The 144,179-nt window shown below is 39.9% G+C and overlaps 2 protein-coding genes, 1 long non-coding RNA gene and 1 pseudogene across 13 annotated transcripts; 2 read left to right on the top strand and 2 right to left on the bottom strand.

Moving 5' to 3' along the window:
- Positions 1-2,803: 2,803 nt before the first annotated feature.
- On the bottom strand, positions 2,804-3,435 carry LOC135441129 (cytochrome P450 307a1-like; annotated as a pseudogene).
- A 756-nt stretch (positions 3,436-4,191) lies between these two features.
- LOC135441058 (cytochrome P450 307a1-like) lies at positions 4,192-47,391 on the bottom strand. Of its 3 annotated transcripts, XM_064700524.1 has the most exons (3): positions 46,802-47,370; positions 19,761-20,738; positions 19,388-19,609 (listed from the first exon to the last, which is right to left on the bottom strand). In XM_064700524.1, exons 1-3 carry the CDS (start codon positions 47,205-47,207, stop codon positions 19,548-19,550), a joined length of 1,446 nt encoding a protein of 481 aa, XP_064556594.1. In that variant the 5' UTR covers positions 47,208-47,370; the 3' UTR covers positions 19,388-19,547. The 3 variants fall into 3 exon arrangements, with proteins under 3 accessions (XP_064556596.1, XP_064556585.1, XP_064556594.1); XM_064700526.1 differs by lacking the exons at positions 19,388-19,609; positions 19,761-20,738 and adding an exon at positions 4,192-4,909 and having other exon boundaries at positions 46,802-47,391; XM_064700515.1 differs by having other exon boundaries at positions 19,159-20,738.
- Positions 47,392-77,447: 30,056 nt separating this feature from the next.
- On the top strand, positions 77,448-79,918 carry LOC135441137 (uncharacterized). Its single transcript, XM_064700621.1, has 2 exons — positions 77,448-77,512; positions 77,593-79,918. Exons 1-2 carry the CDS (start codon positions 77,448-77,450, stop codon positions 79,916-79,918), a joined length of 2,391 nt encoding a protein of 796 aa, XP_064556691.1.
- A 47,993-nt stretch (positions 79,919-127,911) lies between these two features.
- On the top strand, positions 127,912-129,606 carry LOC135441033 (uncharacterized). 9 transcript variants are annotated; one of them, XR_010438399.1, is made up of 8 exons: positions 127,917-128,147; positions 128,205-128,370; positions 128,444-128,487; positions 128,575-128,613; positions 128,690-128,875; positions 128,931-128,980; positions 129,038-129,109; positions 129,184-129,606. It is a non-coding gene; the product is annotated as an uncharacterized LOC135441033 (long non-coding RNA). The 9 variants fall into 9 exon arrangements; XR_010438404.1 differs by having other exon boundaries at positions 127,921-128,147; positions 128,690-128,846; positions 129,038-129,097; XR_010438394.1 differs by having other exon boundaries at positions 127,927-128,147; positions 128,690-128,846.
- Positions 129,607-144,179: the final 14,573 nt, after the last annotated feature.

Below are 144,179 nucleotides of genomic sequence, written 5' to 3' on the forward strand. Positions count from 1 at the left end.
CAGAACAACATGAAAAGATATTGGTTACACACAACAGAGCCCACCGCAACGCACTAGTAAACAAAATGCAATTGTCCGAAAGATTCTATTTCCCAAAAATGAAGCAACGAATAACAGAATTAGTCAAACAGTGTCAGGTTTGTAAAGAAGAAAAATACTATAGGCATCCCACTAACCCAAAACTCAAAAAAACACCAATCCCCGAATACCCAGGACACACAATCCACATCGACATATACACGACAGAAAAAAACTTAGTACTAACGGCAGTAGACAAATTTTCGAAATTAGCTCAGGGACGAATAATCAAATCTAGGGCAATAGAAGACATTAAAAAACCACTTATTTGGGCGTACCTAAAGCCGTTGTAATAGATAACAAAAAATCCCTTAATTCAGCCTCAATCACTTTTATGATGCAGGACCAATTAAATATAGAAGTTTATAAAACACCACCCTACAAAAGCGCAGTGAATGGTCAGGTAGAGAGATTTCATTCAACACTATCAGATATTATGAGATGCAACAAAAGAAAACAGGAACACAAAACATTCGAAGAAATACTTAACGAATCAATATACGACTACAACTACACTATACACTCGACAACTAACAAGCGACCATTAGACATATTCTTCGGCAGAAACGTGACTACAGACCCAGACCAATATGAAAAAGCTAGGAAGGAGAACATTGACAGACTCAAACAGAAACAATCGACCGACATGCAGAATCATAACAAAAAACGTAACGACATACGATCTTATATACCAGGTCAAGAAATATTCGTCAAAGTCAATACCAGATTAGGTACCAAACTGTCACCCAGATACAAAAAGGAAATAGTTAAAGAAAATAGAAACACAACCGTACTAACAACAACTGACAAAATAATACATAAAAGCAATATAAAAAATACATAAAAATTACAGATTCCTATTAATGATGACAATAAAAGCAACAGAAGGACACTTGGAAATCTTGAACTACACAGACACACAAACAATTACAATTCTAAAAGGAATAGGGAAACTACAGACATCGACAACACGAATCGTACAAGTCATAGAGCTAGAACAGATCAAAAACGCATTAGATAATCTCCTTTTTTACACCGAAAAAGACTTAAGAACCAATACTTTATACCACACTTTACGGCACGAAATAACGCAAACTATTGTCACTTTTGACACAATATCACTTTTCCATAAACGAAAGACTAGAGCGATCAACATTATAGGCACAGCTTGGAAGTATGTAGCCGGCAGCCCGGACAATGACGACTTAATAATGCTTACCGACAACATAAACAAACTTATAGAAAACGACAATAAACAGCTTATCATAAACAGGCAATTAGAAGATCGTATTAATAAACTCACGAAAATCTCAAATGATTTAACCAATATCATAAGAAAGGAATCTGTCATAAGTGATGAGATAGCTATTAGCTTACAAAATCAAATTAGGCTTATAATAGAAGAAATAATTAATATTAAGTACGCCATACAATGGGCGAAATCGAATTTAATAAATACATTCCTACTTGGCGAAAAAGAAATAGAGATAGTAAACGATAATTTTAATAAAAGTAACATGCCACCTTTAAATATTGAAGAAATGCTAGAATTCGCAGATGTATCCATTTTGCATAATGGAACCACTCTGTTTTATATTGTAAAAATTCCAAATTTAGAAGAAATAGAATGCAAAAATACTATAATAAAGCCAGTAGTGAAAAACAACAATATAATAAATTTAGAATTTAACGAACTGTTTCATTGTAATAAAACAATCTATGGCATAAACAACAATTGTAAAAGATACAATAATATTAAAATTTTTAACAGATCAAAAATTGTAAACTTGAACACTAATAATTGTATACCTAAGTTAGTTAGTGGAGAGCAAGCGCTCTGTGGCTTTAGCAATGCAGATCATATCCCGGAGATCGAGGAAATCGACTATGGACTTATACTAGTGAACGACTTCAACGGCACTATTAGATGGCAAGAAGAGAAGAAACGCGTGAGAGGCACCTACATGATTAACTTCTGGAACGAAACCTTATTCATCAACAAACAAGAGTTCAGCAACCTAGAGGTCACCGTCATGACCCCAGGAAATCCCACAATACAAATAACCCCAATAGAAAACGAAAGAATTAAGATTCTTTCTCTGGAAGCATTAAAAGAATTGCACATCAACAACATAAAAAACATGCAAAAACTTCAGACGCACTCTATAGCAAATAGAGTCGGTTTCATAACTCTGTTCATAGTTGCCATCCTTCTTACCTGTGTATTACACGTAATGAAGAAAAATAAGAAAAATATAATACTGCAACTGAACAAAGAACAAGAGAGACCCAAAAAAGAACCAGCACATATCCAAATACAAAATACCGATGCCAATAACCTCAGGTTCAACAACATACCTTTCTTCTGATGATCGCTTGAGGACAAGCTTAAATCAAAGGGGGAAGAGTTAACAACAAATAAATTCATACAGTCCCAATAAGAAGCATTGCAACACCTCATAAGAAGTGCAGCAAAATGCTGACTTGGTGTCTGTGCCATTTCCTCCACGCGCCGACTGGCAACCGCCGAAAATTCCAAGAAGAATTGCCCAACGGGCCAACAACATCAGCAGCGACGCCAACGCCGCTGCCGCTAAGCCACAGGTTACTAGGGCTAGAATTGATTTAAGTTTATTTAGTTGCAAATTAACATCAAATAAAGGAAGTCTTGCTTCCCTAAAAATTATATTTTTTTCATCGTTTAATAAACTTAGGAATTAACTTATTATACTCTTGGTGTTAATACTAACGGAAAGCAAATTGTAGGTAACGCTACGCTAGCAGGTTTTATTTTAATTGTTGAATGATCAACACTATTTATATTGTAGGTTTGTATTATATTGGCTAACAAAACAAATCCAAATCCACGCACCAAATTTTGTCCGATGCATGTGCGCTTTCCAATACTAAAAGGCAAAAAATGGGGAATATTTTTTTAAGTTGCAATTTTTTTGGCTTATAGTTTTCTCTCATATTTTGTTTATTTAGCTTGCTTGGTATATATCGATGTTGAACAGATGAATTGTGTATTCTTGCATCTTTTTCAAACTCAATACCTGAATCAGACTCTTCGGAGCATCTCCTTTTCTCTTGGCATTTTGGTGGCATTGACACACTGCTAGTCACTTCTTCTAAAAACCTTTCTGGTTGAAATCTATCAGGATCCTTCCAGTACTTATGGCTCATGTTTAGCACATAATTATTTATAAAAACAATACTGCCGCTAGTAACGCCATAACCTGATATCGATGTATCCTCTGTGGCTACATGCAGAACAATAGGTTACGATGAGTATCGTAAGACTTCCAGTATGGTATAAGGTATAAGCACTAACCAAAAAACATATAGACCGGACATGCAGAATAAAATAGGTGGTCTCCAAAAATTGGTTTGCATCTGGTCCAACGAGCGAGTAAGATATACATATGACATCTTTTGATCGCTCACACTACAGGAAACTCCTTTGGCTTACTCTCTTCCATATAATTTGTGCGATAGAACGGCATCGCTGTTTTTTATCTCGCTTCCACTACAGGAAACACATACGCAAGTATGCGTGAATAGCAAGTCCAAAAACTTTAAAATGCACACATGCCAACGCTTAGGTACCCTTTCCAGCAATACCGAGCTAAAATGAAAGAATTTCGCATCGACTTGGCAAACCCTTTCATGATTTCATATTACTCGTCCCCTCAAAAGGGAAGAAATGCCACCGACTTTTGACAAAAATTGAATTTGTGGGCATTTTTGCTTCTGCGGCCACATGCACACACAAACATTTAAACGGTACCTAGACATGAAGAGAGCATTGAGAGCACTGAGAGTAAGTGCGAGCGAGATAAAAATAAACAGCGATGCCGTTCTATCGCACAAATCATATGGAAGAGAGTAAGCCAAAGCAGTTTCCTGTAGTGGGAGCGAGATAAAAAACAGCGATGCCGTTCTATCGCACAAATTATATGGAAGAGAGTAAGCCAAAGGAGTTTCCTGTAGTGTGAGCGATCAAAAGATGTCATATGTATATCTTACTCGCTCGTTGGACCAGATGCAAACCAATTTTTGGAGACCACCTATTTTACTCTGCATGTCCGGTCTATATGGTTTTTGGTTAGTGGTATAAGGCATTTTATCCATATCATGTAAGGTAATAGTTCGTTGACTGCTTTCGGATACACAATCGATTTCGCATTGAATTTTTTTTTCCTATAACAGGATCCTTGGCTACGTAAGCAAGAGCTAGCATAACTAAGTTTCCAACAGCTGAGTGACCACCGATAAAATCTTCTAGCATAAAACTTATTGTATTACGTGACACGTTTTTATTTTCTACTTATAAGACTCTTCAAGAGCGCATCTGTAAAATCAATGTCAGGTTCATCTATATCGATATGCAACTCTCTTTCATTAATTACCCGCTCCAAAATAAATTTGCGAATAGTGGAAGACCAATGACATATTTTTTGCGTGTGATATATGTAAAAAGGCAAAAGCCAAGGTAAAAAATCTAATGGATGTCCTTGATTGATTTCCCAAAAAATTTCATCGAAATACAAAATATTTTGTTGAAATTCTTTGTCTTCATAATCGAACCGCATTGAGTACATATATTGACTAAACATATTTGCGCATGCTTTAAGAATAAGAGGTTTCAAATCAAGGGGTTTGCCAGGCTTAATGGCGTTTTTTAAATTTTGCATTAAATTATCGATTTCATTGCAGCCGATACGAGACATTTTTGCGAAATATGATGATGTTTCTCGAGGAGAGCAGTGTCGTCGGGCCAAGTTCCGACGTTTCTGTTGTAACAATGACCAGTCGCAAAGGGCAAGAGCTGTAAAATAACAAATAAGAATAAAAATAGTTATTTGTGTATATTGCGATATCTTAATTTTAATTTGAAGGATTGTTAAATCGGAATTATAATTTTCATAACGTTTGCAAGGCATTTTCAGATTTTTTATGTCAATTTATTGACTGTATCTAAATTTTCCTTAATAAATGAATATACGTCACAAGCACAAAAAAAAATATATTTGAAGTTTGTTTTAGCTTCACTATAATGGTGTTCTTGTAACAGCTGTGCAACTTAGCAAGAACTGCGAAGAACAACAACAATACCCTTCACTTCGAAAAGTGTTGCAAATGTGCAACAAGAGATGAAGAAAATCCACCCTTCCTTTCCATCCAATGAATTATTGTCTGAAATTTCGGGGCAAATTTTGTATCCAGATAGGATATATAAAAATGATAATTTATTTAAGATGTCTTTTACACTTTTCGCAAAGTGTTCGAATTCGAAATAGGAATTCGAAACTTTATGACGTCATCTTGGCCTTGTATATAGTGTAGCATGTATCTTCCCGACAAGAGCAGTCTTACTTGTGATACCCTGAAGTCGAAATGTAAGCACCTATCGATTTCCGAGATTATAAGAGGGTTTTCTTTGTTAACTAAGGCCCTCCTATTATATATATATTTGCAATTTTCTAACTCTTGCAATCATAATGCTCATACAGTAAATTGTTCTGTCAGCACTCTGAAGGCAATGGTTCGCGGCGGTAAACTGATATCTTGTACGAGGCGCCAGATCAGCGATATTGCTTGAAAACGGTTTGACCGCGGGTAGCTTAGATAGTATTTGGAAGTCAAACATAGCAAAAGGTTGGATATATATTATCCATTTAATAATTATCCATTTTTTTTTAATTGGCGCCCAACAGAAGTTCATTAAAATCCACACAACTCGTCAGGTATCTGCACTAAAATACATATATTTTTAAACCACACCGCAGTGTACTTTTGTTCTGGTTCTGATTAATTTCGTCGAATATGAATGATTAGCATTATAGTGTTGTGAAAAGTGTGAGTTCACTAATTGTCTGATCTAAGTTCAAGAGTTGGGAGATTCATTTAGAGAAATAAAGCAAGAATACGACAGTAACGACAGCCTGAAAAATACGAAAGTAGTCCTCTAGAACAAACCCCAAACCAAACTATAATGGACACCAACCTTTTAACAGCCTCAATAGTAGGCGCAGTTAGCAACGCATGGCTCGATTGGCGTTTCAGATCAAAGGTAGAAGTACACCAAACAATTAATGTGAATGCGAACATTAAACGTAAAGAAAAGCTCGATGATGCTCAAGATGAATACGTGTCTTGGAGACATTCAGCTGTAGACGCAAATGCAATTTTGTAAACATATCACAGTAGTAAGGCCCATTTGCAATCAGTCACGATCATAACAAATAAAATGAGCGGATCGGCAAAAGCATTACTGGTGTCGCATAACACGATATTGAATTCTGATGCGATAATTGCTAGGTTAGACTGCACTTACGCCTATAAGATTTCGTTACACGTCCTCCGACAAGGAAAGTGAACTTAGCCTGATGCAGTACTATGATTAGGTCGAAAGAAGACTGACATATGTCATTGTGTGGAAAAAGCAACGCTGATATCACTCTTCTATCTTCTGGAAATGTCAAATGTAGTAATAACCACCTAGCTCTGTATGACGGTAAGGCGTCAGCAAAGTTAAGGCAATGTAAATTAAATTTTAAAAACTGATTTTGCAGCCTTTCAATCCTATTGTGTGCACAATTGCGGATGGGGTCCAGATATAAGAGGCATACTCTAATATAGACCGCACAAAGGCCGAATATAAAGATAATCTTGTGAACGGGTCTTTAAACTGGCTAGAATTGCACTTAACAAACTCAAACATCGCTTACGCCTTAGGCATAATATAGTTTATATGCTGAATGAATAAGAACTTAGAGTCGAAAATTACTCCTAAGTCCAAGGCTTCTGATTAACGAGTAAGTTATTGCCCGTAACTGATTATTTCTACACCATTCAGACAAGTTGTGTAAGTCCTTCTGCAAAATCAGTAAATCATGCTGAGACGAAATGCATTTGAATATTTTAAGGTCATCGGCAAATAATAGATAATCGGACGAACGGAAGCAACTCCCTATATCAACAATAAATCAGTTAAATAGAAGCGGACATAAGTCGCGGACAAATTATTGTAGATGCGTACGCGGTAATAACGATCAGACAGATAGGATTTTAACCAGCTTAATAAAGATGAGTGAAAACCCAGCCTAGACAGTTTCTTAACGAGAACGACGTGACTGACTTTATCGAAGGATATAGAAAAGTAAGTATACACTGCATCAACCTGACAACGACGCTCAAAGCTCGGGATGCAAAATTTGTAAAAATTGCTTAATTGGTCACTGTTGATCTGCTCGGCGAGAAGCCATGCTGTCTAGGATCAAAATACGTTTTAATTACAAAGGAGATATGTTTGACGACCATACGCTTAAATAATTTAGAGATAATACATAGTTTTATAATGCCCCTATAATTATGAATGTGGTATTACCTACCATCTTTAAAAATTGAAAAGCTCTCGTCGCAATTAAAATATTTTGGAAAGTTCGAGCTAAAATATCTGGCAAAACGATCTGCTATACCTTAATCCGAATTAGCTGACGGCTCCCAAGTGTCACAGTTGACGGCATCGACGAGGTTGCTCTTTTCGAATTGACAAACGACCAGAAGTTTTTTGGGCAAATCTTAATCCCATCCTCGATATTTAGTATAAATTGGCTGTAGAAAATTTTTTTAAAAATTCAAACTCTCGCTTATGTAGAGAATATGTTTCCCAATCGGAGGGCCTCGAAATTAACAGAATTTCTTAAAAAATTTGTTGCGTAGGTTTTTCAGTTTTCTTAGACCCTTTGTGTACCAAGTCAAACCATGCAATCCCTGCCTTTTCTGTGGGACATGATCATGCAGAAAATAATGAAGAGCTGAAATAAAGTTATGAAAGCAGTAGTCCAAATTGCTATGCGATAAGAATCTCTGCCAATCGAGAGTGCAAAAACATTGATAATATTAAAGTTGCAGTGAGTAAGATTATAGTCATATATGTTATATGACTGTGTAAGAGGGAAGAATGTATAAAATTCGACTAACAATAGGATAGGAACATGATGCATGTCACTTCTAGTGAGAGGGTTTAAACATATATTTGAATTAAAATTAACGTCAAAATTTAGAAAAAGTAGATCTAATATTTTATGCAATTGATTGAAAATCGTATTAATTTGGGATAAGCCCATACTACATAATTCATCAATGACAACAATTTCGTGTGGATGATGAACATTGGATTACAGTTAGGATGTGGAATTAGGAAACGACGACCATGCCAGATTGCCAAGGTTGAAATCTCACATAACACATAGCGAAATGTAGTCCACGTGCGCTTTGTATAGATCGAAAGGGCTATTAGGCGGCATATATGAGACACATATACAAATAGTGTCAGTGCCGCCGACCACAAGCACGGCCAACTGGTCCTGTGTGAATCATCGTAATTTAGCCGTAGCATTTCACATCGCAATGTGTGTCGCACAGCTATTATAACACCACCCCCTCTCGAGCGCTGTACTTTCACAGCGTCTCTGTCTTTACGAAAGACACGAAAGGTTCTGGTGTCAAGTATTCAGCGCCATAGAAATCCGAGTTGAGCCATGTCTCAACTAGTACTATGACATCAAAATCATATTGGGATGTTCCCATGTGAAGCACTTGACCAGATATGTTCTGATAATAAATCTTGGGACTAGCAGTAGCTTTATCTGAATCCAGCATTAACGCAGGCGCAATTGAATGGTGTGATGGTATTAAGGAATTATTTCCCAAGACGTGAAGAGTATCAGAAGAGCGACTAGCTAGTTGCCGCACTGGCGCCGATAAAGAACAACATCGTAGCCCGAGCAAAGCGCTCCAGAACTCCAAATAATCCATGCGAGGAAGTGGCCAACGCAAGGGAAGGGATGGCCTTGTAAGTTAATCGTAAAGCCTCTTACCGATTGTCAAAACGCAGTCCGGTGAAGATAAGGGCAGCGTTCTGATAAAGAGAGTGTATGAAGAGTAGCTGCAGCACGCATCAGGTTACCAATCCGTCCAGCGCAGCAAATATCGAAGGAAGCCGAGTGCAGCGAAATTAGACGAAAAAGTTGTTGTACTAACGAAGCAGGGTAAAGCGTGCGTGTTAGTCCGGTCTCATGAAAAAGCATTTCGAGAGCAATAGAATAGCTGCTTCCAGATTTATCGCAGTATCATCGTTCGCAGATTTAGGCCTGTGCACGAATCTAGACACTTTTACTGATATAGGCCAAAACGAAGAGTTATAGACTTTTGCAAATAACGGTTCATGAACCCCCAGCTTAAAGTTGACAAGTCGCAGTGATGATAAATCCGCATTTAGTTTAACCAGCTTGAAGCACGTAAGCGCATCAATATTAACCTTAAGATTGTTAGTAACATATCTCAACCCCGCCTCTGGTTGCGTTTTGGTTGACAATTTTCCAACATGTAAATATTGTAAGCTGTGCTTTACTTCAAGTCTTAGCAATTAGGCGCTTCACCAACCACAAGTTGATTGTTCTTGTTTTCCCGTTTCCTCTTTTGCCTTTTTCGAATTGTTACAGAACATTCACTCACAAACTCTGCATGCGTTTCGGCTGCAAAGCTGTTGAAACAGATTATTAATCGCTTTCTATGACGCGATGTTGAGTCTTTGTATTTATTATGTTATTAGGAGCAAGATTGGGAACAGTTTTGACAATGTAATTCTGCTCTTTTGTTCCTTTCAGACCGTCATAAAGTTTCTCAAGGTTTAACACTTTATTAACTTAACACTTTATCATTTATGGCCCTAACATTACCTTTTGCGAAGGCCTCCATGCTGTGCGTCGATTCTAGTTAAGTTCGTTCGCATCGTGCATTTGGTACGCATCGGCCACTTGCACGTACCAATTCGGGTTCGCTTGCCAACAAAACCTATTGTTCTTAAATAATAAGCACAGACCAATTCGGTTCTGCCTGCTTATCGTAAACTATAATAAATATATACATAAATTGGAGCACAAGAAATAAAATAAAGTTAATTATTTCTTTTTGTGAAAGTTATTGAAAAAGCTCAATAGCGCAAAAAAGTGAATTATATTGATTTTAAAATACAAGAAAAAAAAATAATAAGGTAAAGACAAAGACAAAAGTGAAGGATGGTCAAAATTTTAAGAACACAAGTGCGTTTTTTTTATTATTTTTTTGGTTTTTAAGTTTTGTTGAATAGACGGAAAAACACACAGACAAAGGAATCAAATAAATAAATAAATGAAAAGAAGAATATATAAGTATATACGTATATATATTGTTGTGAATAAATAAACCTTCAGAAAAGGCAAAGACAAAAGTGAGATAAATAAACCTACGGAACGAGAATTGCCCACCCACCAAACAAAAAACCGAGCTAGAGTCCACAAAAGAGAGAAGTCGACGCGTGCACCTAGAGTGAGTGATAAAAGCTCAATATGGAGACAGGTGAGTGCCAAAATCCGGGGGTAGGCGTGCGCTGGATCCATCAGCGGCGCAAGGAGGAATTGGTAGCGATCACCGACGAGTTCGGGCTGGAAAAGGAAGGGCACGTGGAGGAGTTGCGTAAGGGGCTATCCATTTTCGAGCAGGATGGTGGCCATACATCCTGGGCCATACATTTGGGCTCGGCATGCCGAGTTAGAGTCTCAATACGCCAAAACGTTAGAGCCGCCATCCGGGGGCGTCCTATTCTACGTGGGTGCACGGCCGCATCAGAAATCGGAGCCCGACCTAAGGAGCTCACAATTGTACGAGCGTCCACAGATGCCCACCCCTAGCTTAGCCGTCACGGTTGTAGGGGAGGCACATAACATCAGAAGAGATGGAGCCCGTCGAGCAACAGCGACCGTCGCAGAGATAGGGCGGAATCCTGCTGAATCGGGTAGTGTTCCCTACAATCCCCGGCCATTTTCTTAGTCGGAGGTCAGGCCTCTTGCAAACGTTCCGGAACAAGTCCGGAAGTGGGATATGATGGCCGCTCCAACCCCCTTGGGTTCCTAGAAGACCTAGAGGAGCGCGCCATTACGTATGGTATTGCACTTGATCGATTGCCTCGGGCAATGAGTGAGGTTTTCTGCGACAGGGCCGCTCGTTGGTTCTGGAGTAGCGGACTAAGCGATGTGCCGTGGTCAGTGTTTAGGAGGGGTTTCTTGGAGTTCTTCCTGCTACCGCTTTATTTCGAAAGGCTCGAGGACGAAATCCGGCTTCGCAGGCAAAGCGTGGGGGAGGAGTTTAAGGAGTACTTAATAGACTTGAGGGCTTTGATGCATCATGCCAGATATGAGCCGGCACAGGAGTTGCACCGGATATACAAGAATACCGCCCCGAATACAGGCTTTACGTGCGACGGCAAGATTTCTCCACCTTGTCCCAGCTGACACAGCTGGTTGTGGAGTATGAGACGGCTATGAGGCAGAGGGCGGAATACTCGGGAAGCAGGTCAGGGAGTCAGGTGATCATGAGTTAGAGTAGCGCAGAGTGGGCGAGGACGGTACAGCCCACCTCAACCCATTCCGGTCTACCTGGCACTTTGCCAGGGAATGTCCCAACGCACCATTCTTGTTATGTTGGGTATGTGGGAACCGGGGAAGTAGCCAGGATTGTTGTCGCCGCACGGAGGCGGGAAAAAGGGAACGGCGTCGCCCAGGCCAGGATCGGATCGGCGCCGACACATACGTGACCAGGTAACAGGACACCCACTAAAGGTGGACGGTGGCCGAATCGTCTTTACGGTGGAGATTGGCGGGCGAACGATGCCTGTTACCGTCGATACCGGTGCCACTCGCAGCTTCATGAGTGACGATTGCGTACGCAGGTAGGCGATTCGGGGAACAGCGTAGGACGGGCAGACGCGTATTCGTCTGGCAGATGGGTCCAAGCTCAAAGTAAGGAAGGCATTGTGGTTAAACGTTGGCCTAGCGGGGAAGGTGATCAGCATGTCGATGCTCATCATGCCCTCGATGTTGTACAATGTCATCCTGGGAATGGAAATCTTGGGTGCAATGGGCACCACCATGCGCTGCGGCAAGGCAAGGCTGGTCCCAGAGACGGCACTGGCACCAGCCGCAGGGCCTGGGGTGAGAGAAGACCCGAAGGAAGGCCTCCCACGTCAGGCAAAGGGAACACATGCTCAGCAAAAGAGGAGAAAAGAACCGAAAGAAGGCCTCACGCGGCAAGAAGCGGGAGTTCCTGCTCGGCAATCAACGGAAAAGGATACGAGCGAAGAGCCAAAGGAAGGCCTTCCAGGCCATGAAAGGGGAGCACCTGCTCGGCAACAGAAAAAAGAGGATACCAAGAGGGAGCCGAATGAAGGCCTCCCAGGTCAGGAAAAGGGAACACCTACTCGGCAGCAAAGTAAATAAATGCCGAAAGAATGCCTCACGCGTCAGGAAACGGGAGTGCCAGCTCAGAACAACGGAAAAGGACAAGAAGAAGGAAGCGAGGGACGGGCCTCACTGGACCGAGAGCTTGACGAGCCAAAAGGTGGCGCGTAGAGGTGCAGAAGCACGTCCAAGCTGGTCATGGAGGCGGGACGGCGGAAATGTGCGAAAGAACGGAGGGATTAAGATCAATGGCTAGGATCCACATGGACGCAGGGGATCAGGAGCAGTCGCCAGAGCGGAGCAATCACGGAGCTCCATTTGAAATCGGAGAGATGCACGGAAGAGGCGAAACACAGGGTGAGCGCAGCCCAGAGGGAGCAGAGTGGCCAGCGTATCGGGATCCGGAACTAAGGAAGTTCCTGGAGTCGGAACTGGCTCTCTTCGAGGGTCTGCAAGGGTCTCGCACATCGCAGAGCACAGGATCCGGCTGAAGGACGACAAGTTGCTGAAGCAAAGGTATTATCCGAAGAATCCGGCCATGCAGAGGGTGATTAACGAACACGAGGATGAGCTGATCCAAGCAGGTGCCATCGAGCCGTTGTCCGCACGTCAAGAAGAAGACTGGCGAGTGGCGCATGTGCATTGACTACCGGCAACTCAATGCGCATTCCGGATGCTTATCCTGGCACCCGGATTAATCCCATCCTTGAGCGCCTGCGTCATGCTCCTGGTAGAGCACTCCTGCACTGGCAGATACCGATGGCATCCGATAGTAGGGAGTGCACGGCATTCACAGTCCCAGGAAGAGGTATTTTCCAATGTCGGGTGATGCCATATCGTGTTAATAGACGCAAAGAAAGCGAGACATGTAGAGAATTTGAGGGAGGCATTCCGCCGGTTAAGTTCGGCCAATCTCAGGCTGAAGCTGTAAGAAATGCAGCTTCTTCAGTGAGAGGTTGGTCTACCTGAGGCATGTTATTTGTGGGAAAGGGATACGTACCGATCCGGAGAAGGTGGAGGCGATACGTAACCTTAGGGCCCCGACTAACTGTAAGGAATTGCGGCAGTGTCTGGGGATGGCTTCATGGTACAGACGTTTCGTTCCTAACTTCGCGACTCGGGTACTGCCGCTAACGGCGTTCTTAAATAAGGGGCGGAAATGAGCTTGGGATGAAGAACAGGAGGAGGCATTGCGTCAATTGAAGGATAGCTTGACGACTGCCCCTATGTTGGCTTGAGTGGACTTTTCCGCCAGATTCGTCTTGCAGACTGACGTGAGGGAGTATGGTATAGGGACAGTAGCGGCTGATAGCGTACGCGAGCTGGAAGTTGCTGAAAGCTGAGGTGAGCTATTCCGCCACAGAGAAAGAGTGCCTGGCACTCGTATGGTCGATCCGGAAGTTGCGTTGCTACCCAGAGGGGTACAGGTTCGTCGTAATAACGGATCATCTGGCACTCAAATGGCTCGATTGAGAGCCCTTCAGGGCGGATCGTGCGATGGGCACTGGAACTGCAACAGTTCCAGTCTGACGATCAGGGAAGCTCAACGTCGTGGCCGATGCACTATCAAGGCATCCTCTTGAGCAGGCAGTGGTGGCCGAGGCCCCCGGAAATGGGTCGCGAGTATGCGTGCTAGAAACGCCGAAGAGCCAGCCAAGTTCCCGGACTACACAGAAGAAAATGGGCAGTTACATAGGCATTTGGGCCACCGGATGGACGACGAGGACTACATCCCCTGGAAGCTATGCGTGGCCAGTGGTCAACGGCAGAGGGTATTGCGGGAATGTCATGATGCTCCCACGGCCGGGCATCAAGGCGTGAGGAAAACCATTGGCCCAGAGGTACTACTGGCAGCTATGTTCCGACGCCGCCAAGTAAGTGAAGTACTGCGAAAATTGTCAGAAGTTTAAGAGCGAGCAACTCAAACCGGCTGTAGCGGAGCCGATGGCGGTTCTCTTCGCGGATTTTGTCGGGCCCCTTCCACGATCGAGACATGGAAACACAATGCTATTGGTGTTCCACGATGCTTTCTCAAAGTGGGTGGAACTGGTCCCCCTCAGGAGGGCCACGACGGCGCCTTTGCAGACAGCGTTTCGAAAGAGGATTTTGAGCATGTTCCGGTTCCCTAAGAAGGTCATGTGCGACAACGGGGTGCAGTTTACAAGCCGTAGCTTCAAGGCTTTTCTGGAGTCGCTGGGTATAGAGGTCCAGTATACCGCCCCGTACTGCCCTCAAGAGAATCCCACCGAGAGGACCAATAGGACCGTGAAGACCATAATAGCGCAGTTTATCGAGGGCCATCAGAGTTCGTGGGACGAGCTCTTGCCGTAGATATCGCTGGTGGTCAACACAAGCGTGGCGCACTCAACAGGGTTCAGTCCCGCCTTCCTGATGCAGGGTAGGGAGACACGCTTGCCTGCTGCTCTGTACGATCAGGTGACTCCGGGGTCTGGACAAAGGCGATTAGGTTCTCCAGAGCGCATCCAAGGACCAGGGCAGGCACTACAGCTTGCGGAGACGAGAGTGGCGACCTTGACTGGATTCGATGGTCTTGCTACGGCAGCACCAGCTGTCCAACGCGGCTGAGGACCTCGCCCCGAAATTGGCTCCCAAATTTGACGGCCCCTGTCGGGTCGTCAAGTTCATATCCCACAATATCGTGCGCCAGGTGAAACCGGTCGAACGAAAGAATAGGGTGGCCAATATCTCGCAGCTGAAGCCATTCCACCAGGAGATGACGGATGACGAAGGGGAAAAACCAGCACCCATGGATGCCCACGAGCAGGCGAATAGTGAGAGCGACACCCGTCGCCTAAGGAAACCTTAGTAGTACATTTAGATTAAACTAACACTAGTAGCGTAGTCAGCATAGGCTTAGTAGAATGTGAGCCACACTGTGAGGATAGGGTATTAACAACTAAGTAATGGATAAGTTAACGAATAAGTTGAAATTACAGATGGACCCGGAAATCATTTCAATTTCCTTTCTTTCACCGCACCTGGCATCTGGGAGAAGACGACAGGAGGAGTCGCCTCGCCTGTTCCGTCACACGCTGTTTTCCCGGCAGAAAAAAATAATGGATCGATTTGACGGGATGGTCATGCTAATGGCTGTCGAGGTGACGACCATGTTCGTCGAGGCTCCGTTCTCGCGGAATTCGCCACAAAAAGCGGAAGAGCCCCCGTCCCCCCACTGGTATCTCCCTCGCCAATGTCGCCTGGAACGACAACCCCGACAGCAACCGACGAGGTGGACAATCCAGCGGACGAGGAGGAACTCCCACCGCTCGAGACAGGCGAGCACATTCCATCAATGCGGGAATCCGGAGCGATAGAGTCGCGAGGAACAGGAATTTCCCCGTCGACCCAGGAGATTGAATTGTCCCCGGCGGAAGTAGCCCTCGACGCCCCAGTGACCAGCGCGAAAGCCAGCCAGCTCCGCCGTAGCTGGGACCCTGTCGAAGAAAGGGACCAGCCGGCGCCGAAGCCCACGGCGACTTACGAGCTAGTGACGGAGGACGAAGCAGAAGAACCATTATTCCGCCGCCGCCTCGCCACACACAGTCTGAAGGTAGACCCGGATAGCCAATTTCCCCGGATAACTCTACGCTATTTGCCAAAGGTCCCGGAGGAGGGTAGTGGACTCCGATCTGGCCTTGCGAAACGTGGGGCGAGCACAGGAGAAGGCACTGGCCGAAAACGATAGCGGAACCGCCACCGTCGACAAACGGCCACTCGGGGTAAGCGCCGCCAAAGTGGGAGCGAACGGCAACCCAGCGGTGAGGGAATGCCGATACCGGTCCCCAAGAAGCCTCGCCCGGAGCCCGAGACGCGAACGCCAAGAGGGTCCTTTCGAGCCCGGGAAGGATAACCGTAGTTGCGGAGCCGTGGCCACTCTACCAGGTCGATACTCCGAGCGTTGAGTAGCGCCAATTGTTGCCTGTCAGATGGTCGTAGAAGAGCAGCAGATCGGAGATGATTGAGGTGGCTACTTGGATTAGCCACCCCACAATTTTGATCCACGGCAAGGAGCCGATATGTTGATGGCCAAAGTCACGGCAAGGAGCCGTTTTTGCTCGCCTGCGAGCGTGCCGGCACTTTGTGATCGAGCGTCAGGGCTAGAGCTCCGAACAGTGCGGCAGGGCCTTAGCTTAGGGAAATAGAGTAGGGTAGTGCCTAGTAAGTAAGAAACAAGGAGTGTGAATAAAATGAACTTAGTAAAGAAAGTCGGTTAGTTCCTTTTTTATTTATTATTACTCCTAAACTCGAACACCGGAGCTAGCCGGTGTTTAACATAACCTCTTTCCATAAACTAGTGTGCCTTGTGCGTGAATCGAGGCTTAGCCCGCCGACCGCATGAGCAATCCCGGCCGTGTATTTGTGTTTCGGCGCCTAGCCCACCGTCCGCGTGAACAAATATCTTGTAACTTGCTGGGCTTGGTAAGACTGAGTGTTGTAGCCCGGCTACGTTTAATTTTCGCGTTAAGATTCCGGTCAGATAATGCAAATGTCTGCGCTTGCTGGTCGGTGTGAAGGTTTCAACTTTTTTCGCCAGAGAGGCAGTTTCAGAGATTTTTGAGAACCCACATTCGTTTGTGGCTAAATGTAAAATCGGGATGTCATACTTTTTGGTCGTCCGTCCTGGGACAACACTGCCCCTAGGCCGTGCCGAAATGCCTGTTGTCAATTGGAGTGGTTTTTTTAAAGTCCGGGTACATTAGCATCACATCTTCTGATGCCAGTATATTCTTTAGTCTGTCAAGTGCCTATCTTTCCGTTTTCTCCTTTCAAAACATCCGTTAAAGCATCTGTAATAGCTAGATAGGCCCAAAAACGATTTGAGGCCGAACAATGTATTTGGTGGTTGGAAATTCGAAATTGCTTGGATCATGTCGGGCGATGTTGTTATACAATCCCTAGACACTAAAAATCCTAGGTAATCCACGGTTTTTTTTTTTTAAACCTGGACTTTTCCCGGAAACTCTCATGTCTGCATTTTATGTGCTCGTCATGTTCTTGCTTGTTTTCCGAGAATATTATTACTGAGCCTTGCAGTATTATTGTATTGAATGCCGTCAACTGATTGTCAATTGATTCAACTTTCTGAAATCAAATACCAGACTTTTTCTGTGGCCTGATTCATTGAAGCCTTCTTTTTTCCACGACCCGATTGGGTTATTTTATGGGTCTGCCTTATTTGCCTTATTTGATATAAGTTGCTAAATTTCGACGTTGACGAAAGTGGTATGCATATTGGATACGTGTATAATTTGGAATATACCGGTTCTCCGTCTGCTCGGATTGTGGCAATAGTATTAATGTTGTAGGGCAGGGACTCATTTGACATTGAATAGGTGGGTAGGGCATATCTGATCTATCTTTGTGTGGCCATAGACTGATTTGACCCGGAATGGGGCGTTCACTGGCATGAAATGTACCAGGTCCGGCAATGGCTTATTATAATTTTTAGAAGCTCCCGTTTCCATGAGGAATCTAATTGTTTGCCCTCCTAATGTATATGAGCTGTACGGAAGCAGGGATCTTCCCCTTAAAAACAGCTTTGAAGCCAAAAGCGTCGTTTTCAACTCCTGAAGTCTAAGTATGAGTTTTTTAATCTTCTTTTTCTTCCTCTTGACCCTGAGAAGTGAAGTTAATTCTTTGCATAAAAAAGTCTGAGTTTAGTAGTTTCCTATTGAACTGCGTTGGTTATCGGGAACGTGTTGAAGGATCTACTTCCATGGCTTGGTGCCCTGGTTTTCGCCGTCAGCCCCTCTGATAGCTTTCGAAGAGCTGCTGCCATATTATTATTTTCTTAGTTCAGATGAAACAGTTAATTCTGAGACAGTTGCAGTCAATCTATTGATGGATCTTGGACATGTAGTTCGGGTACTAAACACTAGACATCGACGCTTGGCTAGTGAATTTGCTCTTCTTTTTAATTGTCTCACTGTCAACTTTTTAATTATTTCTTTCGACTGGATCGAAATTGATCTTTTCCAACAGGCTTGAAGTGTAACCCACGCAAGTACCGAAAGACATTAACAAAAACCCCACGACCTTTGTGTTTGCTATGCATTAGGTATTTCATTTAGTTTTGTCGATATCATTGAAAGTACATAGCTTAGTTGGAATCATAGCACATTGCAAAATGTTCTTTGGGCCCAAGATAGCACCCATGTTGCCAAGGCAATACTACTTCCAAGTCCTGTTAGTATCAAGATTTTTAAGGAGAAACTATCCTTCCACTTTGGTGCGAACAATCCCCAATTGAAAATCTTATTGTAAACTAACTATGTCGCACCGCTCTTTCACTCCTTAATTAGGCAGTTTTAAAACCTATAATTGGAGTGCCCATCGACGTCAAGGAGGTTTGCATTTCAGATCTTATGTCATACACAATGCATTGCTGAAATTCTCGTTTCCTTGGACATTGGAATCATGTCAATGTCCGCAAAATTGATATATATTTACGATCTGCTTACTTTTTTCATTTTTATGTCCATTCTTACCCGCCAAATATAATAATAAAAATAAAAGATTACAATATATTTTATTTGGTAAATAAATAATTAGAAGCATATAAAACTACACGTTTTCAGTCTTTCGAAAAACTCTTTATGTAACTACTTATGTACATAAAGAGAACTTAAAAATTCAAAATATAGACTTAAAATACGTATAGGATAAGATATATTCTTCAATTGTCGTCCCTTAAAAATACAAGAGCAGATATTTCACATTCGCTTATACAAATTATTTATTTTAATTAATATATATATGTTAGACATACATATATCGAAAAATATTTAGAATATATATGTATAGAATATGCTTTTAAGCTTTACGTGAATCATGGTAATCGGCTAATAAGCTATTTATAATCTTTAATAATTTAATATGCTTCATTACTTCTTAATGCAATACTTTAAATGGGTGAGCAAAAACAGAAAGCCATTAAAACAAATACAATTGCACTACCTCACTAAAATAATTCAATTTAAATTAAATGTATGTATGTATGTTGAATATTATATACGTGTTTCAACCATTGTTATAAAATTGAATATTATACTCTTGGTGTTAATACTAACGGAAAGCAAATTGTAGGTAACGCTACGCTAGCAGGTTTTATTTTAATTGTTGAAAGATCAACACTATTTATATTGTAGGTTTGTATTATATTGGCTAACAAAACAAATCCAAATCCACGCACCAAATTTTGTCCAATGCATGTGCGCTTACCAATACTAAAAGGCAAAAAATGGGGAATATTTTTTTTAAGTTGCATTTTTTTTGGCTTATAGTTTTCTCTCATATTTTGTTTATTTAGCTTGCTTGGTATATATCGATGTTGAACAGATGAATTGTGTATTCTTGCATCTTTTTCAAACTCAATACCTGAATCAGACTCTTCGGAGCATCTCCTTTTCTCATGGCATTTTGGTGGCATTGACACACTGCTAGTCACTTCTTCTAAAAACCTTTCTGGTTGAAATCTATCAGGATCCTTCCAGTACTTATGGCTCATGTTTAGCACATAATTATTTATAAAAACAATACTGCCGCTAGTAACGCCATAACCTGATATCGATGTATCCTCTGTGGCTACATGCGGAACAATAGGTGATGATGAGTATCGTAAGACTTCCAGTATGGTAGCCATGGTATAAGGCATTTTATCCATATCATGTAAGGTAATAGTTCGTTGACTGCTTTCGGATACACAATCGATTTCGCATTGAATTTTTTTTCCTATAACAGGATCCTTGGCTACGTAAGCAAGAGCTAGCATAACTAAGTTTCCAACAGCTGAGTGACCACCGATAAAATCTTCTAGCATAAAAATTATTGTATTACGTGACACGTTTTTATTTTCTATAAGACTCTTCAAGAGCGCATCTGTAAAATCAATGTCAGGTTCATCTATATCGATATGCAACTCTCTTTCATTAATTACCCGCTCCAAAATAAATTTGCGAATAGTGGAAGACCAATGACATATTTTTTGCGTGTGATATATGTAAAAAGGCAAGAGCCAAGGTAAAAAATCTAATGGATGTCCTTGATTGATTTCCCAAAAAATTTCATCGAAATACAAAATAACTTGTTGAAATTCTTTGTCTTCATAATCGAACCGCATTGAGCACATATATTGACTAAACATATTTGCGCATGCTTTAAGAATAAGAGGTTTCAAATCAAGGGGTTTGCCAGGCTTAATGGCGTTTTTTAAATTTTGCATTAAATTATCGATTTCATTGCAGCCGATACGAGACATTTTTGCGAAATATGATGATGTTTCTCTAGGAGAGCAGTGTCGTCGGGCCAAGTTCCGACGTTTCTGTTGCAACAATGACCAGTCGCAAAGGGCAAGAGCTGTAAAATAACAAATAAGAATAAAAATAGTTATTTGTGTATATTGCGATATCTTAATTTTAATTTGAAGGATTGTTAAATCGGAATTATAATTTTCATAACGTTTGCAAGGCATTTTCAGATTTTTTATGTCAATTTATTGACTGTATCTAAATTTTCCTTAATAAATGAATATACGTCACAAGCACAAAAATAATATATTTGAAGTTTGTTTTAGCTTCACTATAATGGTGTTCTTGTAACAGCTGTGCAACTTAGCAAGAACTATGAAGAACAACAACAATACCCTTCACTTCGAAAAGTGTTGCAAAAGTGCAACAAGAGATGAAGAAAATCCACCCTTCCTTTCCATCCAATGAATTATTGTCTGAAATTTCGGGGCAAATTTTGTATCCAGATAGGATATATAAAAATGATAATTTATTTAAGATGTCTTTTACACTTTTCGCAAAATCCATTCGAAATAGGAATTCGAAACTTTATGACGTCATCTTGGCCTTGTATATAGTGTAGCATGTATCTTCCCGACAAAAGCAGTCTTACTTGTGATACCCTGAAGTCGAAATGTAAGCACCTATCGATTTCCGAGGTTATAAGAAGGTTTTTTTTGTTAACTAAGGCCCTCCTAGTATATATATATTTGCAATTTTCTAACTCTTGCAATCATAATGCTCATACAGTAAATTGTTCTGTCAGCACTCTGAAGGCAATGGTTCGCGGCGGTAAACTGATATCTTGTACGAGGCGCCAGATCAGCGATATTGCTTGAAAACGGTTTGACCGCGGGTAGCTTAGATAGTATTTGGAAGTCAAACATAGCAAAAGGTTGGATATATATTATCCATTTAATAATTATCCATTTTTTTTTAATTGGCGCCCAACAGAAGTTCATTAAAATCCACACAACTCGTCAGGTATCTGCACTAAAATACATATATTTTTAAACCACACCGCAGTGTACTTTTGTTCTGGTTCTGATTAATTTCGTCGAATATGAATGATTAGCATTATAGTGTTGTGAAAAGTGTGAGTTCACTAATTGTCTGATCTAAGTTCAAGAGTTGGGAGATTCATTTAGAGAAATAAAGCAAGAATACGACAGTAACGACAGCCTGAAAAATACGAAAGTAGTCCTCTAGAACAAACCCCAAACCAAACTATAATGGACACCAACCTTTTAACAGCCTCAATAGTAGGCGCAGTTAGCAACGCATGGCTCGATTGGCGTTTCAGATCAAAGGTAGAAGTACACCAAACAATTAATGTGAATGCGAACATTAAACGTAAAGAAAAGCTCGATGATGCTCAAGATGAATACGTGTCTTGGAGACATTCAGCTGTAGACGCAAATGCAATTTTGTAAACATATCACAGTAGTAAGGCCCATTTGCAATCAGTCACGATCATAACAAATAAAATGAGCGGATCGGCAAAAGCATTACTGGTGTCGCATAACACGATATTGAATTCTGATGCGATAATTGCTAGGTTAGACTGCACTTACGCCTATAAGATTTCGTTACACGTCCTCCGACAAGGAAAGTGAACTTAGCCTGATGCAGTACTATGATTAGGTCGAAAGAAGACTGACATATGTCATTGTGTGGAAAAAGCAACGCTGATATCACTCTTCTATCTTCTGGAAATGTCAAATGTAGTAATAACCACCTAGCTCTGTATGACGGTAAGGCGTCAGCAAAGTTAAGGCAATGTAAATTAAATTTTAAAAACTGATTTTGCAGCCTTTCAATCCTATTGTGTGCACAATTGCGGATGGGGTCCAGATATAAGAGGCATACTCTAATATAGACCGCACAAAGGCCGAATATAAAGATAATCTTGTGAACGGGTCTTTAAACTGGCTAGAATTGCACTTAACAAACTCAAACATCGCTTACGCCTTAGGCATAATATAGTTTATATGCTGAATGAATAAGAACTTAGAGTCGAAAATTACTCCTAAGTCCAAGGCTTCTGATTAACGAGTAAGTTATTGCCCGTAACTGATTATTTCTACACCATTCAGACAAGTTGTGTAAGTCCTTCTGCAAAATCAGTAAATCATGCTGAGACGAAATGCATTTGAATATTTTAAGGTCATCGGCAAATAATAGATAATCGGACGAACGGAAGCAACTCCCTATATCAACAATAAATCAGTTAAATAGAAGCGGACATAAGTCGCGGACAAATTATTGTAGATGCGTACGCGGTAATAACGATCAGACAGATAGGATTTTAACCAGCTTAATAAAGATGAGTGAAAACCCAGCCTAGACAGTTTCTTAACGAGAACGACGTGACTGACTTTATCGAAGGATATAGAAAAGTAAGTATACACTGCATCAACCTGACAACGACGCTCAAAGCTCGGGATGCAAAAATTGTAAAAATTGCTTAATTGGTCACTGTTGATCTGCTCGGCGAGAAGCCATGCTGTCTAGGATCAAAATACGTTTTAATTACAAAGGAGATATGTTTGACGACCATACGCTTAAATAATTTAGAGATAATACATAGTTTTATAATGCCCCTATAATTATGAATGTGGTATTACCTACCATCTTTAAAAATTGAAGAGCTCTCGACGCAATTAAAATATTTTGGAAAGTTCGAGCTAAAATATCTGGCAAAACGATCTGCTATACCTTAATCCGAATTAGCTGACGGCTCCCAAGTGTCACAGTTGACGGCATCGACGAGGTTGCTCTTTTCGAATTGACAAACGACCAGAAGTTTTTTGGGCAAATCTTAATCCCATCCTCGATATTTAGTATAAATTGGCTGTAGAAAATTTTTTTAAAAATTCAAACTCTCGCTTATGTAGAGAATATGTTTCCCAATCGGAGGGCCTCGATATTAACAGAATTTCCTAAAAAATTTGTTGCGTAGGTTTTTCAGTTTTCTTAGACCCTTTGTGTACCAAGTCAAACCATGCAATCCCTGCCTTTTCTGTGGGACATGATCATGCAGAAAATAATGAAGAGCTGAAATAAAGTTATGAAAGCAGTAGTCCAAATTGCTATGCGATAAGAATCTCTGCCCATCCAGAGTGTAAAAACATTGATAATATTAAAGTTGCAGTGAGTAAGATTATAGTCATATATGTTATATGACTGTGTAAGAGAGAAGAATGTATAAAATTCGACTAACAATAGGATAGGAACATGATGCATGTCACTTCTAGTGAGAGGGTTTAAACATATATTTGAATTAAAATTAACGTCAAAATTTAGAAAAAGTAGATCTAATATTTTATGCAATTGATTGAAAATCGTATTAATTTGGGATAAGCCCATACTACATAATTCATCAATGACAACAATTTCGTGTGGATGATGAACATTGGATTACAGTTAGGATGTGGAATTACGAAACGACGACCATGCCAGATTGCCAAGGTTGAAATCTCACATAACACATAGCGAAATGTTGTCCACGTGCGCTTTGTATAGATCGAAAGGGCTATTAGGCGGCATATATGAGACACATATACACATAGTGTCAGTGCCGCCGACCACAAGCACGGCCAACTGGTCCTGTGTGAATCATCGTAATTTAGCCGTAGCATTTCACATCGCAATGTGTGTCGCACAGCTATTATAACACCACCCCCTCTCGAGCGCTGTACTTTCACAGCGTCTCTGTCTTTACGAAAGACACGAAAGGTTCTGGTGTCAAGTATTCAGCGCCATAGAAATCCGAGTTGAGCCATGTCTCAACTAGTACTATGACATCAAAATCATATTGGGATGTTCCCATGTGAAGCACTTGACCAGATATGTTCTGATAATAAATCTTGGGACTAGCAGTAGCTTTATCTGAATCCAGCATTAACGCAGGCGCAATTGAATGGTGTGATGGTATTAAGGAATTATTTCCCAAGACGTGAAGAGTATCAGAAGAGCGACTAGCTAGTTGCCGCACTGGCGCCGATAAAGAACAACATCGTAGCCCGAGCAAAGCGCTCTAGAACTCCAAATAATCCATGCGAGGAAGTGGCCAACGCAAGGGAAGGGATGGCCTTGTAAGTTAATCGTAAAGCCTCTTACCGATTGTCAAAACGCAGTCCGGTGAAGATAAGGGCAGCGTTCTGATAAAGAGAGTGTATGAAGAGTAGCTGCAGCACGCATCAGGTTACCAATCCGTCCAGCGCAGCAAATATCGAAGGAAGCCGAGTGCAGCGAAATTAGACGAAAAAGTTGTTGTACTAACGAAGCAGGGTAAAGCGTGCGTGTTAGTCCGGTCTCATGAAAAAGCATTTCGAGAGCAATAGAATAGCTGCTTCCAGATTTATCGCAGTATCATCGTTCGCAGATTTAGGCCTGTGCACGAATCTAGACACTTTTACTGATATAGGCCAAAACGAAGAGTTATAGACTTTTGCAAATAACGGTTCATGAACCCCCAGCTTAAAGTTGACAAGTCGCAGTGATGATAAATCCGCATTTAGTTTAACCAGCTTGAAGCACGTAAGCGCATCAATATTAACCTTAAGATTGTTAGTAACATATCTCAACCCCGCCTCTGGTTGCGTTTTGGTTGACAATTTTCCAACATGTAAATATTGTAAGCTGTGCTTTTCTTCAAGTCATAGCAATTAGGAGCTTCACCAACCACAAGTTGATTGTTCTTGTTTTCCAGTTTCCTCTTTTGCCTTTTTCGAATTGTTACAGAACATTCGCTCACAAACTCTGCATACGTTTCGGCTGCATAGACGGGGAAGTAACCTAGGTCAATGCCCCCTGCAGCTGTTGAAACAGATTATTAATCGCTTTCTATGACGCGCTGTTGAGTCTTTGTATTTATTATGTTATTAGGAGCAAGATTGGGAACAGTTTTGACAATGTAATTCTGCTCTATTGTTGCTTTCAGACCGTCATAAAGTTTCTCAAGGTTTAACACTTTAGCACTAAGCTCATCAATTTTCGTGTGAGAATCAACAGACACGACACAGTAGTCACACTGCCATAGTAGAATTGGCAAGTTTCTTAAAACCTTTAAGGCCTTCCGGCACAGCCCAAAGGTTTGCCATATGCATTGTCTCCTGTTTGCGCCTGTTTGCAGCTACATACACTTAGGCTATCGAAGAACGAAGTCACCTAGAGGGTAATAGGCTGCAGAATCACCCATACGATAAGCAGAGAATAGGCGAGAGAGGTTGAGTAAAGAACCCATATTTTATTAATATAGGTTACAACAGGTGAATCTAACAAAAAGTCAAGCGACACATAGCTATAAATCAATTTAATATACCAATTGGAACTACCCACTTATTTAAGCCACAATTTCAGAACAATTGACTTTTTGAGAATATACTTATATAGCACAATAGACCTATTGATGAGAATTTGATCATGAGTTATTAAAGAAAACGTATATACAGTATAACTTGCTTAGCTGCCGCGATACTTAGCTGCGTCGGTAAGATAGCTGCCTGAAATTTACTTTTCGCTGCAATAAGAGCTAATTTTGTATGAAATTAATTAAGTTAACTGCATCTAACTTAACAGCCTTTTGCATTTAAGCGCCTCCTATCGGCAGTAATTTTTTGCCAATTTCTATGAATATCATGTAAGTTACTTGCGCCATCTATGATCAGATGTGTTGATTTTTTATTTGTTTTTCTTATCTTTAAAATAAACTGTATTGAAATTGAATTAAATGTAATTTAAATACCTAAAGTTAATAAAAACTATCAAATTAATTAATTTAACTTTGTACTGTTAAATAGAATTAAGTGCAACTTAATAAAAATATAGATTACTATGAAGTTGATTCACTTTTAGGAAAATAATAAATTAAGTTAACTGCCTTTTTAAAGTGCAAAGTACTAAGCAAATTATACTGTATATATATATATATATATATATATATATACATATATATTAGTGGGTATTGTCCGGCCTTTCCCGTGGAACGTTTTGTGCTAAAAAGGTTAGATATTTCCTTTCCACTAAGTACACGCCCGTGGAAAATTGAAATCTCCCCTTTACATCTTGAACTCCAAATCTATTTAAAAATATGTTTAAAGTGCATCGAATAAACAACTAAATGCTAGAATCACGGGTTTCCGCCCGTGTTAGTCTTGTAGTAAGAGTCTTGAGGCCGAATAAAAAACTTGAGTTTACAGACCCGCATTTTCGATCCAATAGCGATTAACTTTGCGCAGGCTGGCATTAAACGCTGTGGCAGCTACCCCAGATGCTGCAGTTTTCGCAGTTGAAGCCAGATCAGAAACTTTAAAGCAGAACTAATTCCATGGTGACCAGGATGATTATGTAATCGATGCATTGAGCCGTATACGCATATGAAATCTTAAAACCATATTACTGTAGGAAAGGACATGACCAAGCTGTTAACATTTTGGATCGGGCAGGCTCGATGAAAATACACTTGCTCAAAAAAGACGGAACACGTCAGGACTGGTCAAGGACACTAGCGACTTAAGATGATCAAGATTACCAAAATGCAGTCGCAGCTGTATTAGATGACATAGATAATGATGTTTTTAGGGGAAATTCTAGCAGTCGTTCATCGAACGACACTTGATTGGGAGGACTCTAAGATTCTTGATAGACACAGAGCTGGCTTAAAACTACGTAAGGGCCGTAAAGCATCTTAAAGGCGATACTTCAGTCAACTTCCCCTGTTCCGTTAGTTCCATTCATGGCACTATCATGATTAAAGAAAAGTGTTTAATTCCCATCTTCTGAAAAGCTCCGCCCTTTTTCATACTGAGTTAGTTAATGCTGTTTGATAGCAGAATAGGCCTCAAATTGCTAAAGTGGACATTGAACTTTTCAACTATGGCGCAATGACAGAAAAATTAAAATTTCATAGATGTGCCGATGTTAATTTCGCGCACGTCGAGGACATTAATCATTCAAACGAATGATTTGGCAAAACATTGCAGCACTTTCGACCTCTAACGAGGCGTTTCCTCTAAACACTTCAGTGGTGGTCACGATTCGCTCTCAAGATAACAATCCGATTTATTCGAAATAATACTCTCAACCAATGGGGGCGACTGATTTTGTTAATATAAAGATCTTTTAAGAAACGGATTAGTTCGACCATCAAGGCCTCCATATAATAATCCAACGTGGGTTTTTGACAAAAATGGGAACAATATAGACGGTAACAAAAACAAGAGTCTGGTAATCGACTTTACGAAGCCGAGTGAGCGAACTATAGCAGACAGATATCCGATGCCAAGCATTCATATGATTCTAGCGAAACTGAGAAATGCCAAATTTTTTACCACATAAGTCTGAAATCAGGCTACTATCATATTCTTGCTCGCGGAATGGGATCGAGTTCTGTCGTCTACCGTTTTGACTGTAAAATGCGGGAAGCATCAGATCATATTAAGTACATTGACGCTGTACTTAAGGCTTTGTCTGATGAGATCATGAGAGTAGCGACAAAGAAACCCCAATACTTTTAGGGGACCGTTGAGCTCTTGGCATTCATAGGAGCTAAGGGAGGGGCAGAAACTGACCCAGCAAAGGTAAGGGCAATACAAAAATACGAAGAGCCAAATAATTTGTTTTCCCTCAGCTTATATCTTGGCCTTGCGAGATATTATAGGTGCTTCGTCAAAGACTTTTCCTTAATAGCGCGGCCACTCACCAACATATTGAAAGGCGAAAATGGTAAATTTAGCGAATTAGATGCATTTTGTCTCAAAAGGCACACAATTGAAGAAAATATCTCTGGCTGGATTTTTTGAGAAGCTATGCAGGAAGAAAGAGCTGAGAGCGAGGCAAACTCTGCACATGTATACACACATATGCTTTTGGACTGTAAGGATTTAAAACTAACCTACATATATTAAGAAAAAGCATCAGTCGCAGCGACGTTGTGCGCTGAGCGAGATGCGGCTTCATACTAAACGTTCGGCTCCCGAAGCCGGCGTTCGGTTGCCACTCTCAGCAGTCTTACTCTCTCTGGGCATAACAAAATGGTCGCAGGCACCCATAGGGCTACCTCGTTGCGATTTATCGTGGTTCGATTATTCTGCTGTTGGACGTTTCTATGCATTGTATGTTTAGTGATGTAACGGAGTTACAGATGCATACTTATCGATAACTTAATTTAACAGCGGATTTGTTCTAATTTAAATTCAAATTATTCCAAACCTTACATTCGGCCAACCTGACTACAGATCGACCACGATTTTACAATAACACATTAGGATTTGCTTATACCTATTAACGTACTTCCATTGCTTACGCATATGTTAACAAAATAAAGCTATCATATTATCTTTGCACTGCAACCACGGCTTAAGTTTTGCTGGTTTTAATACATTTCGAAACGCAACTGATTTAACTGGCTTACTCAACGAGTACCACTTCATAACGACCGATTAATCAGGTATGGACCTCGGTATTTATGTACAGAAAATGTTCAGTTGCTTTTTCTCTTATAGACTTTAATTTTATTTGATCTGAAGCTAACTTATCCTCCAAGTATTCAGTCAATTCATCAACAACAGGCTTTCTAATGTATTCCGAATAACAACAAAATAAGTGTCTTCTGAGTGCTACTATTAACAGCGATTTTAATAGCGTGCTCAACCTTGTTCGAGAGTTTATAACAATCATCTTGCAGTAGGGGCTCAGACAATTTATCAAGCATCGGTGTCAGGACGGGCTTAACACGCTCGACTTGACCATAAGCCTGCGGTGAACCCGTACTTTCCTTAATGTGCTTAAACCCTCGTTCTTGTAGGAAATTAGTGAATTCTTAGGACGTAAAGCATGTTCTGCGATCCAATATTACCCGTGTAGGGCGACTTTAGAACTCGAAGTATTTACTCAACGCATCCCTAGCTTCCTGAGTGCTTGTGCTGTTAACTGAGAATAACTTAACAAATTTGGTAAATGAATAAAAAGTTTCTTATAAATTGTGTCACTTTGCTTCGCATTGCTGGGAACCAATATATCCTGATTAGGTCGTTAACACATTTCTCTACGGCTAAGTGTCCTAATTTTGTATGACACAACCTTATCAGTTTCTGGAATAATTTGTTCTCAGTATTTCTTCTTGCAATTCGAAGTCTGCTTTAATTCCTTCTTCTAGCAGTCTTCTAATCCTTAAGACTTCTGGATCACCCATTTGCTCAGTTTGTAATATAAAGTCAATATCATCTTGGGTTGCGGCCACCACCCCAACCATAGTCAGTGATTTCAATAACTGTTCCTCCTTAAATGCAAACGGTTTAAATGTTTCAGATGCATCTACCGGTTCATCTCTCTCTTCAAGGTTTCCGTTATTAGCATCTACCACTCCCCTCACCACTTTTTTAATATTTCCTCAATGATTTTTACTCAGATCTCTACTTTTGCTCTCGGGTTGCACTACCTTTTTTTCTATGATCACTCTCAGGGTTCTCCACGGTATCTATAAGCCTACTGCCTCTACCTTCAATATCACATTCTCCTAGGTTGTCCATCATTTGGGTTTGTCTACTTAGTGCGTCCACAAGAGCCATATTAGTCCCAGGTCTTTGCATAAAAGAGTAGTCGTAACTTTTTAGTTAGAGTTTGTACTAGTGAATTTCAATAAGTAACTATTTTGAATGACCTATGCTCTAAATATGATCTCAAGCGCCGCAATGCTTATTTAATAGCTAGAGTCTCCAATTCGAAACTATAATAGCGAATTCTGTCCCCGTTGTTTTGCCTGAATCATAAGGTACAGGGTGCATCTTTCCATCGTCTTGTCTTTGCATTAGCACTGCTCCATACCCATACGAACTTGCGTCTGTATGTAGTTCTGCTTCTCTATTTGGGCTGAAAATAGCTAACACGGGAGGAAGCTAGTGCTTTCTTTAGTGTTTCAAATGTTTCCGGCTGTTCTTTTTGAGGGGAAACGGACCACTTTCTTTTAAAAGTTGTACCGGTGGTTTTGCTATTTTGGCAAATGAAATCATGAAATGTCTAAAATATGAAAAGAATCCAATGTATGAATGCAATGCTTTTACATTTTGAGTAACTGGGTAATTTTTTATAAATTCAGTGTGAGAATGAAAAGGCACTATTCCGCGTCGATTGACCTTGTACCCTAAAAAGCCAAAATCTCGGTTTAAAAACAGACAATTCTTCCTATTAACTTCTAAATTGTGCTCTTTCATGCCAATAAATCATCTTTTCAATATCTTTATGTAGTGCTCTACGGTTTTATTCGCTACTAGAATGTCTTCCATATAAACTACAAATCTATTTAAGTTGGAAATAAATCTTTGAAATATAGCTGAACCATTTTTCAATCCAAGAGACATTGGCCTTGAGGTGTCACAAAAGAAGTGTATGGAACCGACTTCTCTTTTACACCAATCTGATGATATCCGCTTTTGAGGTCTGTAATTGAGAAACAAATCTCGTTTTATAAAAAATTTGAGACAATCGTCAAAAAGGCGTAACGGGAAGTTGTCTTTTATAATATTCTTATTGAGACCGCTATTGTCAACTCACATACGAAGTTCTCCCGACTTTTTCTTTTTCTTAAGACCAATGGGTAAGCTTAAGGGGACTCACTATGTCTAACTACTTTCTTTTCTAAGAAATTTTCCACAATTTTTTCTACATTCTCCCTCTCATGGTAGGAAAGACGTCGCGGAACGCAATAAAATGGCGTAGTATTTGTCAGTTGAATTGTCATTTGATACTTTGTAGTTGCTTTAAAATCAAATTCTTTGCATAATGGGTTCTTATTAACTCTATGCAATTTTCTGAAATCGAACTGCCAAATTCCAATCCCATATTAATTAGATCATTTTCTTCGACTTCTATAAGTGTACGAAAATTATTTAACTCCTCTCCTTGATTCCAATTTTCGTTACTTGTAACAAATAAACTGAAAACACTAATGCATCTTTGCTCGCCAAACAGACTTCATAAGTTGATTAATTGTACCGCTGCCAAATCCTCGCTGTTCTGCTCACTCGGACGCTCGTTATCTTGTACTGCAGCTACCACGGTCATCTTGCGTTTGGGGCACTGCGCATATTGATGACTCAGACTCCAGCAATTGAAACATGCCCCATCTGGGCTCTTCGGCTGAGTAAAATCGTTCATGAAGTGTCCAAATTGACAACAGTTGTAACAGCGCGTTGCGCTGACTCCTTGATGGTGATTGGCTACTGCACTCACTTTTCCTTTAGCTACGTCCTCCCTCCGACTTGGCACAGATATAAACGATTTTATTATCTTATCTAAGGTTATTATCTTTTCTCGCAAGTCGTTCAATGAGCTGCAAAATGACATGGATGCCGTTGTGTCTGTTCTATCCTGTAATACATCTACTATGAATTTGACCAAATCACTTGTGGCCATATCTGCTTGCGCTGCTATGCTACACATCACAACAATGTTTTGAATTGCAATTTCGTTCATAGCGATTATGCGAGCCCCAACCCTCTTTCCAACATGCCAGGAAATCAACTTCTGCTTAAAAACTTAAAGCAGCTAGAATCTATCGCTTGTCATCGGAAACGCCGTAAATATTCAGGAAGTCTTCAAAATCATGAACTCAGTGAGTCACCTTATATTTATCCTCTCCCGAAAACGAGCTTATCAATGCATCGATAAGCGTTAAGTCGACGCGGTCTATGTTGTTGCTGATAGGGCAGTTGCTTCGCTCTCAGTTTTCAAAACACTTAATTTTAGATCCGCTACACGCTTACGAGACAAATATAGTGCTTCCATTTGTTGTAGGTAATGCAACTCTTCTTTATATTCAGGTATTGCTCACATCTCACCGATATCCTCTTGTGTGTGCATGCGCACAAGTAGCAAGACGCAAAAATTGAACATTAACAATTTTTGTCTTTTCTTTGAATTCTTTGACAAGCCGACGATGAATTACCCTTGCAGAAATACGTGATATTGGTCACCACAGCAAAAAAAAAAATTATAATATAAATGTAAATAGTTATTTGTTTTGCTGGCTCAGGGTCGGGGCACTTATGACCCACTGTATGAAATGAAACAACACACCAAATTTCGATGCAAAAACAATTTTATAACAAGAACAACACTATAACAAGAGACATACATAAGAAATGTTACACATAACAAACACACCAAACAACAGAAGACTAAACTACAAAACTATTGAACTGCCAAATAGTTTCCCTCCACTTCAAAAAGCGCAGACGTGTAAAGTAATTGCCCCGAAATCGAATGTCAAAGTGCACCCGAAATATACTGGTAATATTTCAATCAAAATTGCGATTTTCACATGCCTACGAGGCACACTCCGTACATGCATACACACATATGTTTTTTGGGCTTTAAGGACTTAAAACTTGTATATATTAAGAAAAACATCAGCCGCAGCGACGTTGTGCGCAGAGCGAGATGCGGTTTCATACTGATCGTTCGGCTTTTGAGGCCAGTGTTCGGCTGCCACTCTTGGCAGTTTCTCTGGGCATAACAAAATGGTGACAAGCAAAGGGAGACCAACTATCCCACCGATGAGAGGGAACTGCTAACTATTGTATAGGCGCTTGTCTGGGGCTAAGAACATTAATTTTTTACTGATCATCAGCCACTCACCTTTTCCGTATCCGATAAGAATACAAACCCCATAATTTAAAGGTGGAAACCCTTCATTGATGTGCATAATGCGAAACTCCATTATAAACCAGCCAAAGAAAACTTCTCGCGGATTCAATATCCCGACAACATGTTAACGAAAATAAACAAAATTCCGAAACGATCACCTCACTATTAAAAAATTAATTCCGTATTGATTTTATAAACGCGTTAAGCCCTCATATCGTCTCCAGCGGGAAGGTAAAACGTTTTCATAATACGCTAGGAGAGATTGCGAGGTGTTTTGACAAAGGAATAAACGATACAGTTGAATTGATATTACGGGACAATGTAGAATACAATAGGTGAATACACTCGCTCACGGATAAAAAGCCGATTGAGGTAATACGTGCGCCTACAGATAAAATCAGGGAGGAGATTAAAGAAAAATTGCGAAGGCACAACTAGAGAGGTTTAACCAGAAAAGACAAAATAGAGTGTTCGACGTTGGAGAAAGAGAATTCGTAAAGAAAAACAGATGTTTTGGAAACAAGTTAACCCCAAATTGCTCAGAAGAAAAAGTAGATGCTCCCTTGGGAACGTCTGTTATCATTAATGGGAGGGTGGCCTATAAGGACAAACCTGAAGGGAGCGATTAAGCAATTTTTTATTCCTTTAGATATATTACGTTAAAGGTAGGTAAATAGATCTAGTCTTTTTTATAAACATTTTTCACTCGTTTTGCAGGTACGTTGCTATAGCCCTTGCCCTAATAGTCGTAGCGGATGAACGGATCACCGACTATTCCCATTCTACCTATGTATATACCTGTAGCGGAGGGCAAGGTGCTGGTGTGGGATCAGCGCTTCGTAAGGGAATCAAGCAGTCTCTCCGAGCTCTTGATCATAATAGATGAAACGTCTAAAATATCTGAATCGTACCCCTGATTGTGAGGAATATTAGACGTTAACACTAAGCATGCTAAAAGCATATTGTCCGCTCAAAGTATATAGTACAACATAGAATAGCTAGAAATTCTGGACTTTTTAGGCACAACACTAATGTTTATGGCTGGTACAACAAATGCTACAGATTTAGAGAAAATAAAAATGGCCGAGCATCAACTTATCGACTTAAACAGTAGACAGATAGTGATTAACACAGTAATGCAGAAAGGAAGTTAACAAAATACTGAAAGAAAAAGATGACAGCTCGGGTGACTCCTCCCATCTATTTAAAACACTGCTGGCCAGAAATAGAATGTTATTAACTGAAATACAAAATCTGATACTCACAGTCACTCTTGCTAAGTCGAATATCACAAATCCCACTATTTTTTGGAGTCCGCGCACGGCTATGGTGAATGGGACTATTTTCTTGAACCGAATCAAGGCCCTCGACAAATTCCCAGGTGTAGCAGTTTCATCCTTACTGAACGTTATCTGCCACGAGCCGGTTCTAAATTTGCCCATGCTGTACAGAATGAATGAGAAAAGCCTGCGAGAGTCAACAGTTTTATTCTCTTCTAGTTGTGCATGAGGAGACGACGAGGTTCGCGATTCAGGCGGCTGTAGTGAATTTTGCCACGTCCGAGGACGAAAGATCCAAAGCGGTGGGGTCAATGCTCTAGTTGCTACGATCCGAACCTGATACCTTGAACAGGGCGCAAGGTCATCGTTATCGCTTCCGCTTGGGATGCCGCGCCGGCTGTAGCTTTCAAACGCCTTTAGCTCAGATTCAGACTAAGTTTGGCCAAAAATATATTTGTTTGATCGAGCATAAGGCCGACACTACAATTCCACTCTAGCCCAGATAACTCTGGTAGCTAGTCAACATACACTACAGCAACAAAAAAAAGGAAGCCCAGGAAATTGCTGTTCATCGCTGGACACCCAACTTCATAAATTATAAATATAAATACCGACGGACTGACAGATAGGTAAACGGGCATAGCTAGATCGATATTTATACTTTGCTTCGTCGGCGATGCTTCCTTCTGCATACTATATTTTCAATCGGTTCGCTGAAAAAAAAGTGATGACTTGAAAAACCGGAAGGCTGTCCACTCGCGGAGGGTGTAGGTATTGAAAACCCGCAAAGCCACCGGTCGATCTGAGTTTTTGGGGCAAGACAACCCGTTACGTACCGAAGGGGCAAAGATCTGCGGGAGGCAGTGCTGCCAACCAAGCGCTCAGTATCGCAAAACCTTAGCTGTTATTTCGCTGAGGTGGCGACGCTTCCTAATCGACGTCCTGGATAAGGACAATAGTGAGAGAGCCAATTCCTTAAAAAAGGGAGAAGAACGATCTACAAGACAGATATTATGATATGCACTATAGGTAAAAACTGAACATTTTTAATAAAAAAAAAAAAATAGAGTAAATGGAGACTTTTAAGCGGACATAGCTCGTTACGCGATAAGCATGAGATACATATGTGAAGCAATGGACTATTCACAGTAATGGTAACTCCAACATACTAAAGCACAATCCCCTCATTGGAATCATACGGGTCGATATATCTAAGACGTGGGAACGCAGTGTTAGGAGATATTTCAAACTCCCGGATCCCTGAAGTGGCTTTCAAGAGGAGGTGACTGCAATATAAGAAGCCTGACTCTTATTACTCACCTAAGCAAAGGTTCAGAAAGCATCTGTATTTACTTCGAGAGTCATGCAGCGATTAAGTTTCTTCAAACGATATCTCAGGAGATGGCTAAACCACTTGCAGCTTATCGAACTGGACACTAGGTGGCAGACATTCATACTGTCATATTTTGTCTGCACCTTTCCAGCTCTAAGTAAGGCTAGGTTTCATTTCCATAGAACCTTTTTTCTTCACCATATGATCTCTCCAAGCAAAAACTCATACGCATTTTAGACTTCATCCCTGCCGGTGGAGTCAACAATGTTTTATTCTTCAAGGCGACTGGTCGCAACTGTACAATTATGCAGGCATCAATATGACCATTAAATTCTTTTGTACTACTGTGAACTAACTTTTGATAACTTTAAACGAAAGAATACTTCTCCGTGCATTGACGGTCTACCCGTAGATATTTTTCAAACTATGTAGAAGCTCTCTCTTCTGAGTATGGAAATAAGCCATACCAATACCAACCAGCTTGAAATAGAAATATAATCAAATTTCAGTGTGTCCCATCAGTGTACGCTCTTGTGTTCTAATGTGCTCTGCTGCAGCACTTTGCAAACTTATTTTGAAACATGTTGTGTTGTCTATTATTACTTTGTCTTTCCCTGCCATATGAAAGGAATCGATTTTCAGTTTTCTCCATAAAAAAAAGTGAATCGTATGCTGAAAACCAAAGATGTATTTCTAAATTAACTTCTTCTCCTTACCCCTCACTCTTTGCTTCTTGGTTTCATCAAAAGATTAAAGAGTTTGACAATCTGTGATCAATAAATACCCTTCTATATCTCTTGTCCATCCTATCACTCACCAAACAACATATAGATAAGACATGCAGGTCAACCAAAGTGGACACAGCAAAAAGCTGACATCTCGTCCAAAATCCCGAGAAGAGAGTAAGAAATACATATGATTTGTGCGGTAGAACCTGGGTGTGAAGGTCGAAAATCAGAAATCCCAAAAATTCAAATCTTGTCAAATTTGCATTGGACAGTCAGGCAGCCAACAGGCACACAAACGCATAAATGCTTTTATTCATATACAAAATAAGTGTGTGTGCGTGAATAGCAAGTCCAAAAACCTTTTAATGCACACATGCCAACGCTTAGGTTCCCTTACCAACGATAACAAGCTAAACTGCAAGAATTTCGCATCGATGTGGCAAATCCTTTCATTATTTCATATTGTTGTCTTAAGAGCTGGAGTCACCAAATATGACGTTTAGCTTCTACAATGGTATATTAAAATTAAGCATCTTTTATTTATAAGCAATGCCAAAGCAAACGAGTTCGTAGCGTGAACAGAAGTTGGTACAAGTACAATTGGTGATACCTAATATAATTCTTTTGGTTGCAGATTATCATCTAGAATTTTTCATACTTCTATCTTATGTGCATATGAGAAGTTTTAGGCGGTACGGGTTTTCGTTTTCAATAACAAGCTTTTTATTTTGGGTTCAGCGGGTAGATACTACTTTTCAAATACCTTTTCTAAGATTTTCAAGTAAAAGTAACTTTTTATTATCGATTTGTCATTGATAGTTAGTTAAGTTCCGCCACAGGAAATGTAGCCCTTGTCTAGGATAATGGTTATAAAATAACGACATTTTCCTAATTCCATCAAATCCAAACGGATGCAAGCTCATTACCTTAGACCACACTCTCTACTAAGGATGGCCATTAAAAATTGTACCAACAACTTCGTGTGAATAATGTAACTTCCTGAGAAACGAAAAAAAAAATTTCTCGCTCACAATTATAATTACCTTCATCCTAATTAAATAAATAGCATAAATACATTACTTATATCAAGAAAACCAAAAGATACAAAATCTTTTAGAAAATAAGTTTTCTAGAGAAAATTTGTTAATTGTTCTTTTTAGTTCCTCCATATAAGAAATCTCCAAAAAGGTCGGGGATGATGTCTATTTCACTTACCTTTTTATCAGGATACCATTTTCAGAGGCGGAATATCCGAATGTCCGAGATTTCCAAAAAACACAATTTGTGGGCATTGTTGATTGTGTATACGCCAATTTTAGACATTAATGAGAAAGAATAAGCAAAAGCAAATTCCGGTGTGAGCGAAACAAAAATCAGCGATGCCATTTTATCACACAGAGAACATGTCTCTCTTACTCTCTTGCTCAGAGGGAGCTGACAACGGAAAATGAGTGGCTACCATTTTTTCCTTCTCTCTGTTCTATCTATATGTTGTATGGTTAGTGATAATAGCTTCAGTTAAATCGAAAATTAGATATTTATAATGACTCGTCATCGACAGTTGCACTCAGCATGCGTGATATCAGCATGCGTGATATTAGGATTAAGAAGTTAGTTGTCGAATTATAGCAAAGCGATAAGCACAAAACGCATAACCTGCCTTTAAAACCAACACAAAGTTCGTTTTTTAGTTATATAAAATAATATAATTTTTCATGACACCCCGGGTGGACAGTTTTAAAAGACAATTTAATAAATAAATAAATTCAGGTGGAAAAGTGCAACTAGCTGTAGCTCGAGAGTGAATTTAAATTAAAAGTTGAATTTATTTATTTAATTATCTGTCCTGCTGCCATCAGGAGATGCCAAGGAAAGTAGCTTCCAGAGTGGAGCGTCCGGAACAGCAGGCACTGTGCTAAAAAATGAAAATCAATTCTTGGCACATATGTAAAGCAGTTGAGCATAATTAAAATTTGCATGCACTTACTAACCGCTTTGGAGATTCATACATATAATTTATTATTTGTGCAACTTAGTGCAACTGAGCGAATGCTAATAAGTGTTAAAAATTAATTGTCATTACAATTTAATTTCGCTTAGTCTCTGTCGTTTCCCCCTTCTTGCCATTACTCTCAACTACTGTAAATTATACAGTTGTCCGTGGCCAAGCGCTTGTATATAAGTTCAGTACACGCATATATACACACGTACATAGCAAGCCAGATGCAGATGCAAATAATAATTATTAAATCGAATTTAGAGTCAAATATGTCTACTAAGGAGAGTTTTGACGATTCAAAAAAGAATCGCAATATGTCCATTACAAGCATAATGCGTTTAAATGACCAAATAATAAAGGGTAAATTAAACCTAGAATCTACAGAGTTAGAATGTAGTTTAGAAATGCTGGCCTCACATATAGATACAGCGTTAAGATATCAGACTCGAGTAGAAACTTTTGACCCAGATGATGAGTACCTAGCTCGAAGAACTCTGTATAACGACAAAAGCTCGTCTTAGGTCCTGCAAAGCCTGCAGGCATGCCCGTTGTGGCTCCAAGCACACGTATTCCGCATACATCACTTCCCAAGTTCAGTGGAAAATACTCAGAGTATAAGAATTATATTACCCTGTTCGAAACTCTTGTTCATAACGATCGTGCGATCGATCATCTGATCTCATGTCTCTCCGGTGAAGCTCTAGGCACTGTTAGAGCATTTCAAGTCACCGAGGACAATTATTTAAAAGCATTAGGCAGCCTTAAGAAAGTATACGACGATGAATGTCTTATATTTAATGAACATTTTTCGGCTCTCTTTAGCGCGATTCTCATTCACCTCGTTATGAACAAATTTGACCCAATGGCCAGACGAAAATGGGAGGATCAACTCGATTATGCAATCATTCCATTATAGAGTGATTGTGAAACAGCATTGAATTATAGGTATCAACACCTTTCTGCTGAAGAATCAGCCAAAGCTTCGTCCGATGGCCCTAAGCCAGAGTCAAAGACTGTTTCCAAAAACAATAATCGAGGTTCGTTTTCGTCTTCTGTGGCTAGAAACGATCCCAAAATGTTTATAGTGCGGTTCCGAAGGCCATTCGATATTGAATTGCTTAGCATATGCCGTACAGCAGGGGTTTGATTTCGCTAAGGCGTCTTCTTTATGTTCTAATAACACACTGTTGCATAAACACTCTGTCGTTTCTAACACTCGAGCGTTACCGCTACCCTTTGACTCCGCACATGATCAACCATCGACATCACATGCTATGCATGCAAATGAGTCTGATAGTGTAATCCTAGCTACCGCAGCCGTTAGCGTTAAAATGAGAAGTGGCTACAGTTTTAGTCGGTTCTGGTTCACAAATTAATTTTGTAACAGACGAGCTAGCACAACGATTGCAGCTGCGTAGAGAAGAGGCTAGTATCAGCTTACTTGCTCAATGCAATACTCAAGTAAGAAAGAAGATTCATAGAGGGGTGAAGTCGCGAGTCAAATGCAGTTAGATTCGTGGACTTTGAAGACCATTTCGGGTTACCAGCCTGACCATACGGTCAATGTCAGTGGTTGGAAAATACCTGAGACCCTGCAATTGGCTGATAAATATTTTCATAAGCCACAGAAGATCGACATGCTCATCGAAGCTGAGACGTTCTTTGAGCTTCTGGTTGTCGGTCAGATTATATAAGGTCCGAATTATCCGATTCTGCAAAACTCATGCTGTTAATCTGAGTTGCCAAGAAGAGTCTTATACCTCGATAGACAAAACACTGCAGACATTTTTGTCATTGGAAGAGTTGCCTTAAGCCAAAAAGGTCCGAACAGTTGAACAGCAGTTATGTGAGAGCCACTGTCTAGATAATTTGGAAATATTGTCGTCAGGTCGATTTAAAGTAAGACTGCCATTAAAATCAGATCCCAATCAGCTTGGTAACTCCTGCGAAGTTGCTGAGAGTTTTATTTGTCGCTTGAAAGACGCTTGTCTCGAAATCCCGAGCTTAAGCGTATATACTTGGAATTCATGGAGGAATATTAAACGTAAGGTCACATGTCTAAAATTTATGATCAGCTTCTAAGTAATCTACACTACTTCATTCCGCAGCAGTGTGTTGTTTTCGATGACCTTCAAATGGTTGGACTGACCATTGAAGAAAAGTTATATTCGAATCTGCTTCGATTTAGCATGAAGCAGATCGAGATTTCCAGCTCGTAGTGTGGAGAAAGAACCCATCTGAATCTTTGAGGTCCTTCAGGTTAAACACTGTAACTTACGGCACTGCGGCTGCCCCGTTTTTGGCAATACGGTGTTTAAAAAAGCTAAGCGAGATGAGCAAGTCATCACACCCTAAAGCTGCTGACCTTATCAGGCACGACTTTTATGTCGATGATTTACGGACTGGTGCTGCATGCGTAGAGAACCTTCAGACAATTAAGCTGGTTTCGAACTAACCAAATGGTTTTCGAATTCTCATTAGTTCTCCGCAACAAACTCAGCCAAGTCGATATCGATCTCAGAGTCTGACATAACCAAAACACGTGTTTTGGTTGCCAAAAAAATGCCTTTCAATTCAAGCTATACGATTCATTCATGGGACTTAGAGCGACGAAACGGAACATTCTCTCGGTGACATCGCGGCGATTGGCCTGTTAGGCCCTCTGATAATCAAGCAAAAATCCTACTCCAAGAGCTCTGGCTTCAGAAGTTAGACTGGGATGAATCTGTCCCTTAGAGTTCGGATAACTCATGGCAGCAACTGAAATCTACTTTGGTTCATATGCAACGAATAATGATACCACGATACGTGTTTTCAGAGCCAACTTCACCGATCGAAATACATGGTTTCGCCGATAATAAGAACGTTTGGCGCATGCGTATATACACGCAGCCATACTGCAGAAGGTTATCGTATTTCGTTGTTGACATTCAAATCAAAAGTAGCCCCCCTTAAGACGAAGACTCATCCCCTACTTGAGTTGTGTGCGGCTCGCCTTCTCGCAGATCTCTGTCATTGAGTCAGAATCTCAATTCATTTGTACATGAGTATAATGGATCTTGGTGATCTTTTTCCAGTAGAGGGACGACTTGCATATGCTTCTTTTTCGTATGGTGCCAAGTTTCCACTACTGCTGAATAAATGCTTGCGATTCGCTAGAAGCTTTATTAGATTCCTAATTAACGCTCAGGAGGTCTGCGGAGCAAGTGGCATTATCGCCTGCCAAACGTCGCCGGGGACAATCTGCCGCCCCATCAGTGGCTGATCGGGAGAGTCTAGGCGGTGCACGCAGAAGAAGACGGCGTCGTTAGAGTGGCAGAAATAAGGACGGCCAGTAGCGGAAAATTTTAAAGGCCGATCCACAAGTTGGCTCGGGTCCTGTTGAATGCAGCCCCCAAGCGCTTCATGGTGGCCGGTGTTGGCGCAGACCCGCGCATTGCTTCAGAAAATGAATTTAAAACTTTAAGTCAAATGCAAGTTAGGTTTAGGGTGGAGCGAGAGCGCAATAAAGCTTTATCACACTGGGAGCGAATTAGCCTCACTTAGCCGCCTTACCTTAATGTAGGCTTAAGAAGTTAGTGGTAGAATTATAACAAAGCAATGAGCACGAAACGCATAATCTGCCTTTAAAGCCACCACAAAGTTCGTTTTTAAATTATATAAAATAAAATAATTTTTCATGTGTAAAGAAAAAAAAATTTCGGGTGACAACTACCTTAACCGAATTCGAATACGACAGAATAAGAGGTCAGTGAAGCATACAATATATCGGCAATACAACAATTTCTAAATGCCAAGCGCCTGTTATCTGGATCAGCACATTTCACACATACTTAAATACGGTTCTGCAGAAAGTAACGTCGTGAGATGCGGGCCAACAGCTTAAGTTTCGCAAAATTGCCAAAGACGAGAGTGATATCAAATGAACACAACTAACCAATCATCCTTTTTACCAATACTTCTAAAAATAGTATATTTTATATACCTAATCAACCCTCACCAAATATTAATCCACTGACGCAAGGCCTTGGCGATATTACCAAATATTGCGATCAAAGTATTTTTAATTTTTAATTTTTGTGTAGGGTTAATGGAAATGGATGTTGATAAAACTCTTAAAATTTGAGTATACTTTGGGCGAGAAGCGGCTGGAGAAATTTCAGGAGAAATCCGCCTGTGCGTTGATTATCGTCTCTCAATAAGTTTACGGTTATAGACAATTTTCCACTTTTCTTTATCAAAGATATTTCGGAATATTAAGAAAATAAGAAATGTTCAAACTAAGAAAATAGTAGCGTATATGACATAGTAACAGCGACAGCAACTGTATACATTTTAGGAAAATTACTAGACCGGATTTCGGAATACAAGTTAGAAATAATCCTTTGGAAATTCATATTTTTGGAGAGGGAATGTGAGTTGTTGAGATATAGAGAAGTTCTGAGAGAATATCCAGTGTCTCAAAATCAAAAGTCTTCATTAATGTTTGGGATTTTGATCGGACGCCCGAAGATTCATACTTTCATTAGCTAGCATACCCCGACCATTGACAGAGTTATTATAATGGGGTCCGTTCCCTCTTTACAAATAACAATTAAATGCGTTTAATGGCAAATCTGCCGGTATTGGCAAAATTCAGCCCAAACATGGAAACGGAACTTTTTGCAAAATAGATACTGTAGCTTTTTTTGCGGGCAAGCCCACAGCAGCTTAATCCTGATATCACAGCTTCGAGTCGGAAACCCATGCCATCAAGTATGCATTGTGCCGTTTTAAACTAAATATATTACATAGAGTTTCTAAAATAAAAACAGACTATAATTTTTTGGTACAGACGCTTAGACGAAAAGCTTTTAACCCATGAATTACTCGTTGGTATTGCACACTGACCTGCTAGCAATATATCGCATTTAAACATCTTACAGAATTAGTCGACAAATCGAATAGGGATAACCGTATTAAGAATTCTTGTGATAACTGTAGTGAGAATCACAGCGTTAAATGTAGTGAGAATCATAGTAATAACTGTAGTGAGAATCATAGTGGAAACCGTAGTGAAAGTCATAGTTAGCGGAAAGGCAATTAAATAATCCGATGGACGGCCGTAAAGTGTCCTGGCGGGAGTATCAGCTGAAAAATATATTGCAATCTTTCCATAATAGACGTTTTAGGTGCGACGCCAAAAGATTTTGACTTTTTCTGCTAACAGAATAGATAAGAGATTCTACAATTTCGGAAGTCAGGGATTTGTTTTATCAGAGCGAGAGATGAACTAGATTTTAATTAAGAGATGGTGTTGTGTATAAAATTTTAGATCAATATCAAAAAATATAATTAAAATAGAATATATTATATTAACAAGTAAGATGTTCTAGTCGGGAGCTCCCGACTAGGGGATACCCTGAACCCTCTTATTCCAAAACCAAATGCAGATCGCGCTACGCGCTCGTTTGCTTTAGTAGTAATAAAGATAAATTAAACAAAAAAAACAAAAGTTCCCTGGGCAGGGTTCAAGCTCGCAACTAACCGCAATACTTGCCGCCGCCTCTACCCAACAGCCACGCAGACCGGAATACTTTCCGCCGCTTCTACTCAACAGCCACACCAATTATTGAGTCTAGATGAGAAAAAAACGAATTAAAATAGCAGCAAAGAAAACAATAAAATCGCATTTGCAAGGGTGTTGATAGAATTCAGAATGCGTGTACATGTTTGCAGAAATTCTTGCAATTTGCGCTAGCTGCCGTGTTTGCGGCAGCCGAAACACATAACTTTGTGTTTCTTAACCGATCTTAATGAAATTATCAGCAGATCTTATTGTACTATAAAATATTCGTGTATTCTCAAAATGACAATTGCATTTAAATTTTGGCTTCGATTGGTGGGCAGCGTGCATTGGTTTTCTCACTTGATTTATAGCTTTGTGGTGGTAGCGGGGAGGTGGCGATAGGTATAAAATGAAAGATACTTGATAAATATATACTTTTCTAGAAGCATCATATCAAGTTTGGTAACTCTAACTCTAGCTCCTTATTAGTTACCAAAATTACTCAAAATTTTTATCGATTACTTTGAAACGGGGCAAGTTATCGAATATCGGAAACAAACTCGATCTGCGCGGGCACTAGGAGGACCTACAGCTAAAATTTCAAGTCTCTAGCTTTTATAGGTTCTGATATCCTTGCGTTCATACATACGGACGGACGGACAGACAGACAGACGGACATGGCTAGATCGACTCGGCTATTGATGCTGATCAAGAATATATATACTTTATGGGGTCGGAGATGCTTCTTTCTGCCTGCTACATACATTTGCACAAATACATTATAACCTTCTTACCCATTTTTAATGGGTTCAGGGTATAAAAATTATGTGATTTCGACAAGAAAAAAAAAACAACCACAAAAATCATGTGTCTGTCTTTGTGTGGGCACGCAGCTTAAACAACTGCTACTGAGTAAAAGCACTTCATAATATTTCAAACTCCCTTTAATCGAAGTTTGTTGCTTACGTAACAGCTGTGTTAGAGAGTTCATTCTTTGATAATTTGATTGAAGTCCATTGAATGCCCGTCTTTCTTTATTGTGTTGGATTTTGTAAGTATGTTTGAAGTCGATCAGACGAAACTTTAAATATCGCCAAATAGTGTTGACGAGTGTTGAATTTTTCCCAAATGTGAAACAAGCCTAAAGTAAGTTTTCATAAAGATGCTTTGGAATGGATTTAACCCAACATTTCAGTGACCAAATCCTTGATATCCATTTTGCATAGAAGAGGAATAGGTAATCCGAAAAGTGTAATACAAAGCACCTCCACTACATAAAATAACTACAATAAACATTTCAGCTTCTTAGCTCGTGTGGTTGGGCAGTGCGTTGATCAGTCAGGACAAACAGTTTTATATATAGAGATATATTATATACTTGCGGATGTTACCCGGCCTTGCCCCTTGCAAGTTTTGTGCCAAAAAGGTAAGATATTAATTTTCCCCGCAGTTGTAACAATTTATCCGCAAGGAGGCAGATTTTACGAAAAGTGTGAAACACATCCCAAATGAATTTTCATAAATATCTTTAAATATTATTTTGAAGCCGAACAGATGGTAGACTTAAAACTGTCATACTACAGTTTCTCGCCAATTTACCGCTGTTACGGAAGAAATTTCCAAAATCGCTACATCATGTATATATTAAATTCTTATGTTTGGCTTTGAAAGTAAAATTAAGACCGATCTTAGGAAACTTAGAGCTTCCCCCACAAAATCTTGAACCCATAATTTCCATCGAAGATGCCTACATTTTGCAAAAAGTGTAATACATGTCTCAAATGAGTTTTCTTAAAGATCCTTGTGAATAAGCTTTCACCCGAAACTCCGCCTATTTAACCTTTGACCCGCATTCATTTTCCAAGAAGAGCAGATTTTGCGAAAAATCTGATACACGTATCAGATACATTTTCAAGCCGATCGGAAGCTAAACAAAAAACTTTCATACAACAGTCAATTTACCACAGTTTCGGATGGTATATCCAATATCGCTGGTTTATTTATTCATTAATTTCTTATGAATATAAGTTTGAAGTAAGTCGGACAAAATTTAAAACATCACCAAAAAAAACTTTGATCCGAAATTACAAACGAAGAAGTTTGGATTTACATATAGATTCTTAGAAACTAGCCCGAAACATCACAAACCAAATCTTTGACCCCCATTTCCACCATGGAGGGGTGGATTTTCGAAAGTGTGAGCCACCCGTCAAATAAATTTGAACATAGATCGAAAGTGGGTTTGAGGCCGATCGAATGGTAAACAAAAATGTTTCATACAACCTTCTTTATAGGTAAAATTTCGGCTTCCCAGCTCTGACGGTTTTGCGTTGATCACCAATCAGTCAGCCAGGACAGACAGTCTTATATATAATGATAAATAAATATATGTATATTGAATATGGACAGTAGAAAATTGGATGGAAGCTAGGCGAACATTCTACAAAACTTAGGAACCTTAGGAAACTTTCTATTAATCGTTGAATATTCAAGACTATTTATTTTAATAGTAAGAAATTACACACACGCAGATCAACTATAGTTGAATATATTTTATATCTGTACATTATGGTATTAGAATTTATGGCAAGACTTACAGTTATTTCGATCACCTCCGAATAGCTTATGATAACGTAAATAATCTGGTCGACCTCCAAAAAACTTTCCATTCTTATTTAGGACTTCTTTTATTAACTCCAAGTTATTGACGACAAAACAGCGTGTTTGACCAAGGGTTAAAGAGTAAATATCCCCATAGTGCTTTGTCAATGTTCCAAACCCCTTGAAGGGATTAATAAATTTGCTGACAATATCTAAGTTTCCGATTATTGGCCAAGGATGCGGACCAGGGGCTTGAACAATTTTGCGTTTAAAATTGTTTAAAGTTAACTGTCTGATTCTGTTAATTGCTCTCTTCCGGCGGTCAAATAATATAAAAATATAGGATGCGATTATTCCTACGAATAATATTCCAGTATTATTATAGAGCACTGAGAAAAACATTTTTGTACTAAACGGAGGCTTTGGTAAGGCTCTTTAAGTTAAAAATGTTTTTATAACTTTTAAACTCAATTTTTTATATTTTATATTAATAAATATCCGACAGTAATCTGTTTTTATATTAGCACCAGACACAATGCAATGCTCTTGCTTCTTGATTGAAGAATATTTGCTTTGCAAAGCACTTTCTTTCACTCGTTTTATTTAAGAGCTAGTCAGAATGCTCGCAAGTACATTCACATATGTATGTGAATTTATAAATACATATGTATGTATATACACAAATACTTTTGTATGTATGGGTGTATATATTATCATCACCCAAAGATATGCGCATGTTTGCTTATGCAAAGCTCTTCTATGTACACAGTCTAATAATTTTAAAGTGAACATATTTTTTTGATTCTTAATCAAAAAATTGCAAGGATGTCACTTATTATATAAAAAATCTGAAACATATGTATGAATATGTTAATGTCTACATATACACCTTTACGCAAACTTGTACATACTTATGCGTGCATATATATGTATAAAAATATGTATTTTGATGTTCTATCTATGTGTACAAATACACATACATAGGTATGTATGTGTCAACTTCCTACACATGGTTTTGTGTTCAATCTAACACAGTTAAGGGCTCAGGCTGGTCCAAAATGTTATACGAAGGTGAATTTTATTAAACAAAAATTTTACACGACAGATACAATCCCAATGACTTCTTGACTTCAGGTATAACCCGGGAAATCCCACTCATAGAGAAAATACGCATTTAATCGACATAACATAATGTGTAAAAATGGTATAATGTTTTTGTGCACATGTATGTAACAGATAGAAAGAAGCCTATCCGACACCAAAAAGTATATATAAGTTTGTCCTCTGAGCAGGCTGCTGTTCAGTTCGTCTTCTGAGCAGGCTGCTGGTCCAGTCGAGTTGTAATTGAATGTGGATGTCTTCTTAGGACGATTATGGTGGAAAGCTTGACTTCGCTTTCTTATTATTGGCCTTGAGCTCATTAATAATTTGTCAAATAATAAGTATGCGATTTTACGGCCAACTGCCGGAGAAAGTATTACGGCCAGTTACAAAACTGAATCTTAATAACTAGAAGCCACAGCGGCTGGTGAATACAAATTATTATATGGAGCTTTTGCAACAACAGTCGACTAAGCATAAGCGATAACGCTGATCTTCCGACACAAGCAAGGGCTCAGGTTACCGACGCTGCCCATTTTATGAGAGCACTGGCCACCAAGAATCCGCTGTGTCAGCATTATGCGCGCAACTGTTGGCCAAAGTTTTGCTTGAAAACTCGTTAACTACTCCCCCCTTTTGAAACATGGGCGTCCTCGTTCATCTTAAAGCTCCCGACGACCTTCTGAGTCTCTTTCGAAGCTCGCTTCCTCCTATGTTATTGAAGGAGGAAGATGAGGGCACTGAACACCACGTCTTGGGAGATCCCACGGCGTCCATCCTTTCTTGCAAACCTCGTATGGTATTAAGATTTTAAAAATTCATCCTGTGCACGAGTGGCAAACTAAGTATCGGCCCGTAGCTTATGATGTTGAGTAAAGGGCAAGCCGCAATACCCGGCATCTTAATTAAGGAGTCGCGCTGGTTGATGTATTTGAAGCTGTTGACCATGGCCGAACGCTCGAATGTAATCAGATAAGAGCCGTTTATTGATACTTCCGGCCCTTCGTTTGTACTGACCCTTGCAGGGCTCTTACTTACCACTATGATACCATCATCTAAAACAGTGATTGGTTTCAAGTGGCTCGGCTAGCAAGTGTGATAGTAAGCATCAGGTTCTGAATCATGGTACAATGCATGTTAATAACTGATTTTTGTCTGTCGAAAAAACGTCAATATGGAGCATTTCACCCACGTATGATGGTATCAGTGCTATACCTAGTTCCTGTTTTTGGGATGTCTGTCATATTTAGCTCGAGTGCAGACTTTACAGTTGCAATTACCTCCGTAACTAGTTTAGACATTTTTGTGAAATAGTTATCGCCAAGAATTTGTTTTACATTCTTTTGTTTTACATCACTCTATGGGTGCGGCTATATTCAGCTATAACTATTTCTCTTTGTGCGGTTCTGTTAGTGACATCGGTCATCAAATTTTTGAAGTGCCAAAATTTGGTTGCCGGGAAGGCTATAACGAATTCGTTTTGTAGGAGTGCTAAAGTGTGCAGCCCGCAATGAATCACGTTTACGAGCTTCTAGAATAGTATATATATATCAAATATCTTTCGCCACCTCCCCGCTACCACCACAAAGCTATAAATCAAGTGATCACACCAATTTACGCTGCCCATCAATATAAGCCAAAATTTAAATGCAATTGTCATTTTGAGAATAGACGAATATTTTATAGTACAATAAGATCTGCTGAAAATTTCATTAAGATCGATTAAGAAACACAAAAGTTATGTGTTTCGGCTGCCCACGTGTTTGCGGCACTAGTGCAAATTGCAAGAATTTCTGTATACATGTACACGCACACATTCAAGCGCGTTTTCTTTGAATTCTATTAACAGCATTGCAAATGCGATTGTATTGTTTTCTGTGCTGCTATTTTAATTCGTTTTTTTCTCATCTAGACTCAATAATGGGTGTGGCTGTTGAGTAAAAGCGGCTGAAAGTAGTCCGGTCTGTTGCAAGCTCGAAACCTACCGGGGAAATTGGTTTTTTTTTTGGCTGGCGTGGCTGTTGGGTAGAGACGGCGGTAAGTAGTGCGGTTAGTAGCGAGTTCGAGCCCTACCTATGGAACTTTTTTTTTATACTCTGAAACCATTGAAAATGGTTAAAAAGGGTGTAATGTTGTTATGCAAATATATGTAACAGGCAGAAGGAAGCGTCTCCACCACCATAAGATATATATATTCTTGATCAGCATCAACAGCCGAGTCGATCTAGCCATGTCCGTCTGTCTGTCCATCCGTCCGTTCGTCTATCCGTCTGTCCGTATGTATGAACGCAAGAAGCTAGAGATTTGAAATTTGAGCTGTAGGTCCTCCTAGTGGCCGCGCAGATCGAGTTTATTTCCGATATTCGATAACTTGCCCCGTTTCCAAGTAAGCGATAAAAGTCGATATCGAAATCCTGTTTTGTGAGCAATTTCGGCAAATAATAAGACCTGGAGTCACCAATCTTGACATGTATGTAGCTTCTAGAATAGTATATATATATATAAAGTATCTTTCATTTTGTACCTATCGCCACCTCCCCGCTACCACCACAAAGCTATAAGTCACGTTAATTATCCAACTTGTATTGCCCATCATTTTAAGCCACAATATGTATGCAATTGACTTTTTGAGAAGACACAAGCATTCTATATTCTATTCTACAATAAGTTTCTACAATAAGACTGTAAAATTTCATTAAGATCGGTTAAGAAACACAAACGTTATGTGCGCACGTGTTAGCAGCAGCTAGCGCAAATTCCCAGAATTTCTGTATACATGTACACACACACATTCGTCTGCTTTTAATTTTATCAACAGCATTGCAATTGCGATTGTATTGTTTTCTGAGCTGCTATTTTAGTTGGTTTTTTTTTCTCATTGGGACTCAATTATTTGTGTGGCTAGTGAGTAGAGGGATCGGCAAGTGGTGAGGTTAGTTGCGAGTTCGAACCCTGCCAAGGCAACAATTAGTTTTTTTATTTTAATGTTTCTTTGTTACTACTTAAGCGAACGAGCGCGTAGTGCGAGCTGCATTGGGTGTTGGAAGAAGAGGGTTCAGGGTATCCCCTAGTCGGGAGCTCCCGACTAGAACCTCTTACTTGTTATATTTGTGTTTGGGTTTCTATCCGACACAGCGAAGGATAGTGGCAGGTGATCAGTATACATTGTGATGTCGTGCGTTCCGTTCAGGTATTGCTGCAACTTACCCAACGCCCATAATATAGCCAAGAGTTCCCTTTTGTTTGTTGCGAAATGCGTTTCGATATATTTTAGAGTTCTTGATATCATTGTAGTGGGCCTGTCTTCTTGTGACATTACCGCGCCGATACCATATGCAGAAGCATCCGCCGTTAGATCGAATGCGCCCCTTTGCACATCATCAAACTCGATGATAGTCTTTTTAGACATGTGCTTGCTTACGGAGCCGTTTTCGCCTTTTAGCACATTTGATATTGGCTTTGCAACTGCAGCGAAATCTTTGACGAAACATCTGTAGTAACTGGCTTATCCTAAAAATGACCTCAGCTTGAACAGTGTTTTTGGCTCCGGGTACTCTTGGATGGCTTTTACTTATTCTCCTTGAAAAATTGTGTCTTCTCTTTGGCGACTTTCATGTTAGCCTCACAATGACCTACGTGATCTTTCTCGTTTTCAGAGAAGATTATGACGCCATCGAGGTAAACATATCATGTCTTGCCAATTTGTTCACGCAGGACGTTGTCGATCGCTCATTGAAAAATGCTTCTCGCGTTTATCAATCCGAACGGTAATCGACGGAATTCATACTTTCCACCATTTACGGAGAAAGATGTTTTTTCCCTATCCTGCTCGGCCAAATAAATTTGATGATATTCAGATCTTAGATCAAGCGAAATATTGTGAAATATTTAGCCTTACCCAGATTGGCTAATATCATGGGAATGTTTGGCAACGGGTATTTATCGGCAACCGTTCGCTCGTTTAACTTCCTAAAATCAATGTCGAAGCGTTTATTTCTGTTACCGTTTTCGTGGGGTCCTTTTTTGTCAACAGCCCAGGCCGGATTGTCAAAAGGTATCTTTGAGGGCCAGATGATGCCATTTCGTAGTAGCTCACTGATTTCTTTTTGACGAAATCGGCTGCTCCCATGTAGTGCGGGGATAATTTGGAATGTACCGGGTTGTCATCAATCAGTCGCATTTTGGCAAAAACCTAAGTATTAAGCGGCAATGCCTTGTTAGAGGTCGAAAAAGCTTTTGCCCTGTTGAGGGTCATATTCCTAAACTCCGCTCTTACTGATACTGGTACTACGATGTTGTTCACGTTAGGGAAGTTCACACTGTTGCAATAGTGGACTTAACGAGTCTAGTAAATAAAAACATGAAACATTTCTGGTGGATTTTGTCAGAACCATGTTTGAAACTAACTGAGAAAGGGGAATCGACCGGCCTTACATTCTTCAACTCCTTTATGTGTCTTATGTAGTTCTTAGCCACCCCAGTGTCGATTAAAATTTTTAGTTTTCTCCCAGCCATCTGTCGTTCAATGAACGGTAGCCAGGAGCGTTCCCTAAAAAATTTAATAGGTCATTGTATTGTCACATTGTAATTTCAAGTCGTCCCGGATCTCGGTTACCGCTTGTGCAGCGGCGCTATTATACTGTTCGTATTGATCATTAACGGCCTGTTGCACTGTTTGGTGCACCCGTTGGCGTCTCCGGCCTGACATACGTTCGGTCGAACTTTTCCTTTTCTGGCCCGTGGCCATTTACGGTCTGTGCACCAGCTGGTTGGATATTTCTGAACCTTGTCTGCTGCCTGTACCTTGACGAGGAAGGGTCGACGTCCATAGGCTCTGTCGACTGGTGCTGCGTTGTCTGGTTGTTCTGGCTCTGGCCAGGATTGTGCTGTTGTTGATTGGTCTATCTCATAACATAGTGGAGGTTTTTATCTGACCGCTCAGTTTCCTTTTGTTGATATTGTTGTTGTGATTTTAAGCTATTTCCTTTAATGCTTTCGCTTACGAGAGCGCAAATGAGCTCTTTTCCATGCTCACCTCTGCCTCTCTGGCAGTGCAGATGGTAAGTCTTTTGGCTGCGATGGTAACACAACTGATCTCAACGGCTTCTTAAGGCTGGACACAAACGCATGCAGTGCATCTACTCTGACTTCGTCATTGAGCATCGTCGCCTTGTATGTCTCATGTATCATGATTAATCATGATTATTTTATTTGTGACGAGGGTCAACTTTCGTTCGACCTCGTCATAGTATTGAGAAAGTGTGGCTTCACCTTGCCGGACCATTTCTGGTTCCTGTCGCAGAAGCCGAAGCGATGTTTTGTCCGCATAGGTGCAGTCCAACCTGGCTATTATAGCGTCATAGTTTTACATCGGGTTGTACGATGTTAACAGCCCTTGACTTTATTTCTGATTATTGTTACAGCCTGATAATGGGCGCTGCTGAATGCGTAAGGCTTGGACAACTCATAGGCGTCTGTAGCAGACTTCCTCCACGACCCATAGTCGTCTTGGGTTCCACTTAATTCTGGGACAGATTTTACAATATCTAACGGTATTTCACACCTGATTCCAGGGTCTACAGTGATTATTTGGTACACCTCGACTTGGGGTGCTTCTAACTGTAAAGAGTTCATCTGAGTTTTTAATGCATTTAACTACGCATTGAATTCTTCTTGTTGTTGGGCTAGGACCTGGCTAACTGGCATTCATGTCTGTCAAATCTTCTCTATATCGTTGATGACTTTGCATCTGGGTATCCCACTCCTCGTCACTGTCTAATCCTCTTTTGATTTCCCTATATGATGAAAAGTTCATCAGCTTGTTGGCAAAGAAGGCAAAAAAATCAATCTGGTAGACGCTTCACGTACTCTTGTTTTTGCAATGGCCGACTAAAAGCACATAATCTGCAATGAAAAGAAATAAAAAAAAACTAAGCCCAGAAACAGATGCCACAAAACACACTTGCTGTCACAATGAAAGAAATAAATTTGTATGACTTAGAAGACGATTATATGCACAACCCACCTACATGTCTTCTTTCTTATCTTATGTCTAAGATGTTGGTGAGTTTCTCTTAAACTTTGAATGTTGGTGAGTTTCTTTTAAACGTTGGGTGCCAGTTTGTCCTCTGAGCAGGCTGCTGGTCAGTTTGTCTTCTGAGCAAGCTTCTGGTCCGGTCGAGTTGTAATTGAATGTGAATGTCTTCTTAGGACGATTAGGGTGGAAAGCTTGACTTCGCTTTCTTATTACTGGCATTGGGCTTAGTAATAATTTGTCAAATAATAACAATGCGATTTTATGCCCAACTGCCGGAGCAAGTATTACTTTATTGTATTACAATCGAGTGTTCATACAAAACTGAATCTTAAGAACCAGAAGTCACAGCGGCTGGTGCATAAAAATAATTATATGGAGCTTTTGCAATAACAGTTGGCATGCCGACTAAGCATAAGCGATAACGCTGCTCTTGTTTTTGGAAAAATCTCTTGGGTGTTAAGGGCATGAGTCACCAAATTTGACATGTAGATAGAACATTTGAAACTACCCCCAAATTTAAGCAACAATTTTAATGATTTAGTCTTGAGACTATACAAAATTCCATTCTTCTGCTAAAAAATTCATTAATATCGGTTATGAAACACAGAAATTATTACCCAAAACGTATACACCTAATTCTGTTTTTACACGGTCTTTTTTAACACGGTTTTGATTTAACACGGTTTGAAAATAAAACGAGAAAGAAGAGCTATCTTCGGCACGCCGAAGATTTAATACCCTTGCAGACCTAACCTTTTTAAAATGCTCATAGTGCTTTACCCATATCTAAGAAGCACAGGAAAAGTAGTTAATGCCGCGTGTGGTAAAGATATCTTGAAAATCTTCCATACAACAACTTAATTTTCGACCGATCGTTCCAATGGCAGCTATATGACATAGTAGTCCGATGTAAATAAGATTTTCAATAAATGGAGGGAGCATTGTAAAACTAATAAATGCCGAGTAAGGTCAAGATATCTTGAAAAACAAAAAAAATTTCCATACAACAACTTAATCTTCGACCGATCGTTCCTATGGCAGCTATATGATTAAGTGGTCCGATGTTAATAGGATTTTGCATATATATGAGAAGCATAGTAAAACTAATAAATGCCGAGTTTGGTCAAGATATCTTGATAAACAAAAATGTTTTTCATACAATAATCTTTTTTTCGACCGATCGTTCCAATGGAAGCTATATAGTGGTCCGATCCAACTGGTTCCGACGTATGTACTGCGTGCAAGCCACATTTTTTTGATGTTGCCCAATAAAACAGATGAGCGCTTGCGTGGAGTCCTAGTTTAGAATGAACGGTCCTGACTGGTACGTCAGAAATCTACCTTGCACAGAGACCTCAAAATGGAGACCATAGACAGCCAAATTGGAGCATTCGCCAACCGGTACAACGAACGCTTGCAGCGACACTACAACCGGGTAGCAAGAGACCTCGCTGGGAGATGTGTAGCCAGGAGGCTCAAGAGAAGATCGTTCAACGACCTCCTCCAACCACGACATAGCAGACGCCCCAGAGTCCCCCGACTACGTGACGATGCAGCCTTATTCAAAAAAGCCTAATAACAAGCTTATTTAAGTATTCTTAGAGATATTTTATCTAAACAAAGAATAAATTTTTTTTTGATAAATAAAACCAAAGGTTATTTAATGGTCAGTCATACGGGCGTGTATTTCGTTTGCAGTCCAGTAATGTTAATAAGTAAAGTGCCATTTCATTTGGAGCGGTTGTATCCAGTAGATTTCTGGCCGAATTCTGAGGCTGGTAGATTGAGTGAAACATGACGGAATTTCCCTGGAAACCATCCTACCTTGAACCCCTCAATGTTGAAAAACCAACACTTCATGTGACAACGTCACCCACTCTGCTGCGATCCTCGACAAGCGGTCCACGTGGAACGACGTCAACAAAGATAGGATAAAAAAGTCGCCAATTACGCGATTAGTCAAGGATACAGTGATTCGGTGCCTCAGTCATGTTGGTCTGTTGAGTAGCCTAGCCAGGTGTTTAGAACGAGCAACAATGCGGGCCCTATACCGGTCGAAGGAGGTAGCAATAATTTCACATTGAAAATGCCCAATTTAGACCCAGTAAACAACTAAATCCATTGTAAAGGCACTTACGTCTATCAAATTGGCAAAATAATGCCTCTGTCCCTTAACAATAAATATTGCTAAAGTAAAATTTTATATGCTATTTTAAACAGGCATAACGAAAATGACTGAATTTAAACAATAACTAAAGAACCACAGACTTATAACGAAAAATGGCATGCTTAAAATCGACTAGCCCAGATATTTTCCTACCGCTCAAGCAATAAGAAATATTGTTAAGAATTGCAGTCTTAATATAAATGACGATTCCCTCTTAGGTCGCAGTACAATAGGTATGACCTCGCAATTGACACGGATAACAATAGCAAGAGGGCAAGTACTCCTACGGATTTATCTGAAAATTTCATCCATAAAGTTTTTGGAGTGCTACATGCATCAAAATCTATTTGCAATAACATGCCTGTTGAGCCATTGACTAATCCATCCCCAGTAGGTCAATGTAGATATTGACCGTTAATATATACTTGGCAGTGGTTTTTAGGGGAAGAGACATACACAATCCCTGTGTTTCGGACGACCTAAATCTTTTATCGGCTTCTAAAGTTTTCTGCCTACAAGCCGCACTTAAATGTGTTGATTTAATAAAATCATCAGTAGTAGTAGAGAAAGCGTACTCTAGAAAGCTTCATCGTGTTATAGCTATTTATTCTTTTAGACCTTTTTAATCTGTTTGCAATTTTATTTTGTCATCTGCGCAGATGTTTTCCTGATGATCTTGTTTATACCATTCTTATGTTTCTCTTCACATCTACTAACGATTCTATATTTATTCTTGATAGTGCATCTGCAACATGATTGTCTTTCCCTTTGATATATTCTACTGTGAATTGGTATTCTTCTAAGTCTAGTCTCATTCTTGTTAGTTTTGAAGTTGGGTTTTTTATTGAGAATAGGAATGTTAGTGGCATATGGTCTGTTTTTACTAAGAAATGCTGCCGTAAAAATATGGTCAGAAGTGTTTTATTGCCCTGTAGTTGATTTATTGCTTTCTCCCTGTGTGACAGCTCGTGACGCATATGCAATTGGTAATTGCATACTGTTGTACTCTTGAGATAGTACCGCACCACATGCATGTTATCTTGGAACTGTGGTTATGCATAATTTTTTGCTAAAACCAGGGTATTGCAGTAATGTCGGTTTCATAAGTGCCTTTTTTAGATTAAAGCGTCATCGCATTCTTTTGTCCATTCGAATTGGACATTCTTTTTGCACATTCTAGTCAAATGACGTGAATATTATGCGAAATTGTGAATAAATCATCTGTAATAATTACAGAACGCGACGAATCGCCGTGCATTATCTGCATCAGTAGGAATTGGATAGTTTTTTATGACATCATACTTTTTATCATCCGGAAGGATGCCATGGTCTGTGCATTTATGGCCGAGGAATTGGTTTCTTACATCCTTGGTGGCTTACCGCTCGAGCGTGTTAACAGTATTTCTAATCAAGTTAATGATCTAGGTGTCATCCTTGACCATAAACTTAAATTCGACTCTCATGCTATTGGTAATCTCAATAAGGCCGTAATTGTTATGAGTTCCATCAAGCGATGGTCGAAGGAGTTTGACGATCCGTACACGACAAAAACCCTTTATATATCTTTGGTACGACCTATAATCGAGAAAGCCTCATATATCTGGTCACCACAGTACTCTATCCATCAAGACAGAATTGAATCCGTTCAGAAGCAATTCTTGTTGTTTGCCTTTCGTGGTTTTGATTTGGATCCTCGTGTGCGGTTACCGTCACACTCCAGCAGATTTCTGATGATTAACCATGCTGGGTGTAATATTTATCCATAAATTAATTACTGGTGAATTTGACTCTTCTGTGTTGACTAGCCAATTAAATTTCTCTATCCCTACTAGACTAACACGTAATTTTACACCCTTATCGCTTCAATTTTGCTCAACTAATTATGCCTTGCAAGAACCGTTCAGGGTTCTCTGTGATGACTATAACAAGCATTCCAGAGTATTCTGCTCGGAGTCTTCTCTTCCTCGTATAAAGTCTTCTATTCTAAACTATTTAGCTAGTAGATAGTCTAATTTTTTTTTTTAATTGTATTAATGCATATACTTGTAGTTAGAGTTTGTTTTTAACTTTGCAACTCGTATCGTAGGAGTGCGCCCCCCGGACGGTTGGGCGGGAGGTGGGATGCAGTACACATCGGGATTCGCGATATAATACAAAAATAAACAAAACAAAAAAAGAATGTAACCTCATGCATAAAGAATGAACATTTCGCTGAATTTAATTTTAAATTGTTTTTTCTACACAGTTCAAAAATATTTTACAAATTTTTAAAAATGTGCTGTTCAGAACAGCCAATGACTACTAGGTCGAGTGTCATTATTCGCATGAACGAATTTGGGGCTACTTTTAAGCCGTAGGGTAATCGCGTGAAGCGATAAGAGCCGGAGCTCATGGAAAATGATGTTATATTTCTAGATTTCTCATTTAGTTCTATTTGGTGGAATCCAGACATAAGATCAAGATTCTTGGCAGTGGGTATTTGTCTGCTAAAAGTTTTTTATTTATTTGGCGATAAGCAACTTCAAAACGCCATTTTTTCTCCTTTGAGTTTGGGAGAGATTACTTGATAGATGATAGATGGTTCAACAATACAATTTTTTATTAATTTTTCGACCTGTCTGTTTAGTTCTGCTTTTCTGTCTTTGCGTATCTATAATTTTTGATGTAAACTGGGGTTTTGTCTGATAGTCTTACTTTTTGTTTATTTAAGTTAAGAATTATAACTTGAACTTGCTTCTGTCCCTAAACCAAATATGTCACTGTATTTAGTACATTGATCAGTAAGCTGATTTTTAAATTGTTCAGGGAATTTTAATTTTTTCGGGACTTCATTATTTCTATTGTAGTTGTTTGCAATTTGTGTTTTAATTTCATAATCTTTTATTGATTCAAATTTAACTTGTGGACTTTGCATTTTTATATTCTTATTTGTTGTATTTAACAAACGAACTATTGCGATATGACTTGCTACTATTCTGTTAGCTAATAATACCCCAGGGTTTGGTATCAATACAGTATTTTCATTGGTCAGAAGTGTAATTTTCCTCATTACTTCTGATCTAGCTGTTAATAATATTGATTTATCAATATCTTTATGTAATAGTGGTACATGTATTTGATAATTTAGAGATTGTGGTTGCATGATGAATTCATCATGTTAGTAATCTATTATACAATTACATTTTCTGATGAAGTCAATCCAAGAATTCCATCGCATGGAATGGGGAATTCATTTTTGACTATTTGGACTACGAAGTAATAGAAAAGTAAATCAATTGTAGCTTGTCCAATTGACTGTATTGTTCCCTGTCCAATTCCTGTTATATTTGTTTTATACTCTTGATTGATATTTGAATCTATTTTATTATTCTTTAAAATTGAGACATTTGCTCCTGTATCTACTAGCAGAGTTAATGGTATATTATGTTTTCCACTTTGTATTTTAATGCGACTACTGAGACTTAGATTTATATGCAATATGTTTATTGTTGGTAGCTCAAGGGGGTTTGTTGGTTTTGTGTAACTAGGATCTGGTTTTGTTATCTGTGTCCTCTGTTTGAGCCGCCTCTATATGAGCCGCCTCGAGGATTGAATCTGTAATTACCTCTGCAGCGGTTTCCACCACGAGGAGAGTAATTTTGGTAATAAAGGACAGTATTAGTTTGTACGGTCGCTTCTGTGCAACTATTGATAAATTTGGATATGGTATCATTCAAGTTATTGAATGTGCCTGCATGCATGCTAAGATTTACAACTAACCAAATAACATATAGACTGGTCAAACCGTATATTTGGTGGTGACAATCGTTTTTTTTTCGGCTGGTCCAAAATCGCCTTCGTTTTTGTTCGGGTTCGACACATGCCCGCATGCTCTCACAGCAAGAGAGTAAGAATACATGTGTCGTGGAACGGCAACGCTGTCTTTTTACTCGCTCACTCTACAGGAAACTGCTTTGGCTTACTCTCATCCATATGATTTGTGCTATAGAACGGCATCGCTGTTTTTTATCTTGCTCCCACTACAGGAACCTGCTTTGGCTTACTCTCAGTGCTCTTTCAATTTGTCTATGTACCGTTTAAATGTTTGTGTGTGTATGTGTCTGCACAAGCGAAAATGCCCACAAATTCAATTTTTGTCAAAAGTCGGTGGCATATCTTCCCTTTTGAGGGGACGAGTAATATGAAATAATGAAAGGGTTTGCCCCGTCGATGCGAAATTCTTTCATTTTAGCTCGTTCTTCTTCGAAAGGGTACCTAAGCGTTGGCATGTGTGCATTTACAAGTTTTTGGACTTGCTATTCACGCATACTTGCGTATTTTGTAGATGAATAGAAGCATTTATGCACATGTGTGCCTGTTGGTCCCTGCCTGCCTGTCCGATGCAAATTTGGCAATATTTTTGGATTTCTGAATTTCGGGCTTGCGCACACACACACACAGACAAATGTGTGTGAATGGGCGATCATGGGCGCAAAAGAAAATATCATTTTTGGCCCGCGGTTGTCGCGCACCCTTCTTTTTATGATTTTGGGTTTGTATCGATGAATGAACGTTGACCCCTGCAGCAGCCCGTTGGGTGGAAAGGGTAAAATTTTGCCAAGCACCTGTACCTGCATATGTAGGTCAAGTGACTAATCACTTAACTAGTTTTAGGAAAATTATGTAAAAAATAAAATCTTTAAAATATTCAAATATACCACATACAAAATAGGAGCAATTATATATTTATAGTATTCATAATTTTATTGTCTTTAAATATTTAGCTTTTTCATATATGAATTGGATCTGCAGGTAATGAGGGGTCAACGTTCATTCATCGATTCAAACCCAAAATCATAAAAAGAAGGGTGCGCGTCAACCGCGGGCCAAAAATAATATTTTCTTTTGCGCCCATGATCTGCCCATTCACACACATTTGTGTCTGTGTGTGTGTGTATGTACATATGCAAGTGCAGGTGCTTGCCAAAACTTACCTTTTCGGCCCAACGGGCTGCTTCAGGCTAAATCATAAAAAAGAAGGGCGTGCGTCAAACGCCTGCCAATAATAATATTTTTAAATTTTGCGCCCATGATCTGCCCATTTACACACATTTGTGTCTCTGTGTTTGTGTGTAGAGCTCGAAATTCAGAAATCACAAAATATTGTAAAATTTGCATCGGACAGGCAGGCAGGGACCAACAGGCACACATGTGCATAAATGCTTCTATTCATCTACAAAATACGCAAGTATGCGTGAATAGCAAGTCCAAAAACTTGTAAATGCACACATGCCAACGCTTAGGTACCCTTTCGAAGAAGAACGAGCTAAAATGAAAGAATTTCGCATCGACGGGGCAAACCCTTTCATTATTTCATATTACTCGTCCCCTCAAAAGGGAAGATATGCCACCGACTTTTGACAAAAATTGAATTTGTGGGCATTTTCGCTTGTGCAGACACATACACACACAAACATTTAAACGGTACATAGACAAATTGAAAGAGCACTGAGAGTAAGCCAAAGCAGGTTCCTGTAGTGGGAGCAAGATAAAAAACAGCGATGCCGTTCTATAGCACAAATCATATGGATGAGAGTAAGCCAAAGCAGTTTCCTGTAGAGTGAGCGAGTAAAAAGACAGCGTTGCCGTTCCACGACACATGTATTCTTACTCTCTTGCTGTGAGAGCATGCGGGCATGTGTCGAACCCGAACAAAAACGAAGGCGATTTTGGACCAGCCGCAAAAAAAACGATTGTCACCACCAAATATACGGTTTGACCAGTCTATATGTTATTTGGTTAGTGGTTTTACCTTATCTATAGCCCAGTTGTTAGACATGGCCCTTACTGCTTGTGTTGTGCTATATTTGGTGGCTAAATCTAAATTTTATCCATCATTAATATAAGCACCAGCTAGAACTTTTGTCAGTTGCTCAACCTCTTGAGTATAAGTGTTGGCAGTTTTGTTCTTTTGCTGTAGGTTTAGGAGTTTAGCTGAGAGTACTTTAACTGATTTTCCTTTTACCGTTCTTAATAATTTTGCGATGATTTCGACGATTGTTTTTTCATCGCTTATCAAGTTTCGTGCATGGTCTTTTAGTTTTGTCTTTATTAGATTAATTGCTGTCACTTCATGATCGCCGTTAAGTGAATCTAATAGATTTATGGCGTCTATGAAGCTCTGCAAATTTTCCGCTTTGGCGTCGTACTCCGAAAATATGGACGAGGCTGTTTTAATAAATTAAATTGTATTCTGAGCCATTGTAGTTGCTTTGTGTTCAAGTACACTTGGATTGGTATCTGAATCGGAATTTTCTGACAATTCGGCTAGTGTAATAAATGCTGGATTATCAGGTTCTTTATTTCACTTTCTTGTAATTCAGTCTCTTCTGTTTCTGAATTACTTTCAAGTGTTTCTTCCTTTTCTAATTCCAATTCATTGAGCTCTAATGTTGCTTCTGTATTTAGAACGTTTTTAGTTATATCCAAATTATGTTTAAGCTTGATTTAAGACAAGTTCTCTCTGGTTTTGTTTAACAGAATACACACTTGAGACCAATAGTTACTTTTTAATTTGTCTCTATGGTCGTATATTAGTAGACGTGCTTCATTTAAGCTTTCTACCAATATATTGGCGCTATTTATTTAGTGTTGTTGCTTTTATTTCCCTATTCGGGCTTAAACACTTATAAGATTTGCAAAAATTTGTTTGAATTTCATTTAATTTGGAGGGGATCTGTTGTCATTCCATACTAACGTTTAGTACTTAATATATTCATATCTACTGTTTTTCTTTTTTTTTTTTACTATTCTTTATTCTTCTTGAAATTTTGGTTCTTTCTTTAATATCTTTTGAAACAATTTTATTGTGTGAATATCTGCTTTCATTATACACAACATGTAAATATATATACAAACAAATTTATTAAAGTGCATCGCTATTAATCATTATTGCCTAAAAAAACTTTTTTGATTTTGTCCAGGTCATTTGCTTTGCTCAAATATTTCTTTTTAAGACATCTATTATGTTGCTTGTATATTTTGAAAAATAAACTAGCTGACAATAATATTACAATGATGATTAATAGCGTGCTTATTATACCGTGAGCCCATTGAAAAAAATGGGTATAAAGGGTATAATGTTTTTGTGCAAATGTATGTAACAGGCAGAAGGAAGCATCTCTGGCCCCATAAAGTATATTCACGATCAGCATCAATAGCCGAGTCGTTCTAGCCATGCTGTCCGTTCGTCCGTCGGTCCTTCCGTCCATCCATCCGTCTGTACGTCTGTAGGTTTACAGACTATACTGCTAATCGGGCAGAAATGGTTCCGCTCAATTTTACAATTTTGGTTTTACTTATATAAATTTACAAATTTTGTCTTAAATTTTCAAATTGTAATTAGTTAGGTGTAATTTTATGCAGTAGGTGTCTTCATTGACCCTCGATGATGCATCTGCTGGGCGTCGCCGGATGTGGCACGCTGATGCTTCTTCGTTGGCGCAAGCTGCGGTATACCTCGCGCACTTGTTGTTTCTCAGTTTCCGGTGCTCTCCGGTGGTGCGCAATGTTGGCACGAATATTCACAAAACGGTGAATATGCTGGTCCCTCGCTGTCCTTCGGGCATCTTTTGCTCAGAGTTGGTAGCTTCTTTGGGGATAGGGGTAAGGTTTTTATTTGTTCTTCTATGATTTTAATGTGACTTGAGTGAGATGCGGTGTTGGGAACTGTGGTTTTAATTGGTGTTTTTTAAAAGTCAAGTTCGGCTTGAAGTTTTTGAGCCGTTGACCACGCTGGTGTGGCGGTGTACTTGAGAATAATAGCCACTTCAAATGTGCTATTCTCTTATTTACTTTTGACTTAACATCTCCAAGCTTTCCCATATCACACGCACTCTACTCACTCAGTAATTATTTCCATTAAATGTTGATTTCGGTGGTTCTTGGTTGACTCGGTCACGGTCGCCATGCATTATGTTGAAGATTCCATCGTTGCTCAGCTAGCCAAGTAGGTCTAAAAAAAAACAACACGTCTGGTTCAATTGTTGGCATTTATTCAATTAATTATTCACATAGTTCTTGAATGTCAACTTAGCCCAAAGCTGCGTCGTTGCTTCGGCAGAGTATATATGCTTATATATAACATGAAAAGTTAATGTGTTTTAGAGGGAGAGAGAGAGAGAGAGAGTTATGCACATATATATTATGAGCGGTCAATGCGCGCGAATACTGACGCGGCTTTAATTGTGGCCGCTACCTACAAATGGTATCATATTACATTGCACTTGAAATGTGCTGGGTATTTGCGTGGTGTTTACGTAGCGATAAAGTGTCGTTGTTTGTGTTATGTATATTCAGCTACGAAGTGTTGCTGTTCAATATATTTGGTATACACTGGGTACAGTGCACTCTCGATTTGCACACTCGCGCATACAACAGTAGCCTCAAATTCGGTTGCTGACAAATGAGAGATCGATCGAGGCTAATATCATTGGCTGTCATGTTCCCTGATGCCATATTATTTAAAGCAGAAGCAAACACCTACTATTTCCGTTAGTTTGAAAAGGTCCCACAGCACATTTGGCTTCATTAGAGTTGGAAACGGTCGAAGTTCCCCGAAGACTTTTTTTTTTTTTTTTTTTTTGTTTGTTTATTGTATTGAATCAAAAATAGCATACATTTTTATTACAACACAGTTGGCTTAGGTGATATTACGCCAAGCCTGGTTGGGTCCTCAGGCTTTATCGTGGACAAACGTCAAAGGCGGCTTTTTGAGTAAGGCTGCATCGTTACGTAGGTAGTCGGGGGACTCTGGGGCGTCTCCTATGTCGTGGTTGGAGGAGGTCCTTGAACGATCTTCTCTTGAGACTCCTGATTACACACCTCCCAGCGAGGTCTCTTGCGAATGCTCCGACTTGGCTGTCTATGGTCTCCATTTTGAGGTCTCTGTGCAAGGTAGTATTTCTGACGTACCAGTCAGCACCCGTAATTCGGCGCAAGGCCAAGTTTTGGAGTGTCTGAATCCGTCTTCGATTTGTCCGAGATGCAATGCCCCAAACCTGAATACAGTATCTACAAGTTGGTGCCACCACGACGTTGTAAACTGCCCGTTTGCAGCGAAGTGGCAATGGGCTGTTGGGGTTTAGTAGCCAGTTGGCCTTGGCCATCTTAAAGCGGCACTGCTTAAGAAGGCCGTCGATGTGCTCCCGAAAACTAAGCCTCTTATCCAGTACAATTCCAAGATACTTGGCGCTTCTGCCAGGGTGGAGGGGGCTACCGTCTATCCAGACTGCTGGAGCCTTGCCACGCCTCAGTGTGTAGTTGACCGCCTGGCACTTCGAGGCATTGAGCTTGATGTTCCATCTGCGTGTCCAGCTCTCAAGCAAGTGGATGTATTCCTGGGCACCGTCAGTGGCTTCGTACTCGCAGTGGGCTGAGTAAATTATTGCCACGTCATCGGTAAAAGTGGCCATCAAGTATTTGCCAGGGGTGGCAAACTCGTGTAGTTCATCCGGAGTGGGGATGTCTGGCGTGTACAAGTAGTAGAGAAAGGGGCCCTGTACGCTGCCTTGGGGGACACCCGCCTTCATTTTGCGGGCAGGAGACTTCGAACTTTCGCTCCATCAGATAAGAGCGCAGAAGTAGAAAGAAGGGGGCGGGAAGACTCATCTTGATTTTCTGGAGCAATCCATCAATCCATACTCGGTCGAAGGCCTGCTTAATGTCTACAAAGACTCCATAGCAGTAGTCTTTGTCGTCGTAAGCCTTAAGAACATGGTTAATAACTCTGTGAAGCAAAATTCGTGATCAGGAAGGATGGCCATGTGATCCATAAGCCTTGAAAGTCGGGCGACAATCAGTCTTTCCCAGACCTTTGACAAGGAAGGCAGGAGACTGATCGGTCGATATGACTCAGGGTCATACTCCGGCTTGCCCGACTTATGGATCATATGGATCCTCGCTAACTTCCACTGGGCAGGGAAGTGTTGCGTCCTTAATATGGCGTTGAAGATCAACGTTATAAAAAGGAGCGCGCATTGGTAGGGCCTTCAGAGTGGTGTGGCATATTCCATCATGGCCCGGTGCTTTAGCCCTGAGAAGGACTTTGACGACGTTGATCACCTCCTCCACCCGGATGGGGCCGATAGGTGGTGACATCTGTAGCGGTGTCTCCAACGCTCGGATTGTTTCGTCGAGCTCTTCTGAGGAGGCCAGATTGAAGGGAGTAAACCGTTCCTCCAGGTGGCTCTCGAAGGTATCAGCTTGCTCTTCGTCTGTAAGGCAGTATTTACCATTGTGGCGAAGAAGGGGAACGGTTCTCCAGGGTTGGCGCTTCAGGTTTTTAGTTGCCCGCCAGAGCGAGTATCCTGAGTCATGGGTATAGTCCATGCTCTCCAACCTTCTAGAGAAGGATGCGTCTTTGTGTCTGCGAAGGGCCTCCTTGAGTTGCCGCTCCGCTCTTCGCCACTCCGCCTTGTCCCACGGATGCTGTGTCGTCTGGAATCTGTGTCTGCTCCGCCTTTTGATCCTGAGCAGGTTGTCTATGTCTGCGGGCAGCCTGTTGCCAGCATTGTCCAGCCGCCTGGCAACTGGTGGGGAGGTGGCCTCGGCTGCTGCTGCGCGAATCAACATCCCGTCCAGTGCAGATTTCGGTGTTGAGGTGTATACTTTCACTCATCTATCTCTGGAAGACACCGAGATCAGTGCTTGCGTTGATCAGCCTCGGTATTGCGCTGACCACCCTGGCCCTGCTCTCCAGGTTAACTATCAGGGCCAGGTGTATCCCCGAAGACTATGACAGAAATGCCACCGAATGGAAAAATATTTTTAAAAGTTTGTTTTAAGCGACAGTCCAACTGTGAAAAAATATCGGAGCCTACCATAGGTATTTAAGCAATAATTATATTATAAGTTTATGGTCTATTATCCTTGAATGCAAAGTATTTACTAAATCATTACATTGAGCCCTCATATCGGAACTATATTAACTGGTAGGGAAAACATGGAATGCTGTATTAAGCCACTGCAGAAGTTGGATCACTACCTGGCCTACTATTGTACATTACGAATGAAAATTGAAAAAAAAACCTCCAATCGACTAATTCGCCTTGCACTTGTATTCCATTATTCTACGAAATGGATTTTCTCTAACCTGTGACCTTTGATTTCTATCACTAGCACTTTCTAAAAGTCGTCGCTCTTTGTTTTGGCGAGCTCGTCGAATATTGTCTCGTCGTTTTTCGTCTGTCCTATAAACTGGGTTCCTTTTGCGTCTCTAGTGGTCATCAGTATTTTGGCTCTGTTGGTTTGCCCTATAAAGTCGGTCTTGTCTACGTCTCGATCGACGGGAAGTATCAGCCACTTGCTCCTGTTGCCTAACTGGAGAATTAACTTGTCGATTCGAATGGTCTTTGGTCAAACATTAAACATCTACCAAAGAAGTGTGAAGCACGTCACGAAACGTCACCCACCAAATCTTTGACCCCCATGTTCACCAAGAAGGGATGGATTTTCCATTTTCCGATCGGATGGTAAACAAAAAAGTTTCATACAACTATTTTTCGCTAATTACCCCCTGTTCTGAGCGAAATTTTCGAAAGTTTGAAGCAAATCGGTCAAAACTTAAAACTTCACCAAAAAAATCTAATGATTTTTACTTTTTACCAACACTGTTTTTTGATTCTGCGAAAAAATGTGAAACACGTATCAAATAATTTTTTATATACATCTTTGGCCCCCATATCCACCAAGGATACATTTTTCGAAAATTGTGAAACACCCCTCAAATGAATTTGACGAAACTGCACCTTCATCACATAAGGTAACCACAGTGAACATTTCAGCTTCCTATCTCTTACGATTTGGGCTGTGCGTTGATCACCAATTAGTCAGCCTGTCAGGACAAAAAGAATAAATTTTTTTGACCGGCATCAATAGCCGAGTCGATCTAGCCATGTCCGTCTGTACGACTATCCGTATGTATGAATGCAAGGATCTCAGGACCTATAAGAGCTAGAGACTTGTAATTTGGAATGTAGGTCCTCCTAATGCCCGCGCAGTACGAGTATGTTTATGATAATCGATAACTTTCCTCATTTCCAAACAATCGATACAAATAGGTATCAAAATCAATTTTATACCCTTGCAGAGGGTATTATAATTTTGTCGTGAAATGTGTAACGCATAGAAGGAGACATCTCCGACCCCATAAAGTATATATATTCTTGATCAGTATCAACAGCCGAGTTGATATAGCCATGTCCGTCTGTCTGTTTCTATGCGAACTAGTCTCTCAGTTTTAAAGCTATCTTTATGAAACTTTGCAGAAGTCCCTCTTTCTGTTGCACGCAGTTCATATGTCAAAACCAGCTGGATCGGACCACTATATCATATAGCTGCCATAGGAACGATCGGTCGAAAAGTAGGTTCTTGTATGAAAAACATTTTTGTTTATAAAGTTATCTTTACTAAACTTGGTAATTATTAGTTTTACTACGTTCCCCGTATATATGCAAAATCCTATTAAGATCGGACAACTATATCATATAGCTGCCATAGGAACGATCGGTCGAAAATTAAGTTTTTGTATGGAAAATTTTTATGTTTTTCAAGATATCTTGACCAAACTCGGTATTTATTAGTTTTACTACGCTCCCCATATATATGCGATATCCTATTAAGATCGGACAACTATATCATATAGCTGCCATAGGAACGATCGGTCGAAAATTATGCTGTTGTATGGAATTTTTTTTGTTTTTCAAGATATCTTGACTCAGCTCGGCATTTATTAGTTTTACTATGCTCCCTCCACTTATGCAAAATCTTATTCACATCGGGCTACTATATCATATAGCTGCCATAGGAACGATCGGTCGAAAATTAAGTTTTTATATGGAAAATTTTTATGTTTTTCAAGATATCTTGACCAAACTCGGTACTTATTAGTTTTACTAAGCTCCCCATATATATGCAAAAGTCTATTAAGATCGGGCAACTATATCATATAGCTGCCATAGGAACGATCGGTCGAAAATTAAGTTTTTGTATGGAAAATTTTTATGTTTTTCAAGATATCTTGACCAAACTCAGTACTTATTAGTTTTACTAAGCTCCCCATATATATGCAAAATTCTATTAAGATCGGGCAACTATATCATATAGCTGCCATAGGAACGATCGGTCGAAAATTAAGTTTTTGTATGGAAAATTTTTATGTGTTTCAAGATATCTTGACCAAACTCGGTGTTTATTAGTTTTACTACGCTCCCCATATTTATGCAAAATCCTATTAAGATCGGACAACTATATCATATAGCTGCCATAGGAACGATCGGTCGAAAATTATGCTGTTGTATGGAATTTTTTTTGTTTTTCAAGATGACTAAGCTCGGCATACTCAGCATTAACTATTTTCCCTGTGCTTCTTAGATACGGGCAAAGCACTATGAGCATTTTGAAAAGGTTGGGTCTGCAAGGGTATTAAATCTTCGGTGTGCCGAAGATAGCACTTCTTTCTCGTTTTGAATAATATATGGGGAGTTAAGGGCTACAGTTATTTGGCATGTCACTTCTAGAATAGTATATATATATAACGTACCTTCATTTTATAGCTATCGCCAACTCCCTGCTACCCACAGATTGCTATAATTCAAGTAAATAAACCAATTTGTGCCACAATTTTAATGCAATTTACATTTGAGAATATACAAATCCTCTATATCACAATCTGCTGTTGAAAATTTCATCAAGATCGGTTAGGAAACACAAAAAATATTTAAGAAAATGTGTTTTGGCTGGCCACGAGTTTTTCTGTATACATGTACACACAAATTTAATCGCGTATTAATTGAATTCTATTAACAGCATTGCAATTGCGATTGTATTGCTTATTGTGCATTTTTTTTATTAAAACTCAATTGTTGGTGTGGCTGTTGAGTAAATTAAATTAAATTTATTATAATTACTGCTAAAGCAAACGAGCGCGTAGCGCTAGCTGCATTTGGTTTTGGTAGAAGAGGGTTCGGAGTATCCCCTAATCGGGAGCGTCCGACTAGAATTTCTTATTTTTGTATACCCTTGCATAATATATAATATATAATTTTGTCGTGAAATGTGTAACGCATAAAAAAGGATACATCTCCGACCCATAAAGTATATATATTCACGATCAGTATCAAGAGCCGAGTCGATATAGCCATGTCCGTCTGTCCGTCTGTCTGTTTCTAGTCTCTCAGTTTTAAAGCTATCTTTATGAAACTTTGCAGAAGTCCCTCTTTCTGTTGCACGCAGTACATACGTCGAGACCAGGTGGATCGGACCACTATATCATATAGCTGCCATACGATCGATCGAAAATTAAGTTGTTGTATGTAAATTTCTTTTGTTTTGTGAGATATCTTGATCAAACTCGGCATTTATTAGTTTTACTATGCTCCCTCTATTTATGCAAAATCTTATTTGCATCGGACTACTATATCATATAGCTGCCATAGGAACGATCGGTCAAAAAGTAAGTTGCTGTATGGAAAAATTATTTGTTTTTCAAGATATCTTAGCCATACTCGGCATTAACTATTTTCCCTGTGCTTCTTAAATATGGGCAAAGCACTATGAGCTGTATGAAAAGGTTGGGTCTGCAAGGGTATTAAATCTTCGGCGTGCCGAAGATAGCCCTTCTTTCTCGTTTGAATTCAAATTGGTGGAGGGGATTCTATTTCACAACCCCAGCTGTGCGAATGGCATTCGCCCAAATACGGTAAATTAGTAACATTATCAAAATTATTTTGATCGATAATGTCTGCCGGCTATTTATTATCAACAGCTCCGAACCGGCTAAATTAGTTTATTTTTCCAAAAATCATTAATAAATCGGTAAAAGTCGCAAAAATCGCAAATCGACAATAGAAAATCGGCAACACGCCAAAGTCTGTAGTACGATGACAATCGCAAACTGTAGACTAATAGCCTTTCTCCACTGGGCTTAAAAATGTCACATTTTCAAGTTTTACATATTGGTGTTCCACCGGTTTTCGGTAACATGTGAGTGGCAAAAGTACTGTTTCTTTAAATAAACAGCTGATCGAGTTGCTTTAATTTACATAAGCGACGCACAGATTTCCTTCCAAAAGTCAAATAATACGGCCCCGAAGTAGGGGCTCTGTTTAATTGACTCTTTGCGAGATTTGGCCAACTTTAAATGTTAAAAACGGTGGGATTATTAAAATTTAAAATTATAATTTAAAGTTACCGCTTGCCTTCGTTGCAATATCAGCTGGTTTATGTTTACATTTTTCACAACATCGATAGAAATCTCGATTAATCATCGCAAAATACACGAAAAGTTCGGGGCGAATTTACACATTTTTAAAAAATGTGACATTTTTAAAAATGTGTGAAATGTGTTTTCTTATAGGGAAACGTACAGGCCGCATTTTACACATCTTGCAAAAATGTGACATTTTCAGAAATGTGTTCAGTGGGCAGAGGCTATAACTCGATTACTGTTTCTTCTGAGCATTTTTGAGGTAAGAGTGTTGGAAAATACTCACTTTCCAACTCTCCTACCTAATTTATTACTAGGTCCACATATATACAACACCATTCTTATGATAAATGATAATATTTGGACGATCTACTAATTACCGTAAGCAGCCTTATAAATTAATAAAAACATGTAAGTATAATAAATATTTACAGTAACAGTTGGTTGCACTTCATGGTTTCTACACACTTCCGGAAAGAAAATAATATGTAAAGACACACGTATGTATGTAAATATGTATGTAAATTAAGTATATTTGAATCCAATTAACTCTTCTGGGCAGGTTGCTGGCCACAACGAGTTTAATCCAAATAAGTCTTCTGGGCAGGTTGCTGGCCAGATTGGGTTATGATTGAATGTAAATGTCTTCTTAGGACGATTAGGGTGGGAAGCATGACTTCGCTTTCTTATTACTGGCCTTAGGCTCAGTAATAATTTGTCAAATAATAACAAAATGATTTTACGGCCAACTGCCGGTGCAAGTATTACTTTATTGTTTTACAATTGAGTGTTCATACAAAACTGAATATTGTTGGATCTGAAAGCTTAAGCCAAAACCAGAAGTGTAAGCTGCCAAAGTCATAGGCAATGCCGACTCAGCACAACTGATAAACAATTCAACTTGCGGCATAGGCAAGTATCATGTTGCCAGCGACTACTTTGTAGCTGGGCATTGCACTGATTTGTCAGCAGAATGCCCAAGCGAGGTTAGCTATAAATATAAGGGGCCTAGTAAGCGAGGGTTATTTCTTAACAATCCCCCCACTAAGTGCGTGAACGTCCCCGGTTACGTTATATTTGCTGATGGCTTCTTGTGATTTCTTCGAAGCTTGTCGCCGCTTAAGGAGATGGTAGATGAGGATAAAACAACTGCAGGCGGTGCTTAAAACGATACCCACGGCCAGTTTGCGTGTGACCCGCTCAACTCCAGCTCTTCTTTGAAGTCCTAGATGATTTCTAAATTTTGGCTATACATCCTGTGGAGCTGTCGTATGCTGAGCATTGGGTCATGACTCATGATATTGAGCAATGGGGATCCCGCTACAACTGGCCTTTCCCTAACATTTCACGTTGGTTGATGAAATTGGTGCCGTTGACCACGGCGAAATGCTCAAATGTGACGAGATAGATGCCATTGATTTCGATATCTGGACCGTCGTCAGCGCTGCTTTTCGCTGGGCTTTCGTTTATAATTATCATGCCGTCGCCCACTTGAGTGATGGGTCTCAGATCGCTGGGTTGAGAACGGCAGTAAGCTGTCGTACCAGCGTGTAGTGCTCGAGCGCAGGTTTCACCCTCTGCTGTTTTGCAGATCGCGCATGGTGCACTCCTTGACCGCCAAGATGTCGCCGTTGCACTCAGCAATGATTTTGTCTTGCAGCTGTTTTCAAACTGAAGGACTTTTTTAGTGAAGGCTTCCATAAGCCTAATAATTGGGACTTCTGAGGGATGTTCATTAAGTATTGATTTCAAGTCATTACGGTCACCCACCATTTTAGTGGGGTTTACTCTGCCTAATTTAGCGACCGTGATCGTGAGTATTAGATTTTGCACTTCTGTTATGATCATCCTATTTCTTGCCAATAATGCCTAATATAAATGTGGCGTGTCCACTAATTCGGACTTTTTCGCTTTTATGATTTCATTTACTGTTTTGGTCAATTGGTTGATTTGATTCTGCATTTCGGAGTTTATTGTTACCTGTCTATTGTTTTATTCAATTAGTCTTTACTCGGACATTCTAATCTTTTCGAAATTGGACCCGTCTGGTGTGCCTACAACCCTTTAGTGCAGTGCCCTAGAAGTTTAAACTTCCTGCCATCCTATGATGCACTAACAACGGACAATAGGCTTCTAACGTGATCGACATCAATGTCTAGTTTTCGCATATGCGACTGGAGAAACATAGCGGACAACTTCTCTGTTTCATCTACCAAATTGGTTAGGTCTGTTAAATTGCTTGAGGGACTAATAAAATCCCTTTGTTCCCATACTAATACATTTCCATCCAAAACAGGAATGTAATTTGAGAGTGAGTAATCGGTGATCCGAGCGTGTGCTACCGCTAGTGAGGCTAAAAACATAAACTCAAACCTGCAAGAACGAATGGTAAACTATAAAAATTAATGCGTGTTAATTTTTATATCCTGAACCCATTGAAAATGGGAAAATGGGTATAATGTATTTGTGGAAATGTATGTAACAGGCAGAAGGAAGCATCTCCGACCCAATAAACTATATATATTCTTGATCAGCATCAACAGCCGAGCCGACTTAGCCATGTCCGTCTGTCTGTCCGTCCGTCCGACCTTCCGTCTGTCCGTATGTATGAACGCCAGGATCTCAGAACCTATAAGAGCTAGAGAAATTTTAGCTGTAGGTCCTCCTAGTCCATACGCAGATCGAGTTTGTTGCCGATATTCGATAACTTTCCCCGTTTCCAAGTAATCGTTAAAAATCGATATCGATTTTAAGAGCTGGAGTCACCAAATTTAATATGTAGCTTCTAGAGTAGTATATATGTATCAAGTATCTTTCATTTTTTAGCTGTCGCCATCTCCCCGCTGCCACCTAAAAGATATAAATCATGTTAGTAAACCAACTTGTCTTACCTATTTAATTAAGCCACAATTTAAATGCAATTGTCATTGTGAAAAACGAATATTTTATACTACAATAAGATCTACTACTGAAAATTTCATCAATATCGGTTAAGAAACACGAAAGAAAATATGTTTTGGTCTGCAAACACGTGCATCAGCAGGCGCAAATTCCAAAAATTGCTGTATACATGTACACATACACATTCATGCACGTCTTCTTTGAATTCTATCATCATCATTGCTATTGCGATTGTATAGTTTTCTGTGCTGCTATTTTGATTAGTCTTTTTTCACCAAGACTTAATTATTGGTGTGGATATTGAGTAGAGGCTGTAGTAGCGCTTGAAGCAAGGAAAATGTGTATAAATTTAAATAAAAAGCCCAAAAGTAGGCAATAAAAATCTATTAAAGTTTTTGAACTCTGCTTACTTTGATTAGAAATATTCGTACTATTGTTTAAATCAAATAATGTCAATTTTTATATATTTTTTTTCTTCATGTATATTTTGGTTCCTTATAAGCCCGGAGATTTTTGGAAGAGCAAGTTTTTTTTTTGAATATCGTAAAGTAGATCTAGCCATCTATGGCTCAACCTAGGCGTTATATCGTTTGCAACGAGTGAAAGAGGAAAAATTATAGATAAATGTTAATCTGAGATTTAGAAATGGCGTCTGACCTGTTGTCGCTGTAAATAGCTTTCCCTAAGGCGACCGGAGCTCAGATCTTTCTTTTACATTCTGTCCACCGTGGAAAAAGGTTGACTAATAGAAATTGAGAAGTGCGCCTATTTATAATCGCGATTAACCTCTAAGAAAAAAAGTATTTTTTCTGAAAGTATATTTCTAAAACCAGTGATTGCAAAAGAAAAAAAAAACTCTAAGTGCGCGTATCGCCAAACCATTTCCCAGCCGCCAGTTGGCCGCAACAATTAATTAGAAAAAAACTAAATTCAAATAAATGCCAGACCCAATCAGGGGTAAGTTAGATTTTTGCTAGACCCATTTTTAGTCACCCAAAGACTAAATGGCACTTTTGTCTCAACCTGTCTATTGCAGGTATGGCGTTTAGTAATATTCTCAAAAAAAAAACATATTAGATTGAGATATTACAGTCATTCGGCTTTCTGCAATTAGCAGCGAAAAAACAAAAAAAAATATCTATTTATTTTTTCGACTGCCGAATTACGAAAAATGCAGAGCACCTGTTATTGCCCTCATTAATTCACCTTGACACAAATAGTTAAATCAGCTGAGCCCAGCTTTATCATCTCGTTCCATCTCTCTCGCCTACTCGAAAATGGGAGTTCGAAAAAGGAATTAGGAAGAGACGATCGCCGTCGCCGAAATTCCATAAATCAGTTGGAAATCGTTCCCTGGTGGCTGACGTCGACGAAAGCAGCTACATTTAACTCTGTCGCGCAATAATTCCCGCCACAGATAAGCGAACCAGCATTTTTTTTTCTTTTTTATTACGTGTAGTGTTAGTTTTGTTAGAAATAAATAATTATATGAATAATTATCTCAGCTACCAAAAAAGTGAGAAATTGCATAAGTCCCTCTGTGAACACCATGGGCGTAGTTAAATCGCCTTAAGCGCATTATTGCCATAGTTATGTGTAAGTTTTTATTCTTTTTCGGCAAAGAGATGTAACCACATGGTTAAAATTTTAATTCCTCATTTCTTTTTTTTTCTTTAACTCCGTTATTTTCCTTGCCTTGCCCATCATATTCTTTCCATTGGCCTATATTCTTAACTCTCCTTCTCTCCTTCCATGCGCCGAAATTCGGATCGCCATAGTGCTGGTGAGAGCCAAATTTTTAAGTAATTCGAAAAGCGACGTACGAAGAGAAAGACAGAGAATACAAGTCACATGAAGTTTGGAAAAAAAAGTTTTTATCTAGTGCCTTCTTTTTTTTTCTAAATTTTTTTTTGTGCGCAATTCGAAGTGAATTTTTTTTCAGCAAATCATCGCACATTACATCGATGGAAGCGCTTTCGGAGATGGAGTGAATGCATGTAAGTGAAGTAAAACTCTTAATTTTATTTTTTTTGCACCTCAAGTTATGAGATAAAGAGAGATAAAATCAAATTGAATAATCTAAAGCCCCGTTAAAGAGCTAAAGAATCGTGTTAAAGAGAAAATATTAAGAGAATAACTTAGTTCAATTGAATGATAATGCTTTTGCTTCAGTAGCCTTGCATTTCTAATAGATTAAATGAATTTCTGTCGAACAAAATTAAATTTTCTTGATCATGTTGTTACCTTAATTCAGAATCTAAAATATTAAGAATTTCTTTGTCTATGTATATTATAATTTTTTCTTTTCCTATTATTAAGAATCCATAATGCCTAAATTAAATTTCTATTTAAGCCCTCAATCCTCCACCAAAATAAATATGTGTAATGAAATTATAATTATGAGCTAAATTTGCCTTGATATGTTGGAGCCATGCATCGTCGGAATGTTAGGATAATTTAATTTGTGTTGTTTTAGGGATCACCGACCAATTGTCTGGTCAAGCGGCCCCGGTGATCATGGTAGGGTGGGCAACAGCTGTCGCATTGACACCAGCGCAGCGTAACAGCAACAACAACAGCCACAATTACTGTATCCATCTAGTACAATTTCTTTAACTCTGTCGATTTCTCCTAACCCCTAAATTTGGTTTTTGCAATCGAACTTAACTTCTAAATAGCACGCGAATTTTTATATAATTATAAATGCCTGCAAGTAGGTCGCTTAGCCCTATCCTAGTTAACCCACCCCAGCCGACGTCACTGTGCCGGAACCAGCGCGTGCTCCGCTAGACGCTACACGGACATCAGCTCGCTAACATACGTTGTATGTTACAATATAATATATGTTATAATTATATTTGGCGCCCAACTTAGGGGCATGAGGCAGCCATTCTGGCTGGCCCCGTCTGATAACTCTTCTCATTTGTCAACAAAACCTGACAATACACAGCTAGTTCGATTGTGTTCGTCGCTACCCATTGTCTTGTTATTTGCAATAAGTTCTTTTTGGATTAGCTACAGCTTTAAATTGGCGTAACTGCCAAGACTTATTATAGCAAGTAACACATGTGATTTGTTTAGATTTACTGGATGCGTTTTAACTTTAATCTGTTATAACTCCGAGATCTATACTTTCTAAACCATGTTAATCACTGTGTAATTGTTTTTTGGTTATTGGTTTTACGCGGAGAAATGTGCTGCGGCCATCCCATTTACTCCTACACTGATTCAATGATACCCTTCCGTTGCTCTATGGAGTAAGCGCTACTTTCTCATTAAGTCGTTACCTAGGCAACGGCTATCCCTTTCATCCTAACTTTTTATTTTTCCTTCTGAGAGATTTCTGGAGCCTCACTGAGCTTGTGGCTATCAAGTGGATCAAACTGTTGTCTTTTGCCTTTTTGATCTCTTACTTAGTCACATCATATAAGAGTAAGCCGGATCTCAATATCCTGCCGTATAACAACGTAAAGGCTCAGCTTATTATCGGCTTGGACAACATCAAAATAACTGCACCCCTGGAGATACGAGAAGGTGAAAACGACGACGTCATAGCAGCGCGAAGCAGACTAGGATGGTCTGTATATGGCCGCCCTATGGTGGGTGAAAGCACCACGCCTCGTCTGCTACATATTTGCCAGTGCAGTGCGACACGTGGGATGGATGAGGCTCTGAAGAGCTATTTTGCCCTGGAGTCACTAGGTGTGAGCGTCTCCTCAAATCCGCTGAGATCCAGAGAGGACGAACGCTCGATGCAGATAATGGAGGCAACAACAACTTATCTGGAAGACGAAAAGCGCTGGCAGACTGGCTTGCTATGGCGGTTTGATCGCATTCATATGCCAGACTCTTACCAGATGGCGGTTAAGCGCCTTAAATGTCTAGAGGCAAAGATGTTCAAAGACCCACCACTAAAGGAGTTCATGATGAACACGATGCACGACTATAAACAGAAAGGATATATCCGCCGGCTGAAGGATAGTGAGTTAGTAGCTAACACGATGTCGTGGTTTCTTCCTATCTTTACAGTCACCAATCCGAACAAGCTAAAGACACGCTTGGTATGGGATGCAGCCGCCAAAGTTAGTGGCACGTCGCTGAACGATTGTTTGCTTAAAGGTCCAGATACACTAGCATCTTTGATGGGCGTGCTAATACGCTTCAGAGAGCGCCCTATCGCCGTATCCGGCGACATACGGGAAATGTTTCATCAGGTCAAGGTGCGCCGAGAAGACCAAGCGGCTCAGAAGTTTCTCTGGCGTGATGGAGATTCGTCGCGCTCTCCCGAAACGTACGTTATGCAAGTCATGACGTTCGGAGCATCCTGTTCGCCAGCCCTAGCAAATTACGTCAAGAATCGCAATGCCGAGCGGTTCGTAGCGGAGCATCCGGATGCCGTAAAGGCGATTTGCGAAAACACATTTGTAGACGACTGGCTGCAGTCGGTAGATTCAGAATCCCAAATGATGCAGTTAGCTGAGACTGTAAAAAGGATTCATGCTAGTGGCGGTTTCGAGATGCGCCACTGGACATCAAATTCAAAGCAAGTTATGCAGGCGCTGGAAGACGACTGTGAGGGCTTGGACAAGCGTATCAGCGCTCAGGATGAAGCGCAAGAAAAGGTCCTGGGCCTGTGGTGGCTACCTGGACAAGATCTGTTGACCTTTGTGGTAAAGCCGAACTTGCTTGCAAAAGCATCTAAGGAGCGCCCAACTAAAAGACGCGTTCTAAGCGTGGTCATGTCTATTTTCGACCCGCTTGGGCTGCTAGGATTCTTTAATATACGCGCCAAGATCATCCTTCAGAACATATGGCGATCCAACATCGGATGGGATGACGACCTTACCAAAGAAGACGAAGTGGATTGGCGACACTGGCTAGATCTAGTTTCAAAGTTGAATACCGTCCGTATTCCACGGTGTATGAAGTGGGTGAGCCGAACCCAGACTGTACAGATGCACACATTCGTGGACGCCAGTATTAATGCTTATGCAGCAGTTGTATATTTGCGGGCTGAACATGATGGCCAAGTACATTGCAGTTTAGCCGCCTCAAAAACGAGAGTAGCACCCTTGAAGCCCGTGTCTATACCTCGTATGGAACTAATGGCCGCAGTCTTAGGTCTGAGACTGGCCAAATGTATCCAAAATGAAACGTCGGTACGCATACATAGACGAACATTTTGGACGGATTCAAAGGACGTGCTCTACTGGATCCAGTCCGATGCTCGAAAGTTCCAACAATTCGTAGCGCTTCGCATCGGAGAGATTTTAGAAGAATCAGATGTGGACAGCTGGCGCTGGGTCCCATCAGCTCAAAACGTGGCAGACGATGGCACAAAATGGACCAAAACGCCCGAAATTCACGGCTCGACCAGGTGGTTCAATGGACCACCATTTTTGTATCTAGAAGAATCGCAGTGGCCACGCACAGAAAAGGGCTCGGCAATAAACATGTTATACCATGCTGAAGAACAAGCCAATCACACGTCCTCTTGGAGATGTATCCTGCCGGATCTGCAGCACTTCAGCAAGCTGGAGAAATTGAGAGCCGCACAGCTATGCGTACTGGATTTCCTACGGATTGTTACTAAGAAGACCAAATTGGACGGGCGATTAGAGCCTAACTATAAACTATTGTTGAGAAAGCAAAGAAGATATTAGTTACTGCTAGAGTCAAGTATGCTTGGTGTTCAACTGGCACTAGCCGCTTAATTATTAAATTTTTGCCTCATCCCTATATGCTTTCTTTTCACTAGTTGATCAGTTATGAAGCTAATACAAATGATTACCTTTTATGAAAACGACTGCATGGCATCCACACATATTTTATGAAATTTTGTTCTAAATTTTCGTTCTGCTTATCGTTTTTGTATTTTTATTGTAAAAAATGTTTCTTTTCGCTTGAGTAATTTTATTTATTGTTAGTTTTTATCTCCAACCATAGGTCAGAAATTTCAATACATCGTAGTTGCGAAAACTTAGCAGCTGCTTTGATTAATAAGGAACAGTGCTATATTTGCCTTAAAACGATTGAGTTTTCTACACAATGAGTAGCTACCAGTTGCAAGCACACATTCCATCGTGCGTGCTATAATACTAAAGTAGGGAAGAAAAATATTTGTCCTGTTTGCAAAACAACAATTTCACCGTCTAACCCAAGTTTGGTAGTCGACGCCCTCGCAAGGCAACTGACGACAGTTACTATGCCGATTGGAACCCGAAGTCAAGGACCTCCAGAAGAGATTTTGTCCCAAAGCACAATGTCGAAGAATCCTCGTCCGCAAAGTCTGCCCCCTATGGCAGCAGAGCCAGATGCAGGCTCTCGTGTATCCCCCACTGTAAGCGAAATACAGCAGTCAATTTCTGATTCAATGGCGGCAGCCACAGAAAGACAAACAGCCTCCCTGACTCAAGCTTTACAGTCAGGATTCCAAAATCTTTTGTCTGCTTTAACAGCTCAATTAGGCAGCTCCACAGCTCAGCAACCAACTCCGAACATGAGTACTGTCAATTATTCTCAGCCCAGACCGGCTAACTCTTTACGAAACGAGTCTAGAACTAGGAGTTCTCCAATGTTAGAAGATTTGCGTCCAGACCGACTTAGCCAAATAATTAGTAACTGGAAACTTCGATTTTCTGGTCGATCGGGCATGGGTATAGATGAGTTCATCTATCGTGTTGAGGCGTTAACAGCCGAGACACTAGATGGAAACACTGAGTTATTGGCTCGTCATATAAGCTATCTATTTGAAGGCAGCGCGAACGATTGGTTTTGGCGCTACCATAAGAGTGTCCCTATTATTGTTTGGTCTGATTTATGTGTCGCTTTACGTATTCAGTTCAAAGATGAACGAACAGAAGTTGACAAACGTGCGGCCATCGATCGTCGTAAACAAAAGGAGGGTGAGTCCTTCGATGACTTTTATGATTCCATTATTATATTGACCGACAAACTGTCTCTACCCCTATCGCATCCTTCCTTGCTGGAATCGTTGCGCTCAAATTTGCTGCCAGAAATACAGCACGAGCTTCTCTATGAGTCCATAAATTCTATTGCGCAACTTAGGCATTTAGTGCGAAAGCGAGAAGGTTTTATTCAGTCAATCTCTAAAGCTCGAGTGTTTGCACCCCGCCCTGCGCCTCGTCGCTCATTGAACGCTATAGAAGAGAGCACGATACGGTAGACGCTATCGACAATGATGTATCAGCCATAAATCTTGTCTGCTGGAACTGCAGGAAATCTGGCCATCGGTATCAAGATTGCGTCGCAGAACGCAAAGTGTTTTGCTATGGCTGTGGTCAGACAAATACGTATAAGCCAACTTGTGCCAATTGTAACAATGTGCGAAAAAACTACCTGTCTCGTGTACCATTGACCGGTACACGCAAACCAGTTGCATCCAAGGCAACAAATACCGACTAGAGGGAGAAGTAGAATCCTCTAATCAATCTTTACCTGACTTGTCATTTAACCCAGAATCTACCTGCCAATAATAAAACTACTATAAGTCGCAAGATATTAAGAGCACGATTACGTCGAATAAATTTCCTTAAGCGATGTAAGATGGAGAAACAAGCTCTCGTGTCAGCGATCTTGTGCACCGATTCAAGGCCTTACGCCGACGTAACCGAGTTGGGAAAAACTGTTATAGGATTAATGGATGTTTTGGTGGGAGTTTCGCTGAGGAATTGTTAAATACGAATGTACCGTATAAACCGATTACTTCAAGTTTGAAAACCGCCTATGGAAAAACACAACAAATATTGGGCAAGTTACGCACAGAAGTTTGTTATGGTGGAAAAGTTAAACGAATTACTTTTTATATAGGCCCTTCACTCGTTCAACCGCTTTACTTGGGCATAGACTTTTGGTCAACGTTTGATTTGTTGCCTCCATGCTTGTTAAGGCCAGCCTTGCAGCCAAGTGTTGCATGCGTTGAGGATACGTTGCGAGATTTAACTGTGCACCAACAGCAACGTCTTAAAGAAATTATCAAACTATTTCCTTCATTCGCGGAAAAGGCTTAGGAAAAACTACATTACTGTCTCATGTCATAGATGTAGGGAACGCAATTCCTATTAAACAACGCCACTATTCCGTATCGCCTGCAAGAGAGAAACTTATGTTCGAAGAAATTGATCGTATGCTTTCCCTTGGCGTTATTGAACAATCTGAAAGTTCTTGGTCTTCCCCAGTGGTGCTCGTTTGTAAACCAGGAAAGATTCGTCTCTGTATTGATTGCAGAAAGGTTAACGAGGTTACCCGAAAGGATGCTTATCCGAAGCCTCTAATTGATGGAATTATTAGTCGTCTTCCCAAGGCCGAATATATTACAAGTCTTGACTTGAAAATATGCTTATTGGCAAATTCCCTTAGATCCCAGTTCTCAGGACAAAACAGCGTTTGTAGTACTAGGTAGACCCCTTTACCAATATACGGTAATGCCATTTGGGTTGTCTAACGCCCCTGCTACGATGTCCAAATTGATGGACAGAATAATTCCCGCTTACTTGAGGAACGAAGTGTTTATATATTTAGATGATCTGCTTATTGTGTCTGATACGTTCGACCGTCATCTTGCCGTGTTAAAAGAACTGGCTGGAAAAATAAAGGATGCCGGGTTAACAATAAACGTCGAAAAAAGCAAGTTTTGCCTAAAGGAAGTAAATTATCTTGGTCATGTTGTTGGTCAGGCTATTATTCGGATGAATGCTGATAAAATAACTGCCATAACCGAGAATCCAGCGCCTCGCTCGCTTAAACAATTGCGTCGCTTTCTCGGCATGACTGGGTGGTACCCATAAGTTCATTCGAAATTACGCTTCCATAGTTTCTCCATTGACTGACGCCCACAACTTGAAAAAAGTTTGAATGGTCAGAAGCGGCAGAGCAAGCTTCCCAGAGCGCTTTAAACTGAAATGTGTAAGGCCCCTGTGTTGCACACACCTAATTTTGAGGCTCCCTTCTACATACATTGTGATGCTAGTCACACTGGCGTGGGTGGTGTTTTCGTGCAAATTGATGATACAGGTGACGAGGTCCCCATAGCATTTATGTCCCGTAACTTGAATAAATGCCAACGTAATTATTCAGTTACGGAGAAGGAATGCCTAGCTGCAATTTTAAGCATTCGCAAATTTCGAGCTTACGTCGAAAGCCATCCATTTACTGTCATTACTGACCACGCATCCCTCAAATGGCTGATGAGTCAAACGGATCTCAGTAGTCGGTTAGCTCGATGGGCTCTCAAGCTCCAAGGATATACATTCTCCATACAACATAGAAAAGGCAGTAAAAATATTGTACCAGATGCTTTATCCCGTACTCACACGGAGGATTTATCGGCTCTAGATGTGAATAACTTTATTGATATACAGTCTCCATATTTTAAATCCCAGGACTATGAGTTGTTAAAGTCTAAAGTTTTGCAGAATCAGACTCAAATTCCGGATGTCAAAGTTATCGGTTTCTTTATTTATCGAAGGTCCGAGCATGCCTCAGGAGACAGAGTTGCCGATGACATGGTTTGGAAATTATGGCTACCCAAAGAATTAGTTCCCCATGCCTTGAAATTGGCTCACGATGATCCCTTAGCTTCGCATTGTGGGATAAATAAAACACTAGAGAGATTAAGACGATATTACTATTGGCCAAAGTTAATTTCGGACGTCAAAGAATACATCAATAAATGTGAAGTCTGTAAAGCGACTAAACATCCGAATCGTGTTCTTAGACCTCCTATGGGAAAAGTGGAGAGACTCAGCGATTCTTTCAAAAATTATATGTGATTATCTTGGACCGTATCCCCGTTCCAAGGCTGGTCATATTGGCATATTTATTGTGCTCGACCATTTCACAAAGTTTCCTTTATTAAAACCTGTTCGCAAACTGACCGCAGATGCCATTCTACCGTTTTTTGAACAAGAGTTGTTTCACTGCTTCGGGGTACCAGAAGTGACTGTATCGGACAATGGTGTTCAATTCAAATCACAAATATTTAATGAATTACTTCGAAAATATTCGATACACCACTCGTACACTGCGGTTCACGCACCACAAGCTAACGCCTCCGAGCGTGTCAATAGATCCGTTATAGCAGCCAGTTTTTCGAAGGAACTTCCAACAAAGGAAGAGTTTTAGTGCTAAGCTAGCTCCTACTTTTATCAAGGCTAGAATAAGACGCAAGCTTGGTAATAGTTATTCTGAGTTGGAGAACCTGCAAGGGCAGTTCGTGGGAAAGTACCATGCGAAAGACATCAAACAATAAACGAAATATTCGCTCCAAGCGCGAATCGCCCTTTGGTGGTTTAGAGAAAAAAAAACCCCCAAAGTCCGATTTTGGCGGGGGGATTTGTAGTAGCGCTTGAAGCAAGGAAAATGTGTATAAATTTAAATAAAAAGCCCAAAAGTAGGCAATAAAAATCTATTAAAGTTTTTGAACTCTGCTTACTTTGATTAGAAATATTCGTACTATTGTTTAAATCAAATAATGTCAATTTTTATATATTTTTTTTCTTCATGTATATTTTGGTTCCTTATAAGCCCGGAGATTTTTGGAAGAGCAAGTTTTTTTTTTGAATATCGTAAAGTAGATCTAGCCATCTATGGCTCAACCTAGGCGTTATATCGTTTGCAACGAGTGAAAGAGGAAAAATTATAGATAAATGTTAATCTGAGATTTAGAAATGGCGTCTGACCTGTTGTCGCTGTAAATAGCTTTCCCTAAGGCGACCGGAGCTCAGATCTTTCTTTTACATTCTGTCCACCGTGGAAAAAGGTTGACTAATAGAAAGTGAGAAGTGCGCCTATTTATAATCGCGCTTAACCTCTAAGAAAAAAAGTATTTTTTCTGAAAGTATATTTCTAAAACCAGTGATTACAAAAGAAAAAAAAACTCTAAGTGCGCGTATCGCCAAACCATTTCCCAGCCGCCAGTTGGCCGCAACAATTAATTGGAAAAAAACTAAATTCAAATAAATGCCAGACCCAATCAGGGGTAAGTTAGATTTTTGCTAGACCCATTTTTAGTCACCCAAAGACTAAATGGCACTTTTGTCTCAACCTGTCTATTGCAGGTATGGCGCTTAGTAATATTCTCAAAAAAAAAAACATATTAGATTGAGATATTACAGTCATTCGGCTTTCTGCAATTAGCAGCGAAAAAACAAAAAAAAATATCTATTTATTTTTTCGACTGCCGAATTACGAAAAATGCAGAGCACCTGTTATTGCCCTCATTAATTCACCTTGACACAAATAGTTAAATCAGCTGAGCCCAGCTTTATCATCTCGTTCCATCTCTCTCGCCTACTCGAAAATGGGAGTTCGAAAAAGGAATTAGGAAGAGACGATCGCCGTCGCCGAAATTCCATAAATCAGTTGGAAATTGTTCCCTGGTGGCTGACGTAGACGAAAGCAGCTACATTTAACTCTGTCGCGCAATAATTCCCGCCACAGATAAGCGAACCAGCATTTTTTTTTTCTTTTTTATTACGTGTAGTGTTAGTTTTGTTAGAAATAAATAATTATATGAATAATTATCTCAGCTACCAAAAAAGTGAGAAATTGCATAAGTCCCTCTGTGAACACCATGGGCGTAGTTAAATCGCCTTAAGCGCATTATTGCCATAGTTATGTGTAAGTTTTTATTCTTTTTCGGCAAAGAGATGTAACCACATGGTTAAAATTTTAATTCCTCATTTCTTTTTTTTTCTTTAACTCCGTTATTTTCCTTGCCTTGCCCATCATATTCTTTCCATTGGCCTATATTCTTAACTCTCCTTCTCTCCTTCCATGCGCCGAAATTCGGATCGCCATAGTGCTGGTGAGAGCCAAATTTTTAAGTAATTCGAAAAGCGACGTACGAAGAGAAAGACAGAGAATATAAGTCACATGAAGTTTGGAAAAAAAAGTTTTTATCTAGTGCCTTCTTTTTTTTTCTAAATTTTTTTTTGTGCGCAATTCGAAGTGAATTTTTTTTCAGCAAATCATCGCACATTACATCGATGGAAGCGCTTTCGGAGATGGAGTGAATGCATGTAAGTGAAGTAAAACTCTTAATTTTATTTTTTTTGCACCTCAAGTTATGAGATAAAGAGAGATAAAATCAAATTGAATAATCTAAAGCCCCGTTAAAGAGCTAAAGAATCGTGTTAAAGAGAAAATATTAAGAGAATAACTTAGTTCAATTGAATGATAATGCTTTTGCTTCAGTAGCCTTGCATTTCTAATAGATTAAATGAATTTCTGCCGAACAAAATTAAATTTTCTTGATCATGTTGTTACCTTAATTCAGAATCTAAAATATTAAGAATTTCTTTGTCTATGTATATTATAATTTTTTCTTTTCCTATTATTAAGAATCCATAATGCCTAAATTAAATTTCTATTTAAGCCCTCAATCCTCCACCAAAATAAATATGTGTAATGAAATTATAATTATGAGCTAAATTTGCCTTGATATGTTGGAGCCATGCATCGTCGGAATGTTAGGATAATTTAATTTGTGTTGTTTTAGGGATCACCGACCAATTGTCTCGTCAAGCGGCCCCGGTGATCATGGTAGGGTGGGCAACAGCTGTCGCATTGACACCAGCGCAGCGTAACAGCAACAACAACAGCCACAATTACTGTATCCATCTAGTACAATTTCTTTAACTCTGTCGATTTCTCCTAACCCCTAATTTTGGTTTTTGCAATCGAACTTAACTTCTAAATAGCACGCGAATTTTTATATAATTATAAATGCCTGCAAGTAGGTCGCTTAGCCCTATCCTAGTTAACCCACCCCAGCCGACGTCACTGTGCCGGAACCAGCGCGTGCTCCGCTAGACGCTACACGGACATCAGCTCGCTAACATACGTTGTATGTTACAATATAATATATGTTATAAGGCGTCGGAAAGTAGCGCGGTCAGTTACGAGTTTGAACCCTGCAGAGGAAACTATTTTTTTTTTTTGGCTGTTGCGTAGAGGCGGCAGCAAGTAATGCGATCAGTTGCGAGCTCAAACCCTGCCAAGGGAACTTTTTTTTTTAAATTTATCTTTATAGCTACTTAAGCTGCATTTGGTGCATATAAGAATAAGAGGGTTCAGGGTATCCCCTAGTCGGGAGAACCTCTTACTTGTTACTCTTAATTTCTATTTGAGATTGTCCTTGTGGACCAACCTCCCATTAATTGGAACCGAGGTTCCCAATTTGTTTGTACTTTCTGTTCTGAACACAACGGGGTCAGTTTGTTTTGCTGTTTTTTTTTTTTTCAAAAACCTTTTCCCCTACTTCGAACACTCTATTTTGTCTGGTTGCGTTGCATCTTTCAAGCATGGCCTGATGGGCTTTTTTAATTTTTCTTTTTTATGGAGTGTCTAAATTTGGTTGACAAGGCGTATATGACTTCAATGGGTTTTTGGTCCGTGAGAGAGTGGATTGAACTATTGTATTCTACTATCGGCCTCATAATCAACTCTGTTGTATCGGTAGCTTTCCCATCAAATTTCAAACTCCTGGCAATTTCCGTCAAGGTACTGTGAAACCTTTTTACCTGTCCATTTGAACTACTGTGGAGTGGTGGCGCGTGTACGATATCTATATTGTTATAGTTTTTTAACAGTGATACGATTGTTTTTGAGCTGAACGACGCTTCGTTATCGCAATGTATTGTCCTTGTTTCCGGGAACAAGTTGATCAACTTTATAATAGGCATTTTAATGTCTTTTATTGTTTGCGACAGAAGCGTTTGTACAATAGAAAATTTGCAGAACTTTTCAAAAAAAAATATCAATGTGAAGTATTTCGCCAGCATAAGTTTGGTTTGGTGTAGTGACAATTTCCTGTTTTTTAGGGTGTCTATCATATCTTGACCTAGTGCATACCTTGCAATTCATGACGATTTCTTTGGCCAGGTTAATCATTTTAGGGAAGTAGTAGTCGCGAAGGACTTGCTTAACATTTTCCTGAGCTGTTCTGTATGCGCAGCTATTTTTATTTGTTCATTTTTGTCAGTGATATCTGACACATAGTTTTTGCAGTGCCAAAATTTGGTTCCAGGAAAATTTGGCACCGAATCGCGTTGATAGCTAGCATTGGCAAGTCGCAATGGTTTTAATGTCTCAATGAGGGAACTTTTGTCTGTAAAGTGGTTTAGGTGGCGAATTTTCTGACTGAAAATTATAAATTTTTGCTGTAATAAGAAATGTGCTTCTTCTAAAATTATTTGTTTTTTAAGCAGTTTACTGGTTTTACAGTCGTCTCTACCGTGTAGGTGAGTGAGTGTTTACTATGGACTGTCGCAGCGTCAGTCTGGGCATTCTAAGGCGTAAACGTTTTTCCTAGAAAGGGCATTACCCACGAATTTTGCTTTACCCGGTTCATAGAACACTTTTGCATTGCGTTCGACAATAAGGGATTTCCACTTTTTGATTTTACTTTGCTTAAGCGTTCTGGAGATCATTGTGATCGGTCCGTCCCTTTGAGGTACGACAGTTCCGATGCCGTTCATGGAAGCATCAGTGGTCAAGTCAAAAGGCTGACATTGCTAAATAAGCCATTATCTCCCTTAAGTATGTTAGTCAAGGGCCCTGCGATTGACGCGAAGTCTTTTATAAATCCTCTATAATAGCTAGCTAAACCAAGGAATGATCTAAGGCTGTAGAGGTTTTTCGGCTCTTCATATTCTTGAATGGTTCTTACTTTTTCAGGGTCTGTTTTGGCCCCGTTGCTTGTTACTACGAAACCTAAGTATTCGACGCTTTCTTTGAAAAATTTCGTCTTTTCTTGTGACACTTTCATGTGCGCATCACACAGGCTCTTAAGAACCATGTTTTCTGAGAAAATTAGTACGTCATCAACATATACGTAACATATTTTCCCTATTTGTTCTCTTAAAACGTCGACTATGGCCCTTTGGAAAATTCTTCCTGAATTATTTTGACCAAATAGTAAAGGACAGAATTCATATTTCCAGCCGTTTATTGAATATGGTGTTTTGTCGCGGTCTTGTACAGCAAGATATATTTGATGGTAATCCGACTTTAAGTTTAGGGCTATGAAAAATTTGGCATTTCCCAAGTTCGCTAGAATCATAGGAATGCTAGGCATTGGATAGTGTTCGGCGATAGTTCGCTCATCTGCTCGATCACTAGGCGTTTGTTCTGGTTACCGTTGGAATCGGCCCCTTTTTTATCAACGACCCAAGTTGGGCTGTTGTATGGCGACCTTGATGGCCTTATTATGCTATCGTTTAGCAATAGTTTAATTTCATTGCTTACGAAGTCCGACACTCTCATGGGGTGTGGGTACAATTTCGAGTAGACTGGTTCATTATCTATTGTTCGAATTGTAGCGACAACTGAAGTATTAAAGGGAAACGCCTCGTTAGAGGTGCCTTTCTCCTTTTTAGAATCATGTCTTTAAACTCTTTTTTGACCGAGGTGGGCACCACAATTTTATTGACATAGTGAAGTTTACACTCTCACAGTCGTGGTACTCCAATTTTTCTCTCCTATCCGATATCCGATATGTCAAGGTGCTGTCTTGAGGATTTAACGTAACTCCAGCCTGCGTTAGCAGGTCAAAGCCTACGATAGCGTCAAATGAGGTCAGTGTGTCTTGAATGAAAAAGGGAAAATCCTGGCCAAATATCTTTAAAAGGAACTTTTTTTTTAATTTGACCATGAACTGAGCTCAAAGTGAAGGGTTTAGCACTACTTTTTTTTAGCTCCTATGTGGGCTTAACGTAGTTTTTAGCCTACCCTGTGTCTATAAAAATTTTTAAAATTCTCCCAGCCAATTGTCGTTAAATAAACGCTAGCCGGGAGCGTTCTCTAAAAAATGCAATGAGTCATTTTCGCCTATGGACTCATTACCATCGTTTATAATGGCTACAGCGTTTGACGGTGTCTCCTCATAGCTCTGTTTTTGGTTACCTTGTTACCTGTTACCTTTGCCCTGCTTGGTATACGAGCGATTCTTATTAGTTTCGTTCGCTTGCGGCTTTTCGTCTATAACCTTGGCATAGGAAGCTGAGAAACACTTCGCTCAATGCTGGCCTCCGCTTCTCTGGCCAGAGCCAAAGCGAATAGCAAGTCTGTCGGCTGTACCAGAAAACCAATTGCTTTTAGAGATTTTTTCAAACCCGGAAAGAACACATACAATGCGTTTGCCCTAACTTCTTCGTTAAGTAAGGAGGCTTAAAAAGTTACGTGGGACATGCAAATTTTATTGGTTACTAAAGTCAACCTTCGTTCGACTTTATCATAAGGCAGAAGGAAGCATCTCCGACCCCATAAAGTATATATATTCTTGAGCAGCATCACCGTTTGTCCGTATGTATGAACGCAAGGATCTCAGAACCTATAATAGCTAGAGACTTGAAATTTTAGCTGAAGGTCCTCCTAGTGCCTCCGCAGATCGAGTTTGTTGCCGATATTATAAAAAAATATATATAAAAATTGATATCGAAATCCTGCTTTTTGAGCAATTTCGGTAAGTAATATGAGCTAGAGTCACCAAACCAGACATGTAGCTTCTAGAATAATATATATACATCAAGTATCTTTCTATAATAAATAAAGTTAATAATCCAACCTGACTTGCCCATCAATTTAAGCCACAATTTACATACATATATGCAATTGTCTTTTTGAGAATACACAAATATTCTTTGGCACAATAAGATGTACTGCCGAAAATTTCATTAAGATCGGTTAAGAAACACAAAAGTTATGTGCGCACGTGTTAGCAGCAGCTAGCGCAAATACCAAGAATTTCTGTATACATGTACACACACACATTCCTACGCGTCTCCTTTGAATTCTTTTAACAGCATTGCAATTGCGATTGTAATGTTTTTTGTGCTGCTATTTTAATTGGTTTTTTTCTTACTGAAATTCGATTATTAGTGTGGCAGTTGAGTAGGGCGGCGACAAGTAGTGTAGTTTGTAACGAGTTCGAACCCTACCGAGGAAACTATTTATTTTGGCTGGTGTGGCTGTTGAGTTGAGGCGGCATCAAGTAATGCGGTCAGTTGCGAGCAAACGAGCGCGTAGCGCGAGCTGCATTTGGTGTTGGAATAAGAGGGTTCAGGGTATCCCCTAGTCGTTAGCTCCCGACTAGAACCTCTTACTTGTTAATTTTTATCACATAGAAAATTTTACTTTACGAAATTTATCTCACAAATTTGCAACTTGAAATCAAACTTTGAACTTACATGTTCTGAGATACAATTACTCTAAGGGTATGAGTAGAAGCGTTGGGCGCCAATTTAGTCTTCTGGGTAGGCTGCTGGTCAGATTGAGGTATAGTTGAATCCAATCAAGTCTTCTGGGCCGGTTGCTGGCCACAACGAGTTATAGTTGAATCCAAATAAGTCTTCTGGGCAGGTTGCTGGCCAGATTGGGTTATGATTGAATGTAAATGTCTTCTTAGGACGATTAGGGTGGGAAGCTTGACTTCGCTTTCTTATTACTGGCCTTAGGCTCAGTAACTGATAAACAGCACAACTGATAAACAATTCAACTTGCGGCATAGGCAAGTATCATGTTGCCAGCGAATACTTTGTAGCTGGGCATTGCACTGATTTGTCAGCAGAATGCCCAAGCGAGGGTAGCTATAAATATAAGGGGCCTAGCAAGCGAGGGCTATTTGTTAACTATCCTGTATGTACATTATAATAATGTACATATATAAATATACTAGCGGGTATAACCCGGCCTTGCCCGTGGCACGTATGTTATAAAATCAATGTTTTGAAAAAGCTTTGAAAAAGATTTTGAAACTGATCGGACGGGAATCAAACAACTTTTATGCAAATCGGACAAATCTTAAAATTCACCAAAAAAATCTTTGAAATGCATTTTCCACCGAAGGAGTTTAGATTTTGCGAAAAACGTGAAACACGACTCAAATGATTTTTCTTATAGATCTTTGAAAATAAATTTTAACGCAAAACGTTGTCCACCAAATCTTCGACCCCCATTTGCACCAAGGAGGGAGTGATTTTTCAAAAAGTATGAAACACCCCTTAAATGAATTTGAACATAGATCTTTGAAAATTAGTTTGGGGCCGATCGGATGGTAAACAAAAAACTTTCATACAACCGTTTTCCGCCAATTTACAACTGTTATGGGTGGAATTTCCCAAATCGCTGAAATACGTATCTTAAATACGTTCTTATGTAGAGCTTTGAAAATAAGTTTGAAGAAAATCGGACACAACTTAAAACTTCGTCCAAAAAATCTTTAATTCGCATTCCCCCCAAGAAGTTTGAATTCTGCGAAAAATGTGAAACACGTTTCAAATTTATTTTCCTTTAGATGTCTGGAAATGAATTTGAGCACAAAACGTCACCCACCAAATCTTTGACCTCCATTTCCACCAAGGAGGAATGGATTTTCCTAAAAGTGTGAAACACCCCTCAAATGAATTTGAACAAAGATCTTTGAAAATAAGTTTGAGGCCGATCGGATGGCAAACAAAAAAGTAACATATAAACGTTTTTCGCGACTTTTCCACACTTGCGGGTGGAATTTCCCGAAACCCCGTCTTAACGTGCAAATACATCACATAAGGTAACCACAGTGAAAATTACAGCTTCCTAGCTCTAACGGTTTGGGCTGTGCGTTGATCACCAATCAGTCAGTCAGTCAGGACAAACAGTTTTATATATAGAGATATACTTATGTGTTTAAGCATCGGTCAGGCTTAAGCCAAAAATGTATGTAGGTATGTGAGTAGAGAAACATTTATCTGATTACATTATTTCTTAAAGTTGCATAAAGATATTGATATATTATTATGGAAATTATGTTAATTATAGGCATACAAGTTAATATTGTTGTACTTTTCTTGTGCGAAGTCACTGAGAAAAAATACTTATTAAAGTTTACCATTGAAGTTTATTGATCAAAACAGACTAAAATACAAAATGTTCTTATATTGAAGCCAGCCCTGAATTATAATCGCTGAGGCAGCGATCCGAGTCAGGACAAAATTACTCAACAGTCGAAAACGAAATGCTAGCAATAATTTGGGCGACTTAATACTATAGACCCTACCGTTATGGCAATAAATTCTAAATCATAACGGACCATCGAAAATTATCTTGGCTTATGAGTTTTAAAGAATCCAATTCAAAGTTGCGTTAAGCAGAATTCAAATAGAAGCTCAAAAGAATGATCACGAATCGATAATTGCCAACATAGGTTTTACAGTACAATCCAACTGAGAGAAAATAGATAATTACTACCCTCTTATTCCAACACCAAATGCAGCACGCGCTACGCGCTCGTTTGCCTTAATAGACTTGATGCCGCCTATACTCAACAGCCTCACCAGCGAAAAAAATAAAAATAGTTTCCTCGGTAGGGCTCGAACTCGCTTCAAACTGCACTACTTACTACTTACCGCCGCCTCCACTCAACAGCCACACCAATAATTAAGTCTCACTGAGAAGAAAACCAAATAAAATAGCAGCACAGAAAATAATACAATCGCAATCGCAATGCTGTTGACAGAATTCAAAGCAGACGCGCATGAATGTATGTGTGCATGTATACAGAAATTCTTGGAATTTGCGCTAGCTGCTGCTAACACGTTCGCACATCTTTTTCGTGTATCTTAACCGTTCTAAATGAAATTTTCGACAGTACATCTTATTGTAGAAGAGAATATAGAATGTTTGTGTATTTTCAAAAAGTCAATTGCATATAAATTGTGGCTTAAATTGATGGGCAATAGAAGTTGGATATTTAACTTGATTTGTAGCTTAGCGGTGGTAGCGGGGAGGTGGCGATAGGTACAAAATGAAAGATACTCGATATATATATACTATTCTAGAAGCTACATGTCAAGTTTGGTGACTATAGCGCATATTATTTGCCGAAATCGCTCAAAAACAGGATTTCGATATCGATTTTTATCGAATTCTTGCAAACGGGGCAAGATATGAAAAATCGGAAACAAACTCAATCTGCGCGGGCACTAGGAGCTACGTAAAGCTACAATTCGACTCGGCTTTTGATGCTGATTAAGAATATATATAATTTATGGGTCGCATATGCTTCCTTCTGCCTGTTACATACATTTACTCAAAAAAATTATACCCGTTTTACCCATTTTCAATGGGCTGAAGGTCCTCCTAGTGCCTACGCAGATCGAGTTTGTTGCCGATATTCCACAACTTGCCCCGTTTCCAAGTAATCGATAAAAATTGATATCGAAATCCTGCTTTTTGAGCAATTTCGGTAAGTAATATGAGCTAGAGTCACCAAACCAGACATGTAGCTTCTAGAATAATATATATATACATCAAGTATCTTTCTATAATAAATAAAGTTAATAATCCAACCTGAGTCAATTTAAGCCACAATTTACATACATATATGCAATTGTCTTTTTGAGAATACACAAATATTATATGGCACAATAAGATGTACTGTCGAAAATTTTATTAAGATCGGTTAAGAAACACAAAAGTTATGTGCGCACGTGTTAGCAGCAGCTAGCGCAAATACCAAGAATTTCTGTACATACGGACGTTCATACATACGGACGGACGGACAGACGGACATGGCTAGATCGACTCGGCTATTGATGATTATCAAGAATATATATACTTTATGGGGTCGGAGATGCTTCCTTCTGCCTGTTACATACATTTGCACAAAAACATTATACCCTTTTTACCCATTTTCAATGGGTTCAGGGGATAAACATACAACAGTCCAAGCTAAGGGGAGTAAAAAGAAAAGAAAACACAAAAGAATAAAATATCACCGAACTTAGCAGATTGACCACGGTCACTGGAGGACATATCGAATCTCATTAAATTACCGGAAAACAGCCGATTGAAAAGATCAACCTAGGACCGACAACGACAGTAAATTCCTTTAAAACTATGTCACTTGTTACGAAATTACGAAGATTACGAAAATAGCATAGATAAATTTAGAACAGCCATAGAAATTATTCGTGATGAAAAAGAAACAAATGAATTAAAAGGCGTTATCAAAGAAAAATTAAATCAATTAGAAAATAGAGTTAGAAGCCTTTTACCATCAAAAGACATCGAAGAGGTATAATTAACGGATTAGGTATCGTCATTAAAATCTTAACGGGGAACACGGATGCCGAAGACAACCTTAGAAAAGACAGAGATATTAAGCAACTACAAAAGGAAAATAATAATTATACAAACAATATAAAACAAGTAAGAGTCGGGAGCTCCTGAATAGGGGATACCCTAAACCCTCTTTTTCCGACGTCAAATGCAGCTCGCTCTACGCGCTCGTTTGCTTAAGTAGTATTAAAAATAAATATAAAAAAAGAAGTTCCCTTGGCAGGGTTCGAACTCGCAACTGACCGCATTACTTGATGATTACTTGATTACTTGTATACATGTACACACACACATTCATGCGCGTCTGCTTTGAATTCTATCAACAGCATTGCAATTGCGATTGTATTGTTTTCTGTGCTGCTATTTTAATTCGTTTTTTTCTCATTAAAACAAAATTATTGGGGTGGCTGTTCGGTAGAGGCAGCGGCAAGCAGTGCGGTCTGTTGTAAGTTCGAACCCTACCGAGGAAACTATTTTTTTTGGCCGGTGTGGCTGTTGAGTAGAGGCGGCAGCAAGTAATGCGGTCAGTTGCCAGTTCAAACCCTGCAAAGGGAACTTTTCATACCCTGAACCCATTGAATATGGGTAAAAAGGGTATAATTTTTTTGAGTAAATGTATGTTACAGGCAGAAGGAAGCATATGCGACCCCATAAATTATATATATTCTTAATCAGCATCAATAGCCGAGTCGATTTAGCCATGTCCGTCTGTCTGTCCGTCCGTCCGTATGTATAAACGCAAGGATCTCAGAACTTATAAGAGCTAGTGACTTGAAATTGTAGCTTTAGGTCTTCCTAGTGCCCGCGCAGATTGAGTTTGTTTCCGATTTTTCATATCTTGCCCCGTTTGCAAGAATTCGATAAAAATCGATATCGAAATCCTGTTTTTGAGCGATTTCGGCAAATAATATGCGCTATAGTCACCAAACTTAACATGTAGCTTCTAGAATAGTATATATATATCGAGTATCTTTCATTTTGTACCTATCGCCACCTCCCCGCTACCACCGCTAAGCTACAAATCAAGTTAATTATCCAACTTCTATTGCCCATCAATTTAAGCTACAATTTATATGCAATTGACTTTTCGAGAATACACAAACATTCTATATTCTCTTCTACAATAAGATGTACTGTCGAAAATTTCATTAAGATCGGTTAAGAAACACAAATGTTATGTGCGCACGTGTTAGCAGCGGCTAGCGCGAATTCCAAGAATTTCTGAATACATGTACACAAACACATTCATGCGCGTCTGCTTTGAATTCTATCAACAGCGTTGCAATTGCGATTTTGTTTATTTCATTTATCTTTATTACTACTAAAGCAAACGAGCGCGTAGTGCGAGCTGCATTTGGTACTGGAAGAAGAGGGTTCAGGGTATCCTCTAGTCGGGAGCTCCCGACTAGAACCTCTTACTTGTTTTATACCTATCGCCACCTCCCTGTTAACACCACAAAGCTATAAATCAAGTTAATTATCCAACTTGTATTGCCCATCAATTTAAGCAACAATTTATATGCAATTGGATTTTTGAAAATACTCAAATATTCTATATTCTATTCTACAGTAAGATGTACTGTCGAAAATTTCATTAAGATCGGTTAAGAAACACAAAAGTTATGTACGCACGTGTTAGCAGCAGCTAGCGAAATTCCAAGAATTTCTGTATACATGCTTTGAATTCTATCAACAGCGTTGCAATTGCGATTATATTGTTTTGTTCTGCTATTTTAGTTGGTTTTTTTCACATTAAAACTCAATTATTAATGTGTCTCTTTATTTTAACTTTTCTTTATTACTACTAAAGCAAACGAGCGCGTAGAGCGAGCTTCATTTGGTGTTGGAAGAGGGCTTAGGGTATCCCCTAGTCGGGAGCTCCCGACTCGAACCTCTTACTTGTTTTTTATATATTTTTTTCTAAAAACTCTGTTAGATGATATGTCTCAAGCAGCGAACTAACGCATCGGCTTGAAATTATATCCAATATGTTTTTTCTCACATCAGAAGTCACTTACATGATTCTGTTGAGACTATGGTTGATCTACGCTACGATGAACTCCCTCGCTGCAGTCACAAAAGTATTTTTCGCTGAACGTATTCTTCGTGTATCGTTGTATTTAGCCGTTGTGGCTTTAGCCTTGCGCGCAGTTCTTCGTGTAGAATTATTCTTTTTTTTCTTTCTTATTTCACTGGTTGTTTTGTTGCTGCGAATTTTTATTGCCTTTCGCGTTTCTTAATTATCAAAAAATTATCCCACTTGTGGGTTTTATACGATGAGCGTCAATTAGTGCATTTTCCAATGCAGTTTTATTTGTTTTTGCTATTTGCATTTACAAATGCAGTTGAGTACGTTTCGCTTTATTCATATTCAAACTTAGACTAATGAAATATAATTTTGGTTACAATAAGCAAAGCTAGCCTGACTCACCGTCGCTGCCGTGGAGCCGCCGTCGCTGTCCTCAACAGTGCAACGTTTGCGCATCGTGTGTGGTGTCGGATGACCGTTGCGGCTGGCAACATTGTTACGACATATCCGCCGAGAACATGACCCTGGTCATTGGCTTCCCTAGAACGCTGGGTCAGCAAATACCAATAGTCAATGGTTATATATATATATATATATTTATATATATATATATCAGAGGTCGCAAATAACAGTCAACACTTATTTTCAATTCGGTCAGCTCTCGAATAAACAGAAAAAAGAAGCGAATTCGGCTTGCTCTTCATCGAACACTTTATTTCCTAGCAAATGTGTACTCTGTTTGTACATTTGCTTGAGCATTGCGGCTGTTATGTCTGACAGTAAGATCTTAACAGGACACATTCGGTCAGTAGTTCAGAAATGTGTGTTATTTTGAGAGCAAAACGAGCAAAGTGGAAGCGAAAAGTGTCTTTTCTTGTTGTTGTCGTGTGACGATATCAATGAAAGCTAGAGCGAGAGAGTGAAAGAGGGTAAGACATAATACAGTTATGCATGTAGGCAAGCTATTTTATAAACATAGGTGTACATGCATATATTCAAAGCTATAAGAAAACACCTATTAAATAATTTCTAGTTTGTTTATATATGTATGTTTATGTGTATTTTTATTAATTATTTAGCTTTAGCTTTAGCTAACAAGGAATTAATATTTTCTGCGATAGAGCACCATAAATTGGGTTTACAATTCCCTTCGCTGTCCAAAAGCAAGAAGGGCCTACCATCTGTCGTTACAATTTTAACAATTGACAAAACTAATGACTCTTCGCTTGCATCGTATAGAATTTTTTTTTTTGATTTTGTTGCACTTCGGTGTCAACAGGGCCAAAATCTTCATAAATATTTTAATGCTTTCCAAGCAAATGGCGTCTTAAATTTGTTATGTGCTGGCCAGTTATATAATACCACATACGTTGCACAACGATCTGTTTGTATCGTTATCAAACTTTTAAAAAAAACGTATTTTTTTGTTTAAATCTCGACCCATTTTTGCGCACGGTTTGATGAAATCAATTTAAAAAACACATGTAACTTACTCCAGAAGTTAAACACGAATGAAAGATTTCTGCTTCACATAAAATTTTATTAGACACACACAAGCACAAAAGACACTATGGCAGCAATTTTTTCTGTTCAGTGTTCGTGGAATAACATGCCCGAAAAAAATACGAACAAAAGTGTCTATGCTCGTGCCAGAGTCTACTACATAGAAACAGAACTTTGTATATTTTCTGACTCCCTTATTCATTCTGTCTGACAATAACTGTTATTTTACAGACAACCCGAAAGTGTTGACTGGCATTTGCGACCTCTGATATATATATATCAGTCAGCTGTTTATTCAAATCCTGACAATTACCTAGAATAAGGAAATATAGATATCCGGAATACTAGGGCTCAGTAGTAAAGTGTGGGTACTTAGAATTTCTTTCTCCTTGTGGATCTCAAAGAGAAAAGTTGTCCGCGTTTATAGATCGCCAAAAAACCAAGCTTAATAAAAACAAGTAAGAGGTTCTAGTCGGGAGATCCCGACTAGGGGATACCCTGAACCCTCTTATTCCAGCACCAAATGCAGCTCGCCCTACTCGCTCGTTTGCTTTAGAAGTAATAAATATAAATTAATAAAAAAAAGTTCCCTTGGCAGGGTTCGAGCTCGCAACTGACCGCATTACTTGATGCCGTCTCTACTCAACAGAGACACCAGCCAAAAACAAAAAAATAGTTTCTACGGTAGGGTTCGAACTCGCTACAAACTACACTTCTTGCCGCCGCCTCTACTCAATAGCCATACCAATAATTGAGTCTTAATGAGAAAAAACCAACTAAAATAGCAGCACAGAAAACAATACAATCGCAATTGCAATGCTGTTGATAGAATTCAAAGCGGGCGCGCATGAAAGTGTGTATGCACATGTATACGAGGATTACATGAAAACGGGGCAAGTTATCGAATATCGGAAACAAACTCGATCTGTGCGGGCACTAGGAGGACCTACAGCACTAACCATACAATGCATAGACATGTCAAACAGCAAAATAATCGTATCCCGATAAATCGTCAACGAGGGAACCCCAAGGGTGCCTAGGGCAATTTTAGTGTGCCTAGATAGAGTAAGAATGCTAAGAGTGGCAGCCGAACGTCCGGCCTCAAAAGCCGAACGATCATTATGAAGCCGCATCTCGCTCAGAGCACAACTTCGCTGGTCGGCTGATGCTATATCTTAATATATGTATGTTAGTTTTAAATCCTTACAGCCCAAATACATATGTGTGTGCAGAGTGTGCTTCGCTCTCCCACTCATTGCTTTGCGCCCTTGTGTGCATCTCTTTCTCACTGAATAGCTTCTCAAAAAACCCGAGATCTACAAACATACATATGTCTGTGTTGTGTGGATGTGCGCAAAAGTAGATCACGGCGTTTGTCCGTGATCCAGAGATATTTTTTTCAATTGTGTTCCTCTTGTGCCTGTGGTAGCAACAGGCACACACATTCAAATGCTGTATCATGTATTTCTTGGTCCAGTCAGGCATAATGAGAAGAATCTGATCTATTTTCATTCAATAAAAACTAAAATGACTCAAATGTAATATTTATATTTTGTATTCTAATATTTTTGTTTAAGGTAGGGACCTGTTTTGCTGTAAAATAAACTAACATATTTCTGCAAGGGTAATTCATCGTCGGCTTGTCGAAAAATTCTAAGAAAAGACCAAAAATTAAACATTTTCAAATTTTGCGACTTGCTACTTGTGCACACGCACACTTTTTCGAAGGAGCAGTCGTGTGATATTATAAAAGGGTTTGGCCTGTTCATGTGCAAAATTGCTATTTTCCATGCTTGTTGTAAGGGTACCTGAATTTTGGCATGTGTGTATAAAAACTTTTTGGGCCTGTCAAGCACACACACTTACACACTTCTCTATATGAATGGAAGCATTTATGCATTTGTGTGCCTGCTGGTTGCCTGCCTGCGTGTCCGATGCAAATTTGACATAATTTGAAGTTTTTGGCATTTCTGAATTTCGAGCTCTACACAAACACCCACACACACACACAAATGTGTGTGATTGAGTGTGTGTGTGTTTTTGTTGACTCTTCACAGATTTGTGCCTTATACAAATACCGTTCCCGTCGCCCAAATTTACGCACCCATTGATGAACATATCATAGTCTCACGACAAACCCTTGATCGGCGCAATCGGACACATTTGTGTGTGTGTCTGTGTTTTTTTAAATTTTTTTTTACTCTATTTATTACAAAGCTTAAATTGAGAATTATAATGTATAAACGTAACGTCTTACGCTTAGGTTTTAGTTGGGGGATACGTGTGGAATAGGTAGCGTGAATTGCCTGCGGAACAGCCGCAAAGCATTGCTTCACAGGCCTGTTCTTGCTACCTAGTCTTAGAAGAGGGTTCAAGGTATCCTCTAGTCGGGAGCTCCCGACTAGAACCTCTTACTTGTTTTATACCTATCGCCACCTTCCCGCTACCACCGCAAAACTATAAATCAAGTTAATTATCCAACTTGTATTGCCCATCAATATAAACTACAATTTATATGCAATTGACTTTTTGAAAATACTTAAGTATTCTATATTATATTCAACAATAAGATGTACTGTCGAAAATTTCATTAAGATCGGTTAAGAAACACAAAAGTTATGTACGCACGTGTTAGCAGCAGCTAGCGCGAATTCCAAGAATTTCTGTATACATGTACACAAACACATTCATGCGCGTCTGCTTTGAATTCTATCAACAGCATTGCAATTGCGATTGTATTGTTTTGTGCTGCTATTTAAGTTGGTTTTTTTTTTATTAAAACTCAATTATTGGTGTGGCTCTTTATTTTATTTATTTTTTATTTCTACTAAAGCAAACGAGCGCGTAGCGCCAGCTGCATTTGGTGTTGGAAGAGGGTTCAGGGTATCCCCTAGTCGGGAGCTCCCGACTAGAACCTCTTACTTGTTTTTTATATATTTTTTTCTAAAATCTCTGCTAGATGCATTTACAAATGCAGTTGAGTACGTTTCGCTTTATTCATATTCAAACTTAGACTAATGAAATATAATGTTGATTACAATAAGCAAAGCTAGCCTGACTCACCGTCGCTGCCGCGGATCCGCCATCGCTGTCGCAGAATCGCCGTCGCTGTCCTCAAGTGCGGCGTTTGCGCCTCGTGTGTGGTGTCGGATGACCGTTGCGGCTGGAAACATAGTTACGACATATCCGCCGCGAACATGACCCTGGTCATTGTCTTCCCCAGAACGCTGGGTCAGCAAATACCAATAGTCAATGGTTAACTTTATATATATATATGGAAACCGACCGCTAGATGACGCTACAAATCCATAGTTAAAATTAACCTTATGGCTCATTTTTAACTATGGATTTGTAGCGCCATCTAGCGGTCGGTTTCCACAACCATACTTGTAGAACTAGGCGACTGCCCAGTCAGCTCTTTATTCAAATCCTGACAATTACCTAGAATAAGGAAATATAGATATATAAACTGGGGCTCAGTAGTAAAATGTGGGTACTTAGAATTTCTTTCTCCTCGTGGATCTCAAAGAGAAAAGTTGTCCCCGTTTATAGATCGCCAAAAAACCAAGCTTAATAAAAACGAGAAAGAAGTGCTATCTTCGGCACCCCGAAGATTTAATACCTTTGCAGACCCAACCTTTTCAAAATGCTCATAGTGCTTTGCCCGTATCTAAGAAGAGATAAGATATCTTGAAAAACAAAACAGGTTTCCATACAATAACTTAATTTTCGACCGATCGTTCCTATGGCTGCTATATGATATAGTAGCCCGATGTGAATAAGATTTTGAATAAGTGGAGGGAGCATAGTAAAACTAATAAATGCCGAGTTTGGTCAAGATATCTTGGAAAACAAAAAAAATTCCATACAACAGCATAATTTTCGACCGATCGTTCCTATGGCAGCTATATGATATAGTTGTCCGATCTTAATAGGATTTTGCATATATATGGGGAGCGTAGTAAAACTAATAAATACCGAGTTTGGTCAAGATATCTTGAAACACATAAAAATTTTCCATACAAAAACTTAATTTTCGACCGATCGTTCCTATGGCAGCTATATGATATAGTTGCCCGATCTTAATAGAATTTTGCATATATGTGAGGAGCGTAGTGAAACTAATAAATACCGAGTTTGGTCAAGATATCTTGAAAAACATAAAAATTTTCCATACAAAAACTTAATTTTTGACCGATCGTTCCTATGGCAGCTATATGATATAGTTGTCCGATTTTAAAAGGATTTTGCATATATATGGGGAGCGTAGTAAAACTAATAAATACCACGTTTATATAACTTTATAAACAAAAATGTTTTTCATACAATAACCTACTTTTCGACCGATCGTTCCTATGGCAGCTATATGATATAGTGGTCCGATCCAGCTGTTTTTGAAATATGAACTGCGTGCAACAGAAAGAGGGAATTCTGCAAAGTTTCATAAAGATAGCTTTATGAGAGACTAGTTCGCATAGAAACAGACAGACGGACAGACGGACATGGCTATTTCAACTCGGCTGTTGATACTGATCAAGAATATATATACTTTATGGGGTCGGAGATGTCTCCTTCCATGCGTTACACATTTCACGACAAAATTATAATACCCTCTGCAAGGGTATAACAAGTAAGAGGTTCTAGTCGGGAGATCCCGACTAGGGGATACCCTGAACCCTCTTATTCCAGATGTAATAAATATATATATATGTATATATATATAAATATATAAAATAGATGTAATAAATATAAATTAATAAAAAAGAAGTTCCCTTGGCAGGGTTCGAACTCGCAACTGACCGCATTACTTGATGCCGCCTCCACTCAACAGAGACACCAGCCAAAAAAAATAGTTTCCTCGGTAGGGTTCGAACTCGCTACAAACTACACAAAGCGGACGCGCATGAAAGTGTGTATGCACATGTATACAATAAATTTTTGGAATTTGCGTTTGCTGCCGCTGATACGAGGAAAGCCAAAACACGTTTTCTTCAATAACTTCTGTGTCTCTTTACCGATCTTGATGAAATTTTCTACAGTATCTACATCTTATTGTGCTATAGAATATTTGTGTGTTCTCAAATAGCCAATTGCATTTAAATTGTGGGTTATATTGGTGGGCAGTATAAATTAGTTTATTTACTTGATTTATAGCCATGAGATGGTGATAGCTATAAAATGAAAGATACTTGATGTATATGTATATTATTGTAGAAGCTACATGTCAAGTTTGGTGACTCTAGCTCTGATTATTTACCAAAATTGCTAATAAAAAACAGGATTTCGATTTTATCGATTACATGGAAACGGGGCAAGTCATCGAATATCGGAAACAAACTCGATCTGCGCGGGCACTAGGAAGACCTACAGCACTAACCATACAATGTCAAACAGCAGAATAATCGAATCACGATAAATCGCAACGAGGGAACCCCAAGGGTGCCATCACTAACCATACAATGCATAGACATGTCAAACAGCAAAATAATCGTATCCCGATAAATCGTCAACGAGGGAACCCCAAGGGTGCCTGCGGCAATTTTAGTGTGCTTAGATAGAGTAAGAATGCTAAGAGTGGCAGCCGAACGTCCGGCCTCAAAAGCCGAACGATCATTATGAAGCCGCATCTCGCTCAGAGCACAACTTCGCTGGTCGGCTGATGCTATTTCTTAATATATGTATGTTAGTTTTAAATCCTTACAGCCCAAATACATATGTGTGTGCAGAGTGTGCTTCGCTCTCCCACTCATTGCTTTGCGCCCTTGTGTGCATCTCTTTCTCCCTGAATAGCTTCTCAAAAACCCCGAGATCTATAAACATACATATGTCTGTGTTGTGTGGATGTGCGCACAAATAGATCACGGCGTTTGTCCGCGAGCCAGAGATATTTTTTTCAATTGTGTTCTTTTTGTGCCTGTGGTAGCAAAGGGCACACACATTCAAATGCTCTATCATGTATTTCTTGGTCCAGTCAGGCATAATGAGAAGAATCTGATCTATTTTCATTCAATAAAAACTTAAATGACCCAAATGTAATATCTATTTTTTGTATTCTAATATTTTTGTTTAAGGTAGGGACCTGTTTTGCTGAAAATAAAAAAAAAAATAACACATATTTCTGCAAGGGTAATTCATCGTCAGCTTGTCGAAAAATTCTAAGAAAAGACCAAAAATTAAACATTTTCAAATTTTGCGACTAGCTACTTGTGCACACGCACACTCTTTCGAGGGAGCAGTCTTGTGATATTATAAAAGGGTTTGGCCTGTTCATGTGCAAAATTGCTATTTTCCATGCTTGTTGTAAGGGTAAGGGTACCTGAACTTTGGCATGTGTGTATAATAACTTTTTGGCCCTGTCAAGCACACACACTTACACACTTTTCTATATGAATGGAAGCATTTATGCATTTGTGTGCCTGCTGGTTGCCTGCCTGCGTGTCCGATGCAAATTTGACATAATTTGAAGTTCTTGGCATTTCTGAATTTCGAGCTCTACACAAACACCCACACACACACACAAATGTGTGCGATTGAGTGTGTGTCTGTTTTCGTTGACTCTTCACACCTTTGTGCCTTACGCGGCCGCAAGCCCACCGCAGGCAAGCCAAAAAAATACAAAGACCGTTCCCGTCGCCCAAATTTACGCACCGTTCATGAACATATCTTAGTCTCACGACAAACCCTTGATCGGCTCAATCGGACACATTTGTGTGTGTGTGCTGTGTGTTTTGTTTTTTTTTTATACCCTTGCAGAGGGTAATATAATTTTGTCGTGAAATGTTTAACGCATAGAAGGAGACATCTCCGATCCCATAAAGTATATATATTCTTGATCAGTATCAACAGCCGAGTTGATATAGCCATGTCCGTCTGTCCGTCTGTCTGTTTCTATGCGAACTAGTCTCTCATAAAGCTATCTTTATGAAACTTTGCAGAATTCCCTCTTTCTGTTGCACGCAGTTCATATTTCAAAAACAGCTGGATCGGACCACTATATCATATAGCTGCCATAGGAACGATCGGTCGAAAAGTAGGTTATTGTATGAAAAACATTTTTGTTTATAAAGTTATATAAACGTGGTATTTATTAGTTTTACTACGCTCCCCATATATATGCAAAATCCTTTTAAAATCGGACAACTATATCATATAGCTGCCATAGGAACGATCGGTCAAAAATTAAGTTTTTGTATGGAAAATTTTTATGTTTTTCAAGATATCTTGACCAAACTCGGTATTTATTAGTTTCACTACGCTCCTCACATATATGCAAAATTCTATTAAGATCGGGCAACTATATCATATAGCTGCCATAGGAACGATCGGTCGAAAATTAAGTTTTTGTATGGAAAATTTTTATGTGTTTCAAGATATCTTGACCAAACTCGGTATTTATTAGTTTTACTACGCTCCCCATATATATGCAAAATCCTATTAAGATCGGACAACTATATCATTTAGCTGCCATAGGAACGATCGGTCGACAATTATGCTGTTGTATGGAATTTTTTTTGTTTTTCAAGATATCTTGACCAAGCTCGGCAATTATTAGTTTCACTATGCTCCCTCCACTTATGCAAAATCTTATTAACATCGGGCTACTATATCATAAAGCTGCCATAGGAACGATCGGTCGAAAATTAAGTTGTTGTATGGAAAACTGTTTTGTTTTTCAAGATATCTTAACCATACTCGGCAATAACTATTTTCCCTGTGCTTCTTAGATACGGGCAAAGCACTATGAGCATTTTGAAAAGTTTGGGTCTGCAAAGGTATTAAATCTTCGGCGTGCCGAAGATAGCACTTCTTTCTCGTTTATTATTCTATTTATTACAAAGCTTAAATTGAGAATTATAATGTGTATATGTAACGTTTTACGCTTAGGTTGTAGTTAGGGGGATGCGTGTGGAATAGGTAGCGTGGATTGCCTGCAGAATGGCCGTAAAGCATTGCTTCACAGGCATGTTCTTGCTACCTAGTCTTAGAAGAGGGTTCAGGGTATCCTCTAGTCGGGAGCTCCCGACTAGAACCTCTTATTGTTTTATACCGATCGCCACCTTCCCGCTACCACCGCAAAGCTATAAATCAAGTTAATTATCCAACTTGTATTGCCCATCAATTTAATCAACAATTTATATGCAATTGACTTTTTGAAAATACTCAAATATTCTATATTATATTAAACAATAAGATGTACAGTCGATAATTTCATTGAGATCGGTAAAGAAACACAAAAGTTATGTACGCACGTGTTAGCAGCAGCTAGCGCGAATTCCAAGAATTTCTGTATGCATGTACACAAACACATTCATGCGCGTCTGCTTTGAATTCTATCAACAGCATTGCAATTGCGATTGTATTGTTTTGTGCTGCTATTTAAGTTGGTTTTTTTCTTATTAAAACTCAATTATTGGTGTGGCTCTTTATTTTAATTTTTCTTTATTACTACTAAAGCAAACGAGCGCGTATCGCCAGCTGCATTTGGTGTTGGAAGAGGGTTCAGGGTATACCCTAGTCGGGAGCTCCCGACTAGAACCTCTTACCTGTTTTTTATATACTTTTTTCTAAAAACTCTGCTAGATGCATTTACAAATGCAGTTGAGTACGTTTCGCTTTATTCATATTCAAACTTAGACTAATGAAATATAATGTTGATTACAATAAGCAAAGCTAGCCTGACTCACCGTCGCTGCCGTGGAGCCACCGTCGCTGTCCCCAACAGTGCAGCGTTACCGCCTCGCGTGTGGTGTCGGATGACCGTTGCGGCTGGAAACATAGTTACGACATATCCGCCGCGAACATGACCCTGGTCATTGGCTTCCCTAGAACGCTGGGTCAGCAAATACCAATAGTCAGTGGTTAACTTATATATGTATTTATATATATATATATATATATACGTTGCACAACGATCTGTTTGTATCGTTATCAAACTTTAAAAAAAACGTATTTTTTTGTTTAAATCCCGACCCATTTTTGCGCACGATTTGATGAAATCAATTTAAAAAACACATGTAACTTACTCCAGAAGTTAAACACGAATGAAAGATTTCTGCTTCGCATAAAATTTTATTAGATACACACAAGCACAAAAGACACTATGGCAGCAATTTTTTCTGTTCAGTGTTCGTGGAATAACATGCCCGAAAATGCTCGTGCCAGAGTCTACTACATAGAAACAGAACTTTGTATGTTTTCTGACTCCCTTATTCATTCTGTCTGACAATAACTGTTATTTTACAGACAACCCGAAAGTATTGACTGTTATTTGCGACCTCTGATATATATATATCAGTCAGCTGTTTATTCAAATCCTGACAATTACCTAGATTAAGGAAATATAGATATCCGGAAAACTAGGGCTTAGTAGTAAAATTTGGGTACTTAGAATTTCTTTCTCCTTGTGGATCTCAAAGAGAAAAGTTGTCCGCGTTTATAGATCGCCAAAAAACCAAGCTTAATAAAAACAAGTAAGAGGTTCTAGTCGGGAGATCCCGACTAGGGGATACCCTGAACCCTCTTATTCCAGCACCAAATTCAGCTCGCACTAATCGCTCGTTTGCTTTAGAAGTAATAAATATAAATTAATAAAAAAAAGTTCCCTTGGCTCGAGCTCGCAACTGACCGCATTACTTGATGCCGTCTCTACTCAACAGAGACACCAGCCAAAAACAAAAAAATAGTTTCTACGGTAGGGTTCGAACTCGCTACAAACTACACTTCTTGCCGCCGCCTCTACTCAATAGCCATACCAATAATTGAGTCTTAATGAGAAAAAACCAACTAAAATAGCAGCACAGAAAACAATACAATCGCAATTGCAATGCTGTTGATAGAATTCAAAGCGGGCGCGCATGAAAGGAGGAAAGCCAAAACACGTTTTCTTCAATAACTTCTGTGTCTCTTTACCGATCTTGATGAAATTTTCTACAGTACCTACATCTTATTGTGCTATAGAATATTTGTGTGTTCTCAAATAGTCAATTGCATTTAAATTGTGGGTTATATTGGTGGGCAGTATAAATTAGTTTATTAACATGATTTATAGCCATGAGATGGTGATAGCTATAAAATGAAAGATGTTTGATATAAATATATTATTGTAGAAGCTACATGTCAAGTTTGGTGACTCTATCTCTGATTATTTACCAAAATTGCTAATAAAAAACAGGATTTCGATTTTATCGATTACATGGAAACGGGGCAAGTTATCGAATATCGGAAACAAACTCGATCTGCGCGGGCACTAGGAAGACCTACAGCACTAACCATACAATGCATAGACATGTCAAACAGCAGAATAATCGAATCACGATAAATCGCAACGAGGGAACCCCAAGGGTGCCATCACTAACCATACAATGCATAGACATGTCAAACAGCAAAATAATCGTATCCCGATAAATCGTCAACGAGGGAGCCCCAAGGGTGACGCGGCAATTTTAGTGTGCCCAGATAGAGTACGAATGCTGAGAGTGGCAGCCGAACGTCCGGCCTCAAAAGCCGAACGATCAGTATGAAGCCGCATCTCGCTCAGTGCACAACTTCGCTGGTCGGCTGATGCTATTTCTTAATATATGTATGTTAGTTTTAAATCTTTACAGCCCAAATAGGAATCTGTGTATGTGTGTGCATTGTGTGCTTCGCTCTTCCACTCATTGCTTTGCGCCCTTGTGTGCATCTCCCTTTCACGGCGTTTGTCCGCGAGCCTTTTGTGCCTGCGGTTGCAAAAGGCAAACACATTCAAATGTTCTATCATGTATGTCTTGATCCAGTCAGGCATAATGAGAAGAATCTGATCTATTTTCATTCAATAAAAACTTAAATGACCCAAATGTAATATTTATATTTTGTATTCTAATATTTTTGTTTACTGTGGGGACCTGTTTTGCTGAAAATAAAAATAAAAAAAACTAAAACTAAAACTCTGCAAGGGTAATTCATAGTTGTCCTGTCGAAAAATTCTCAGAGAAGACCAAAAATTGAACATTTTCAAATTTTGCGACTTGCTGCTTATGTACACGCACACTCTATCGAGGGTAAGGGTACCTGAACGTTGGCATATGTGCATTATAACTTTTTGGGCCTGCCAAGCACACACACTTATAGCCTTTCTCCACTGGGCTTAAAAATGTCACATTTTCAAGTTTTACATATTGGTGTTCCACCGGTTTTCGGTAACATGTGAGTGGCAAAAGCACCGCTTCTTTAAATAAACAGCTGATCGAGATGCTTTAATTTACATAAGCGCCGCAAAGATTTTCTTCCAAAAGTCAAATAAAACTGCCCCGAAGTAGGGGCTCCGTTTAATTGACTCTTTGCGAGATTTGGCCAACTTTAAATGTTAAAAACTGTGGGATTATTAAAATTTAAAATTATAATTTAAAGTAACCGCTTGCCTTCGTTGCAATATCAGCTGGTTTATGTTTACATTTTTCACAACATTGATAGAAATCTCGATTAATCATCGCAAAATACACGAAAAGTTCGGGGCGAATTTACACATTTTTAAAAAATGTGACATTTTTAAAAATGTGTGAAATGTGTTTTCTTATGGGGAAACGTACAGGCCGCATTTTACACATTTTGCAAAAATGTGACATTTTCAGAAATGTGTTCAGTGGGCAGAGGCTATTACACACTTTTCTAAATGGATGCAAGCATTTATGCATTTGTGTGCCTGTTGGTTGCCTGCCTGCCTGCCCGATGCAAATTTGGCATGATTTGAAGTTTTTGGCATTTCTGAATTTCGAGCTTTACACACACACCCACACACACACCAATGTGTGCGATTGAGCCGATCAAGGCTTTGTCGTGAGACTTAGATGTGTTCATGTAAATTTGGGCGACGGGCACGGTCTTTGTATTTTTCTGGCTTGCCTGCGGGGGGCTTGCGGACACGTAAGGCACAAATGTGTGAAGAGTGGCTTACTTCCCATTTTGTTGCGCCGAAAAGTGACAAACTTGCGAAGGTTAGATCGATTATTGATCCGATACCACCACGACTAAAGGTGTTTCCCGACCCGGAGTTTAACAAGGCTATATCCAGGGCTGCGAAGCTTTCCAACAGGGCACGACCTCTTGCGTAACTTGCTTGGCTGCCCCATTCCACTGCCCTGGCGTTGAAGTCACCAGCAATTATGACCTTCCGCCGCCTTGCGTCGTCTACTAATGCGTCTAGTGCAGCTTGGAATTCGCTAAGCTGCATGCTTGGGCTTAGGTAGCAGCTGTATATCCAAAGGCTGCCGTATTGTGCGTGTACAAACCCAGTACAGGATTTTGTATTCGTCAGCGATGTCGATGGGTCGCCACATACCCAGAGCAGCTTTTCCATCCGGATTTGCGGTCCATATTCTGGGGCAGTTTGTCTCCCGGTGGTGAGGTTCGCTAATAATGACAATATCGATGCGCACTTCTCTAACAGTCTGCTCTAAGAGGGCTTGAGCAGCTATGCAGTGGTTTAATTGGAGTAACCTTGACATTTCAGTTTGCGTACTGCCTCGCGGTACGCCGGACTCTTAAAGCTGCCTGTAGCGTGGTCCGTTGACTTTTCGCCTTGTCGCGTGCAAAGGCTGCATTCAGGTGTCTTGGAGCAATTCCTTACTTCGTGGCCTGCATCCCTGCATCTGAAGCATGCGCTCTTCAAGTCCTCTGGTGCAGTTCGCAGCGATGTGCCCGAAGCCCTGGCATTTATAGCACCGCTTTGGTTGGTCGATTGCACGTGTTCGGCAGACCACCCATCCAATCCTCACCTTAGCCATCTCGACTAGCGTCCTGGCTTTTGGCGCTGGGAGACTTATTGTGGCCTTTTGCTGGCCGCCAAGTGCTGGTCGCAGCGATTTGATCGCTTCAATCGACAGGGAGTCGTCTTTTAGGGCATCTTTTACTGCGTCGAGCACTTCTTTCTTCATCACCAGCTCATCCAGGTCACTGATCTCAACCTGGGACGTCTCCGTTACCGTTTTCACTATTGCCCGGTCTCCCAAGGCCTTTCCCACAGCTTCTTGAACCTCGTTTGCGGAGTGCTCCGGCTTCCTATTGAGGCGCAGCAGGAGATCGCATTTCGCAGTCTTGCGGATACCCTGCACTTGCCAAGGTTTTCTATTGTGCCTTTCAGGGTTCTTGGCAGCTCATTGGTCGGTTTTGCTAGCGACGACACTGCCACTCTTTGCTGCACTGGCGTGACCGCCTGGTGTGCCGACGATCGTTGCAGGGCAGAGCGGCGCACTAAGGCCTTTAACTCCTTCTCCATTTTCTCCTATCTGGGCACCTGCTTTTACTAACAGGGCTCAGCAGGGCACCCCCACGGTGGCCAGAAGTTTCCCTCAGGCCTTTGACCGCCGGAAGTTATACCGCTCCGACTCGGTCACCAGATACCCGAAGATACCCGCTATCTTCGACGCCTTGTCGCCTGGCTGTTGTCTTAGCTATGAAGTTTGGCAGCTGGTCCTATAGTGCAGATCAGCTGATTGTAAACTGCACTAGCCAACACTACTAACAGCTGTTAGAGTGAATGAACCAACAAATAGCTTCGCGAGACGGCTACTGAATTTGAGTGGTAAAGCTCACAAAAGCGCACAAAAACACACCAAGAAGACGCCTCCGCTCCCCTCGTCGTGATCGTGGAGTTGCAGACGCCTTCCCAGAAAACAGTCTGCACGGGCTTCGCAGTGATTACCGCGCACCTTTTGGTATATTAGGCCCATGACACGTGCACTTACTTTACTATAATTTTCGCAGGAAAACCACTGGCTTGTTTATTTACATACGGAGCAGTTAAAAAACGTGCCGCACTCTATGTAAACAATCTGTCTCCTCTCGCTAGTTGTAAAGGTAAGGGTACCTGAACGTTGGCATGTGTGCATGATCATTTTTGGGCCGGCCAGCACGCACACCTACACACTCTTCTATATGGATGGAAGCGCTTATGCGTTTATGTGCGTGTTGGTTGCCTGCCCGATCGATGCAAATTTGACAAGATTTGAAGTTTTTGGAATTTCTAAATTTCGAGCTCTAAACACACACAAATGTACACAAATGTGTGCCCGAAAGCCGGACAGGCAGAACACATCACCCTGGGACGCTCAATAAAGAGGCACTCTTGGCAGTGTTCGACCTCACCGCGAATACTGGAAACGCAGAACAGCGCGCTAACTGCCTATCACGGGAAATGCAATGAGCCTGCGATGCAGCAATTAAGAGGAAAAGGAAAGGTTGCAACAAGCACTAGCCAGTCCGATAGTGGAAAGACGAAATTAAGAATGCTTGTAAAAGGTGCCACACAGCAAGACGCCTGCACCAGCGCGCAGCATGGCGAGCGCGACGGGCTACAGCAAACCTGGCCTCGGAGCACGAATCCGAAGAAGCTCGCGAAGCCTACCACTACTGGCGAGCTATATTCACTAAGGCTATCAAGCGAAGCAAGCGGAAATGCTGGATGCAATTCTGCGACGAAGCCCTTCGGCCAAGCCCACAAAATGACAATGGGCAAACTCGCAAAATGCACCGTACCGACCTGCCCAGAGCATCTCAAACAGACAGAGTTAAGCCACCATCTGCCAGTGACAAGTGCGGTTGACCTGTTTTCGATGAATGTGCACACATTTGTGCCTTTTGCGGCCGCAAAGCCCATCGCAAGCATGCCAAAAAAAAATACCGTGCCCGTCGCCCAAATTTACGCACCCATTGTTGAAAATATCTCAGTCTTTTAAGGCAACTGCGGCCAGGCCTACGTGGCGTAACAGGAGAGACGAGGAGGTGAGCGGCAGAAGGCCGGACTCGAAGAGCGAGAATTGTTCAGCTAAGTGAGTCCGTTCCAAGATCTTTTTTTCCGCCCAGGCTAAAGGCAGAGGCCAGAGAGCCCCACTATTACTATTAACAGTTCAATTGAAAGTTAAAAAATTAAAATTATTATACAAATTTATATATTTAAAAAAAAAAAAACGACAGTTCGTCACAGTAGTGAGAACCTGGAAAATATATAGAACAAGATCAAATTTGCAATATTTGCACTCAACCTTCAAGTGAGGCAGATTAAACCGCAGTTTCAACATGTAAACATAACTTTCATTGCCCATGTATTACTGAGTCTTTAAGAGAATCTAACCACTGACTAACATGCAAACGGCTGTGTACATTTTATCTGCTGTCCTTATCAAACAACAACAAGCTGAATTATCGACTGCTGATCAGTTAGTCGACATTGGTACGCACGATGCAGCATCGGAAAATAGTAATACCGTCAATCGAAGTAGAGGGAGAATTATCAGAATCAGCAACGCAGTACAGCGCCGCGGTATGGTGACCAGATCCCAACAGTGTGCGAGTGAGGCAAGCGCGTCTCACGAGGCCTCTAAAACACAAAGTGTGGATGATATAAACCAAATATTTGAGGCAGCTATGCAGGTTCAACAGCAACAGCTTATGCAGGACCTGACAGCATTAATTCAAAGACAGTCATCGACACTTCAGTTTGACAGTAAAAGTCATCGCTCGGGTCGAGATAGAGTGTTTACTCTACCTGGTCAACCAGTTTTTCTTGCGGACCGGAACCAGAATTCATTCTCAAGTTGAGGTCATGACAATCGCCAATACAATGGCAACGCTAGAACACCAAGCGCTTCTGATCTGCAAGAGAAAAAAAACAAACATTATTCAGAGTTGGCGTATCAAATTCGATGCAGCTAGAGGTGGTCTGCAAACGGATGAGTTTCCCTACAGAATTCGAGTGCTAGCTCATCAGAATTTGAACGGGACTATCAGCTTCTATGCGATCACCTACAAATATTCTTCATTGGGAAAGCTGTCGAGTGGTATTGCAAATTTTAATGCGCTTGCCCTCAGAAATTTGACGACATCAAGGCGACCAGGAAACTTTCGAGGAGTATCAGTTCCAATTCGATAGACTTGTGTCTCGCCTAAAAACCGTAAAATCAGAAGAATCATTAGTACGACTTCTTATGCATCGTTCAAAACCCCATCTTCATTACGAGCTGATACACTTAGGCATAAACACCCCAGTGCGTTTAGGAGCAGTCGCACTCGCACTCACGAGCAGTTTTCAAGTTAAGCCCCAATCAGTGAAGATTATTTTTCTAACGCTCCAATGTCTCCCAGCTCGATAATGGGACGCCGATGCTGCGCTGCAGAATAAGCAATTGAAGTGCTGGAACTGCGGAAAGTTAGACCGTGGTATGCGCACATATCGAAAGCTCACTGTACTCAAGTACAGTACAATACATTAGGCATGTACATACAACTCATAAGTACAAACACACTGTAGCACTTTGTTGCAGTATTTACATAAATACCCAAGTCCAAGTGCGAGTGAAATATGATCACCCACTTATGCTCCATGTGTCATAAATGCAAAGTCAGCGATCCCACGCTGACCGCCTAGCTATGTACATGCATATGTGCTCCTAACATACTCCCTCTCTCTCTTAGCGCTGTTAACATTAAAACATAATAGCCTTTCTCCACTGACATTTTTGAAAAATGTGTAAAATGTGTTTTCTTATGGGAATACGTACAGGCCGCATTTTACCAATTTTGCAAAAATGTGAGATTTTAAAGAAATGTGTTCAGTGGACAGAGGCTATAACATATACATAATGCACCCGCTCCGCTGCTGGCGTTAATGGCAGCGGAGCTACGCGGATTTAGCTATGCTAACATTATGAGAAGATATGAGAATCAATTCAATAAAGAACATCAAAAGCGATAGTCGTGTAACTATATAAAAACAAAGCGTACATTACTTTTTCAATTGAGCACACTAACTACATGGCGACCGTGACTTGGTCTCGAATCCCTGCCTGGAGGCAGTAGACCAATTGGGAAAGGAAAATCCCTTGAGCGTCTCGCATACTGAGTGAGTAGAGAGTGAGTGTTATGGTAAATAAACGCGGTGGCTTACAAAATAAAGTGAAAAAAGAATAGCTTACCTAAGGTGGCTGCTATACACACAAACGCCATGGTCGACAGCTCAGAAGCTAAAAAACGGAACTCGACTACCTGCAAAATGTCATTAAGCAGAGAAAACCCAACACCGCTACTCACTCAGCGAATTTTAAAATTATAACAAACAAAACCACTAATAAAGTTGAACCCATTGCCGCAGTCAGCCTGCCGAAACTCAAGAGAACGTGCCCTAAGGATTGCCAAGGACCGCTAGAAAGCCCCGCCTGAGCCGATAGGCCCAGGTCATCAGCAGCAGCTAATCAACAAGCGCGAGGGGCACACCGCCACTAGCGTCATCGAGGGAGCTCAGCGTGCCACATCCGGCGACGCCCAGCTGATGCAGCGGACACTTACTAATACTTACCCCATATTAATGTTATAAACATATAATTTTAATTTTTGTAAAATTGAGCGGAATCACTTCTGCCCAATTAGAAGCACAGCCTGTAGGTAGGAATCTGTAAAAACAATAATTGTCTTATGTATGAGGATAACAAAATAAGAAAATAGATATTGTAACTCGAAATAAGCCATATATATATGGCATACGATCCTCAGTAAGTTCAGCAAACATACCCAAGATACAAAGACAGTGGATTCCATTGCAAATGTTATAAATAAAGTAGAGTCAACTAACGTAGACTTAGGATTAATTAACACGCTTTTAATAATAATCGTTGTGATTATGTGCTCTAATTTGTTTTTCAAATTATAACAATTGCACAATAAATGCCTGAAAAGAAAATATTTAAGTAAGGCTAATGATCTAGATAAAGTCTAGAAATTAAAAAAAAATAAAACAACGATTATAATTAAAAATGATTAAGTAAAAATAAAATTATTTTTATTTAAATAATCTAATAAAGAATCTTATTATATTCTATATACATATATCCATTTTTAATAATATACAATGTATTTTGACAGAACTGGCTATACTAAATAGATTAACAAATTGTTAGTCCAAAGTATAAGTCAAAATAAGATAGAAAAACGCCACAAAGCTAGTAGAATGCTTTAATGAAGCACGAACACTAGTATATGAAAACAAAGTAAAGAAAATAAAATAAAAATAATAAAACTATGACAGATATATACCCTTATTAGGCTCACATATAAAGATGAGCCAGATTTTCGGATTCGCGCACTAAACGTACTGCGATTACATAGCAAATACATTACAGTCTATAAATTTGAACAAGAATATATAGATATTTACAACACTAACACAACCCCTTAAAACATTGCCAGGGAATAGAAAAGGGAATGGTCCTAAGCACGTTGCCATATGTCCCAGTAAAAATAATTACTGAAGAACACCCAATTTTGGGACAAGCAAGAATATTAATGGTCCGATTGCATAAATAAAAATAAAAGTAATGAAGTGCAATATGGAATGGTACCAAATAGTCGAAAAAATAAAGATGCATAGATCAAACTTTGATAAATAATATAAGTGCCTAAATAAAAGGGAACCAGTTTTGCAACAAAGCATAATTAAACGCACTTAGATTCTTGTATATGAATACAATGAAATCAGGAGTTTAATTAATGAGTGGCAGCATAAACTCACAAGTTTACACTGAGTCCAAACTTCAGACATTTTACAACGTTTAAGGGATAATCTGCTAAACTTAAACGAAAGGTATAATCTTCGGCTTTATTTACCATCGGCACTAAACACACCAGTAACGTTTGATCAGTCACTCTTGACAAAATCAACGGAAAACGACCAAGTAGAAGAAATAAAATAAGTAAACATGGCTCAGACAGTTGTAGAGTTTTTTTATACTGAACCCATTGAAAATGTGTAAAAAGGATATAATGTTTTTAAGAAAATGTATGTAACAGGCAGGGAAGCATCTCCGACCCCATAAAGTATATATATTCTTGATCAGCATCAACAGCCGAGTCGATTTAGTCATGTCCGTCTGTCTGTCCGTCCGTGCTGCTATTTTAATTCGTTTTTTCCTCCTTAAGTCTTAATTAATGGTGTGGCTATTGAGGAGAGGCGGCGGAAAGTGGCGCGGTCAGTTACGAGTTCGAACCCTGCCGAGAAAACTATTTTATTTTTTTTTTACTGGTGTGGCTGTTGCGTAGAGGCGGCAGCAAGTAATGCGGTCAGTTGCGAGTTCAAACCCTGCCAAGGAAACTTTTTTTTAAATTTATCTTTATTTTTACTAAAGCAAACGAGCGCGTAGCGCGAGTTGCATTTGGTGTATATAAGAATAAGAGGGTTTAGGGTATCCCCTAGTCGGGAGCTCCCGACTAGGACCTCTTACTTGTTTTATTTTAATTTGTCTTTATTACTACTAAAGCAAACGAGCGCGTAGCGCGAGCTGCATTTGGTGTTGGAAGAGGGTTCAGGGTATCCCCTAGTCGGGAGCTCCCGACTAGGACATCCTACTTTGTTAAAATTAGCCTCGTCACTCTTACCTGAGTTCAATGGAAAGGCCGAAAACCTACGAAGTTTCTTTGATGCATTGAATCTAATAGATTCCTTAAAAGGCAATCATGAACTAACTGCTGTATTATATGCTGCATTATAAAGACAAAGCTTAATAAGTAATGAGCAGAAAATTCTTGCCATTATTAATCAATTATCCAAAGCTGTAAAAGGAGAATCAGTAGAAGTTATTTCTGCAAAACTCCTTAATCTGCAGCAAAAGAGCAAAACGGCAAATCAGTACTCCCAAGAATTAGAAAAAGTGACCCAGTCTCTTGAAGGAGCTTCTATCAGTGATGTTTTAAGCCCGGAACTAGCTAACAAATACAGCTTGACATTAGCTGTAAAGGCCATGACGCTAAATGGCGCAATTAATAAAGTTAAATTTATCATGCAGGCAGGCACATTCAACAGCATGAATGAAGCCATTTCTAAATTTGTCAACAGGTGCCCCATTGCCACTGGCCGACCAGATACAGTTCTGTACTATAACAATCGGCAAACAGCAACCGCGGTAGTTACAGAGGCAGTCACAGAGGCAGTTACAGAGGCAGTCACAGAGGCAGTTACAGAGGCAGAGGTAGTAATGGCCATCGCGGCGGTAACAACCAGCGCAGTAGGCAAAACTACAACAATAATAAAAACAATGAGGTTCGAGTTACACAAAGTAACTCGGAAAACCAGGAAACACTTTTAGGATAATGAAATTAAAAGGAACCAAAATTCATATCCCCAAACTCAGTAAAAGTATATTTATAACCGTTAAAAACAAAAATTCAGCTCGTGCTCACTCTTTTAATCGATACAGGTGCAGATATTTTCATTTTAAAATCAAGTTCAGATACTTATAACAACATAGACCAATGCTGCATTACACAAATAACAGGAACTGGCGAAGGTACAATAAATTCTATTGGACTTGCCTATGTCGAACAACTACATTGTACCTCACAATTTTCATATCGTGCACGATAAATTTCCAATACCAAGTGATGGGATTACCGGCATCAATTTCCTCACGAAATACAAATGTCTGTTAGATTTACAATCCCCTCTAAATTGGTTAAAGTGTTACGGAACTGCTTGTTTCTCAGTGGGCCGCGCCGGCTGGCTCATCGGATTCTCTGGGTGCAGTCCCATCCCTGGCCCGCAGTCCGCACAATCGATAACAACAAAGCTACACGTCTGTAGCAAAACAGACTCACACAACACTACTCAAAATGAACCACATAATCGATAACAAATATTCGGAACTGCTAACTCATGAACAAAATAAACAGCTGTAACAACTATGAAAATGTAAACAACAAAGGTGAGACACTCAATATAAATTAACAAAAAACACTATTTATCCACCTTACTCTTCCAGATCGGGCCCCGGTTCCGGACCCAGCGTACCCGCCCTACCATGAGACGATCACCTACACTCGTCTCCCTCATTTTGGCCACTAAATGGCCTACATTAGCCCGTGTCGGCCATCATGCCCACTCTCCCCAACAATATTACTTTAGCCGGACATGCTTTCTTTCAATATGTGCGTATAATTGGTTGCGTTTTCTTAAAATTTATAACAATTATAATCATCGCTTATGGCATTTATCTTGCAGCTATTTAGAATCTCATGCAAGTGGATATTTCGTTAACTTCACAGGTGCGTATAATGGTTTGTGTATTCTTATAATTATTGGCATTAATATTTCTTTTATTTCTTTCTAATTTGCACGAGGTCTCCATTCAGATAAATTAGTATTCATGCACGTGAACATTTCTTCTCCAGGTGCGTATTAATGTTGCATATATTTATACTTATGGACAAAGTGTATTAATTCCTAAATTTTTCTCTTATCTTATAGAATTCATTTTTTTATTTTAACAGCACTAAATGGAACAGGCGACGAAATACTACAAAGATATTGCTAGTCGCCGCAAAAGAAACACGCAAGGAGGCAATTTAGAGGCAATCGTTGCGCCGATTTAGGAACAATGGCCCACACAAATACTTAAAACTGGGTATGTCACGATAATCAGTCGTGCAACAGGTAGGTGATATAGATCTGTATTAAATCGCTTAATTCTACCTTACCCTACCTAAAGAGCTCTCTGGGGGTGGTAAGGGGCGATATAAATGGGTAATTCCAATTAGGTAAGTATTGAGCAAGTTCGCGCAAGTGTTAATTTTAATTTTTATATTTTACAGGCGCAGATGCATCACCTTTGGAGTTTCCCTCACCGTTCGCACTCTAAAGTGAAGCTCGGCGTAAGTGCCTATGTATGTATAGATATAATTTATAAACAAAAAAAAACTAAATTTAACGGCAAAAAAAAATCTGCTCTTTTTCAGGGAGTACAATCAGGAGTCTTCATCTGACTCTGCCAAGGGCTCGAACGAGGAGGGCAAAATGGAACGGACTCACTCGGAGGATGTGGGCGTGGTCTCGCCTGTGGCCGCTTCTTCGTTGTTGGAGCCCGGTCGTTGGTGGCTCGTCTCGTCGCCTTCAGGGTTGCGCCGACGCTTGGCTGGCGGCGTCGCGGATATGGCTGGTGTGCGCCGCTGAGCCGAATCCTGGCCTTTGGATGTTTCGTGGGCCTCTCTGGTGCGAGAGCTGGTCCCTTCGTTGCCGGAGCCGTTAATTTTGTTTTTATTGGTTCGTCTCTCGTCGCACTTAAGTTTTAAGTCTCTTTTAATTTTATATTTGGACTGAGTTTTCGATGACTAGTGTTTTTTGTTAGCTACGCGCCGGCTTAACTTGCCGGATGGAAAAAATTCGAATCTTTTGAGCCGATATGCAAGATTAAAATTTTATGCTCACTTCGAGCTGGCACGCCCGCCGTTAATCGCTGATCAAATCGAACTCCTCGTACATTTGGGCAGCAAAACATCGGTGCCGAATTTCGGCACACGCATACATTTGCGAGGCGGGCACCGTTGCTGCCCATCTGCACAGCTGCATTTTTTTGGGTCAACGGCCCAAATGAAGGCCAAGGGCATATCCAAGGGAATGCGATCCACTCTCCTCATAGTCTCTTTAAGAGCGAATCGGGCGGCCAATAGCAATCGTCGCTTTTGGCGCCGTGGATCGCAAGCCTGGCGTTGCCACCCTTCAAAAATTGGGCTCCGCTGTGGGCCCAGCTTCACCCCGCATACTCTGACCATATGACAAAAAGATATCGGCGTGGCCGATAATATCGCACGCAACCAACTAAGCAAGCCCTCGATGCTGCCGATAACGTCAAATGCAACATCACCACGCAGATTATTGTAACGACATGAAGGACCGTTACAAGGAATCTGCGTGCGCATTTCAGATTGACCCAGCCGGCTAATAAGGATGCCCAACGTAGGGCCACACCCACGACATGCAATCTATATTTTCGGCGCTGACCAAAAAAAAAGGAGGACGGGCGCTGCCGCCGCCATTGCCTGGCAGGGAGGTGAGCAAATTACGATTATGTTCGTATATCTTTTGCGTGGAAGACGCCTAGCACGCGTCCCTGGAGATCTTCTAACTCGTAGGCGTTGGTACCCACGGCTCGGACGACGCGGCTCTTCAAGAATTTCCGGGCGAACTTGGCATTGAAGGCTTTGCCGAAGCTGCTTAGTGCGAAGTTGCGCCTCCACACTTCCTGTCCCGGTTCCAGATGGAGCTGGCGCGCGCGGTGGTCGTATCGTTGGCGACTTCGCTCGTATGCGGTGTGCAGGTGGTCCTTGACTTGGCTTCGGATTACAGCCAGTCTGTCCTTCGCGTCAAGGTCAGAAATACTGTGATCGGCCAATGATCTCAGCTTCCTGGCCAGTTTGTAACTGGAACCATTCAGGTACATCTGCTGTCCAAAGACCGCGAAGAACGGAGTCACTCCCGTAGCGCTGTGGACCGCATTCCGGATCGCCACTTCCACCTCTGGTAGGTACGCGTCCCATTCCCGATGATCCTGACCCAGGTAGGTTCTGATTGCAGACAGCACTGTGCGGTTCACGCGTTCGGCGGCGTTGCTCTGAGGCGAATACACTGGTGTGCGCAGGTGAGTAATGCCAAACGCCTGGACCATCGCATCGAACGACTTTGACACGAATTGTCGTCCATTATCCGAATGGATCACTTCCGGCACGCCAAATTTGAAGAACACCTCATGCACTAGGAAGTTCACGACATCCGCCGCGGTGGCTTCCCTCATGGCCTTCAGGAAGGTAAATTTCGAGAAGTGGTCTACGACGACGAATATCCACGCATGCCCTCGTTTCGACCGTGGATACTTCCCCAAGAAGTCGATATATAGCTTCTGGAAGGGGCGGTCGGTGCGCACTTCTTCCCCAATTCCGACCTGCATCCGGTAGTTTTGTGCCTTGGTCTCCTTACATGTATCGCATTTCCGAACATAGTCCCTGACTTGTATGGCCATGTTGGGCCAATAATATCGCCTGCGCAGCGCGTGCAGCGTTTTCCTCATGCCTCCATGAGCTGACGTCTCGTCCGCGTGTGCTTGTTGGATGAGTCCTGCAGTCAGCGACTCCGGCACCCAGAGCTTCCAACTTGTGCCTTCGACCTCATCCTCCAAGCTCTCGTGCACGGTCCTCTTGAACAGAAGTCCGTCCTGCACTCTAAGTCCGGCAACTTCCCTTGTTGGCTCATCACCTCTTTTATCAGCTCTCGATATTCGGTGCTCTCGAACTCCGGGGTCTGAAATCCCAACAGATCTTCCGGGGTCAGTTCGACCTCTTCCACGCTTCGGGACAATGTGTCTGCGACGACGTTGTCGGCTCCCTTGCGGTACTGCATGGAGAAAGGGAACGCTTGCAGTTCTAGGGACCACCTGGCTAATCTCCCGCTCAAGTCTTTGAGACTCATAAGCCACTGCAGGCTCGCATGATCGGTGATTACCGTGAACGGCATCATCTCCACGTACGGCCGGAATCGATGTATGGCCAGTTTGGCGGCTAGGCATTCCTTCTCGGTCACCGAATAGTTGATCTGGTGATTGTTGAGTTTGGCCGAGAAGAATGCGATCGGCCTTTCCTGTTGCTCGTCGTCTAGCTGGAACAACACGGCTCCTACTCCGTAGTGAGATGCGTCGCGATGAAGAATGGTCTTGAAAATCCGCGTGAACTAACACCGGGGCTGTGGTGAGGGCTAACTTCAAGCTTTCTATGGCATCTATGGCCTCGTCGCTCAACACAAATCTACCCGTTCTCTTCTTAAGGGCATCAGTCAACGGTACCGAGATCTCGGCGAAGTTCTTTATGAATCGGCGATACCACCCCGCCGTACCTAAGAAGCTTCGTAGTTCTTTGCACCGTCCTCGGATTCGGGATGTTCCGGATCGCTTCTACTCTTCCCGGATCCATGCGCAGCGTCCCGCCGCCTATGATGAAACCCAGGTAGTTTAGGTTGCGGAAGCAGAATTTTGACTTCGCCATGCCTATGGTGAGGTTCGCGTTCCTCAGACACTCGGCCACCAATTCCAAGTATTTTAGGTGCGTTGGAAAATCTGCCGATATTATCAGCAAATCGTCTAGGTATACGAAACGTTGGACCTCAGATTCGCCGGGATTACCTTGTCCATGAGCCTGCAAAGTTGTTGAGCGGCGTTGCAGAGCCCGAATGGCATGTGGCGGAACTGGTACAGCGGCCTCCCTGGTACAGTAAACGCCGTATACGCCCTGCTCTTCTCCTCCATCTCGATTTGCCAGAACGCGAACTTAAGGTCGACGCTAGAGATAAAATGAGTCTCGTCGATTCGCGATAGGATGCCCTCGATGCATGGAAGCGGGTAAGCGTCTTTTACCGTCACACTGTTTAATTTCCTGGCGTCTAAGCAAAACCTGTTCTTCCCAGGCCTCATCACCACCGTCGTCCGGTTGCTCCAGGGGCTGTCACTCTCCTCGATGATGCCTAACTTTAGCATTTTATCCACCTCGGCCCACACGATCTCCTGTTTGGCCGGGGACAGCGGATAATGTCTGTCCTTCACGGGTTCTGCTCCCTCGATCAGCTGAATTCGGTGCTGCAGCAGGTGAGTTTTCCCTAGGCCATCCTTCTCAAATTGGAGAAATCTGCGCTTCACGCTTTCCAACTGACTCCTCTGATCGTTGTCCAGGTCCCACATTTCCGGATCCGTCACGCAGTCGTCGTCGTCCCGGTAATAAGCCACCTCTGGGTTCGCTACCGTTACCTCAGATGCCTCTGGTGGTGTTTCGGACTTTCTGGCCGGACCGAGCAGCTCTGGTGCAATCTCGAAGGCTCGCCAGAAGTCGATTCCCAGGTATAGTTCCTGTCGCAGGTCCGGGCACATGTAAAATACGATATCTTCCTTTCTATTCCCGTATTTCACAGGCAGAACAACGCGACCTAAAATTGGGCGATTGGCACCCGCCGCTGTCCTCACCATCGATTCGTATGGCCGCGCTTCCCATCCCAGTTCCTCCACTAACTCCCGGCATCCTCGTCCCAACAGACTGACTGAGGCTCCCGTGTCCAGCAACCCTTTCATCTTGGTCCCGGCGACCTCCACTTCGGCGAATACGCGTGGGTCTATACTATCTTCCCGTCTCACCGCTTCGACGACCTGGCGCCTGGTAATCCTGCGTCTGCGGAAGCGCGCACGTGCCTTCACCACTCTCCGGGGTGGCTAGTGTCATCCCTTCCAGCTGTCGCTCACCAAAAATTCTATTTCGGGCCGACATGTATGCCCGAACACGTTCTTCGTATGGTAAGCCCCTAAGTGTTCCTCCTTTGCTTATATTATTATTATAATTAGCCTTATCCTGATCCTTATCCCAAATCTCCGTCTCCTTTCCAATGATTATTGGCTCTGGTAGGTACCCCTCTCCTGCTTCCCCGCGGTCGCCGTCCCGGAACGCGTCTGTCCCGCCATCACCGCGCTCCCTCTGGGGTTTCCCGGACAGTTTTCACACTGTGAGCAGAAAGTGTCCGGCTTTCCACACCTATAGCAGAATATTTTCCGCTCCTTGGACAGGCAGTCTCTAAAGACGTGATCGAACTGTCTGCAGTTCCAGCATACAAGTCGGGATGAGTTCCTGCCTCGCACGAATGCTTCCTCCAGTTCTCCCGGCGGCGTTTCTGTACGATGTGGTGGTACTTCAACCTCGTGGACTACGGGCCTCGTTCCTTGTGGACAACGCGACGGCTGCAGGTACCCAGTCCGGCTTCTGCGACCCATGTGCCTCTCCACTTCTAGGCACTCTTGGCGCAGCTCATCCACGGTGAGTACGTCCATGGCATAGATATATTTCGCCAGACTTTCTTTCAAACCACGCTTTATATCTTCACCAGCTCGCGCTCAGCGGCTTCTGGAATCGCGCGGCGAGTTGACGCATGTGGTGGATATAATCATCCACCCCTTCGCTGGCCTGTTGCTCTCGTTGTAATAGCTCCTGCATCACATCGTGTTCCGTCTGGTAGCCCCGGAACCTGTCCAAGAGGGCATGCCGCAGTTGCATCCAGCTGTCGACCCTAGAATGCCGCACGTGCATCCAATACCACTCGCGGGCGCGGCCGGTCAGGAGCAGGTGGAAACCGCGCAGGACCTCCTTCCACGGGCATTGATACTGCCTCTGCAGGAACTCCAGGCGGAACACGAAGTCCTCGACCGAATTCATCGCGTCCTCGCCGTCAAACTTGACGTTCCACCGCTCGAGCTTCATGTACGCCGTTTCTCGTACGTTGGCGTACGCCTCCTCCGGCTGAAAATCATCCGCTCTCCGGTCCTCTACTCGGAAATGGCGGTTATTCGGGTTACGCCAGTTCCTCGACTGAGCATCTGCAACGTAAACTGGGCTGCTGGACGAATACTCCGCCCCTCGTGCGCCTTGTCTATGTGGCTTCGGTGGCACCGGTGGTGGAAATGCCTCGCGCTGGAACACTTCCCGTTCTTTCGGGATGGCGCCTGTTCGTGGTCCCGGCTCGACATGTCTCGGCGGCTTCGGCGCAGTGTTAGTCTCGGCGGTTTGGCTCCCTGGCGGCCTAAGCACATCAATGATGCCCTTCATCATTTCCATGAAGCCAGCTCGCATCTCCTCGCGGATGGACTCGCTGATGCCAGATGGCAGAGCATGCAGATATGTTTGGTGGGCCTGAGCGATCGCCGCGTTTGCCGCCGATTTGAGCACTGAGTCTTTCGGGGCTTTTGGGAACTCCAGGTTCCGTGGAGGTTTATCCTGTTGCGCCAATTCTTTCTCCAAGTCTACCAGGTGACCCTCTTCCGGGATCTGTCTCTCTGGAAATCCCCGGAAATTCATTGGCGTTCGCACCAGCCCTCCAGCTGGGCGCGGCGGTGGCAGAGCCGACGCCCCATCAGCGTCAGAAGCCCAATCAGACACCTGTTCCTCAGCCATACTTATCCCTTCTGAGAACAGTACCCCTCTCTTCTACAAGGCTTACAACCCTTATAAAAACTTTACCAATATTCCTAATAAATTAATAAATAAATAAACACCCACTAACAAATCTTACTAATAAAGAATAATAAATTAATACACATCGACCACAAAAACACTCACAAAAATAAATTTTTTTCTTTCTAATTAATTTCAAATACTTGGGGGAGAGAAGACAAATCCTAACACAGGCTAAATAATCTACGCATAATCTGGACAGTGGACAACACTTAAGCATTCGTCAAATGCTCAGTTCGTCAGTTTGACTGACGAACGGCATTCAAGGAACGCTACCTTGAAGGCTATTTGGTTTCTGTCGCACTTCTGTGCACCCTTAGGGTATGCTGTGTGACAGGTGCGGCGCAGGATCGGCTCTATATCGTCCTGGGTCACCTGTCTCCGAAGCTCATTTAACTACGGCCAGCACACACCAAACGTTAACACAGAGTGGGACAAAACAAATAGAAAACATTAAACAAACTCTAGTCAGACCTACCCTAATATCACATTTTATCACAGGTTATTTTGTCATGGCGGCTACCACCAGGCTACGATGGACGGTCGCGAACGTTCGCCAACTAGCAAACGTGACTTACCGTCATCAACCGCGACAAGAAAACTCCCCATGTTAATGGACACCATGGCAAGATCCGTCTCCGTCGCTCTTCTGGCCATTCTTGGGATATGCTGTGTGACAGATGCGGCGCAGGCTCGATTCTATATCGTCCTGGGTCACCTGTCTCCGAAGCTCGTATAACTACGTCCAGCATACATCCAACATTGACACAAAATGAGACAAAAACTACTAATTGATAAATAACATCTGACTAAACTACCCTAATATCACATTTTTTTAATCATGAGATGCCTTTGTCGTTGCGGCTACCACCAGGCGAATGATGGACAGTCGCAAACGTTTCGCCAACATGCGAACGGCCATCAACCACTACAAGAAAAACCCCTCATGCTTATGGATGGATATTCAGATAACCTCTACTTCCGTCGTGCTTCTCGGATTCCACTACACGCTGCGCGATTATGAGCTACCTACTCGTGCCACATAAGACTTCAGCGGTGTGGGTCCTGAAGCCAAGGGAGTCCTTTTCTCTGTACCTTCATTTATATCGTATTTATTTTTCTTTGATTACACACCGACTTCAAAGAAGCCGAGTGCTTCTTCAAATTGGGCGCCATATTGTTACGGAACTGCTTGTTTCTCAGTGGGCCGCGCCGGCTGGCTCATCGGATTCTCTGGGTGCAGTCCCATCCCTGGCCCGCAGTCCGCACAATCGATAACAACAAAGCTACACGTCTGTAGCAAAACAGACTCACACAACACTACTCAAAATGAACCACATAATCGATAACAAATATTCGGAACTGCTAACTCATGAACAAAATAAACAGCTGTAACAACTATGAAAATGTAAACAACAAAGGTGAGACACTCAATATAAATTAACAAAAAACACTATTTATCCACCTTACTCTTCCAGATCGGGCCCCGGTTCCGGACCCAGCGTACCCGCCCTACCATGAGACGATCACCTACACTCGTCTCCCTCATTTTGGCCACTAAATGGCCTACATTAGCCCGTGTCGGCCATCATGCCCACTCTCCCCAACAATATTACTTTAGCCGGACATGCTTTCTTTCAATATGTGCGTATAATTGGTTGCGTTTTCTTAAAATTTATAACAATTATAATCATCGCTTATGGCATTTATCTTGCAGCTATTTAGAATCTCATGCAAGTGGATATTTCGTTAACTTCACAGGTGCGTATAATGGTTTGTGTATTCTTATAATTATTGGCATTAATATTTCTTTTATTTCTTTCTAATTTGCACGAGGTCTCCATTCAGATAAATTAGTATTCATGCACGTGAACATTTCTTCTCCGGGTGCGTATTAATGTTGCATATATTTATACTTATGGACAAAGTGTATTAATTCCTAAATTTTTCTCTTATCTTATAGAATTCATTTTTTTATTTTAACAGCACTAAATGGAACAGGCGACGAAATACTACAAAGATATTGCTAGTCGCCGCAAAAGAAACACGCAAGGAGGCAATTTAGAGGCAATCGTTGCGCCGATTTAGGAACAATGGCCCACACAAATACTTAAAACTGGGTATGTCACGATAATCAGTCGTGCAACAGGTAGGTGATATAGATCTGTATTAAATCGCTTAATTCTACCTTACCCTACCTAAAGAGCTCTCTGGGGGTGGTAAGGGGCGATATAAATGGGTAAATTCCAATTAGGTAAGTATGTGAGCATAGTTCGCGCAAGTGTTAATTTTAAATTTTTATATTTTACAGGCGCAGATGCATCACCTTTGGAGTTTCCCTCACCGTTCGCACTCTAAAGTGAAGCTCGGCGTAAGTGCCTATGTATGTATAGATATAATTTATAAATACAAAAAAAAACTAAATTTAACGACAAAAAAAAATCTGCTCTTTTTCAGGGAGTACAATCAGGAGTCTTCATCTGACTCTGCCAAGGGCTCGAACGAGGATGGGCAAAATGGAACGGACTCACTCGGAGGATGTGGGCGTGGTCTCGCCTGTGGCCGCTTCTTCGTTGTTGGAGCCCGGTCGTTGGTGGCTCGTCTCGTCGCCTTCAGGGTTGCGCCGACGCTTGCTGGCGGCGTCGCGGATATGGCTGGTGTGCGCCGCTGAGCCGAATCCTGGCCTTTGGTATGTTTCGTGGGCCTCTCTGGTGCGCGAGCTGGTCCCTTTGTTGCCGGAGCCGTTAATTTTTGTTTTTATTTGGTTCGTCTCTCGTCGCACTTAAGTTTTAAGTCTCTTTTAATTTTTTTATATTTTGTGACTCGAGCGGTTTAATTTATATATATTTATTAAATTGCAAAAAAAAACAAAACCAAAAATTTTATTTGTCTGTTAAGTTATTTGTTATTACGCGCCGGCTTAACTTGCCAGAAGGGAAAAAATTCGAATCTTTTGAGCCGATATGCAATATAAAAATTTTATGCTCACTTCGAGCTGGCACGCCTGCCGTTAACCGCTGATCAAATCGAACTCCTCGTACATTTGGGCAGCAACACCATCGGTGCCGAATTTCGGCACACGCATACATTTGCGAGGCGGGCACCGTTGCTGCCCATCTGCACAGCTGCATTTTTTTGGGTCAATGGCCCAAATGAAGGCCAAGGGCATATCCAAGGGCATGCGATCCACTCTCCTCATAGTCTCTTTAAGAGCGAACCGGGCGGCCAATAGCAATCGTCGCTTTTGGCGCCGTGGATCGCATGTCTGGCGTTGCCACCCTTCAAAAATTTGGGCTCCGCCGTGGGCCCAGCTTCACCCCGCATACTCTGACCATATGACAAAAAGATATCGGCGTGGCCGATAATATCGCACGCAACCAACTAAGTAACCCTCGGTGCTGCCGATAACGTCAAATGCAACAAAAGTCAGACCCACAAATATTAAAACGCATATCCACATACCAATCACGCATACATGCGGAACCAATTCCACTCAGCCCGATCTGAAGTAGTTAGACAAAAATAAAATAAAATCAATTGAACAACAAGTTTTCATACCCAATCAAGAAATAAAATATGGTATATTTATTGCAGCGTGTATTACAGATTCAACAAATACTTACATCCGACTATTAAACACCACAAATACTAATGAAATAGTAGACATTGAAAATATTTCCAATGAGCCATTCAGTAAATACAATATTCTCACCTACCTAATGTAGAAAGACGAAGTCAAGTATTAGCAAAATTAAGTAAAAATTTTCCCTAACAATTTGGTAAACTATTAAACAAACTTTGCACTGAATATAGTGACATTTAGAATCAGAAACAATCTCTACAAATAACTTTTATAAACAAAAGTTGAGATTAAAAGATGAGGAGCCTGTATACATAAAAAATTATAGAATTCCACACACTCATAAAGAAGAAATAGAATCTCAAGTAGATAAATTAATACGCGAAAAAATCATTGAACCGTCTGTATCTAAATACAACAGCCCACTCTTGCTGATACCTAAGAAACCTTTACCAGGTTCGACTGACAAAAGATGGCGACTAGTAGTAGATTATCGTCAGATTAATAACAAATTACTGCCGGATAAATTGCCACTTCCAAGAATAGATCAACTGGGACGAGCAAAATATTTTTCATGTCTTGACCTAATGTCTGGATTCCACTAGATTGAACATCATAAAGATTCTCGAAATATAACGTATATTTCCACGAGCAATGGCTCTTATCGTTTCACGCGATTACCATACGGATTTAAAATATCGCAAAACTCATTCCAAAGAATGATGACCATAGCATTTTCAGGTCTTAAACCTTCTCAAGCTTTCCTATATATATTGATGACTTGATAGTTATAGTTTGTTCCGAAAAATACATGATTCAAAACCTAACAAATGTTTTTGATGTGTGTCGGAAACACAACCTTAAGCTACATCCAGAGAAATGCTCATTTTTCATGCGCGAAGTAACTTTTCTAGGTCACAAGTGCACTGACAAGGGTATCTTACCAGATGACAAAAAATAAGATGTCATTGAGAAATATTGAGTCCCAACGGACGCAGACAGCGCTAGAAGATTTGTTGTATTTTGCAATTATTACAGACGTTTTATTAAAAACTTCTCGGATTATTCTCGTCACATAACACGTTTATGCAAAAAGAATGTAAAATTTGAATGGACAGCTGAATGTCAGTCAGCTTTTGAATATCTAAAAAGAGAATTATTTAAGCCCTCATTACTACAATACCCCGAATTCAGCAAGGAATTTTGCATTGCTACCGACGCAAGTAAGCAAGCGTGCGGAGCAGTTCTTACACAAGAACACAATGGTACACATCTACCAGTAGCATACGCCTCAAGAACCTTCACAAAAGGCGAGAGCGCAAAATCAACAACAGAACAAGAGTTAGCAGCAATCCACCGGGCAATAAAACATTTTCGTCCATACGTTTATAGCAAACATTTCATAGTAAAAACAGATCACAGACCGTTAACTTATCTATTCTCAATGGTAAACCCAAGATCAAAACTAACACGAATGAGATTAGAGCTAGAAGAATATGAATTTACAGTAGAATATCTTAAGGGTAAAGATAATCATATCGCAGATGCGTTATCAAGAATACCCATCAAAGAACTCCAAGACATTACAAGAAATATAATGAAAGTCACTACTAGATATTAAAGTAGACAAAAATCCTTCGCAGGAGATAAAGAAATAGAATTGCCTAGGCAATCTATAGAAAAAGCTTCAAAGCCCAACGTATATGAAGTCATCAACAATGACGAAGTACGTTAGGTAGTGACCTTGCAAGTAAAAAATATACTATGTTTCTTAAAACATTTGTATACTAATGGAATTCTCGACTTAGGTCAGTTCTTCCAAAGGCTTGAAATGCAATCCGGTATTTATCAAATCAGCCAACTCAAAGTGGCACCATGGGAAAATATCTTTGAACAAGTTTTAATTGATAATTTCAAACAAATGGGCAATAAAATATTAAAAACATTAAGAGTAGCGCTACTCAACCCGGTGACCCTAATAGAAAAAGAAAAAGAAGCTATGTTGTCTACATTTCATAATGATCCAATACAAGGAGGTTACACAGGCATTACAAAAACCTTGGCCAAGGTCAAAAGACATTATGTTTGGAAAGATATGAATCGATATATTACTGAGTACATACAAAATGTGAAAAATGTCAAAATTAAAAGTGACAACAAACACAAAAACTCCTTTAACTATAACATAAATCCCAATCAATGCTTTTTATAGAGTAATAGTAGACACGATCGGTCCACTACCAAAATCAGAGCAAGGCAATGAATATGCAGTTACACTGATATGTGAAAACAAAATATATTGTTGACATACGTATTGCAAACAAATGCGCAAATACTGTCGCTAAAGCTATATTTGAATCTTTTATTCTGAAGTACGTAATGAAGACTTTCATTACGGACATGGGAACAGAATATAAAAATTCGATAATTAGTGATTTGTGCAAATATTTAAAAATTAAAAACACAACATATACCGCACACCACCACCAGACAGTTGGAACAGTCGAAAGAAGTCATAGAAGTTTTAATGAATACACATGATCATACATATCAGTTGATAAAACTGATTGGGACGTATGGCTTCAATATTTCTTTTACTGTTTCAACACGACCTCTATGGCACATACTTATTGTCCATATGAGCTAGTATTTGGTAAAACAAATACATAGCTTACCAAAACAATTCAATAGTATAGATAGCATAGAAGCAATTTATAATATAGATGATTACGCAAAAGAAAGTAAATATAGATAAGAAGTAGCATATAAAGGAGCTAGAATAATGACCGAATAACATGAGAAAAAGAATAAGGAAATATATGATCAGAAAGTAAGAAACATAGATATATCAGTAGGAGATAATGTTTTATTAAAAAATGAATCAGGACATAAATGAAATTTTAAATATACAGGTCTATACTGTGACGGAAATACGAGAACGAGATTACATTATAATCTCAAACAATAAAAAAAAGAAACAAACAGTTCATAAAGATAGAATAAAAATTTTTCATTAATTAATCATTTTAGTATGACCATACACTAAAACAAGTACATTTAAAAATACAAATATATATATATATTTACATATTCTTAACAAAAGAATTTTGAACCACCGTTATTCATAAGCTGCATTGTATGGTATAACCAAAGACAATATAAACACTAAGATGAGTAACGCTCATACATTTGCGGCTTGCTGATGCGCGGACACGAGCAACGAAGCAAAGCTGGTCGAAGATTGAGCGAAAAGTTTTAAACTTACGATCGACGCAAAGTACTTCTGCTTTATCCATGGAATGCATGCTTTATTTAAATGATAGATTACCCTAGATACTAACTATAAATTTTGCAGGAAAATTTAAGAATAAAAATTTTTTTTTACAAGGCGCAACTTGTGCAATAACTATGTTAAGAAAATAGCACACATAGATTTATTTCACTGCTGTTTTTGGGCAGTGTATGCTTGAGAGAAGCTCATGTTCAGCCAATGGCGTGCAAGCTCCTATGTTTGTATGTGTGAATTGTGCATGCATAACTAGATCAAAAAATGTTTATATATGTGTGTTGTTATTCACTGCCTTGGCTTTGGCTGGTGAAAAAATAAATGTTGTTAGTTTTCTAGCGCTGATCATGCACCTTTCCCAAATTTGTATTCACATATGAATGCAAACTGTGTACTGAGGTTTTTAAAGTCGATGCAAAAAGAAATGAGCGCAAATTTTGTGTTTCCAAAGATTCATTTTATCAATTTTTTTTTGTTTAAAATATTTTTTACTCTGCCGTTCGAACTAGCTACCGACGTATTTAATTTACCGTATTTGTATTTTTTGGCACTCTTTTATTTTTTAATAAAATAAAAATAATAATAAAAAATAATTCATTTAATTTGAAGAAATTATATAAAAATTTTTGGGACAACTTTAAAAAATAGATTTTCTACGGAGCCAACCTCAGTACACAGCATGCATTCGCGTGTGAAATTTGGGATAGGGGCATGATCCACGCTAGAAAACTAACAAAATTTATTTCATTGCCAGCTAAAGCCAGAGCTGTGAATAGCAACACATTCAAATATGCTGTATGTATCTAACACACATACAAACATAATTGCTTGCACGGCTCTCATAGAACCGAAGCGCAGTTTACATTCTATTTTTAGCTTTTCGCTCTTTCAGCTGTGAGAGCGCAATGATACTGATTTTGTTTTCGTTCACAATTTTCAAAAAAGCAAGCTGCATAGCAGCATTTTGTTGTATGGCGTTACGCATCTTAGTGTTTATATTGTCTTTCAACAAAGGGAGGATTCACACACTATTAAAATCTATTGAAATTTCTTTAAAAATATACTATCCTATAAGTGAACAGCAAAAAATGTGAAAATGAGCTTAAATTTTTAATTAATTTTAATTTTAATATGTTGAACCTATTCAGATGAACGAAAATAAAGCATTAATTTTGTTACTCTTTCAGAAGAAAAATTAAACAAGCAATAAATATTAAGTTTATGAAAATCATACTTTGACATTTAATTAATATAAGATCAGAGAGTTATAGAAAAAAAATTTCATGTAAATCGGAACATTGGTATAGGAATTACAACCCAATTTTTACCTCGGTGATCATGAACCTATTCAGTTGAACGGCAGTGTATGTATGTATGCTAACACACATACAAACATAATTGCTTGCACGGCTCTCATAGAGCCGACGCGCAATTTACATTCTATTTTTAGCTTTTCGCTCTTTCGGCTGTGAGAGCGCAATGGTACTGATTTCTTTTTCGTTCTCAAATTTCAAAAAAGCAAGCTGCATAGTAGCATTTTGATGTATGGCGTTACTCATCTTAGTGTTTATATTGTCTTTGGTATAACCCACCGTGTGTTTACAAATTGAATAATCATAACAATAGCATGCCTTCTGCAGCCGAATTCAAATAATGCTAACAGCGGCAAAAATCATAAGAGCAGAATGCCTTCTGCAGCCAAGCTCACATATTGTCAACAATAACTTATAAACAAAAACTGACCAAAGGAAAGGCGCTAACATAAACAAGCTGCAGCTGCTGTCCCTTTGCAAAAAGTCACGTACTCCAATTATTAATTTTTGTCTTCAATCCAGATTCAACATAATAAACTGACACAAATTCACTCTTGTGAAATAGTCTTTTTATTCAAACTTATAACTACGTTATTGGCGCAGCCGGTAGGATAGCGTAATATTTTGTGAATCGGAATAAATTAAAGTTCGTGAGTGATACGATCAATTAAAGAGAGGCTTATCTATTCAACTGGTGTCTTCTCTGATCAACAAGTGTAATTGTGCACAGTATTACAACTAAATCGAATATATTTAAACTCCAAAATTCGCTATCCGCAAAAGAACTTGACGTGTCAAAACAATTCAAGCAACGTATAAATCCAATTCGGTCGTTGCAACACAAAGTGAGTTCCGTGACACAAACTAAATACCTAAAATTATTAAAAAATTGAGCAACCAGAAGAGAAGGCTCCAGAGCAACCAGAGAGAAGGCTCTCATGTGGCTGCACTTGCAGCAATGAATAAATTAAAGGACCAAAATTTAAACCAATTGCTTCAACAAATACGGAACGTGCCAGCCTTTGAGGGAGACCCCATAACCCTGGGTCCATTTATCAGAAGGGTGGATTACCTGCTTCAACTGTACTCTACCCACAATGAACGACAACAATGCATCATATCCGGGTCGATTGAGCTCCAGATATCCGGAGATGACCAGAAGGTTCCTAGAATGCTGCAAATCAACAACTGGTCCCAACTGAGGGAAGCCTTAATCTCCGAATACAAATCGCAAACACCCGTTAAAGAGCTACTGCGAAGACTATATAATACCAATTATCAAGGTAATTTACGTAAATTTTGTAGTGAGGTAGAGGCTAAGACAATAATTATAACTGACAAGTTAGAATTAGGAGGGAATTTAGATATTTCCAGATTGTATACAAACGCTATGCATAACACTGTAAAAAACTTAATAAATAAAAAATTACCAGATAGACTCTTTATGTCAACATACGACATATCCACTATTTCAAAATTAAAACAAGTAGCACAAATGGAGGGCTACTATGAGGTAAATTATTATAACAACAATAATAAATAACAAAATACTAACAATGCTATATATTATACAGGAAGTACTAAAGCTCAATTTACCCCAAATTACATAGCTAACAATAATCAAAGCCACAATTTTTCACAATACCCTCCGAACAACAAAACTTATTTCAACCAAAATAAGCAACTAGCTCAAGAATTCAAAGAGAATTTACAACAAGCACAAATAAATAACCCCATAAATCAACATATTTCTCAAGGTAAATCAATCGTACAAGCGTATACGAAGAAATACTAGTGCTTCCCAAAAAATGCAGGTTGATGAAAATTATCAACAATCAGAAAACTATCAGGGTAACTATGTACAAGAAGAGTATGGTTGTCAGAACAACCAATATGAGAAGATTCAAAATAACGAAATACAAGACGAACATTTTCCTATTGGAGCCTCGGGACAAGCCAGTACATAGAAATTAAAATTAATAACAGACGTTACAGATGTCTCATTGACACTGGGTCGTCAATAAATATGATGAGGGAAAACTTCCTTAAAATAACAGTTTATACAAGACCTACTTCGATTAGAACCATGACAGGGATATCAAAACTAAACCATTATGTATCCACTGCACCTAATAAACTCTTTAGGAAAGATCAGATATTTTACATACATGATTTTTCACCTCATTATGATATACAGAAATTTATTAAAGGCAAACGACGCCATAATTGACTACGCTCATGACAGAATAATAATTAGCGAGAGATCGTTCAATCATAAGAAATTAGTTTGGGATCCAAATTCTGAAAAAAACTTCGAAGCATATTTAAAACCAGAAAGTTATTCACAAGAAATTAATTACGCAATAAGTAATGAAATAACATCGGGACAAGATTACCGAGTTGATCATCTAAAGGATAAAGAAAAAAACAAACTAGTAAAATTACTGAAAAATTTCAGTGACATCCAATTTCGAGAAGGTGACAATTTGACCTTCACGAGCATTGTTAAGCACGAAATTAGTACACATCATGAAAATCCAATTTACAAGAAACCATACGGTTACCCTTTCGCTTTCGAACAAGAAGTCGAAAAGCAAATTAAAGATAACCCAAGGTATTATTCGGCATAGTCAGTCGCCTTATTGTAGTCCCTTATGGATAGTACCAAAAAAGGCAGACGCCTCAGGAAAGGCAAAATTTAGATTAGTGGTCGATTACAGAGGATTGAACGACATTACAATCAATGATAAATTTCATAATCCAAACATGGACGAGATTTTGGGAAAATTAGGAAGATGCTCATACTTTACAACAATAAATTTAGCAAAAGGTTTCCATCAGATTGAGATGGACAAGAAATCAATTAATAAAACAGCATTTTCTACCAAATACGGACATTACGTGTATACTCGAATGCCATTTTGACTTAAAAATGCACCAGCAACATTCCAAAGGTGCATGAATCATGTTCTTTGTGGTTTAATAAACAAGCATTGTCTTGTTTATTTGGACGACATTATTGTCTTCTCCACATCAATTGATGAACATTTAAATTCAATAAAAAAGGTTTTTAAGAAATTAAGACAGGCAAATTTAAAACTCCAATTAGATAAGTGCGAATTTTTAAAAACGGAAACAGAATTTTTAGGTCACAATTTAAGTCCAGAAGGCATACGGCCAAACAAACTGAAAGTAAAAGCAATACAAGAATTTCCTTTGCCAAAAACATCAAACGAAATTAAATCATTTCTAGGTTTATGTGCCTATTATCGAAAGTTCATTCTATATTTTGCAAAAATTGCAAAACCCATGACTCTTTACCTAAAGAAATCAGCAAAAATTCACATTAAAAATGTTAAAAACAATAAAGCCTTTGAAAAATTAAAAATATTAATTATGAACGACCCAATATTAATATGTCCAGACTTTAATAAAAAGTTTCAGGTAACAACCGACGCAAGTAATTTTGCAATAGATGCTGTGTTGTCACCAGATATCAAGCCAATTAGTTTCTCAAGTAGAACGTTAAACGATCACGAACAAAATAGCAATAGTGTGGGCAGTAAAATATTTTCGCCCATATTTATATGGCAGACCATTTGACATTTTAAGCGATCACAAGCCACTCGTTTGGCTAAACAACATTTAAGAACCCAACATGAAATTGCAACGTTGGCGTATAAAACCTAGTGAATATAATTTCTCAATCAAATACTTAGAAGGAAAATTAAGCCACGTAGCAGATGCTTTATCACGCATCAAAATTGAAGAAAATATGCTAGGCGAACAAGATATTAACAAACAAGCTACAGCACATAGCGCTGAAGAAGATAATGAAAATTTAATACATTTAACAGAAAACCATTAAACCATTTTAGAAGACAAATAGAGATGATACCGAAAAGGATGAAGTTGAACCATATTTTTAAAAATTAAGAATAAAAATCGAATATTTAAACTTAAACATTGAAAAAGCTAAACAGATATTGATAAAACATTTTTGCAACAATTCAAGCGTATTATACATTGAATACGATTCCGATTTTGAAATAATACAACAAGCCCTTAGAGAAATAATAATATAGATATAATAATAATAATTAAATAATAATAATTCAATAAAAAACCACAGCTATTTAATATGCATTGATTTATATTCAAAATTTGCAAATGTAATTGAACTTAACGACAAGGATTGAATGGAAGTTAAAAGAGGACTCATTCAAATATTTAACAACATGGGAAAACCTACAACTCTGAAGACAGATAGGGACAGTGCTTTTATGAGTCTTGCCCTGAAAGAATGGTTGAATAACGACAAATTTGAAATTCAAATAACAGCAAGCAAAAATGGTTTATCCGATGTAAAAAGACTACATAAGACAATTAATAAAAAAAATACATATTATAAATACTGACGATGACGAAGAAAATAGACTCATGAAAATTGAAGTAATTTTATACACTTATACTCATAAGCTAAAACATAATTCTACTGGCAGAACTCCAGCTGACATTTTTATATACGCAGGTACACCTAATTATAATACCAAAAATATAAAAGAGACCAGAATAAATAATCATAATAAAAACCGAAATGATTTCGAAGTAAATACAAAGTTTAGGAAAGCACCCATAATTCACGGTAAATTACATACCCTTACAAACCCACTGGGAAAATAGAACAAATTGACGAAGATCATTTTAAGGAGACTAACAGAGGTCGAAAAATTAAGTATTATATCAAAAACAAAAGAAATTAAATAAGAGCAAATATTTACAGAAGGACGAAATTCCATAACTTTAATTTTTCTGGCAATAATGATGTCAACACTATTACCAGGAAGTAATAACCAGTTTATAGATATTAACCCTATTACATTAAATAATGGATACTTACTCTTTAAAATAGGCACGATAGACATACCCGATAATTACGAGCACCATTGTCTCACAATAAATTTAACAAAGACAGAAGACACATATGACAAACTAATGTTACAGACAAACAAATATGAAGACAGAATACAAATTCAATATTTAACAGAAAAGTTGCAAAGACAAATAAACGTTATCCGAATAGTAAAAAGAAGTAAGAGAGGATTACTTAATTTAGTAGAAACAACATACAAATACTTATTTGTAACTTTAGATAACAACGACAAAGAGGAATTCGAAGAAAAAATTTATTCAATAGCTCAAAATAGTATTCAAATAAACGAACTCAACCATGTAAGTGAAGCGGTCAACCAAGGAATAGAAATAGTAAACAAAGAAAGAGAAGAAAGAGAAGAATTTAAAGTACTGGAACTACTTGCATTCAACTTACAACAATTTACAGAATATATTGAAGATTTAGAAATCGGAATGCAACTAACTAGATTGGGAATTTTTAATCCAAAATTATTAAAACACGACTATCTCACAAACGTTAATTCCGAAAAGCTACTTAACATAAAAACATCGACTTGGCTTAGATCAGATACGAATGCAATTTTGATTATTTCACACATTCCTAGAGAAATACATAAAACGATGATCAGAATATTTTACTAGTCGAAACACAATACAAATACTACTCACATAATAATAATTTATACAACAAGGACAAGAAAAAATTAACTATTAACCCATGCATATTAGGTATAATAAAACAAACCAACACTAGTTGCAGATTTTCAAAAACACATCTAATAACACAAACTAACTATATCGAATCGAATATACTTATAACATGGAACTTACCCAAAATCACATTGAATCAAAACTGTATTAAAAATGATACCTATAAGCAACTTGAACTCAGATACAAGTATATACGTAAGAAATAAAATTACCAAATTAAAACCACTTTCGTACATTCAACCAAAATAAATAAATTTCGCAAATATTAAATAAATAAATATATTCCAAGTTATAATAATTACAGTATTTGTAATCATCATATTAATCATAATAATGTATCTAGCATATAAGTTAAAAAATGTACCCAAACAAATATTTATTAAGAAACTAAATGTTATTGATCAGCAACCTGGACAACTCCCAGTTGAACTTGAACTTGAAAATGAACAAGAAAATTTAAGTATGTTATATATATTATATTATATTATTGTATATATTATATTATATTATATTATACTTACCTTTTTCATATACCCTACACGCGTGAGGACACGCTTGATTTTAATTATTTATATTCACAACAACAGAATTTTGAACCACTGTTATTCATAAGCTGCATTGCATGGTATAACCCACTGTGTGTTTACAAATTGAATAATCATAACAATAGCATGCCTTCTTCAGCCGAACTCAAATAATGCTAACAGCGGCAAAAATCATAAGAGCATAATGCCTTCTGCAGCCAAACTCACATATTGTCAACAATGATTTATAAACAAAAACTGACCAACAGAAAGGGGTTAACATAAACAAACTGCAACTGCTGTCACTTTGCAAAGAGTCACGTACTCCAATTATTATTTAGCTTTAAATATAGCGTAAGCCAATTTTTGTCTTCAATCCAGATTCAACATAATAAACTAATACAAATTCACTTTCGTGAAATAAAGTCGTTTTATTCAAACTTATAACTACGTTATTATATATACAATAATTAATAAAAATATTCATTAAAAATATATAAAAACAAAAACACACAAAAGTTGTACTTCCAAAAAAAATTTTTGTAAGAATAAAAATATAAATAAATAGAAACATAAAAAATAAAATAACTTCACTACCTTACGTTATTTTTCAAAAGAAGGGAGATGTGGTATGCGCACATATCGAATGCTCACTGTACTCAAGTACAGTACAATATATGTATATGACATGTACATACAACTCATAAGTAAAAACACACTGTAGCACTTTGTTGCAGTATTTACTTAAATACCCAAGTCCAAGTGCGAGTGAAATATGATCACCCACTTATGCTCCATGTATCATAAATGCAGAGTCACCGATCCCTGACCGGCTAGCTATGTACATGCATATGTGCTCATAACATACTATCACTCTCTCTTAGCGCTGTTAAGATTAATATTTAAGATATACATATGCAGCCGCTCTGCTGCTGGCGTTACCGGCAGCGCAGCTGCTAAGTTAACATTATGAGAAGATATAAGAATCAATTCAATAAAGAACATCAAAAGCGACCAGTCGTGTCGCTATATAAAAACAAAGCGTACATTACTTTTTCAATTGAGCACACTTACTACAAGACCATCGCTTCGAAGATTGTCTTGAGGCGCGTATCATCATTTGTTATGTCGGAAAACAGCAGAAGGGATGCGCCGGACAACAAAAACCTGTCACTTCCTAACCATTAAAAGCAGATTGTAGTACTCAGACCGAAATCACATTTGAGACGGACCCATATAGACAATCTAACCCAATGGAGACCCACCAACCATACCATGTTCGAGCAGCTCAGTATGCAGAAGCTATGAGCCATATCTTCGGCAGCTTAGGCAGTTGTGTATTAATTCGAAAACCGCGACGTTCAACCATGAGGATGAGATTTTTCTGTTCTGAATTCAGATAACCAATTGTACACCGGTTGTGAATAGCGTGAATAACGAGTTACCCTCGTACGAGAAAGAAGGCTTAGCACGCACACACCTTATAGAGCATAACATCGACGTCGCTGTTGCCAAGCCCGTAAAGCAACGTCATTGGCCCCAGCAAAAAAAAAATGATGTTTCACGAGATTTAAAACATGCTAGCACTAGACATGGAGCAGCAATTGCGTGTTAGTACAGTAGGGAGAGAAAGTTTGCGTGTGCTTAGATTCCAGAGAACTGACGTGAAAGTCGCGTACCCGTTACCTGGCATCCTTAGTCGATTGTCCCCCGCTCGTTTTATAACTGGCCTCAATATGACGGCTTTTTCAATACCAAATAGGCCCTTGTACCAATATAAAGTGATGCCTTTTATACTATGTAATGCTACACAAACTCCAGGCAGATCAATGGATCAAATTACCACAGCAAGCCTGCGTTCAAGAGTATTTGTATAGTTGGACGATATCTTGGTTCTGTCCAACGACTTTGATTCGCCCATGAATCTGTTAGCAGAAATAAGTATATATCTTCGTAAGGTGAACTTGACTATTTATATAGCCAAGTAAAAATTGTGTATGACAGAGATAATATATTTTGGATTCATTATCGGCCATGGAAAGCTCAAGGTTGACCCGGGCAAGGCTAATGCGATTATTGAACTCCCAGTCCCAACCACGGTGAAGCAATTGAGACGATTCTTGGGTCTCGCCGAATGGTACCGAAGGCTTCTAGAAAACTACGGTGCGATAACCTGTGCCTTAACTGAGCTTCTGAAAAAGAATAAACCACTGAATTGGAATTCGGAAGCGGGAGAACGTTTGAAATACTGCTACTAATTAAACAACTGCTAAAGTAGAGTATTATCTCTCGAAGCGGTCAGCCTAATTTCGTCTCTATTTCTCGCACTGGCTATTGTGTTTTTTTTTTTTCATCTTCTCGCACCAGTTTCTATTCGCACTTGATGCATAAAGCGACAAGCGAATGCATCAAAAAATTAGATAAGCAATCATGCCCGTTCCGTTAAATATAACAAGCGACAAATGTATCTGGCGTTGAGTAGTAGTAGCGTAGCCAACTAGATCTATCCACGCGGTCGCACTCGTTCACTTCGTCTTGAGCTGCGAAATCGATCAAACGCAACGGGAGCACATCGTCTGCTCATTTGTATTAACAATGTCCAAGATTACACGTGTTAAACTTTTTCTGCTGTAATTAAAATTTAAGACAAACGTTTTTGATTAAGTAATACTCCGATTGAGACCCAAATGCGATATACTGACTGAAAAGTTGATACCTAGATTCACATTTTACAGGGTGCGCAAGCAGCGGCCACCAACCTCAGCTGTTAGCCGGTTTGCGTAACGCGTTCCAACGACTTAAACATTTAACATTTGACATTTTGACCGGCCGAAACAGCCCCATACTCAACCACCGCCCCTAAATCGGCGCTTATTCGGCAAACTTCTAAGCTCCAGTTCACATCGGCTGAAGCGCAGTTGGCTCAACCAGAAGTTAGCACCGGCTCCTTTTTCATCGCATCATGTTATCTCCTGCTTAAGCCGACCGAGTCGTTGTACCGTGCATACCTTATCTATTTTGGTAGAGTATAACCGCGCTTGATAACGTAAAGCTTAAAAGGACACAAGGAATAAGTGCACGGCCACCGAATTTCTTCATATTCGCGGAAGTACATCAACCACACG

The sequence above is a fragment of the Drosophila montana genome, unplaced genomic scaffold (genome assembly GCF_035044405.1).
Source record: "Drosophila montana isolate Dmon_TW-CO22-7 unplaced genomic scaffold, ASM3504440v1 contig_1133_1, whole genome shotgun sequence".
Classification (NCBI taxonomy): domain Eukaryota; kingdom Metazoa; phylum Arthropoda; class Insecta; order Diptera; family Drosophilidae; genus Drosophila; species Drosophila montana.

Coding starts and splice junctions, on each gene's coding strand:
- LOC135441058 (XM_064700515.1), bottom strand. CDS start 47,207: ATGTTTTTCTCAGTGCTCTATAATAATACTGGAATATTATTCGTAGGA. Junction 20,739..46,801: donor CGGAGGTGATCGAAATAACT/GTAAGTCTTGCC, acceptor GTTATTTTACAG/CTCTTGCCCTTTGCGACTGG.
- LOC135441137 (XM_064700621.1), top strand. CDS start 77,448: ATGTGCTGCGGCCATCCCATTTACTCCTACACTGATTCAATGATACCC. Junction 77,513..77,592: donor CCCTTCCGTTGCTCTATGGA/GTAAGCGCTACT, acceptor TTTCCTTCTGAG/AGATTTCTGGAGCCTCACTG.